This window comes from Perognathus longimembris, chromosome 10 (assembly GCF_023159225.1).
Source record: "Perognathus longimembris pacificus isolate PPM17 chromosome 10, ASM2315922v1, whole genome shotgun sequence".
Taxonomy (NCBI): domain Eukaryota; kingdom Metazoa; phylum Chordata; class Mammalia; order Rodentia; family Heteromyidae; genus Perognathus; species Perognathus longimembris.
In genome coordinates this window covers 58148834-58293012 of record NC_063170.1, presented here as the reverse complement: position 1 = coordinate 58293012, position 144179 = coordinate 58148834, and the positions used below count along the sequence as shown (strand labels likewise).

The window sequence follows — 144179 nt, the reverse complement described above, 5'->3', positions numbered from 1 at the left end:
AAATCTAACTGGGCAGGGTACCAAGGGATGTTCAATACTGGTCATAATCTCGTGTCCCTGGCTTCACAAACAATAATGACTTTACATGAGTTGTTGGATCTTCAGCTCAGAAATTTCACTTGCTTGTCTTTTCCTAAGGTCCATTTATTTCTTTATTATGTTCATATTTTCATTTAAAATATTTAACGTAGTCGTAATAGCCATCTCCAAATTCCATTATTACTGTCATTTCTTGGTCTTTTATGTTGTTGTAGAATAGTATTTCTTCAGGTCATGGCCCACATTTCCCTGACTTCTTGGTTGATTATGTAGGTTGTCACTACTCACTATTGGATGTTCAAATTTTAAATTTTGTTGAATTTCTGGATCTGTCTTTCAAGAATAAATGTTTTCCCCCAGCCATCAGTTGAGTTTCATGTTTTGAGTTTTGTTTTAAAACTCTGCAAGGGGGCTGGGGATATAGCCTAGTGGCAAGAGTGCCTGCCTCGGATACACCAGGCCCTAGGTTCGATTCCCCAGCACCACATATACAGAAAATGGCCAGAAGCGGCGCTGTGGCTCAAGTGGCAGGGTGCTAGCCTTGAGCGGAAAGAAGCCAGGGACAGTGCTCAGGCCCTGAGTCCAAGGCCCAGGACTGGCCAAAAAAAAAACAAAAAAAAAACTCTGCAAGGTAAGTTCTACAACAACCTTAGTGTAGGATCTATGTAGCCTGCCTGGGTAGTGACTATTCTTTGCCATATATTCAAGGTGCCATTGAGGAAGGAAGCTATATGTCTTTTTCACTGGGTAGAAAGAACTTGAATATTTCCCAGCCTGTGAGAGTTTTGGAATTATTGTACTTATAGTGACCTGGCTGTTGTTTTCCCATTCACATTTTTCTTTGCTGATATGATGAAGTTTTACATTCTATGGAATAGCTTAGTGTTATATCAAAAACTCACAGCGACCCTCTGTAAACTTCTCGATTTATTTCTCCAAATAGTTCCTTTCTCTCCATCACCTTGTCTATCACGCTCAGCTGCCTTGAGCTCATCAACCTCCAAACTCCAACTTGAGTCCTGTTACGTTTTGCTTAGTTACCAGTTCCCTACATTGTGGTCTGGACAGTGCCCAAGACAGAAATCTAAAGCATTCATGGTGTTTTCTTCTTCATTTCCCTTTGTTCACAGACCACAGTTTTTAGCTGCATTTGACGTGATATCACTTCATTGCTTATTTTTTTTTCTTTTCAGATTATGTTTGGTTAGGATAGGACTACAAACTTACTGCTGCCCTCCACTATTCTCAGGAGCAAAGGAGTCCTACTTCATATTAGAAAATTTCCACCCCAAACTGTGCTACTATTATGCAAACTATCCTTACTACTGCTTCCATTTTTGGACTTGAGTCCCAAGGAGGTTAAATTATATTGTCAGCAGAACTCCTCCCACTGTTCTTATGTGTCTGGGCATCTGTAAATCTTGACAAAGTCAGAACTGCGATATTGAAGAATACCTACCTGTGTGGGTCCACTAATGTCTTATATGGATTCAATTTGCCTCAAATTCATGAATAATGAATTGGTTTGCAACTGCATGACCTTAAATAGCAACCAATTCTCCCTCAAAAAGAATATATGCAAGCATTAAGATGATATTGTCAGAAAAACCAGAAACCATATAATGTCCATGACAATGTTACGCTACATTAGCTTAAACCTGATAGCAGTACAAAGATTTGATCATTCACATATTTGAGATAGAACCAAATATCAACTTGCAACTCATTTCAATGATTTCCCTATAATCAGTATTTTGAAAATTGAAAGAAACATGTGAGAATAATTCAATATGTGGACCTTTTGTTTTGAAAACTATGAGACATCTATGAAAGCCTGGAAATTTTACATAGATCCTAAAAGTGAAATTTAATAGAGGTCATAATATCTATTTGGAACAAGAAAGATGGTTTACTGAATATAAAAATATTTCTACCAACATATCCCATTTACACACATGCACAAAAAACCCATGTGTATTTGTATTGTACTTATATATTGTATTTTTGTGTGTTGTATTTATGTGTCTGTTTACATTTATATCTATTATATATCTCCTGAGATGATAAAAAGAGGGCATTTGGTATCCTATGACAAGATTTCTGCTCTGGGCTGGGAATATGGCCTAGTAGCAACAGTGCTTGCCTCTATACATGAAGCCTTGGGTTCGATTCCCCAGCACCACATATACAGAAAATGGTCAGAAGTGGTGCTGTGGCTCAAGTGGCAGAGTGCTAGCCTAGAGCAAAAAGAAGCAAGGAACAGTGCTCAGGCCCTGAGTTCAAGCTCCAGAACTGGCAAAAAAACAAAACAAAACAAAAAACAGCAAAACATTTCTGCTCAGTAGAAGTCAGAAAATGCTTTATGTAGATGGTGCTATACTGACTATTTTTAGAGTCTGTAGGTTATAGAATCTTTGTCAGAGGAGTTCAGCTCTGCCTCAGTATTGTTTCAAAAAAGAAATTAGGTCATTACTTGACTTATGTAATTGTAACTCCTCTGTACATCATCTTTACAATAAATTTAAAAAATAAACACATAAGATAACATTAAATTGCAAAACAATAAATAAGTGAATGTGTATGTTCCAACCCACCTTTACTTACACAAAATTATGTTAGCCATATTTCATCTGAATCAGTTCGCTAATCTGTGATCTACAATATATTATAAAACAACCAAATGTCCCAAGCTACTAACAGATTGATTCGAGAAAATAGCTGTCATATAAGTGAGTCCTAAATTTAAGGCGTAGCTTGCTATGAAACTATACATTATACTGCGCTAGTCTTGTTAAAGTATTTTTTAAAGGCTTTCAGAAAAATAAACCGACTCAATCCATATAACAAGAAAGTCACAAACAATGCAGTATCCGCATTGGATAGTCATGAAGTATTAATTAAGAGAATGTCTGTGAAGAGCTCAAATCAGTGTGTGGTATTCAACTGTTATTCTCTTACTTCTACATATCAACTATAGGGACTACTGCAAACCATTAATGGAACCATTTAATTTATGGACATGAGTACATATTTCAGGTGGAGTATCAGCAAGAAGTATACATTTTACTATTCCTTAAACCTAGTTATATTTCTCCAGTATAAACAACTGAAATTTAACAACAGAACCACAACCACAACAAAAAAATCTAAAAGTGCCAATCACCACACACTCTCCTTAGAAAGTGTTTATGTTAACATACACATTTAATTCCACAAAACAAATATAAAATGACAGATAATATTGAAAGACAGGAGCATTATGAAGCAGGATTTTAGGAGACTGTACAGGTGATACTTTTATGCAACCTGGAAACCAGAAGTGCTTAATTATCTTCTGAATTTTCGTAAGTACTGAAGGCATACTGAAGAAATATGACAAGGAAGAGCAGGACAAGAAGTTCTTTAGCAAAGGTTTATAAAAATAAACTTCAGTAGAAAGAAGAACCCTGTAAATGTTTGCTCATGACTTTTTAAAAAATCCAGAATAAAATATTTAATCATCTATTCATAATTTTACTAGTTTTTGCCTTCGGCAAAAAGAGATATTTTTTTTTTTTGCCAATAAACTTGCTTTGAGCTTTTCAAAAAGGAAACTTAAACTTAAAAGGTATGAATCTTTTAGCAAGAAAAAGATCCTTAGACTAAATCATAACTACATTTCCAAGGTTTCTAACTTGCAAAAAGTGAAAATAAATAAGAGAAAACATTCCAGAAAGAAAAGAGAAACAAACTATGGAAACACTAACATTGAAAATTAGTAACACATTTTTTTCTTGAAAAAGAAACAGGTTGGCAGCTGTATTTCATTCTCATATCATTATGAAGATATGGTGAGCAATAAACTGATTGTTGGATTCTTTTATTCAAATTTTAAGGATTATATGTTATCCAAAGACAATAATGAGATTCATTTAACCTCACTGTCTCATCCAAAACCCAAAGTGAAACTTACATTCTGGAATTTTCTACAATTTCTTTTAAATCACTAAGTTCAAAATATACCCAAGATACTGGATAAAACAGAAAATGAGTGGTCCCTCCTTTGACTTTCCTAATTGTGGATTATATAATGATAAGAAATATTATGCAGGAAATTCTATGCTAATTTGGACTCCAAATTGTAATGAGAGAGATAAAATTTTGCCCAAGGGAAGTCAGTAAATATCTATTACATTAATGACAAAAACAGGAAAAAATGACACTCAAAATAAAGAAAACAAAAATGAAAAAGAAAAGGATTAAGAGTAGTAGAAGAGGGGCTAGGAATATGGCCTAGTGGAAAGAGTGCTTGCGTCATATACATGAAGCCCTGAGTTCGATTCCCCAGCACCATATATATAGAAAACGGCCAGAAGTGGTGCTGTGGCTCAAGTGGCAGATGCTAGCCTTGAGCAAAAAGAAGCCAGGGACAGTAGTAGAAGAGATTAGGATTCCTATGACCTACCTTTTTCTTTTTTCTTTTTTTCTGATCTCTTTTTTTTTATTCAAATTTTTATTATCAAACTGATGTACAGAGAGGTTACAGTTTCATACGTTAGGCATTGGATACATTTCTTGTACTGTTTGTTACCTTGTCCCTCATACCCCCTTCCCTCCCCCCCTTTCCCTTCCCCCCCCCACCCGGAGGTGTTCAGTTCTATGACCTACCTTTTAACATCATTCCTACAGATAATGAAATAGGATCACAAATTTTCTTTGGAGATTGTTAAAAAAAACAACAACACAAAAAACAGCCATCTCTCCTCCCCTGAACAGTCTTTCAGTTAATGTTTTCTAAAGCACAATGAATCAAGTACCATACTCATAATTCTTGCAATTAATAATTACATGTCTGTTTAACCAATTTGCAGTATTTTATTAACATTGAGGGATGCTTTTTGCATACTATGTAAGTGGTCTATCCTTGAGCTTCCCTTTCCACTCTGATTAAACGTATGGTTGATTAATTAATTGATTATTACCTCCATCCTAGAGCTTGAACTTGGAGACCTTGGAGTTGTCACAGAGTGTTTTTTTCTTTTCTTTTTTGCTCTTCTCAAAACCAGCACTCTACCTTTTAAGCCACAGCTGTTTCTTGCTTTTTGGTGGTTAATTGAAACTAAGAGTCTCATGGACTTTCCTGCCTAGGCTGGCTTTGAACACTGATCCTCAGATGTCAGTTAGGAATACAGGTGTGAGTCACGGGCGCCCAGCAGATTAAAAGTATTTTAAAAGAAATTATCACCATGAAAATAAAGAGTTGTATGTTCAAGCTATATTTATAATAGACTTTAAAACAGATAAAAGTATCAATAAGTAAAAATATTTAGCACTATTATCACATAAAATCTTCCTGTTCTTTGCTGATCTCACTTAAGAGAACAGTGTCTTTTAAGTGAGCGAGATATATTTCACACTTGATAAAAGCTAATATCCATGGAAATGTCTTTATGTCATCATTTAACTAAAATAATTCCAAAGATATATTTGTAGTGGTTTTTAAAATGACATAAGCCTCCAGTTTGTCTATAGACTGGTGGAAATCTAACAATAAAGAGTAACCTACTCTGTCAAATATTACTTTACACTTGCATTATGTAGGGGCTTTGACTACAGTACAACTAAGTCACATGACAACCCAATAAATTTAGTATGCCTGTTAACCTACCCCTCACTTCTACTCCATTTTACACGGGAGGAAAGTTAAATTCAGAGATGTAAACAATTTGCAATTGAGTATAGAACTAGAATTTGACCCCTAATGTGTTATGTTATACACGCTCCTTCTAAAAACTAACATTAACAAGAGTGATGTGAAAGGTGAGAAAGTGAGCTTACCAATCAGACAAAGGAGAAAAGACAAAGGGAAGGAACTTGAGATAACTGCTAACTCTAGGCAAGAAATATTTTAGTCTCTATTTCCATTGTAAATTTCTCTAAGACTAAAAACACAAGGTTCATATATTCTTCTTTCTTGCTTCAAGCTCTAAAACAGAATGAGTGTGTGAGTCTCATTTTCAAATGATTGCTAAAAGATGAATTAAAGTAGACTTCTCATTAGCCCAAGTTCATTTCTTCAGTCGATGAACACGTGTATATGCAGGTCCTTGATTCACAAGCAATAGAAACCATATTTTGTCACATGCTCATAATTCTGGAATTAGGGCATTTTGGCTCCAAAAGCCATGTGGCTGACAGATAGCTGTAGTAATTCCAACAAATCTATATTTATGTGTGTCTGAGCAGAACATAGAGCATTTACATTTTCTATGACATACTCTCTATCTGTCTGATGAAGTGAAAAGTTAGATTTGAAGGGATAAGGAGTATAAAGAGTGTAAGATTCGGTAGGATTCCAAAAATTATGAAGAGCAACTTCCGGTCATATAACAGCTAGTATACGATGTATTTATTTAATGTTAGGAAATCAGTGTTTCGGAAACCTCTTCCAGCTACTTAAACTCATCCCAGAAATAGTTTAGGAACAGAAAGATGTGGGCTGTTGAGAAGGAAGTCAGCAGTTAGAATGTGCTCTGTTTATTTGAATTGGTAAGAAAGAACTACAGTACTTTAGAAATTTCCATGCTGATTTGTTAAAGAAACCAGATTTTCTAAATCAGAAAACAGCTAGAAATACATGTGAAGATATGATCTACAAAATTGTTTTGAATCCATTTTGGATGAAAGCTCTTTAATTTGCTTTCGTCTAAAAATACGCAGGAAACCTTTTTCATTCTCAAATGCGATCAGGAAAAATGAACTCAGATGAAGCCAATATGAGAAAATAGTGATTCTCCATTTCAAGAGGCAAATATATCAAATTACTCAGACATGAATCATTTTTATACTTTTCTGTTAATATCTGCTCTGAAGTCACGCAATGTTTTCCCAAGTTGTTATTGTATATCTATGTACTATGGATTTTGCTTCTAGAAATTTTACCTCTAGATACTGACTACTATGATCATTCTTGATATTGTTTTTGGAAATGTGAGATGATTCAATAAAACAGGATATAATAATTAAAAATGAGAAGATACAATCATAAATGTTTGTCAAGAAGTTAAAATGCTAAGAAAAAAATCAGCAACATATGCATTCAACATTATTCACAATAAAATGTTCACGTAAAGATGGCGATATTGCATTTTGTCTAATATGTACAGGTAAGACCAAACTATTCTGGTGTGTGTAAACTATGAGATGAACTCTTTTTTTTCCCTGACGTTGAGAATGTAAATTAGAACCATGCTTCTGAAAGATAATTAGATCATACATATTAAGATACTTATGCTTTTGCTTTAGTAATTTTATTTTTAGGATTGTTTTCTAAGAAAATTAGTTTGATGGGATAAAAATGAAATCAAATGCACACATACACATACTGTTCGGAACGTGGCTACAACTTCTGTTTTCCACAATTAGGTAATGGCTACTAGATCATCGTATGTCCACTTGATCAAACATTAAACAAATGATGAAAATAAGATTTCCAAAGAGGATGAGAGAACATTCAAAGAATTTTCTGAGCGTGCTAAGATAAAAATAGAATACAAAACTTAATATGCAGTAATGCTCAACTCTAAGACTCAGAAGTATAGGTACACTCAAAAATAAGAAATATTATAAGAATGACTCCTTTTCATAAGGGGATTTGGGTGATGACTGTGCTTACCTTATCATATTATCTCCTGAAGACCCCATCAAACAAGCTGAGGACTGGGAATGTAGCCCAGGGGCAGAGCATTTGTTTAGCCCAGGTGAAGTCCTGGGTTCTAAATCTGGCCTTCAGAGGTTAAAAAAAAAAAAAGGAACACTTATTCTATTGTTTCATGGTTTCATGTGATGGACCATTAAACAATGTAATGGAAATCTAGAATGAGAAATAAGTATAAGCTTGTAGTTACACTTACCTTGAGGTTAGGCTGTGTTCTAGAGTTTTCCTTCCTTCCTCAAGCCCTTTCCCTAGAACCTCTGGATGAACAGAAGAGCTGTCCTTCCTTTCCTGCTACTTGTGAAGACAGAAAATTATCAAAGTATCAAAAAAGGTTTTTTTTACAGTGAAAAAGACTATGTGACAAATATTTACCACTTTAAATATATATATTATTTTTATTACTATGCATCAATAACACAAGAGTTTCATTATGATAATTTCATAGATGCATACAATGTACTTTGAACATGTTCACTTTCTCCATTATATTCCCTTAATCCCCCTCGTTAAAAATATGACCCTATTTTCCAAACAGTGTTGGGAGCACTTCATTGTACTATCTTCATAAATGTCTCTAGATAGATAAATAGATTTGTATGTAAGTACATATTTTACAAATGAATAGATACATGAAATATGCTTTGATCCTTTCCCACTTAGTATCCTCTCCTTTCCTCTTCCTCATCCCCCAGATTCTCCCATGCAGTGCTTTATACTTTATACTCATATATCATTTTAAGTATAGACCCCATATATAAGCAAACATAGGCAATATTTATCTTTTGGGGCTTAACATATCTCACCCAATATGATGGTCCCCTGTTCTATCCATTTTCCTACAAATTACATGTTTTTACTCTTCTTAATAGCTGAGTAATCACCCATTCATTGATTGTTGGGCACCTAGGCTGATTGCAGATGTTGGCTATGGTGCGTTTCAAACTTTTTTTTTGCCAGTCCTGGGGCTTGAACTCAGGGCCCGAGCACTGTCCCTGGCTTCTTTTTGCTCAAGGCTAGCTAGCACTCTACCACTTGAGCCATAGCACCACTTCTGGCTTTCTCTGTATATGTGGTGTTGAGGAATCAAACACAGAGCTTCATGTATATGAAGCAAGCACTCTACCACTAGGCCATATTCCCACCCCTGTTTCAACCATTTTTAATGTATAGTTTAATAATGTTAAGTATACTCACATTGTTGTATAATACATCTCCAGAACTTTTTCATTTTGCAAGTGGAAACTCTATAGTCATTTAACAATACTTATTTGTTTTTTCTTTGAGAATCTGTAACCAGTATTCTACATAGTTGATTGTGTTAGATACTTTGTGTAAGTGGAATAACATGGTGTTTACTATATGTGACTCTCTATGTCACTTAGCATAATGTCTACAAGGTTCATCCATATTGTGATGTTGATAAGGTTTTCTTTTTTGCTTTAAAAACATTTTAGTATTATTATTATAAAGATGATGTACAGAGGGTTTTACAGTTACATGGTCAAGTAAAGAACACATTTCTTTTTGGACACTGTCATCCCTTCCCTCACTGCCCATTTTTTGCTGCCATTCCTGTCCACAAGTTGTATAGTTCATTGTCAACATAGTGTCTAGTTTTCTTTTTCCCTCCTTACTGTTCCCAAGACATATAAATAAGACAAAAGGAAAAGAAAACAAAAACAGCAACAAATAAAAAGCCTCTTGTTCCCATTTCCAGGAGTTTATTTCAATAAATATTATTTTGTGTGATCAGAGTCCGTTTTCTTGAGACTGAATATTCCATTGTTTCATTGTTTGTATATGCCTAATTTTGTATCTGATTGCCTGTCAATTGACACTTGATTTGCTTCCATCCCTTGTCGTGAATAATTCTGTGACAAACATGGCTGTGCAAATATCTTGCTGGAGGATGTGGTTCAAGTTTTAGAGTAAGTTGAGCAAGCAAGCCAGCAGAATAAGCACAAGGCCCTGAGTTCAAACCCCATTGCCGGCAAATAAAATGAAACAAAAACAAAACATTAAAAAGAGTATTACCACAGGATTCGGCAATTTTGAACACTTTCCAAGTAACTGGTAATAAGATCGCAAATAGTTACTTGCAAAAAAGTGTGTGTGTGTGTGTGTGTGTGTGTGTGTGTGTGTGTGTGTGTGTGTGTTTTAAATACAGAAGCAATAAGTGTAAAACTTCAAGGTGATTCAGCTTGAATGTAAGTAACATATAGACTTTGGTTTCTTCTGCATTGTTATTTCTAAATTGAAAATTCCCTTTTACTTTAACTCAATAATCATGTTCTGCTACCTACTTGATAACATAGATATTTTCTAGAAAGCCTGGCTTCTCTGGGAATGGGCAGAACTAGAAATCAAAGTGCTGACTGCTGGTCATGAGGTCTTTATACAATTCCATCATCCCATCTAAGCTTTTGTGAGTGAAAATACTTGAGAGATTTCATGTCGGCCCCTGGCACTCCTGGTTACTGAAACCTGTAAATCTTCTCTAACCATTCAGCTGCTACAAGGCTGTCACATAAAGTCTGTAACAAGTATGTTTCAGAGTCAATTTTGTATAGTCATAGGAAATGCAAAAAACTAAGCCCAAAGTGCTTTTAACATGCAAAACTAGACACTTTGGGGAGAAAAGGGAATCTTCATAGCATTAAAAAAAAAAAAAACTTTTGTTTGAGATAAATCAAGAGAAACTCTTCATACAGAGCTTGTCAGAGAATATGTGTCCCAGACCCAAAGTCATTAATATGACTAATGTTTTGAATAGTTTTCAGTCTTCTATTTAAATTTTCAAGAAGAAAGTTTCCAATGACATCAGATCAATTTTGATTGGTCGGGGGCTAGCAGGGTGGGATTTCCCTGGGCCAAGGAAGGCTGACACGTGTGAGAAAAGGAGCAGGTCACCCATGGTGACAAACAGCGGGTGACATAATAGGAAATTTGACATGAACTAAAAGCAAATTCTTATGTCTTGTCATACTCTTCCACAATATATCAAGAAATTAAACAGGATGTCCTTACTTTTTTGGCTTTTTTTTTTTTTTGCAAAATTATCCAATTCCCACTATGCATATTTGGATAGTTAAGGATCTCACTTCTGAAATGGATACATTAGTTTAACACTGGGAAATGGAAACACCTAAGTTTGACCAAAACAAAGTCCCCTCACAATCCCTTTATTTAAAGGAAATGCTATTAATTTTTAAATAGGAAGGAAACAAAACACTACCCTCACCACAACAGATGATCAAACATTATTCAGAGACCCCAGGCAATTATGCACATGTAGTGGGAATACTGACACTTTCTGCCTTCCAGTTATAGAAAAGAATTTTCCTGAAAATACCATGAAAAAGATCATGGAAACATATTTCTGACTCTAGCCTAAAAAAGTTATACCTTTGTTCATTCAGAAAACAGATCCCAATAAAAAATCAACTTGGAAGTATATACTAAACATTATGCTATAAAGAGTAATTTGCAAGAACACAACACAATGATTATAATATCTAATCTGGGACTTTTGAGTCCAAAATATTCAATTCATTTCTCCCTTCATGAATAACATATTACACTGATTTTTTTTTTCTGTGAGAGGCTATAGGGACTTGTCTTTCTAAAATGTTTTCAGAAGTAATTGTAAGGCTAATAGAAACAAAAAATGCTCAGATTAGGGAATTCTTTTTTGGCAGTATCACTTATTCTTTTAAAATAGATACATGTATATATTCATTGTTATTGTAAAGGTGATGTACAGAGGGGTTACAGTTGGGTAAGTCAGGCATTAAGTACATTTCTTTTTAAACAGTGTCACTCCTACTCTTGCTGAGTCCTAGTTTTTCCCTCCCATCTCCACTCACAAGTTGTATAGTTCATGTTCTACATAGTGTTTAGTGAGTACCACTAGTATTCATATTTGTTTATCCTTTATTCCAATCTGAATTGCCAGCACTTACTCTACGCAAGATACTGTACACTGTGCTGCACACATTCATACATTTTCTTCATAAACTTCAGTGACACAATAGGGTCAACCTAATACATAGACTAACAAAATATCTGACAAAAATCTAACAAGAGAAAGGATTTACAACTTGGTTTATAGTATTTTATTCTCTTACATATATACTTGCTCTCCTTTTAAATTTTCTATAGTTTTTCACATTTAGGAATAACTTACTCTTTTTTTTTGGGTTTTCAGGATTGCTTTTTTTCTGAATAATTACTTACTTATTGTCAAAGTGATGTACAGAGGGGTTACAGTTTCATATGTTAAACCTTGGGTAAATTTCTTGTACTGTTTGTTTCCTCCTCCCTCATTTCCCCCTCCCTCTGCTCCCACCCTTCTTCCCTCTCCCCCCATGAGTTGTTCAGTTGTTTTACACCAAATGGTTTTGTAAGTATTGCTTTTGGAGTTATTTGTCCTTTTATCCTTTGTCTCTCAATTTTGATATTCCCTTTCCCTCCCCTAGTTCTAATACCCAGCATGTACAGTATCCAGGGTACTCAGATGAGATACAGTGATGGTGCAGGGACAACCACAAGACGGGGATACAAGAGTATCATCATCAACAACAACAAAAAAGCTACACTTTTTACAGTTGAAAGTAAAATATTCTTTATAAAAAAATCAAGTTTCCTGAAATCAACTTTTATATATTCTGCCAAATTTACATAGTCTGATGGTAATAAAATTATCCAATTTAAAGCCAAAAATTAAAAAAAAAAATCCAGTCAATTACTCTACAAAATGACAAACTTACCTGATGTTACAAACTAAAATGGCATTGTAAGGACCATAATTTGCTAATACAGTATGTGCCAAACAGTAACTTTGTTTTTTGGGATCCTGTTTTTACAATTAGTCCAATTGACTAAATTATAAGCTAAACCTCTAAATTGCATTATAGGAGTGAAATAAGTCGATGTGTTTCTGCCATCTCGAAATTGCTTTTGTTTGGTAGCATTGTCCTCACTCATTTACTGATCTATTGTTTGGGGATTTTTAGCAAGAGATGAAAGAGTTACTTAGATTCATCTTTCCCCAGTTTCGGCCCTCCCATTTTTCCTGAAATCCATTTTATACGTAGTAAGGATTTACTACAAATACTCTACAGAGATTTCTGCACTCCACATCACAAATACCATCCACATGAGTTCACTTAAGCGGAAGAACTTAGCACAGCTGATGACTTTTCTCTTTGAATGAATTTCTTCTCTTGGCTTCCAGATAAGTCTGTTAGTCTTCTCAACGGTTGAGCCTCAACGATCTCAGCATGCCTCATATGATCCATTTAATTGGTCAACGCAAGTCACAAAAACAGTGTAGATTCAAGGGGAGAGGGCAAACATTGCACGGTGAGAGTGGAGAGAGATGGATGGAATTGTTGGCAGCCATCTATGAAGACAGCACAATAGACCTAAACAAATATAGAAATTGAACATGTAGAAGAAAAGAAGGGGACAGAGGTCAAGGGGACTATGTGTCATTTAGAGAGAACAGTCCTAATGTAATACTGATGTTTATATAGAGTATTCAGATCATCTATTCTTATTTTTGACTGTTTGTGATCGTTCATCCTCCTCATGTTCTTCCTTCCTAAGAAGGTATGTTTTCTATTTCCTAGGTCTTTCCTAAGTGGTTCAAGGTTGTCTCTTGCTCAGCTCAAGGAATCATGTCAATATTCAAAGCAAGAATTTGAACCTGGGGATGGCTCAAGGCATGGCTATTTCCTTATAATCCTACAATTATCTTTCATTCAACTATCAAGATCAATATCAAGTCATGCACTTTTATTAACAAAAAGGACATTGTAAAGTGAGACTATAGATTTTTCTATATGATAGGATAACTTAGACTATAATTTAGAAATAGCAGTGAAGAAGAGTGTTAGACTATTTAACTCTATAGTATTTATTTAACACATCTCAAAAAGAAAAATACAAAAACATTTTTTAAAATATCATAAAAAATCATTGTTTGGCAGTAGTGGGGGCTTTGAACTTAGGGCCTCATGCTTAATAAGCAGGCATTCTACCACCTGAGCCATACTGCCAATTCATTTTTACACGGATTATTTTCAAGATAGGTCTCAGTTTTTGTCCAGGCCAGCTTCAACTAGTCTTCCTAGTTGTGCTTTGCTTTGTTTCTCGGAATGCAGGTGCAGGTCACTGTCCCCAGGCTTCAACTGCCCTAGTAGTTTTGGACAACAGGTATGTAACACTGCCCAGACATGATTAAGAAGGAATCGCATGAATTTACAGGCCCACAAAGGCCTTAAACTGTAATCCTTGTTTCTACCTCCCAAGTAGCCAGGATAATAGCCTTAGACCTGCACTCTTGGCTATAAAGGACCATCTCTGAGAGCATGTGTTGGAAAACTTTGCCTGTAAAGGATCTCTTTGTGGAAATTACTCTGTTTGGTCATTGTATTGCAAGAGTAGTTATAGGTCTTATACAGATTTTACTGGTGGGGGCCCTGATGATAATTGCAAAAAAAAACTTTATTTACAAAAACAAATGATATGCTTAATATGACTGGAAATTTTCAGTTTCCTCACCTTGCTTTAAAGAGATAACTTCTAAAAGAAAAATGTTTAATTCATTTATCTCCTTATACACCAACAGGTCTATTCAAATAATTTGCACAGTCACCAAGAACCAAACTTTTTACTTATATACCACTAGGTTTTTTTATAAAGCATTATACAGTAGTATAAGAAGCATGTAGGAATAAAAGTTACAGGCAAAACCAAAACAAACAAGAAAAACCAAACGCAACAAAAAAGATCACATGTAGCAATGCTATCAGTATTCCATTACAGAAATAAAATATATTTCTATAATGCATTTCTGTCATGTTCTACAATAGAATTTCACATAAGCCATTCAAGCAGCTTCTATTTCTTGATGACAGTAATTCATTTGAGAAGTAGAGTGGAGCATTTAATACAGTTCCCCTTGGACTATCACAAAGGAACTCAAACAAACATAGCCTGAAGACAAAAAACATATTCATAAGAACTGTGTACTTGAAAACTTCACTTTAAAATAATTCCAACACTAGTTTGAAGTTCCTTATGTGACCCGATTGTTACATTTTGCCCTCAGAAATTCAGAATCTCTTAACTCAAACTCAACAGAATTTTTCCCAAGTATGGTATCATCATAATAGATGAAAATGAAAACGAATCCAAAAATAACTTCAAGTTAATTGTGCAGGTGAGAAAATATATCCACCCACACATCAGCCTGGTGCCAAACTGTCTGAGTAAAAAAAATAAAATAAAACTCTAGAAGAGTGCAGCCAAGCCCAAAGTGAAGAAGAAGAAAAGAACAAAGAAAAGGCCTAGACTACAATACATATTTAAACCACTACTTTAGCATCAGAAACACCATCATATCAAACATGATATAGACTGGGGTCTCCCTGACAAGAATCCTGTCAAAAAATTCTTTATAAAGAACAAAGTGGTTTGTCCACTATCTTCTGGCCAACAGATTATCTCTAGTTTTTCCATATATGGTAGCAAACATTGGCGACTTTGTCTTATTTCACCTTCTATATTGTAACAGTAACACCCTAAAACTTCAACAGTATATAAAACTTATCATGCTAACAGGAGCTTTTTTGGTGATCTCATGAGAACAACTTCTGGCCAAGAGTTCTCTAATCTCTACGATTTCCTCTCCTTGCCATGTGCCCCTACTTGTTTCCAGAAAATCTATGATATGTAATGATTTAGAATTAATACCCTAATTCCCCAGATCTTTTAATGAATTCACTTACACTTGGGGATCTGACCAAGGCATCTGTTCATGAATAGTGGAATGATTACCAAGTCCGGATGGAGAAGGCACACTGCCATCTTTTCCTGAAATACATCCCAGCTGAGAAATCAACTGCCTCATGCCTGGATTTTCTTGTGTGTCAATTTTTCCTCCACTAAATATAAAACTCGTTTGGACATTTCTTTCCGGGATTTGCGCTGTTATATGTGTTACCTGATAGAGATAAGGAATCAGCTGATGAAACTTCCCTCACTGATGACTACCAGAACTTTCTATGCAAAATTAGCATCTGACTCAATGAATATCCATTGTAGCTCCAAATTTCAGAAATCATTTTTAATTACATTGGGCATAAATGGCACCTCCTAATCCTCCATCTGCCAAAAATTTAACAGGAGATGAATCATGGTCTAATCCCTTTCTTTAAAAGGGTGGAAATCAGAGGGTAATATGCAATCTCTAGTTCATTGGTTCATTCTGCACTTCTCAAAGATTCTATGCATTAAAGTTCAAGTGGCTTTCCTTTTCTTTTCATTGGGTATGCTTAAAAACTAAGTTTCATCTATTCACACATAGCAACTAGTTGATGTTCATTTTCTGCAACCAGTGCCACAGCTCTCCTCCCGAGAGAATAATACTGGTCAGTAACCCAAGGTCCCTTTTGAAATCAGCGAGCCAGGCAGTGCTGTTGACTTTGAGAGGGTCACCACTGTGTGCCAAGGACCTTGACAATCCGCGAAGCTTCTGCCATTGTCTGCCTGGCTTGGATTGAAATCGCTGACCCTGTAGACCCCGTGGCAGAACGTTGCACTTCACCCGCATTGCCCAGGCTGCTTTAAAACCCTCTTGCCAACAGGATTTTGCTGCTCTGCTCCCTCGGCGAGGAGGCAAGCAGCCAACGCAATGGCCCGCAGAGAAGAACTTTCCTAGAACTTGCTGGCCTGTTCCCTGATTGGGGATGCTTGTTTCAGAGCCTACCTCCTCTGACCTGGGCATTACTCTGCATGTTCAAAACTCAAGATGGAAAACAGTTTTGAAAAGAGACTATTCATAATGCTCTCCCAGCATCATTAGACCCCTGTTAGTCCTTGACCACCCCCCACAGGAAGTGTCTGGAACACCGAATGTGAGCTGTACCACTATGTAAATACATATGATGTGGCTTTCTTTTAGAAGTTTAAAATCACTAACATAAAAACAATATGGAAACGGAAAATGGAGTTATTTCTATTCATGATGAAGGGATTCTTCTTTTTTTTTGGCATCTATCAAGTAGATCACACAAATGGTCAAAATTCTCACCATTGAGCAAATCATTGACACCACATTCTAATTTATATAATCACAGCAATCTACCAGAAAGAACTCGAGATAACAGTGTCTCCCTTTATTATCCTAAGGTGCCTAACAGAGCACAGTATACAGCTTGCTACTTACTTGTATATTGAGTAAGTGAATGGAATAAGTCTGACCTGTGAATAAGTTTTTACATTGGCTAGTTTCCCAGGACTCTGCCCACCTATCCAACAATTAACTGCTCTTAGGCTAATAGCTGTACCCAACTAAGGTCTTGGATTTCGTCAACATATTCATAACGATTCTAAGGAAGCATTAACATTTGATGAGCACATCTTACCTGCCAGGTCTTTGGCTAGAGGTGGTAAGAACATTTAATCTTCACAACCAATTAACAAGGTATTACCACCATTATTTTATAGCAAATCAGCCTGAAAGAAGTAACTGGTACAAAGGGGGAAATCTGAGGAGTGGGACCCAGCTCTTCTTTCCTCTATAGTACTTTGTCTACTAACATGCATAGGCCAAGATTTTCCTTGCAAAGAGTAGATGCCATTTTAATCACTTAATTCCTTCCATTGATACCTTGAAGCTATCCCCAGGTGTTAGGTCCTAGCCACAGGTAGCTATCATACCTCACTGAAAAGAAATAGAACTGAAAAGTCAGTTTCTCACCTAACCAACATTTCAGAAGTGTTCAATAAACACAAGTGACCTACTTAGTAGAGTTCATTGATAGAGGAAATTTTCCCACTCTCATAGATACTACATTGGATGGCCTTTGCCTAAAAGAAAAAAAAAGTACTAATTTCTACAATTCTTACTAGAAAATCTGAGATTTCACTCACCCTTCATGTTTCACAGTTTTCCAATTGATCTACATGTTGTGCTTTTCGTTTAGAATTTCAGCCATTTCTCCCATCTACTCAAAGGTACAAGGACTTCTTCCTGCCAGTGACAGTGGGCATGGATTTACAATAATTTATGCCTCAAGCCTTTTGCTTCGCCCTTTACGCCTCAAGATGCAATGTGAGAGTGAGCGGCCTGGTTTTATGTCCAAAGGAGATCAAACGATTGATCTCCTCAAGATCAAAATGAAATCACCTCAACTAATGAAGAGATAGCCTAAGGTTATCAGATTGACCCATATTTATCTCTCTGATTCCAAGGAGATGAACACCAAAGGGCTCTATATTACAATAAATATACAGGACTGTAATTAAGCTTTGATGATTTTGTATCATTTGATTCTCTCTCTCTCTCTCTTTTTCCCCCAGAAGGTTGTAAAAGGTGTGCTGGCCACCGTCAGATCATTTTCATTTTCCATTAAGAAAAATAAATCCCAATGTGTTTTATTAAAATTTTTCATCATGCATATTACACGGCAATTCCTATTTTTTTTTAACTGAAAAGGATTGATTAAACCAGCAGGCAGCAACAGAATCGTGTTTAAGACTCAGTGTGACTGGAGTAGATTATTTTTTTTTCTGCTTTTTTTTCCTTCCTGAATCTGTGGGCAAGACTGGCTTTTTGTTCCTTTATTTCATGGTACTCAAGCAGGGCAGCTTTAACCAATGGTTTTGTTGGTCATTTTGCTCCCTACCAAGGCCATGTCATGTGAAAAAGAAATCAAAATACCTCAAATTACTTTGCTTAATAAAAATTGACAGGTAGTATTGAAGCAAGAAAAACAAATGGTCAGAGGCAAAGAACTCAGAGCCCAAAGTATGCCTGGCTGCTGTACTATTGGGTACATTTTATAGGCTCGTTGTAACTTGCAACAAAGTTAAAATAATAACGCTTTAGTAGTAATAATACCTTATGTATCGAGAGTGCTTTTCATCTCCTGTTAGCCTAAGGCTTTTTACATCCTATATATAGATACTGCTCCAACTTCCAATGAAATCCAGCTAGTTTTGAGGTGGGACCACTCATCCCCTCGCTGCCAGCCCTATTACACAACAGTTTTCAGGAGGGAAAATGAAGAATAATTTCTCCTGTTGGAACTGCAGGAGGAATTTCTGAGTGGGAAGAATGTAATTTCTAAGTTAGAATTGGCACTGACACTAGGACTTAACACCCCAATTCATACAGAAAGTAGGCGTGGGGACCTCAAAGAACATGAGGGGTCACGGCCATAGTTTTAGTCCTCAAATGATTAATTACAGCATTTATGAAAATGAAAGCTATTTCCCAATATGACTTCTTGCTTTTACCTGTTCAAGCTTAAGAGGACCAGAAGGATTTTTTTTCCTCTCTTTTAAAGGGAAAATAATTGTAAAAATATAGCAATACTTTGAATCATGCAAATGGACAACAAAGGGAACAAATGTATTTTCAGTTCTACGAGGCATGGTGGAAAGTCTCTCTGTCATCTAACTAGCTATCATTTGAACCTGTTTTCTTATACAGGATTAAAGAATTATCAAAGCAAATCTATGACCTATTAAAGTTTTCCTTGTTCAGAGTACCAGATTGTTCTGGTTTTCATTAACCAACTCATTAATTAATCCAATCAACATAAAATAAATGCCAACAGTACCCTCCAGTTGTGGCAGCCAGAAATATCTCCAGACATTGAAAAATGCCGCATGAGAGGCGAACTTGCTCCCAGTTGACAATGACTGATATTTGACAGATCATTTTCTCCGAGTGATGAAGTGAACACATGATTGGGTAGAATTCTAAAAAACAAAAACAAAAACAAAAAAATACTCAGGAGGCTGAGATCTGAGGATTGTCGTTGAAAGCCAGCCCAAGCAGGAAAGTCTGTGAGACTCTGATCTCCAATTAACCACCAGAAAACCGCAAGTGGCGCTGTAGCTCAAATGGTAGAGTGCTAGCTTGAGCTGAAGAGCTCAGGGACAGTGCCCAGGCCCAGAGTGCAAGCCCCACGACTGACAATAACAGCAACAACAAAAATATGCCAAAATAAAAGGGAAGGGAGAAGAAATGTCTATGTTAAATAAAATATCGGCTGGCTGCTGGTAGCTCATGCCCATAATCTTAACTACTTAGAAAGCTGAGATCTGAGGATTATGGTTCTAAGACAGCCCAGGAAGGAAAATCAGTGAGACTTTGACCTCTAATTAACCAACAAAAGGCTAGAAGTAGATAGAGGTGTGGCAGAGAAGCAGCATTGAGTGGAAAAAGCCAAGTGAAAGTGTAAGGCTCTGAGTTCAGGCCCCCAGTAGAAACACAAACATCAATCAATCAATCGAAAGTGAAGTTTCTGATAACTTTCCCATTGTATTTTTTTATTATTTAAATATCCGGACACATACAAAAGCATGAAGAAGAAAACAAACTTTTATATAACTATCCTTGTCAATGAAGATTATGTGTTCCATTTATGTTGTATATACCACTTTTTAATAGAGAAAGCCTAAGCATCATGATAGTTCTCCCTCTATATTCAGGATATAACCCTAAAAAGAACACATTGCCATACAGCCAGCCACAGGACCAATGTCATATTTAAACAATTAACCTTAGGAGTATTCCATATGCTCTATAGTCTCATTTCCCTGGCTGTTCCTAAGACATTCTTGTGTGCCATTTGACTTCTCTCTCTCTCTGCCTTCACTTCTTGCAATGTGCTCCTCACATCCAGACACTTGGTTTGAGGGGGTTCAACTTAGTTCATGTACAAAATGCACTACTGTCTTTCACCAGGAGGCACATAAGATCTGGCTATCCTCCTTGGTATATTGTTCTAGCACTTAACTGCCACGCATTTATGGGGTGGCAACTCAACAGTTCTAGTATTCTCCTTATTATCTTTGGGGAGGTTCTTTGGCAGTCAGCAAATAAGTAGACATTTTATAAAGACTACCTTTCATCATCAGGAACTCATGATCATTAAATGAAGTGGGGTTCTAAGTCTTGCTGTTTAGCTCAATAGATCATCAGTTAGAGAATCATATTTGGAAAAATAAATCACTTTTCCACCACCATGTTCAAGTTCCATCCTCATTATATTTGAATTTTCTTAGCATATGCCTTTGTTTGCTTGCTGCTTCCTATGCTGATGCCTTTTATCTTCTTGATCATGACAGTAATTTAACAGATTAGTTTAAAGAAATGTATCCCATCTGAGAATTTTTCTTCTCACTGTAATTTTCATATTGTTTGAGCCTTTATTATTCTGCATTGGCATTAAGATCATTCTGCCTTTTTCCAGAATTGAAAATGATGAAAGCTTCAGAATTATTAATTGAGATAGTAGTTAGCTTATATAGTAAATTTTGGGGGCTTGACATTCACTTGATACATTTTGTTATCCAAAAGTGGTGCACCTTTGCATTTTGTGAACTATATTTATGTGCTACTACAAGATTCATCCCAAAATTATGTAATTGTTAAAAATGTATTTGTGATGATTTTTAAATGACATTAGAAACATTTAATATTCAGCCAAAAAAAATCTCTACAGAAATAAGACCCCATGATGTTGATTAAGTTTAACTGAACAAAAATAACTGACAAGAAATTTACTATAACATTAACAATGTGATATATCTGAGTAGAATGTTTACAGACAATCGTTATTTGCCATCTTTAATATTGGAAAGCTGTCATATTGTTAATATCAGGCTGGACTCAGAACCTGACTGTGGATGGAAAAAGAATATAGGCTCTCCAATTTGCCTTCTGAAAGAAGTATTGAAATCGGAATCCTCGAACCAGCAGTGAAACGCAAGTGACACCTATTGCTGTGTGCCAAAGTCCCATTTTGTCACAGAAGGACCTATAAAAATCCTCCCGTGACAAGGTGTCTGATGGATTCAGTCAAATTACATAGCACAGCTATATGTGTAGAACGATTCTTTCCTTATAAAACAGAAACTCTAAAATAAGCATGCCGGTTCAGTCTTCCAACATAAGCATTATGTTGGAGTTCATGGGAAGTAATCACAATTAGTGTATGCGGGCATTTATAGCTTCATCCCAACATATAATAAATGCTTTGTGTGGAAAAATTTTGAAAGCACTTTGCCTGAAATCACCAACTAGTCAAAAAATGAACTGGAGACAATGCTTAGTTAACTCAAAGGAAATTCCTGTGAATTCTCTAGCAAGTATTTGGATAAAGGTTAAATTGTCAATTGAAAATTGTTACCCCTGAACAAACCCTATCAACATGTTCTTTGTTGTCTCGTCTTTCAATATATGTCTTCTTTTGATTCCTTTGAAGAATGACAATGAAAGATTGAAACATTAGGTGCTCAATAAATGCAGGTTAAAACGTTCCACTATGAAAATGTCTTCCTAAGTCAGCATTTTTCCCCACTTTCTCCTGGTAATCATAGAACAAGACGAAGAAGAAGACAAAAATTCTTTTTTTTTTTTTTTACGAAAGTCTGTACGTTCAATTTACAATGAAGCTAAAATAGAGATAATATCCACATGCATGTCTACGAGCTTCCCTAAATAATTCACAAGAGGAAAAATGAAGAGAATTGAGCAATGAGATGTCTGCAAGGGCCCAGGACTCATGCACGCCAGGTACCGTCAGCAATAACATACTTCCTGAGGATGAGAACCTTACTGTATGCTGAGAAAATCATATCTTGTATTAGCAATAAAGGCACAGAAAAAGAACTAGACAGAACTGGCAATAGAGTCACTTAAGCCTGCTTTGTTCCAAGGGAGCAGATGAAGTGGGTCTATGCAAATAACCACAGTGATAGACCACATTTGCATGGATGGTGCATTTGTTCCTGTTGTAGCAGAGCTGGAGAAGGCTTCAAGCTCTGAATGGGAGGGACTGTCCTAGTCCCTTTCCCCCCTTAACTCACACCACCACAAACCTCCCCCAAACAGGCATCTCGTTCAATGTAACAGTCTGAAACAGCACCAACACAAATATATAACATGAACATTAGTAGCAAAACACAAGAAAACTATTTAATGGATTAAAAATTCCTGTACCATTAAATGTCTTGAAGCAGAAAAACACAACAGCCCCATACATCATCAAATGTTTGCAAACTGTGATACAACTTTTATGAAGACCACAAGAGAAAAATGCCAAAACACATGCAGAAATGCAAAAATATTAAGCAAACACAAATGTGACAATGTAGGAGAGATACTGCATGATTTATTTAACAAAATAAAGGAATAAAATGTGACATGTCATAGAAAAGTGATGAACAAATTTTCTAGACAGAAAGGAAACAGGAAAACTGCTGGAGTATGAGTAAGGAAGGAAGAATAACAGATTAAAAATTAGTATAAGGATAACACATTTTTGAATAGAAAGGCTTATGAGACAATTATCAATTTAGGAGGACAGAGAGTAAAGGTAAGTTAGATTTCTACATTTTATTTGAATTGGAAAATTGATGCCACTATTCGATTCTCATATGTCATACCAATAATATATAATAACTCAAACAACTGCTAAAATAATCATAAACACTAGATAACTCAAAAATATAAATTTAACTTCTTTAAAATTAAAGACTTCTGTTTTGCAAGAGATCCTGTAAAACAGATAAAAAGAAAAGTTACAGAATGAGAGAATATTTGCAAACCATATGTTCTACAAAGTACTGGTGTCTAAACTGTGCAAGAGAATTGTCAAAACTCAATGCTGAAAAATAAAACCACTCTAATCTATCCACTAACAGGTTGAAGAATTAATTTATAGATGGGTGCTGGTGGCTCATGCCTATAACCTCACTTATTCAGGAGGCTGAGATCTGGAGGACTGAGGTTAGAGGCCAGACAGGCAGAAAAATCCTTGACATTCCATCATCAAAAATATCCAACAAAAAGCCAGGCTGGAGATCGGGCTCCAGTGGTAGAGTGATAGTCAAGCAAGCCCAGTCCAGCAAGCAAATTGAGCAAGAATTGAGGCCCTGAGGTAAAAAAACTCACAACTATGTCTAGAGGGAAACTTCTGTAACCAGATAAATCTACAAAATCCTATATCTAATATGATTCTTAATTATGATTCTCCTTTGCCTTACATCAAAAACTGGGAAGAGATGTCATCTCGAACCAATCTTATTCATCAACACACTTGATGTTCTATGTAATGCAATATGACAAGAAAAAAATATATAAAGGTCTAGCAGATGGGAGGGAAAATAAAACTTGTTTTGTTAAAAATTGACCTGATTGATTATATTGCCAATCACAAAGAATCACTGAAAACAATAACTGTTTCGAAGTGATTTAAAACACTCGGTTATTTCTTATCATATTCTAGAACTTCTTCGTTCTCTTGAACTCCTTCCTATGTATGGTCTTCCATACAGCTAACATCACAGAATTGCACCACCATACCTGGATTATTTGTTGACATGGAGGTTTTGCTCACTTATTGCCCATACTTGAACCAAGCCACAATCCTTCTAGTATCATTCTCTCTCTCTCTTTCTCCCTCTCTCTCTCAAGCACACATGCACACAACTTTAAAACACCAGTTTTTCATATGTTAATGAAGATCACTTAATCAAACACTCTCAAACAATGCTGGTGACATTGAAAATGAAAACGATTTGGAAAGCCATAAAACAAATGTTAACACACTTGTAGTAAGACCTTAAATAATGTTCTTTCATAAATAAATGTTCGTACACGTGGTCCCAGCAATTGTTCTGCCAATCTTCAGGATGATAATACCATGTCTGAAGAAGAGCTTGTGACAACACATTCCTAGCTTAAATGGCACATAGCTTAACAGTTTAAGCCTCCTATCTCTATGATGTAAATGTCAGGGAAAAAAAACAATATATAGAAAACAATGTAGATAACAAACCAAGACTATATCAAACAAACACAAATATATTTTGTGACTATCGATACTTAAATACACCATATATACATAGATATCACATTACTATTATATCTTACTGTGCTCAATTATATAACGCTTACTAAAAGCTCAGCATTTTCTACACAAAACCCCAGAAATGTCTTTTAATCTAGATAAAGAATAGAAAGAGAGAGGAGGAAGAAGAAAAAAGAGGAAAGGGAGAGAAAGAAAGAGATTTGTGTAAGTTGAATAAAACACTTACAATTTAGAAACACACAAAATGATAGCTGACTAAATACTTAGAACTTGAGAAAAGTGCCTATAGCTCATGCGGGTTTGGTTTCTTTCCATTATTGTTCCAGAGAAAAGGTAGCAGTCTGGTAGCAATTTCACTAACTGGCTAACTAGGTGAGTTCTATGGGCATTCTACATCCACCATCTACTCTCTGTTCTCATTTTACTCCTCTTTTTCCTTTCTGTCTATTATTTTATTTTCCAATCTTCCTTATCTTCATCATAGTCTGTCCCTTATCCCTGCTTCCTATAGATCCCTTGCATCAGAATTACATGGAGGTCAATGTCAACCACAGAGGTACCTGTGCTAAGCTGAACCCCAGACCAAGCTCTACCAGTATCAGTGAGGTGGGTTTGGTGACCTGCATTTAACAAGTCTCCTGGGTGATTATTATTCATTCCTCTGGAGACCACTATTGAACCCCACACATAATGCTTGCTGCTACAGTAGCCATAGAAGGAAAGAGATCAAAGGCCAAGGAAGTAGATCATTTCTGGAAACTCAAAACTCTGGATCAGAGTAAGCATATTGGGGGTAGAATTAGAGCTCTTTAGGCATAACTTGTGGTTAAAATGCAATTGAAGGAATTAGAGAAATGATCCATGTGTAGGTGTTTATATGTGGCCAAATATCCCCCATGTTGCCAGTTCTAGGAATTTTCAAACTGTATCATGTAAGTGGTCTCTTCCCTTTTCCTCCTTCCCGCCATTCAAGGGGATTTGTTTTCTGTCTTGGCTCTTTTGACACTTAGAATTCCATGAAGGATTTCATCTAATAAACTGGTCTGTTTCTCAAGGGAAAACATTTGAAAAACGACTGGTACAATTCTACCATGAATCTGTTAAACCAAATCACCAGTACAAAGAAAGACAGGGTCAAAGACATATGGAGATTCCATCAGGGAAGAAATGGCCATCCTCCTTTTGATATTAAATGGTTATCTACCACCTCGACTTTACCTGAATTCCTAAATGGAAGACTGCTTCTGGTTGTGAACGTGGAACATCTTAAATTCTATTTATTGGGTCAATATTTTCCAGTTCTTGATCTTAGACTTTACCTACCTAGTAGATTTGTTGATTTCTGACTTTTCTGTGGTTTAATACAAAAACAATTCTACTAGATTTCTACTTACTCACTAAGAGTTATGTCCCCACATGAACATTCTTTGACATTTTCAATCATGTTCAAAGAATACTTTCTTTTTGGGACACCATTTTATAGGCATTTCACACAAGATCACACACAATTCCTTACATTTCCATATCTTCCCTAAACAATGGTCCAGCTGTAAAACACTCATCTCAGGAGACCCAGGCTTAACAGGTATATTCAAATGATTGCAGGAGTCTAATTACAAAGACAAAGATGCAGTCTTCTGTTCTAGCTAATCCTATAGCATATTCAATACATCTTAGTAAAGTGCTACCCATTTTAAATATGTCTTTTATTTTTGGCTTTTTGATCTTCATTTTTTGAGGGGGGTAAAAATATTCGAAGAATGTTGTTACCTGCCACTGAGTTCATATTGAGAATGGCACTATATTGAGGTGCAGTTGGAGACGTGACAGCGTATGTAAATGTGTTGGTGATGCTAAAAATACATGGATAAATGATGCATGTCATCCACAGAGTATGCACAAATTTGTATTTATATAGTACCTACATGTAGACATTAGGATTCTATTTATGCATTTGCCAAGAAAGGGAAAAGTGTCTACATATGTCTCGTAAATATGGATCCGGGCTTAGGCCCAATGCAGATGCTGCAGAGACGCACAAGTGGGGACAGGGGCTGCCGCTCTGGGAGCAAGCTGTCTATCAGATCACATCCCCAGAATAGGTTTCTGGAAACATGAACCAAGATGATGGCCTATAGACAACAACAGTACAAACTGTATCCAAAGAAGAGGAAGATTCCTTTCTCTGTGGAGCTTCAGCCGTGTATGTACTTTAGTGTCATTTTTGGAAAATTAGGACTCTAAAACTGTCAAGGGTGGCGACTTTTACTTAGCCAACAGGCTAAAAGAACCCAACAAGCCCATATCCCCAGCACACAAAGAGATCGGAGTTTACTACACCTTGCATATAACCACCATAATGATTCATGAGGGAACGGTAGTGGTTTGCAGAGAGAGAAACAGCATACCGCTGATGCAATTTGTGTTTAAGGGCTTTGACCTAAGAGCCACAAAATCAGGATAGGAGTCTCAGTTTTAGTACTTGGGATCTGTAAATCCAAGCTTCTAATGCAAGTTCATTTATCTTTAATATAGAAATGATTAAATATCTTTCTAATGTAGAGTTAAACACAATTAAAGGGTAAAATTCTGGTAAGATAATCAGAAAAGCAATGGGAAATTGTAAAATGCAAACACAGTAGATATCCATTCTGTTTATGCTTTACTAGTATTTAAGTAAAGTAGGACTTATTTTTTTTCACTTAGGATGATATTATATATGTATATATTCATTTATATGTATTTGAATATTCTTACTCTAAGGTATGAAACAGATTAGTATACACCAACTTTTTAAATCACTTGATTTTTTCCCATTTTTTATTATAAAGTCTTAGCATACTTTATTCTGCAAACGGTTAGATTATTATATCTCATTCAAAAGTTCAGTGGTTCAGTCTTTTATCTCATGGCAGTCAAAAGCTAAATCAAATTTCACATGTATCTGCCAGCTGTAAGTTCAAATTTTCTTCACAAATTAATACCATAATGTGCTAGATGTGTGTTCTGGGGGTACCAGAACACAGTGCAAATAGCCTCATTTAATGAAGAAGTTTCTAAAAGCCTATTACTTCCCCTTTGGTGACTCCGTTTAAAATATATAACTGTCCTTATTGACGCTAGAAAAATGACTTACTTGCATAGTTATCAGTTTTTATTGCAAAAGAATTAATGTCCATAGCCACTTAATTAGCATTGTTTCTAAGAAGGTCTTGTCCTTATTGTGTACTTAAGTCATAATATTCCACAATGCAGAATCCGTGTCTTGAATTTGGAAAACTCATGGCTTAGAATAAAATCTATATAAAGGATATAAAACGAACAAAATGGTGTGTGTGGGGATTAGTTTTAGTTCTTTTACGTATATTAAGCCTTTGACTTTTCTTCATTCTCCCTTCTCCTTCCTTTCATTCCCTGATAAATTCCTTGTTCCGTTTTGATATGGACAATGACATAAAGGAAAGATGAAGGGAAATATATGAATACCAAGAGAAGCTGGTTTTGCTTAGTACCTCAAATTCCCCAATTGAAGGATTTAATCTTTATGGTTAAAAATATTCTATCACTACCTGTTCAAGAATGGGCTCCTAGAACCAATTCATCAGCAACTCAACCTCTTATGGTTGATCTTTGTTCATCTAACTGAGAAGCTTTACGGAAATAAGTAAATTCTAACTCTATCCCTTGTTAACTATTATATGTGAGAATCATTGTTCTCTCTTAAATGACACAAGAAATCTAACTCTATTAAGTAGAAAACAGCAATATCTCTCTATCAGAAATTAATAAGAAATGAACCATCTAAGTATTTTCCACAAGTAAATGAATATTCTTTAATATGGTGGCCTTGCTTACTGAACAGAGAAAAGGCTCACCATCGTTTTAAATAATAGTGGTATAATTTTAATAAGGCTGCATTTTTTATTAGGTGCATTTAAGCACTCTTTCTGATCTCTCATATTATACTCAGCCGTTAAGCAGCTTTTTTGTGGAGCTTTTGTAACCACCTCATTTAACATTAGGTATATCTTTTAGTTTAATTAAAGCATTTCTCTCTTTCAGTAATAGTCGATTGTTTTCAGTTCACTCATTATATATAATTGTTTTCTTTGATCCATTCAAAACCTGGCTATTTTTCATGGCTAATTAAATCAACACTTGACCACTGCATTTAATGCTTAACTCAGTTTTATTTCTAATCTTGCCTACCTGGGCTTCTGCACATAATACATCTTGAAAAGACTGCTTACTTTATTAAGTTACATACTGCCTACAACTTGTCCTTGTAAGTAGAGGCAATGTGTATATTTCAGGAATTCCAGCAGAGGGCAGTCAAGCAAGAATAATCATTCCTATAAGAAGAGAAATTGATGATGTTTCCTGATTTTTTTTTTTCAAATCAAATTAACATTAGTGTGTGTGTGTGTGTGTGTGTGTGTGTGTGTGTGTGTGTGTGTGGGGGTTGGGGATTGGGGGTGGGTGGAACAAATCTATCCTTGGCAAGCCAACTCATTTCTCACTTAACCTCTCTCACAGCTGAATAAGAGCCACTGTGTGCACAAGATAAGAGACAAGATATTTTCAAAACACTACTAGTATTAAAACCAAAGCCATAAATTCTGTTACAAAAACTGACATCTTTATCACTCTCAACGTTGGCTTCTTTTACATTTTATGGATTTTATGAATAAGTTCATATCATTGAGGAAAATAATCAAACTTTTGAAGAACACTACCTCTTACCCAACATTGTTAAATGGATTTTAATTTAAAACTAATCATATAAACAAAAACAAACTGATCCCAGTTTTCATAGGGGGAAGAATAGAATAAGATCTATTCTGTATCCCTATGAAAAAGCGAGAAGATGAGTTTCCAAAATGAATACCAGGATGCTGGAAAGTGAGGTATTCGTGTGGGGGGGAGGGGGGGATGATGCCAAGAGGAAGCAGGTAGACAAATGAAGAGAAGTGTTGGAAAATGCAGCCATACTATTCAATGTATAGATATGAATGTGAAGCTAGGAAGTTGAGGAGATGGGTGGGGTTGTGAGACACAGGAGAGAACAATGAATGAGGTGACACTAACCAAGATGTAGTCACAAACTGACATGTAGAATTGAAAGCCCTTTGTACACCTACTTAATAAAAACTACACATATTGACTCATATAATTGTAACAATAAGGCTATGATATATTAAAACAAAAACTCTAACCAAAAGAAAGACAGGGTTTCTTATCCCCTGAGTGCAGTCTTAACAATATAGTCAACTCTCCCTACCATTTCCAACCCAAACAACTCTCATGTACTTGCCATCTGATTTTTTTTTTTTTTTTTTTTGCCAGTCCTGGGCCTTGGACTCAGGGCCTGAGCACTGTCACTCTGCCACCTGAGCCACAGCGCCACTTCTGGCCATTTTCTATATATGTGGTGCTGGGGAATTGAACCTAGGGCCTCATGTATACGAGACAAGCACTCTTGCCACTAGGCCATATCCCCAGCCCCCATCTGATTTTTTCTTTCCAAAGAGCCCTTCTACCATCAGTGACCAGAAACATTGACTGGACTGACTGGCCAGCATTATGGAGATTCTGCTCCCCTACCTCTTATACCCAGTGGTATGTTGGCTAATGGTCTACTGTCCACAGGGAAAGAGCCCTAACTGACAGCTTGTGCCAATTTCCAGGAGTATAAACATTCACACCATGGATTTCAAACTAGCAACATGAATTCAGTGAACTTCACGGGGGAGAAATGCACTGTAGCACATTAGTAACTGCTGTTCCCAGCCATTGCTACGGAAGAAATAAACAATGTCACAGGTAAAATGCAGGAAAATACGTAAGGTTCTGTTGGAGTATTTATTTCTGTCTAAATGTCATGTATTTAGATACACATTTGCATAATTTAAATTTTGATCGTGGCTACAAAGATATCAAACATTTGATGGTGAGCTCTTGGTGTTTAATACAAAGCGACTTCAGTACGTCGGAAATACAACAGACTTGGAAGAACACACTCTGGAAGAGAAGCAAGACTAGGAAAGCCTGGGTGTCAAGAGTAAGAATCAATGATCTTTTCATTGGGGATGTTTCATCATCCTTTTCACTTGAGTTTTCTAAGCATAGAAAATTGTATCATGTTAATGAATTGTCCTCTCACTTGCAAAATTAATTTTCTCCTATTAGGCTCATGCTTTCATATTTAATCATTTATGTGTCACTCTAATTCTTTCATCTGCCTAATCTGTATACCTCTATTCTCTATTAGTATTTAACTTTTCTAATACTGACTTTCATAAAGTCAGTCCAGCATTTTTTTTTTTTGGTCATACTGTAGTTTCACATCTGGGATTTGAACTTGGTAGGTAGGTACTCTACAATTTGAGCAATACCATAACCTCTAGTCTTTTTTGCTTTTGTTTTTTTCAAATAAGGTCTCATATTTATGTCCAGAGCAGTGTAACCTGTGAATCTCCTATTTATGCTTCTTAATCAGTTTGGATAATAAGTGCATACCAACAAATCCCAATTTGATTGGCTGAGATGAGGTCTCATGAACATTTAGGCCCAGTCTTTGAACTTCCATACCTCTGGTATCCAGCTTCTGGGCAGCTAGGATACCAGATGTGAGATACAATGCCAAGCTGAATTCACTTTTTAAAATAAATAATGATACTTAAAAAGAAAATACATTTATTTATAAGGGGGAAGTCATTATCATTTTAAAGAAATAGGCATTGCCTTTTTGCATAAATAATAAAAAGAAAATACTAGAAAATATTTGTGAGGCATTATAGCTTACTGAAACATTGATAGCTCTGGTCAGCTCACTTTTTGTCAGAGATCCTGGAGAAAATTTTGAAAAGGGATCGAAAACCTATGCTCTCCCATCGGGGCATTTCTCCTTGACATAAATCCAAGAAATTGAGACTGAATTAAGGAAATTTCCTGGACCTTAGTGTGTAGTTCAATGGTAGCACAGGTGCCTAGAACATCAAAGCCCTGGTTTCCATGTGTAATATGCATAGATAGATAGATAGATAGATAGATAGATAGATAGATAGATAAGATAGATAGACTGGTTGATTGACAGACTGATATATGATAATAGATGGACAGATGATAGAGATAGATGAACAAATTGATTGATAAATGATAGATATAAATAAAAAGGGACACCCTCATTTTCAATATGTTTGTGTGCTGGTCCTGGGACTTTAACTCAGTGCCTGGGCACTGCCTCTTAGCTTTTTGTTCAAGGCCAGTGCTGTACTACTACACCACAGCTCTACACCCATCTTTTAGGGATAGTCTAGTAGGGATAAGAGCCTCAAAGACTTTCCTGCCTGGGCTGGTTTTGAACCATAATCCTCAGATTTCACCCTCCTGAGTAGCTAGGATTATAGGTGTAAGCCTTGGTGTCTAGCAACTCAATGCTTGTTTGTTTGTTAATTTGCATGCCTATAACCTTATGCATGAAAATTTTCAGAGGACACCCCAAAATTACGTTGCCTTATACTTGAAATGCACATGCCTAGCACTTAGTAGCACAGTCATAGCACCCAGATTATAGGATCCATCTACTGCAAAAAGCAGGTGGTTTAGTTTAGGATTTTGAGATGATTACTTAGTCTTTGGTCTTCATGAGTTTCCTATTTAGAAATTAGGAAGAAAAGTCCCAAGTTCAAACCCCAATACTACCCAAGACTCCATATATCATATATACATATATGTATACAGATATCATACAGATATATCATATACACCCATGTATATTGTGCATATAATATTCAGGTTATTTGGCTGTATTTAGCAGAAAGTAACAAAGAAAATTAGCATTACTCTACCTTTCTGGAAATAGAAGTACTTAACACTTTGTTTGAAATCTTTTCACTCTCTACCTTGAATACCCTGCATTTTCTGGTTTCTCTGCTACATACCTTAGTTGAGAAACCCATTCTTTTCAAATTGCTTATTGCTAAAGATGACCTACTCTACCCAGATTTTTGTCCATACTGGTTTTTCTCCATCCTCCAATATCATCATGCTCACTCTTAAGTGTCTTTCCCTTTGTTTTTGGATTAGAGGAATGGTTGAGCTGAACAGAATGTGATAATGCCCCCATGCCTTTTGCTTTTAGAGAGCGACAATTTACTTTTTCCTGTGAAATTTAAATCTGACTGTGTGGGTATGCTGTCATAAAGTGGGCTAAGTAAAAGGGATATCATAATGCACTGTGCATAAAAGGCATAATACCTTACACAGAATATCGTTTGGGTATCTATTAGAAGTGCTACTCAAGTCTCGTTTTTTGACCTTCCACCCTACTAAGATCACCTCACATCTAGGGGCTGTCTTGACTCTTCCTTGTGCCTGACATCTTCAGTCCAATCCACATTCAAGACTCAACTCAATGTCATACCTCAGGAATGTAGTCTTTGTCCTTCCACAGATTCCTCTCTCTGCCATCTGACATGATTTCCTTCACCACGTGTCTTGATATTTGACTATCTTATTAACTCATTTGTGTACTTTTCATGCGATTTCTTTGTTCTCCTCCTAGGATGTTAGTTTGATGAGGGAGAAGGTGAGCTTGAATGAGTCAATGAATGAATGATGATAATGATGTGTACCAAAAACAGTCATATTTATAACTAACCTGAAGAAGTTAAGTTGCAAGTTTTCTGTAAACCTTCTAATAGAAGAGTGTAGTGAGAGTTCAGTGGAACAACCATGTTCATAAAATAATGTTTCTCAGTGGCATTTGTTCCCAATACCCTTTCCTTTTAGTGTGTGTGTTGGGGTACAGGAGTGAGAGAAAGATGCGTTTGCTGAGGCAATTACCCATTATTGTTGAATGGCCTAGCCATCCCTGGAGAAAACTCATGCATAATTTGTTTGTGCATAATATACTGTCTGCAGTACTACACTGAGGAGAAAACACTTGGGGCTTCTTGCTCCTGTTCTTTCTTGTATTTGAAGTGACCTCTCCTGCAACCCCAGCCTCCACGCTCATCTCCACATGGTCCCACCCAACCATCTTTCAAACTCAAGTGCTTTCATAACCCTCATAGAAAGTGATGTTTCTTCCTCTCAACAACCTCTCACGTTATTGATCCTCTCATTAGACAGAAGATAAAATACTTAGAACACATTTTATCCTGTTAGAATGCAACTGTTCACAGGGTGCACAGCTAATGGGTTACTGGCCTCCTGACACGCTTTCTGAAAACTTCTTTCTCTCTCTCTCTCTCTCTCTCTCTCTCTCTCTCCTCCCTCTTCTCTCTCTCTCTCTCTCTCTCTCTCTCTCTCTCTCTCTCTCTCTCTCTCATTCCACCTTCTCGCCTCTCATGCACATGACACATGCAGAAGCAAATGTACTCCAACAATCAGGAGAGATCACCTAGGGAGCCATAGCATCTCAGGAAGTAAACATATATAGAGTGGACATGGGGCTTGTGTTAGGTAACAGGACATGAAATGAAAGGGTTGTGTGTTACGGCACAGGGTAAAGGATTAACCACCTTCCAGTCCTAGTACTGAAAATGAATAAGATTCCTCATTAACATCCAACTTTCTCATGGCTGCCACTTTCTCCAGAAAAAGACAACACTCATCAAGATAACCAAGATGATCCCCTAAGACCAAAAGCCCTGCTTCCTCTCCGCATTCTCACTTCAGCCTCTTTTCACACTGCACTTTAGGGATGTTGGCTTTCATGCTGTTCTGAAATACTCCAGAATGCTCTACTTTGGGCTGAATGTTTATGCTCTGCCACCCCCGGATTCATGTGTTGAAACATATTCCTCAATATAATATGATATTTAGGGGTCAGGCCTTTGGGAGGTTGTTAGTCTTAAGTAAAGCTAATAGGATGGATGCACTATGGGAGGATTAAGGCTCTAATAAGCAACTGAGAAACCACAGCTAGCTCTCTCCACCATGTGAGGACATAATATAAAGTCAGTAATCTGCAGATCAGGAAGCAGGTGCACCATGACCCCAAATACCAGTGTATTTGGATTAATATCTGTTATTTAAGTCATTCAGCTTGTAATAGTTTATCATTTTCCACAGCAGCCCAAATGCACTAAAATGGGACCTTGGTCCTGAGTGGTTTTTTCTTTCCATGTCTCCTCTCCCCCAATGCTGGTATGACCAACTCTCTCACTTCTTTGAGATTTTTCAGCAAGTGTCTATCTATTCTGACATTCTGTTTAAATGTGTAGCCTCTCTCCTCCTCAAGGTGTTTATTTTTTATTTTTCCCTTATCATTTCATAATATTTTTTCTGTTTGTAAATTGAACTTCCTTCACTTAAACTACTTTCTAATAATTTTTATGGCCTGAACTTAGACACCATTTAATAAACTCAAGAAGGCAAAAGACAGGTTCATTTATTTCTACATTTGAACCCTCCACCCTTGCTTTGTCATAATGCCTTGCATACAATGCACATTTAGCTTAAGTGGCCAAATGCAACTGTGTTTAAATAAAATCTGATTTACGTAATGAGGTATTTGCCCCATGGTAAGAAATTATTGCATGGCCACCGCCTAGGGTCATAAAATTGCATCAATGGTGTATCTCTTCACCTGTTGTCTTACACCACTTGTTATTAAATTAATTCCTGCATATGCAGGTCATTGTTTGTGACTCTTATATGTCATGTTGCAATCACTTAATCACCCAATTCCTCTGTTGGGTGGTGATATCTAGTTCTCTTATGCTAAGATCTACAATCAGTGTATTATCAAAGTGCAATCAGCACACGTCTGGCATAGCAGTTCTGCATTAATTTTCTTGCAAGGTTTGCTTTAAGCATTCCTGAAACGAGTCAATGACTCAAAGCTAATGCATAACACAGGAGAAAGGACATGTCATCCCTGAAGAAAGGATTTTCAATAACACAACAAATACCAGTTTACAATGACCACAAAGACCCTTATAAGTCCCTGCTGAGAATTTTAGAATTAAAAAGTACCTCACCAAAAAATGGCATCTGAGGTATGAGCATTAATGGTGCAGGGGGAAGGGGGGAAAAACAGAGAAGGCAAAGGGGGTGACCATGGTCAAAGGCTTTATGGACAGGTGTGAAAAGGGAACAATGAGTCTGTATTACAGACCTGGTCCCCAGTTTAGTGCTCTGGGTAAATGGTAAACCTTTTAAGAGGTTTAGGACCCTCCTATAAGAGATTCTTAGGTCATTGAGAGTGTGCCCTTGAAGAAGATTAGGGGATTCCATTCCATTGTCCTGGCCTGAGTCGAGTGGCTTTATTCTGTCCCATAGCTCTGCCACACTGTGCTGCCTCACTATAGACCCAAGGCAAGTTGGCCAACCAACCATGATCTGAAACCTCTGAAACTGTGAGTGGAATAGCTCTCTTCTTCAGTCTCTTCATCCCAGGTATTTGTTATAGTGACAGGAGGCTGACTAGCACAGTGTCCAGCTTTAAAAATAACACAGGAAGTTGGAGAATCAAAGGAAGGAATTCCAAGTGGAAGAAAACTGTGTGAAATAACTTCACAGAATGGGATGAGAAAGAGAAAGGGCTGAACTAAAAAACATCAGAAATTTTTGGAATCTGTAAGGCAAAAGGCCACAGAGGAATTGCATAAGAACTACCAAAGTATACCTGACAAATGCATTTCCTCTGGGAATACGGGTTATCACTTCTAATAAATGAGAACCTGAGATCCTTGGAGAAATGACTTGAGACTTCAAATAGGAAACATAGGAAATGAGCCCTGACTGTCGTCTGTCTTGTAGCACCAGAATGAAAGGAAGTACTCAAACCCACCCCATCATGATGGGCCTGTGTCGAAGAAACATGGCAGCCAATTCAGAAGTTCTCAATGGCCAAAGAACAATGTAGACAAGAAAATAAAGTTGTATTGGATTGTAGTCTAAAGTATAATGCCAATATCACTCAGTCCATATAAGTAGGTAAAGGAATACATTCATAGGTGGACAAGAAGAAGCAAGTCCTAAATGCAGAAAAAAAATCCAGACAATTTATTTAAATACTTCTGGTGTGTAATTTTTAGCCCCTTCAGTGTTAGTGAGGCATAGTTTTCCTTTCAAAGAGTACAGTCTGGAAAAGTAGAAAGAAGAATGTACAGCAAAAATGCTGATAAACCACATATGGAGTATATACTCCTAGATAGCATCAGAAGACACTGAGACTCATAAAACCAACCTTCTCAGGAGAAAAATATGAGAAATCCAAAAAACCAAAAAAAGTAACTAGTGCCCTTTATGTTGTCAGAGTCACTGAAAGCAATGGAAGTTTGACATCTAATCAAGAGGAGCCTGAAGAGACAAGCTACTGGTGGTCATATGGTGTCTTGGATGGAATCCTGGAACAGGAAAAGTGCAGCATATACAGGCTGGAGAAATCTGGGGCCAGTGCAGTGGGAAGCTCCCTCGTCTAATCCTGGCAGCATAGCAGGTAGAGGTCTACAGGAAGACCTCATCTTAACAAAATAAGTGTGTCTGATGGCTCATGCATGTTATCCCAGACAGGAAAAAAAAACTGCCAAAACTCATAGAGCCCTATTTAAAGTAAAATTAACTAAAGTAAAAAGAAAGAAAGAGAGAGAGAACAGAAGGAAAGAAAGGAAGAGAGAGAGAAAGAAAAGAAGGAAAGAAGGAAAAGAAGGAAGGAAGGAAAGTAAGAAGAAAGGAAGGAAGGAAGGAAGGAAGGAAGGAAGGAAGGAAGGAAGGAAGGAAGGAAGGAAGGAAGGAAGGAAGGAAGGGAGGGAGGGAGGGAGGGAGGGAGGGAGGGAGGGAGGGAGGGAGGGAGGGAAGAAAGGAAAGGCTAAGGAAAGAAAAGGCAGTAGAAAAGAACAGGAAAGGAAGGAACTGAAAGAAATCTGGATAAAATATGAACCATAGTTAATCACAATGGGCCATATTGATTAACTGGGATGAAACAAATAGATAAGCAAATAATGTATACAAAATATGAAGCATAATAATAATGAACAATATTGATTAACAGTGATGAAAACATCGCACTACTATGTTAATGACAGAAGAAACTCTGTGGATATCTAGGAGCCCTTACTCTATTCACATTTTATTTTCCATAAATCGAACACAATCCCAAAATAAAAAGTTTATTTATAAAAAGTAATGAGAAGTTGGCTTCCAATCCAAATCCGCCTTCCTTAAAAGAATAACATTGCCACTTCTATCTTTCCTGGCACTTTCAAGTCTTTTGAGCATTTATTTTATACTCACTAGTAACTTTCCTGACCCTTAATAGCTTGCACCCTAATGCAGAAGCCAGACTTCTCCTTAGTCTTCCCTGCCCCAACTCAGACACTGGCTTAAGTCAAAGGGAAAGGGAGAGAATGAAGGTGAGACAGACAAAAAGAAACATATGCTGGAAATGGCAGAGCCTCCCATAATGACTTCGTGCCTTTCTGAATAGCACTCTACCTCAGGCACAGCCTTCTTCTGCCTATGTACTCTCTGTATGAGGCTTCAGCTTAGAACATATGAGCTGCTTGCAATTTCTTTGGAAAATTTAGCTTTGTCTTGGCCACTAATCAATTTGGTGAAAGCAAAGTGGCATTTGATTCCTTGGAAGCTACTCAGGCACTAAGAAAAAGACTTTGGAAAGAGATTGCTTTATAGCCAATTTTGCTGGTGGGTGTCCATCGGTATATGGCAAGTCAAAATTATCATCAATGATTCATGAACACTGTTCTATGTAAGCAGTTATGCTAAGCTATAGATAATCTTCACCTTTTGTGCTTATTGATGAGCAGCATCAAACATCATGGTGGTTGTTTACTGCAGCTACTGCAGATCCCAGTCCTTTGAGGTTTTTTTCTGTGGCTGTCAGGTGATCCTTCTCCAGTTCTTGCAAAGAAAACTATGAACAGTCCATTCTATCATCATTATTTAATATCTACCACAAACAAACTGACCCTGAGCATCCAATGGTAATAGCCTTTTACATGGAGAAATGACAAAGGCAAAATAAACACAACGTTTTTCTTAAAGTCTGTATTTCTAGCAACACTTTGTTACTCTAGCTGTAAAAGGTGTTCGTCAATAATCCAATAAGAATGGCCTGGGAATATGGCCTAGTGGCAAGAGAGCCTGCCTTGTATACATGAGGCCCTGGGTTCGATTCCCCAGCACCACATATATAGAAAATGGCCAGAAGTGGCGTTGTGGCTCAAGTGGTAGAGTGCTAGCCTTGAGCAAAAAGAAGCCAGGGACAGTGCTCAGGCCCTGAGTCCAAGCCCCAGGACTGGCCAAAAAAAAAAATCCAATAAGAAATCAGTTATGAGACTGGGAGAGTGCGGATAGTCTTACAGCAGGGTCCTGCACATTGCTATGCAGATACAGCCACATCTCCACATTTGTACATTCCACATCCATGGACTCCATGGACCACCACCCAAAAATTACAGGGAAAAAATCCTTCATGTATAATGCACAAGCATGAGGCTTCTTTTCCACCTTCATTCCCTAACTAGCAAAGTAGAACAATGACTTACACAGCACTTACGATTGCATCCTCTATTATAATTAGTGTTAAAACATAGAGAAGGACATACCTAAGCATCCTGGGACCAGGGCCATGCAGATACTGAGGGGCAAATGTATTTACTTTGTATTTGATGTTTCTTTGAGGCTCAAGGATATATATAGTCTGTCTGTATTATTATAAAAATCTTCCATGTGGTATTTGAAGTTTCTATTTAATGAAATGCCTACCCTGTGCTGAGCACTGTGTCTCAGGAAACACTGTGTTGGTCTCCATAAATTATGTTCTTCTGCTCTGACATTCCACTTTGTTGGCCTATATCCTCATGGACCCCACCCCCACCCCGCAAATGGCCATTGTACCTCCAGCCATCACTTTCACATTCCATAACAAAAAGGGGGCAACATTCAAATGGGAAGAAAAGGCCTTTTCACCATAGAAATTCATACCTATGAAGGTTAACATCCTCAACCAATCTGAGTCTCTCACCTCATAATTCAGAATGTTGCCACCTGCCCACTCTTAAACCAATCAGTGGACTAGGATAAGATTATTCTTGATGATTTCTTTCTTGATTCATCTTCTTGTCTGGGGAAGAAACCAACACGTAGTATGTTGAATAATGGATGTTATTATTCCTCCATGAAATATCAGCATTCCAGCCAGGTGTAGTGATGCACGCCTATAATGCGGAGGAGATGAAGATCTAGAGGACAATGGTTCAAAGGCCACCATCGCAATGTATTACCCAGGTCCAGGGTCACACAACACTGATCCCAGATCCACTGGAAGCTACAGATAGCAAGACTACAGTTGTTAGCACTAGTAGTACAAAGCTAGTCTCTGGCCAATAATGCAAAACTCTATCTAATTAATAACTGATTTTTTTTAAAAACAGCCAAAAAAATATCTGGAGGGGGGTCAAGTGGGAGAACACTTGGCTTGCAAGCCAGATACCCTTCATTCAAACCACAGTATTACCAAAGAAAGAAATAAAAGTGTAAAACAATAAATAAAAATAAAGGGAAGCAAGGGTGCCAATTAGGGAAGGACACTAATGTTGGCTGAAACAGGGAGGAAACCAACTGGTCACATGAGGCCCTGGGTTCGATTCCTTGGTACCACATGAACAAAAAAATTAGTAACATTAATAATAAAAAAATCAAGATCTGCCACTCAGTCATTGATACTGTGAGAGAGGGAGAAAATTGGTGGCTGTGTGTACAAGTCCTTCTGGCTCTCCCATAATCAGTGGAACCTCATCAAGGAAGGGCAATGACTGGGGTCACAGCACCTATACCCAAGCCACAAAAGGGGGCCATGCTGATTACCACTGCACTACCTCATGCAGGCCCGATGCCTAGCATCACACATGAACATCACATGTCTTGTGAGCATGGTTTACCTTTGCCAGAGGACAGGAGGCCCAGCTGGCTCAAGATCACTGTGTCCGATGCCCTCTAGTCACCTTGCCTTTGATGCTTGCTCTAGAGCACTCCCAGGCAGCCCAGAGCCGCACCCAGGCAGTGCTTCACCACAGCAAGGAAAACATGAGCAGAGTGAAAGGACCATGAAGAAATTGGGGAGCAGACCAGAGGGGAAACTCTCAAGTGATTTCTCCTGGTGGCTCCTGATAGGCTGTGTTCAACTCTGCTGGCTATGAAATGAACTATGAGGAAGAGTGGTAATCACTGTCTTCCAGCGAATCTCACTGAAGAATCAACTCTTGCTTAGGGTTGGTCTCAGAGACGCCAGATTCTTGGCACACACCAAATCTCAGATTCCCTGAAGGACAAAGAGGACTCAGCCTATGTCACATTGCTTGTCACGACAACTGAGATGAGTCACTTTTGTCAATCAGTGTGGTAGGAAGCCAAATCCAAGTTCATATGCATAAGCTAAAGGCTGACATTTCCACCAGGACTCTGGGAGGACAGTAGTCAGAGCTCTGTTGAGAACTCCTTTCTACACAATCACATATCTAGCCTATCCCGAGACCTGCACTGAGTCTTCTCAATCTGTATTCCTTTGCTTTTTGTGGTACTGAGGTTTGGGCTCAGGGGCTCTCGCTTGTTAGTCAGGTGTTCTTGTGCTAAATCATGCCATACCTCTAGTCGTGCTTTGGTATGATTATTTTTCAGCTGGTATCTTGCTTCCTGCCCAGGCATGTAACTATCTCTCTGTTAGGCAGGCGGTCATGGTTGGACTAATAGTCATGGGCCACTGCCTCCAGTTTGCTGTTAAGAAGAGGTCTCAAGATCTTTATTTCTCAGGCTGGTCTTGAACTCCCAGTCTCCCAATCTCATCCCCCCAAGTGTCTAGGATTATAGGTATACATCCATTGGTGTCTGGCATAGGGGAATTTTAACTTTAAAGGGAAGAGAGAGGCTAAAAGATATGGCACATGCTGAGCATAAACAAGGTTGTGGATTTGATTTCCAGTGTCCCTCCCCACACATTGGAGAACTTGCCATAGGGATGTCTGTATCTTAGAGTGAGAATGAAAAAATAAGTAACAAAATATTTATCTTTCTCGCCTCAAATCAAAAGCAAATTTTCTGACAGTGCTACAGAGCTATGGTCCTAGCACAAGCTTGTCCAAATGCTAAAGTCTAATTTTCTTCATTAAAACCCATGACATTATAAAATTGATTATATAATAAATATATTTAAAATGCATTATAAATCTTGACTAGTAAGTAATAAAATACATGACTACCCTATTTACATATTGAGAAGGATACAGTCAAAGGGTTTAATACCTTAACCACAATTTAAAGTATCTGTAAATTAATACATTTCAATGGAACTAGAGGAATGAAGTGAAACTTAATTTATATTTTAAAAAACCAAAGCATTAAAGATTAATTTAAAGCTGTAATAATGTACTGTGATCTATGGGAAAATATATAAAAGAAATTATTGAATGAAAGCTAATGTAATAAACATTACAGCTTTTCATTTTATTTATGTAAATTTTCTTTGAGCACATGACTAGCAAAGTGCTTATAGAGAATTGTATTGTTACAGTCAGCTAATGAAATACATCCTTCCTTATTTAAGTTAGTGCAGAAGTCTATACCCTAGTAGAGATACGGGCATATTCAAATGTCAGTGGCAGCTAAGATTAAGCCCCGTGATGCAAAGCCTCTCTTAATAAGGTTTGCAAAAAGTCTCTCATTGTTGTAAGAAATCATAATAAAGTATGTCTATGCAAGATGTTGAACATTTATTTATTCAAATTCTTTGTTTGTTACTTTTTCCTTGGGGAAAAATAAGGCTCAAGCATTGCCACAGTCCAGAATATACAAGACAGAAAACAAGTACTTAAGTGGTTAGCCACTCTCCAATCACTCTTGGGAAAGGAACACTAGACTATAACGGGCCTGGCCAGTGACTCACACCTGTAATCCCAGCTGAGATTTGAGGTTTAGGAATTTGAAGCCAGCCCAAGCAGGAAAGTCCTTGAGACTCTCATCTCTAATCACCAAAAAGCTGGAAATGGAACTGTGACTCAAGTGGTAGAGCACCAGCCTTGAGGCTTAAGGTCTCAAATCTTGGATCTCAAAAGCAATTACTTTCAAATAAACTATTTAAAAAGAAACAAAACTCCTCATTACATTTAGATATTACTAAGTCATTCTGATATTCTGCAACATGAAGAATTCGATTCATTGATGGAGGTCCAGGAACAGATAGCAATAAATGAACTCCTTGTATTGACTCTGGATTCTTCAACCATCTCCCTGTCGGTGTGACACAATCAATAGCAACAATAACCACAGCAATTCGGCCCTATTATGTCTAAAGTCTTGTCACAAACCATCACAGAGCAAAGATTATTCTCTCAAGAAAGGTTCTTCAGCTACTGATACTGCAGAAAAGAAAATGTTGCTAATAAACTCAACTACAAGATTCTTCTAACAAGAAGTGCCTTGGGCATCTGAGGGCTGTGGTTTGCTGAGGGTTTTACAAGACAGCTGCAGAACAAAGTTTGCTCATAAGGAGAAGTCCTTAGCAATCAAAAGAAAGTTTCTTGTTGCTTGACTTTTTCTGACTCCCACAAGTTTCTCCCACCAACCTCACAGATTGACAGAAATGTCTGAGTGGGAAAGAGAAACTGGGTATAACACAGAAAACTCAGAGAAGGAAGTAAATTCTCAACTTCAGAACTTACTAACCACCATTATACGTTGATGATTCAGTCTTACAATGGCGGGTATAAAAGTATACTTGTGGGACAAACTGCTTCCAAGAAAGCTGTATCAAAGTTGAATAATGCTATCAGATGGGTCCTTGGTTTCAAAAAATTCAGGATATCTGTCTATCTATTTATGTATCTATCTATTGAGCACATAGTTCTTAGACATTCAAACAAGTCACTCACCATTTTCATGCAAAAGACACCATCTATATATTACTGAATCATTTTGCAAGACTGAATAATGTCCAAGCTCAAAGGTGTTTCTGGGTTTCAAGTGCTATTTTATACAATGATTCTTTGAAGTATAAACCTGACCTTGATTACAGGTCTATCCATTTACAATTTTTATAACCTATGAGCTGTACTATTTATTCCCATAAATACATCCTTGCCCTCTTTCCATTCTGACTTAGTTTCCTCTCTCAGCTACTATGTTAAATGTCAGCAAAAGTGTTTCCTTCTCTGTGACCCTGGGAATTCTTAACCCTGTTTCCTGCATCTCGTAGCTCTCTTCCTTCTTACTATTATGCTAGAAAATTCCTCCAGCAAATGACTAAGAACTTGCTCAAAAGAGAGTGTTTTAATTTGGGCTATTTTTATTAGCACACATTAATAATGCAAGGGAGTTTCACTGTGATAATTCTGTAGATGTGCAGTGTGCCTTAAACAAATTCATCTCTTCTACTATACTCCCTTGCTCTCGCTCTCCCTTTTCAAATTCATTTACAATCTGACGGTTCCATTTTTATAACTAGCTTACAGGCTTTCCAACTCCTAAGACCAGCCCACAGCTATTATTTACTGGGAAAGCAGATATACTATGGTTCCCTATAGCCACTGGATTCTCCTTTGGTTGCCAATATGAAACCCCCTAGTTTGCTATATCCATACAGTAGAGTGGCAAAGATTAACTCTCCACCAAACAGTATATTTTAAATCTGTCATTTCAAAAGGCTGAGAACAATGATTCCTATTACAAGAAGTTAGAATAAATCATATTACCAGTCGTCAAAGATGTAATAAAACTATTTTACTTCTTGGCATGATAAATTCAACTTTTGTACTCCACAAACCTTATATACATCTCGGATGTTGTCTAAAAATCATCCAGACAGCAATAAGTACAATATCAAGTAGTTAAACATGTACTGTGCATGGTATATAGAAAAAGAAAAGTTTTGAATAGTATTTTTATATAAACTGTTAAAAAAAAAAAGGAATACAACCTAAGTTGCTTACCACAAGGAAACCCCCAAAAAACAAAGGCACAACTATTTGAATACCCCAGGAACTAGGTACAGTTGCTGTGGTTAATGTACCACTATGTACAGACCACTGTAAGGGAAACAAAACCAAAAAAAGCCAAAATCTGCTCTCAGGAGCCTTGTAGTCCCACCTGGGGATGGGACATGCTTTCTGGCGAGAAGGTGAAGATCACAGGTGGCTCTGTGCATTGTGCTTTGTAAAAAGTACATGTGGATTGGTCCATGCCTTTCTTCCCATTCTACATAGGAAGAGCTTGTGCTGAGTCACCAGGGATTGGAGTTCAGGTCACCCTAGGATCAAATCCATTTGTCTTCAATCGAAATCCAGGTTCCTTAAAAATGTGGCAAGGAAGGCTACAATTAAGAGGCAACATATGTGACCAAATTTCAGGAGGAGGAGGAGAGACTCCAGTGGCATCGATAAGAGGCTTGACAGTTTCTTTATTAGAAAGAGTAGGAGGCACGTGCCAGCTGGCTAGCTGAGTTACCAAAAAAATTGCTAAATTAGAAAATGTTTAAAATAGCTAGCATGTACTCTGATGGAGTTTATAATCGTTCCTATTTACTTCTAAAATATTAATTTGGTGTTACTTTCAGCAGAACAAAGGCATTGGGAAAAGATCCCAGCTGTGTAATTTAGCAAGGAAGTAGATCTGGGCATGTTTTTCAATAGTCTCTTCTTTTATTAAAAAAAAATATGGAAGAACAAGATTTAGCTACAGACTTTCTGGGGGTGGGGGCCATATTGAACAAAATAAGTACTATCATGCATTGGACATGTAACAGTGGCAGGTACACAATACATGGAAATACATATAGTAATTATTATAATATTAAAGACTTCTACAGAAAACCAAACACAAATCAGAAGTAAGCCTATAGTAACAGTATCTTGTATGATTTTCCTGTATCAAATGCCTGCCTAAAGTGTCTTCCATGTTGACTTCCTTTTCTGCATCCTCAGCTCTGAATATTTGTGCTACACAAGAAGAAGCAACTCTCCCAAAATACTCACATTTATCTAAACAATGGAGATTTCCATTTCCAGATCATTCACAGGATCTATTGCCATGAAATTCATAAATGCCACACTTCCCTTTGTCTACATATACAGTAGTGACATAGTAATTTAATTGTGAAGTTACTGTACCAAATCTCATGAGATTCCTCCAAATCCCACTCTAATGCCATTTTGTTCCATTAACTTTCATAATCTCCTGGCACTTGATAAATTCTGAATTGTGCTATTATCTGAATATGACAGTCTTTAGTTAATAGAAGCAAATGGAGCTTTATTTGTCTAATATTTCAATAATAATATAGAGAAAGGGCAAAGGTGCTTTCATTTCATCATTTAAATAAACAGACTGTTTAGAAAATTTTAAGTAGGTGAATTATGTTTTATCATTGTAGGTGTACTTACTTCCCTGGGCAGGATTTGTGTGTGTCGATGTTTTATTTTCATCCTCTGTGCTTTGAATTTTCCACCTTATCTACTTCAAGCGACAGTGAGGTGTTGAGTGCTATGCAGAATGCTTATGCCAAAAATAGATTGAATAAATTGGATTTCTGAGGATGGTAAAATCTGGGGTGTGGAATTAAGAAGCCCCTAGTCTTGTCCTGATAAGAAAGAAGTGGAAAACACATCTTCCCACTGAGGTCTCAGGATATGATAAGTTGGAGGCATCCTCCCCTGTTAGATCCTCTACCAATGCCAATCACTTCATGGGACCAAATTTTGATTGGGTCAAGCGTGAGGGCTAACAGCCACAGGAAATCATACATTGGCAAGGAAAACATACAGAAGAGGGACAGAAGTAAACCTAGGTTCTTCAAGGTCTTCCTGCGACATTGGGTGACCTCTGCTGGGTACATCTGAATGACTTTTGGCCCTCATGCTTTGAGGTGTGTTCATATTTTGCTTATGAAGAGAACAATTTTAATTTGGGGAATCTGGATTTTCTCATGCTTCCTGTCAACATAGGTTGTCCATGTATATTACAATCCACAGAAAGAAAGCAAAATTATTAGAAGTGCATACAATTTTAACTCTAACTTAAATGAGAGGTGTTAACATGTATTATTCTCTTCTCACTCACTTTTAAGTGTATGCAATTATATATGAAATGAAATGCAATTATATATAAAATTAGGGGCACTTCATTTTTATTTATCTCATTCATTCATCAGCTATTCAATGAATCATTTTCTGTATACCATTTAAATGATTTGTTTAGACTCTTTTTGTTATGTCCCATTGAAATAGGAGGGAAGCACAGCATTGAATTAGCTCCTCGGTATAAACAGCTATTCTGGACACCAGGAATTGAATCTAGGACCCTGTGCTGGCCTTAAGTTTTATAAACATGTTCCTACAAATGAGAAAAGGTCAATGCTATGCAAGGGATGTTTTTCAATATTGGCCACACGTATTTGATCCTTTTGAAAGAGAATTTTAGGACGAGAGACAGATAGGGCGATAGCAAAATTCAAACAGTTGTAAAATTGCAGAAAAAGAAAATGTCTCAAAATTTCTCTCCATATTTAGGAACTGCATTAGTCCTCTGATAAAATATTTTGATGTATGTTTTCTCTCTCACAGCATCCATTAGTTATACTGTAGTGTTTTTCCTATTGTCTTTTGAAATGTTAAATAAACACTTGAAAGTTGAGCCTTCCTCAACTTCTCAGCAATAACTTTTATCAACTAATCAGAGCCATACCTAGTTGAGATATACACACAGCTCTCATGAACGAGGTGATTGGAATGGAACCTGCCAGAACATCTTCAGTGTGTATCAGCAGAGAAACAACTTATATTGGGCAGGTCTGCTCATTATTTTACAAGATTATCCATACATAACAGACTACTTAGTACTCTGGGCTCCTATCCTCAGTGAACTGGCATGGCTGCAGGACCCTCCCTTCCCACAGGAGATATGTCCTCAGACCACCCACTTCCCCCTGGATATGGCCAAGTCCTATATATATTCTTTGTTCCTATACATACACACCTGTGATAAAATTTGACTTATCAGTTAGATACAACAAGAAATTAACAATAACTTTTCTCACACACAATATCTAATTATTGTACTCTGCACACTCACCATTTTCCTGTGATGTGAGGTGATGCAGAGTCTACCTGTTGAAACCAAAGATGGTGAATGGCATGGGAGTTGTGATGGAATGTCAGGCCATCACTTACAGAAGCTCTGCCACGCTCTGACAGGGAGAGCATTAGCATACATGTCTACAAAGCATAGAGAAGCATCTCAGCCCAGAGATGCCGGATGAAGGGCTGATTCATGTTCTGGTTGAGGTGAAGCACAAAGTTCCGTCATACTGCTCAGAAGGGTGCACAATTTTAAACCTGTGCTTTGTCTGTAGAATTTTCTATGTCCCCAAAACCCTGGATAAAAGAACCATGGGCAGGCACAGTATACATGGAGGCACGACTTCAATGTCCCCCAGTCATTGTCACTATGGTTACCCAAGAGCACTTTCTGGGAGAACCACTGCTTGCTCCACCAAGATAAAACAAGGCATCAAAAGTTAGCCTTGTCTACTTCACAGTGTTGTCCACTTGAGTCCTCTAGCAATAAATATGCCCTGAAAGTTCCTTATCTATCTGTAAAATACAGATGTGTGTGGTCTTCTCTAAGTCTAGTTGTATTTTTTTTCCATTTCAGTCAAGGCTAGTCAATCTCCATCTCTAACTCTTCCAGATCCCCTTGTCTTTCTTTCCCTTGCTAGCCACATGCTCACCTTTATCTCTTCTCTGTAAAGGAAAAGGAATAGACAGAGAAGAAACATCCACCCCCTCCCCACTTCAGATCATCGCAGAGAAGGACACTGAGCCTTTCTCGGTTCACAATGCATTTTTGGCTACTGGCCTTTCTCACGTGGGTCAAGAATGAATGACACAGCACAGTGGTGAGCCTTGTGCTGTGTTACCTTCTCAATGTCACAGCCCCAGGTGGCATGGGGTTTGACAGGCCAAGTGGGAACTTAAGTTACATTAACTCTGTACGATGGTAACACTTAGAGGTGATGCAAGTCAAATAATGATTTTTCGGCAGGGACAACGTTTTCTTTTATCATCTTCACTGTCTCCCCTCCCCATATCTATCTATAGTTCTGGTTTTCTTGCTCTTCACCCACTAAAATGTCCTCATTTCCAGAAATCTCATTTTTCCCTTCTTGATTTATATAACATTAATAATTCTGCATTCTTAGAATATTCTGACATTACCTAGAAAGGTCTTGAGTGGTTTTAACTTTATTAAATTCGTAATTTAGGGACATACTGAGATTCTTTTCCAATTAGTCTCTATGGCTCTTCAAAGAATTATTTTATCTCTGACACATCAAATAAAACTGCTTACAACTTTTTTGTTTGCTTTATAGTTCTTTAAAGGACACAAAGACATCATTTGTGAAGAGCCGATCAAATGTCAGAATTTCCTTTTGGATCCAAAGTCCATGTTCAACTGAGATTGTATTTGAAGTTCACTTTATTTAAATATCTGCTTGATGACTGACTCATGAAAGGTGGTTTAGAGAGAAAAGACTGATGAGGATAACATTTTTTTTCTTTTCAGTCTCTTTAGGTTAAAAATAATTTAAAAAGTACTTATCACTGATGTTGACAGAAAACCAAATACTGTAAGAATTATCGTTGTGTCTTACTTGAATTAGGAGATCTTAGAATTACAGACACTATCACAATGGTGATAAAGAATTTGACCTGAGACAGAAATATAAGGAAAACAACCATATGTAGAAAACAGTATACTTTACAAGGTGCTGGTGGTGGTTCACACCTGTAATCCTAGCTATTCAGGAGGCTGAGATCTGAGGATTGCTGTGCAAAGCCAGCCCAGACAGGAAAATCCATGAGACCATTATCTTCAATAAACCACCAAAAAATAGGAAGTGATGTTGTGGCTCAAAGTGGTAGACTGCTAGCCTTAAGTTGTAGAGCTTAGAGTCAGGACCCAGGCCCTGAGTTCAAGTCCCATGACCAATAAATTTTTTTTTTAATTTAAAAAGGGAAACAGGGGCTGGGATGTAGCTCAGTGGCAAAGCGCTTGCCTAGCAAGTGCAACGTCCTGGGTTCAATCCCCAGCACCAAAAAAGAAAACACACACACAAAAAAAATACAGTTAAAAAGGGAAACAGTCCGCTCCTACAAAGGAGAAGACATTTTTCAGATGTTAACATTTAGAGTAAGCTTCACTGATGTGTTACATTCAAGCAGACTTTGTTTTTTAAGAATCATCATTATAAATGTTCAAGAATATCTTTTAGTTTACATAATTGCTTTAAATAATTATTAAAGACTCATCAAAAGCTACTCTAAGGCAAGAGTCTTATAAATCAATACTTCTTTATTAGTAAATAATTTTAATTTATTATATATTTAATTATATTGCAAATTCAACCATGACCCTTTTGAATAGAGAATAGTGATCTGTGTTGCTTAGTTATTATCTTGCAAATATTTCAAAATATCTAGATTTGGGGTTAGGAAACAATGGTGCTATTTTTATAACTTGTTTGTAAAATAAAAAAGAAAGATATTTAACTCTTTCTATGAAGCTAAGAAAGATTATGTAAAGATCCTATTATCCTAATCTTTCCAGGATTATATATAAGACAATAATATATCAAATCCCCTCCTTTTTTATTCCTTTAAACTGGAACAGGTCTCATTAAGTATCCCACACTGGCCTGGAACTTACTATGAAGCCAAGGCTGGCCTTGAACTAAATCCTGTGCCTCAGCCTCCAAAATGCTGGGATCACAGAAATATATCAACATGTCCAGCTCCAAGTCTCTTTTAAATGAATATTTTACATCTTCTTCAAATTTCATTTCTATTTATTTGTCATAGTTTAATTTGATAGGATGGTTATCATGGACACTACTTTTAAGCAAGTTTATATTCTTACCTAATGTATAATGGGACTTCAACTCTTTGGTAGTTATTATAAGAAGGATGTGTTTTTATATTAGTAATTATTTTATGAACTCCAAGTGAAATTTGACCTCAAAGCTGAAGTGACTTCTGTTCAATGTCACACTTAATTTTTTAAAAATATCTCCTGTAGATCATGATGGAATAAACGATCCTAGATTTGCATCTATTCCTACAGAGACATAGACCAGGTGAAATACACAGGAAAAACAAGTTACCAAGTGCTGGACAACAAGGAAAAGAAGACTCTAATTTTGAGAGTAGAGAAACACAACAGAAGAGTTCACACATTTGCTCAAAACTTTAGGCAGCCCTTTCTCTCACCAATACAGAAAAGTAAAACAGAAATGCAATGGCAAACTTGCTGAACAAACACATAGGGACTGGAGCTGGAGACATTGAAAAGGATAGGACTTGTAGTGCAGAGTTAATGAGAAGATGGAACTAATGTTACAAGGGAGGGAAGAAGCAGCTTTCGCCACAAGTTTGCTTGGCTGAGGGTTGGGTTGTACAGGCTGAGGGACAAAGCTCAAGAAGAGTGTGAAACTCAGTGTGACCTTCATGAGACTGACCAGGGGAGGCAGGAATCACAGTTAAACTGGTGCTGGGAGACAATCCTGGATCAACTGGATCCAGGGTATCTCCCTGAGCATCATGGGTATTCAGTTCCTCTCTAAGAAAGGACATGATGTTGACATAGCAATCAGGTTCTGGAGCCAGACTACCTTGTAAGACTGAGAAGTGAGATTACTCACTATGAAAAAGTCCTAAAACCAAGCTTCATAGTTTGCAATAGCTATTTGTTCACCAGAAAAAAAAATTCAATATTCTTTTTTATTAAGAATATGGATGGTCTACATAGCACATTATCTACAATACCTGGTGTGCAACCTAAAAGAAATAGATACTTGAAAAATCAAGAACATGTAACCCATAGCAAAGAAAATCGTTGATATAAAAAAAAAAAACACCCTAGGATATTAGAGTTTCCAGGGAATGAAAATGAAAACTATCGCTAAGTCAAGGACAGCCTAAAAAAAAACAAAACAAGGAAAAGAAAAACAGTAAAGTGGCCAGAGAGAGGGAAAAATATATATGTGAAATAGGAGAAAAAAGAAGAGAAAAAGGGAAGAGGATAGGGAAGAAGGGATAAAAGGGACGAGGGAGAGAGAGGAAGGGAGCAAGAAGACAGAGAGGCAGCCAGAGGCAGACAGAAGAAGAGAGAAAGAAAGATTGTGACTTAAAGACTTGTGCTCCAAGAATTACTAAAGAAAGCTGTATAGGCTGAAGGGGGATAGTATCAGATGGAAGTTTTAATCTACCAAAAAGCCTGTGAGTGAGCATAAAAGTGACTTTCTTCTCTTAGTGTCTTTATAAGGCAACCATTTTTGTCTTTTCCTCCCCTTTTCATTCTGTTTATATCTATCACCTATCCGTGCATATAGACATATGCACATATTGCTTATGAAATTATGACAATTATAAATATAAGAAAATAAAAATAGCATAAAAGAATACATAAATGACATTCTGAACTTATAAAGTTATTTCCTACCTCATGAAGTGGAATAGTGAACTTCATTAAGCTAAGAATGCATTTTACAATCCCTATAGAATCTAAGACCTTTCATAATAAACTCACCAGCAAGTGTCACTTTAATGTTTATTTTCATATCATTTCTCTTTGGCAAACTAATTATAAGTGGGTAAAACAACTCTACAGAATACAAATATAACTGGCTCAAGGTAAGCATCTATTGCTTATTTAAAAAGCTATTGAAAGCTATTGAAGCTATTGAAAACTATTGAAAGTTTACTAAATATTAGAGATTCCATTCCACCATAGAAATCATACTTTGAAGAACAATTTATCATGTTACAGACTATGGTATGATTTGGATCCAACCCACAAGTCCTTCAGAAAGCTATATTCCACAAATTATAGTCCTCAACTTTTATGACCTAAGTTGGTGATATATCTATATCTATACATTGATTAGTACATGTATCTATTGTTTTGAAATATCACAAAATGATGTTAAGTTTGAAGGCAATTAAATAAAACGAATAATCATGTGCTTATATTATTTGCCACAAAGCCCTAGCTTCCTGTAGTCAATCATATTTTAACTAACAGAAACAAGAACATGAAATATGATAACCTTGCAGGCTTTCCTCTTGGCAAAGCTTGCCTTTTGCTTTAAGGATAACTTGCCCTTTAAAGATTCTATTTCTGGATCAGATTTTGATCAGGAAGTAGAGATACTGAAGCATGAGACAAGCAAACTGAATATAATTATATAATTGTTGAGGGTGCATTTACACTGCCACTCCATTTTTAAAAAGAAAAAAAAAAGAAGTTAAGGAGAAAATCTGAGTCTTCATATAGCATCCCTTCGTGCAAGCTGTGTGTCTCCTGTGCTGAGCTCTTTCTGAGGGCTGGAGGGAAAACTGTTCCTCATTCCTTCAAGTTGTTGAGAGAGTTCCTTGCTTTGAGTGTCCCTGTCAAGGGTTTTCAGCTGAGGGCCATTTCTAGGTGCTAGAGGCCTTCTTTCTACTTAAAAAAATGTATTAAGTAGTTATACAAAGAGGTCAAGACCTCCTCATGGGTCTGGGGTATTACCACACAAGGGACAGCCTGAGTTCTTTGCCTGAGGGATGATTTTTTCTTTCATCTCTCAGAGATGCAAATCCTCTTGGAAGTGAAAATAAACCTCATTTCTGTTGAGGAATATTATTTGGAATATGGCTGAATATTAAAATAGAACTGCAAAAAAAAAACCAGAGAAGATACTATGTACAGTGGTGCCTGTGACTCAGATTTGATTCGAGCACCTATTATTCTCTTCCCATTTTCACCTTAGCTCTCCAGCCCCTTTGTTGTGTTTCCTTGATTACTGCTGTTATCTTTCTGCCCTGCTAATATATAAATTTTGGAAAGGATTGCTTTACCAAAGGACAATGATCAAGCTGCTAAGATAATTAGATGATGTCCAAACATAGGAAGAAGGACATAAAACACTGTAACTGTAGAAAAGAGGCACATCCAAGGAACATGGTAACCAAGTTATTCTATGGTTTGGGAGTAAGGAAATCACTATCACTGGTTTTCTGACATAGTGCCTTCATTTTGTGGCAATCAGGTCAAATGCTGAGTGAGATTCATAAAATGCTGACACAGAAGTTGCTGTGTGTGTGTGTGTGTGTGTGTGTGTGTGTGTGTGTGTGTGTGTGTGTGATTTATGGCCTTACCTGAAACACAGGACAGGCTTAAAGAAAGGCTTCCGTGGAAGATTCTAGTCAAGAGATCCAAGGGGAGTTAGAAAATGAAAAGTTAATTTCAAATGAGTCGACGTAGAGATGAGGCAGAATTTTGAGAAAACATTTCTAAGAATGTCAATAACAGGACAGCAGGTTCAATACTTGGGCTGGAGTTGAACATGAGGAATTCCCACAGACTCTTGACTTTGTGTGGAAAATTCCCTACAGAGATCTGACTATTGAAGAGCTTCCATGGCTGTTAAGGCAGGAGGCTATTTATCTTACTCTTTACGGTGGGAGTGGAAGGTTGTTTTCACATGGAAGCTGGCTGAGGCAGGTGATTTTTAAAGGCGATAATTCTGGCAGGAAAGTACAAGAGGAAATGAAGTTGGGATGGGGAGGAAATACGTACCAGGCAACCAGGTAACAACACTGGTCAGACAAAGACGGTAGAGGTGGAGGAAATGAAACATTTGTGAAAAATAAACTAACGTTTTCCATGAGTAGGAAAAATTGACAACTTTTAGGAATAATGAGTATGTCTAAAGGTTATGCTCTTAATTTTTAATTTTTCATTATAAAAATAATTAGCTTTTCCTGAGCACCTAATGTCAAATGCTTTTTGGAATTATAGTCTAAATTCTTTGGGGGCTATCTACATATAATCAAAAGAACTTGAGCTGGAGATGGGCACTGGTAGCTCATACCTATAATCCTGGCTACTCTGGAGACTGAGATCTGAGGATTATAGTACAAAGCCAGCCTGGGCAAGATAGTCCATGAGACTCTTATCTTCAAAAAAAAAACAAAAACAAAAAAGCCAAAAGTGACATGTAGCTCAAGTACTAGAGCTCTAGTTTTGAGCAAAAGAAGCTCAAGGAGTGGACCCCGGTCCAGATTTCAAGCCTTAGGACCAGCAAAGAAGAAGAAGGAGAAGGAGAAGGAGAAGAAGGAGAAGGAGAAGGAATGTTTTATTGTTATTACCAAAAAATTGCTTTTCAAAGTAGCAGCTGCAAGATGAACTTCCAGAGAATGTAGTTTTCAGTCTACTTTCTTTTTTTGCAAGCCAAATAATACATGTATATCCTTCAATATATTCTTGTCCATCTTTTAAATATTAATCCCAAGTGATGAATGGTGGGTGTAGAAGGAAGGAGAGGGAGAAAACTTGGTCCATTTGAAAAGACTTCATTATTTTCACCTTATTATAAATAAGTGTTCGCCTGGAGGAGGTTTTATTGTTTTGAACCGCAGGCTTTATATTACCTTAGGAAAAAAAAACAAAGAAAGAAAGAAAACCACAACCCTCCCCAGCAAGTTAGATGCTCCTGGCAGCAATACAAATCTAGCACCACCCAGGGAGAGAATGTGTTTGCTTCTTTGCTTACTTCTGCCAGGGTAAAGGAATGCTGGACACCGAGAGACGAGAGAAAGGGAGGCTGCAGCTCACAGCTCCCCAATCCCACACCTTGGGTCTCCTCTTTTCGGAACACACAGGTAAGCCCTTATCTCCATGGTGTTCAATGGCACATTCATGGTGAGCAAGCTTTGAAAGTCAAGTTCATTGCTCTGAATGCCCCCTCATACCCCGGGAGGTCAAGTTGAACTGGCTTAGGAAATAAGGCTCTTCCAGGAAAAAAAAATCCTCTGTTTTGTTGTTATTTATATCTTTGTATATTCCTTTGCCGCATGTTTTCCTACAAACTGTTTAAAAAAAAAACTAAAAGAGCAATTGATTATTTGTTTGCTACCAACCCAGGTCTAGTTAGTTATAATTCTGTTGTTCTTTTACATTCAAAACCTAAAAGAATCTTATAGCAATCTTTGCTGCTGAACAATGCAATGTTATGTTGTTATGGTATACAGTGTTTAGTTCTCCTTGTCAAGGTTTTAAAAGAACACAATGGGATAAAATGTAATTCTAAACTGTAAATTGAATTATTATAGAGAAAGATGTTTCTAAAAACATGACAACCGTCCTTAAATATAAAAGCCAATGTGGTAAATTAGAGTTCCTAGTGCATTTTTATATCCCTGATTCTACTTCCCCTTAGATGTCAGAAACTGAGCTGGAAAAGATAAAAGTAAGAACAGCTGAACACTTTGAAAATGACAAAAATAACATTTCTTGGCTAAAAGAGGGTAAGTCTTTTTGCTCTTGACTTTTCTTTTTTTGTATCTTAGCATAAAGTTGTGCATTTGTTGATAAGTAAGAGATAACATGTGGGAAGGAGGAAAATATGCTCCAGGAGTTCAAATGATGTTGGAACTTCATTTTCTTTTATGCACGTGTGGCCTGAGTCTGAGTGTGTGGAATTCATAGTATTTGGTACTGAAGTTCTTCTGTATTCTCTATGTTACAGCATATTTCTTTCTTGGTAAGACTTAATTATCAACCCATTTTCAATTCAGGTATATGTTCCTGCCCTATGGAGGTCTTAAAACACTCTAGGTATTTCTCCTTTATAAGCCAAGAAGACAAAATAATTCTGAAGTGAAATATGTTAAAATGACAATCACAGAAAGAAAGGCAGATGATAGGAAACAATGTTTACAAATAGAACTACCATTCCCTGCATTAGAGAAGTCATTTGCCCCGGGGAAAGAGCCATGTTTGCCAGGGGCACAGCATGTATAAGGCGGCTGCTTGAAATATACACATAAATCAATATGTTCTCCTGTGATGAGTACAAATTCAGATCCTTTTCAAAAATAGGCCTAAATGCATGATTATTTTCTAGGAGGCTTGGTTTTATAATCTTTGAGTTTTATGAACACCATTAAGGTCTCTTAAAGCAAACTGATTTGATATTTTATCTAAATAAATTACAAAAGTACACTTAATATATCATACTGAATGATAATTGCATGGTAAAACTCACTAAAAGTACACAAAAAACCTCTCTTATTGGTTTATGTTAATAATTTTTAAATAAAAAATTGCAAATAGATTGCTTTTGAGTAATGGAAATCCTTTAGAAGTGTTTTATAAGGTGTTTTATAGGAGTTTCTAATAGATATATAAAAGGTTATATAACTCTAAAATAACAATATATTAACAACATTTCGTGTTTATTGACAGTTATCAATGCTTATGCTGAGTCATAATGACAATCTATAAAGCAGCTCTTATCAGAAATTTGCCAACAGGAAAGTAAAGCCTAAAGAGCTCAAGGATCTTGCCGAAAATGATCAAATCAGGAAGTAGTAGAAAAGCTGGGATTGAACCCTAGACTGTGTGGCTCTCAGTCTTTAACCATTCCCTTACCATATTCCAAAGTAAAAGATAATTAAGTGACCTCTCTGGACACCATCACTGCTAAAGAATTATTTTCCTGCTGTGTTGAGCTTACCACCTTCAAATTCATCATACCCTCACACCCAATCACATTCTTAATCCTCTCTTACCTCTACCCTTATTTTTTTTTTAATTTTCACTTAACCAAGTCTTTTCTTCTGCCTCCTTGCCCAGAATGTAATAAAATAGTGAGAACTCACCTCATTATAAGACTTTATTTGGAGATAAAAGTAGATACAAAATAAAATAATCTTAGAATCATTTACTTCAAAAAGCTACAGGGCTAGAAAATCCTCTAACTTCTTTTTTATCAAAAGATATTTTAAGTTGAATCTTAAGATAAAACAGAAGTAAAAAGTGAAATTGGATTAAGGATTCTTTGGTATTTTTCTTGTTGAAGAGATCTTTTCCTCACTATTTGCTAGAGTGAAGTTTATGTTATTTATTTTTACTTTAATTACTCCATATTGTAGTTTCTCGTGTAGAAATAATGATGAAAGTGATAGAATAATCATTTCCCGAAGATTTTTTTTAAAAAAATTATGTCCATTAGGTACAACTTAGGCATTGAATTCTTGTAATCTATAAAATCTAATTTCCCAGGTGACCTGTTTTATCTCATTTGGACACTTCATTTAAGCTACACTCAAATTATGTTTATAATATTTCATAAAAGGAAATTGAGCCAGATGCTAGATGACAACATCTTAATTGGGAATTATCAGGATGAGTTAGTTTCAAACATAAATGTCTTCCATTTTGTGCTGTTAAGAAAAAAGTACATGGGTTGGCTTATAAAAAATAAAAAGGCAAACTGGTATCGCAGATGACCACTGCATGAGCAGCCGGGCAGGCAGAGATTTAAATCTCTGCTCAGGGAGATACTAGCTATGTGACCTGCGTATTTACTCCCGTTTCTGAGGCTTGGGCATCCAGACTACAAGCTTTGTTAGGCGATGAGAGTGACTTTCCATTATTTCTGTGTTTCTTTACCTCTTCAAAACACAATGCATGCTAGCAATATTGTTGAGAGCTTAGTTTCTACCTTGAACTGTTTTGATAGGATTTAAAGCATTTCCTTTTCGTTATTTGCGTCCCTAAAACAACCTGGGGTGCAGTAGAGCTGTCCTCATCTCACACACAACTTAGAAGACTCAGACTGAGGGCTGTCCTGTACAGGATTTGATACAGAAGAGAAACATCAGAAGGGATAGGAAGGAGTCTTAAAACTGTTGCCTATTACAGTTCAAAATGACAGCATCACCAGTGTTTGAATCACACACAATTTCTTTTTACAGTGTCTCCTGATTTGCAGAAGAAAGTGAAAATCTGGATTTCGATGTGAAGTCTTCCAAATGTTAAAGACTAAGTAACAATAAAATACCATGCAAGATAAACAAAGCCAGGTTCTGTGGGCCTTTTGCAGTCTCCAAACTGCCAGCGTGTAGCTTCTGTTCTAGGAGTTTTCATCTCGAAAACATCACCTAAAAGAATTTCCAGAAATCTAGTTTTCCAAAAACAGTGCTGCATTATCACCCAAGTTATCTATCTATGCTTATCTTATCTATTTATCTTTTATTAATCATTTATCTGTCCTGGATCTATTTATCTATCATCTATCTATCTATGGACACACAAATACACATAGGTGTGTGTGTGTATGTGTATATATATATGAGAAAATTCAAAGTAAAAGTCATTTGAATTAAAAATGTGGACTTAACAATAGTGAAAGAGCAGTAATTTATCTTTCAAAAGACTGCCTGTCACAGGCAAGGAATGAACACAATTATCTCAGTATACTTTTAATACAGTGAAGTGGTGACTTGACATATTAATATACTGGTTACAATTTAGCCAAAATTAATAAACATAAGCAATGAATCATCCAAAATACTGGAAAAGAGCCTAGCAACTAAGACCCCATATTCTTAAAGTTTGCCTTCATGTATAATTCAGAAAGGTGCCTCATGTTTGTGGTCCCCATGCTTACAAGGAGTTGAGGAAAGTGAGACTCTTGCATTCATTGACATTCATAAATCTACTGGACTTCTCTTTAATTCTAAGTGAAGGCCAATTTATTCACTTGCTCAAAAGTTAATTTCATGTCATGAACATTAAAATGATTCCAAAATATTCATTGTATTCAATTTATAAATTAATGAGACCCCTCTTGAACTCAGACAACATGCTAAGCAAAGAAACCACGATGCCAAGAAAGGAAAATGCCATAGTTCTTGCTTTGGAGGAACTTAGGTCTCTAAGTGCTCTATTACAATGCCTAAGCACTAATCCATATGAATGCTGTCACTCAGTCTCATTTCTAAAAGGGCTACTTTTTAAATGTCCAGCTTAAAAGTTAAGCCACGTTAATGTACATTTTACATTGTTAATTTCCAGGAATAGCATCGTTTGAGCTTCCTTTTATTCTGTAAGCATAGGAAACTTCTGTTCTCCTCTGAACTTGGGAGGATATGTTAACTACTACCCAAAATGGGATTTGGAAAAGGTAACGACTCAAATGATATTTTGCCTTTAAGAACACAAAATATGTCATATAAAAATATAAAGCAAGGGCATTGTCTTAACCTACATTGCCTGCCTATCGCCCAGTTCTATACATCAGGTAATTTGTAAAGAAAACTCGTTTATTCCTTAGACTTTCAATAGAGCATTCCAGTATGGGAAGTTCACTGTGCTAAGATAATACAGCTCAGTAAGCTGGGCAGGAAGAAAGAATAAAAAAGTAAGAGAATGAGGGAGTGAAGGAGGAGGGCAAGGTGATTAATTTGGAAACAATGCAAGACCTTCCTGGTCAAGCAGGACTCTAGATTATTTTCTCTTTGGCTGGAATGGGCAGCCAATGGCGATTGTAAGAGAGGGAATATCAATAATTAATTATATTGTGAATGACCTGTGAATGTTAGGGGAGAGAGAATCAGATGAGAGAGAATTGGAACCTTTGACAAACTGGCGCCAATAGGACTGCCCAGTGCCTTGCTGATGAGCAAGAGAAAGAAAGGAGTCCAAAGTGGAATTCTAGCCTTAGATTCCTTCATGGAATTGCTGGGTTGAGATGAATGAGAGAGAAACTGACAAGAGAAGAGACAACCAGAAGATGTGAGTGGACAGGTCAGCAGTGAAGGGCCTCAGAGATAAGAAAATTGTCACTTGGGCTAAAAGACATATAAGATCAGTTGCTATGTATTGAAAATATATACAGGGAAAGTGTCCTTGTGATTTTGTTTAGGTTTACAGTATGAAGAGGCATCCATGGATGAGGGGAAATGTTGAAAATTAGGTAAAAATTCTGGTAGAAGGAATGGCAATTGTGAAGGTTGTTGGCAGAACAATAATGCATCATTCTCTAAAAATGGAGAGAAATTAAAGGAGATTGGAGCAATCCAGTTGGAGTAATCCAAGAGCAAATTGGTGTTCCATGAGAATGGCAGGAAAATTCAGCCAGGAACAAACCTTAGAGCCATTTCATAGGCCTTGGTCTAAAGTTTACATTCCATCGACCTCTTTATCCTTAGAATGTCTACTATAGATGTAGTTTGTATTGTAGTGAAACATATCCTGCATCTTATTTTAAAAAATAAATAAATGTAAGGATGGTACAGAACTTTCAAAGGATAGCATATTACATTCAAAATAGAGCAAAATTTAAAAAGAACTTCATTCATTCTTAAGAGAAAAGTTACAGGCACTAAGTCTGGCCATGTTCATGAAAGGGGATTTGTAGGAAGGTGTGAGTCCAGAAGTAAAGTCATGTGAGGAAAGAACTAATCTAGCTCTTATGAGCATGAAAACGAAACTCAGTATATCCAGGAATAAGTAAGCCTATGTGTCACATAGTTTTTCTACCCTCTCTTCCCTCCCCTCAAGACTCTGAGTCCCTAGAAAGAAAGGGTAGTGCCAACATCTTTGTTCACAAATGACAACAACATCTCAAGGCTACATCCAGTGAGAGGGTGACACTTCTCCAAAGGCTTGCAGGGTTCTACTATAAGCACTACAGAGCAGTGATACTGCATCGTTGTAAAATAACATCCACTCCATTACTTTAGTCATGACCTAACTTCCAGCACTTTTCTCCACAAGGGATAATATTTTCTTAAGAATCTGATGAAGTGCTAACCATTTCAGGAAGCAGAGTACTTATTTTAAGTGTATTAGCCTTCTACTACAGTTCAAATATCAGAACCACTTTGATGGTATGACAATATTACTTTATGTTTAGAAAGTTCAAGAAAAGATGAGATGCCCTGTGTCTCACAGGACAACAAATTAAAATCTAGGCGCATATTCTACAGCTGCTGCTTCCTTCCCAGTGAAATTTCTCTCCCAGCCTATAAAGAAGTAAGTTCATTTCATGGAAAATGATGATGTTGATCCAAATGCAGAAGATGCCATGTCAGCCTCTAGACCATGACCAGATGAATTAATCAATGCAAAGTTCCTACTGGTTGTTAAAGAGCAGATTTAAAGACTCTTTCAATGATGATGGGATAGTAGATCAAATCCAGAATGATCTTAGCTTGCCATTATTAATTGCAATTTTATGAACTAGAAGTGAAGCAATCCATAGAGACTGGGAACCACTCTATCCTATCTCAACAGGAAGGAGAAAATTGTAGATAACTAGAAACAGACATTTATATCTTTCAGTAGAGATTTGCAGTTGAATCATTCATTTTCCTATATGTCACAACAGCCATTGATGTGATACACCTAATCAACATTAGTATAAAGAGCAATCTTATAGTGAGAGGAAAAAAGTCTCTTATGTTCTATGCCTCAGGGATAAGGACATTTCATTTCTTGTAAATTCTACAAAGAGATACTTTACGTTTATATGATTATGGCCCATTTCTTTCGTCTTTGGAACCGCATTTAGAGGGAATATACTCTAATAAAATGCACCTACATGAGGTGTTCACCAGACCATTAGTGGGGAAAAAAGAAGGAGGATTGCGAATAGGGGAAATGAAGACATCACTCTACAGCTATAAATCATTTCAACCATTTTCACCATTATTTAAGCCTGTCGAGAAGTAAATGTATAGCAAAGACAAAGCAGCAAGGGCAATGGCAGCAGTTTTGTCAGGCTAGAACTTCAAGAAAAAGTAGAGAACAAATCATAGAGGCGGAGATAGCATGGCCACACAATCCAGTGCTGAAACAAAATAACTGTAAGAGGTGCTTGTGACTTCTGATCTCCAACAAGAAGCAACAGAAAGAGAACACCTGCACTTATAGTTCCTCTCTCATTCTTTCTCTTGCCTTTTCCCCCCTGATGTTTGATAGTTCGGTGTTCTTGGAGATATGGCCTCATTGTGTATTCCCAGGCTAGCCTCACATGTGTAATCCTCCTGCTGAAGTGTCCTGGGTGTCGGAATCACAGGCATGCACATCATACTGAGACTCAAACACTGCCCTTGTGCATTTGCAAAGTCAGCATTAAGGGTAAGAAACCAGCTTCCTGAGATGTACCAAAGAACATATGTAAAATATCTTGAGTATAGATACTGTAAAAAAATATAAAGTGCGTATATGTATAAACATACACACATGCATATATATATATACTTAAATGTATATAAAAACTCCTGGAGAATAAAGAGTATAGCAAATTCTACAGTCAGACCACAAATTAATATAAAAAAATTACCTGACTTCTCACATGCATATTAAAACTAATTTCTCAGAACAATGTATATTTATACTGTAAACAAACTCACTATTTCATACAATACTACAAAATTGAGTAAATTATATCAACTGATCTTTACATTTCCTGCAAAATACAGACTTACAACAAAGAATATATAATAATCCCTAAGCTTGAGGCACTTATAATTCAGTTACAGTCTTACTTTCTGTGAAAGTCAGGCAATCACAAGTTCTTCAGCTGTATTTGAAATACAGTAGGATATGCAAAATTAATTTGGATGGAATTTTTCATTATCAAATATCACACAGACCAAATCATGTGAATATGTCTCAATCCTCAGATAGATGCAGATTTCTCATAATAAGAACAGTGTGTGTGTGTGTGTGTGTGTGTGTGTGTGTGTGTGTGTGTGTGTCTTGTTGTTGTGGTTGTTTGTAATGGACTTAGCAAGTTTAGGCTAACCTTACTACACTAAGGAGTCATTTCAAAACAGCAAGATTAATTTTAAAATGCAAACACAGGTAGCTTACCTTCAGTATAGATATCCTTTATCACCAGTATTTTTAGTTAAATAAGTAAAACTATTATTGTCTTCTTTTGAAATGAGGGGAAATTATAATAGAGATAGAGACGCTTGTTGCATGGTAAGAATTTACTTATTCTGAGGGAAATCCCCAAGTGGATCATTTACTTGGCAATGAAAGAAGAGAGGAAATTACAGAAAGTCCTTACTCCTTTCTTCATGGTACAACTTGGAGACCAGTGTATGCATGTAGTTAGAGAACATAAATACATTACAATGTTCACATCCAACATACTGTTAAACTTCTAAATGCTGTGGCCCAGCATGCCAAGAATAAACAGCAATTCTATGGATTTTGAACTCCATGCCCCATAACCTAGAATAGAATGTGTGACTTAACTTACCTCTTGAAAGAAAATTGCTGGATTTTAGTTTTACCTAAAAAATTCAGTATCATCTCCTAACTCTCTTATTTGCAAGCATTAGGAGAAATAACTAAATCTCATGTCTTTAGAGAATAAGTACTAATACTAAATTTTAATGATTACTAATACCAAAAAGAAAGTAATTTTTAACAATGTCCCACACAACTATATTGCTAATAAAGTATTTTATTACTGTCTATCCTCTCTCACCTTTTAACAACATATGTCTACCACTTGTAAAATCATATGCTAGTTTCCATGGAGAATCAAACATAAATAACACAAAGGTGTCTTCAATCAGTGTATGTATGGTGTTTCAGTGGGTAGCAGCGGTAGGTAAGGAATGCTCACACATAAGTACAAATGTCATGAATGGGAATATTAAATCCCTCAAGGGTAACGTTATGTCTGGTTTGTTTATTTCTCTGTTTGAGCCACCAGATTAGTCCCTGCACCACAGTACATGTTCAAAAACAATATAAATATAAACAAATCAATAACCTCAAACAAAATCTAGGATTGAAAGTAGGAAGGAGTAACCCTAGCAATCAGACCAGTGGGACATTTCGTTGGATGATAAGTCATGAAGAGAAGGTTTAATAAACAGAGATGCTACAAACTGATGGAATGTAGTGATTTAGGCGGCAGCCAGATCTGGGGTGTGTTCTGTGAGTGGGTAAAATCTGTGTGTGGAACCTGGCCTTCCAGGGCAGGCAGAGGAGCACACACTGAAAGTTAGGGAACAAAGCCAAGCAATCTGTATGCCTGAGGCTGGGGTAACAAGAGCAGGAAGGACCTAAAAAGAACACAAACAACTCTGTGCTTAGATTGGTAACTGAGAGAGCTTCATGAGGCAGGGAACAAAGTGACTATTTAGAAGCACATTGCATCCACAGATGAGAAGCAATGCTCTCTGCATTGAGTTGTGTTTGTTATGATTGCTATTGCAATGGAACCTACAGGATGGGTCCCTAATTGAATGCTTACCTCAGGATCTTATTCATGGACTATAAATTAGAAAGAGAGAGAGAGAGAGAGAGAGAGAGAGAGAGAGAGAGAAAGAGAGAGAGAGAGGTGATACAGGAGTTTTCAGAGTGAAGAAATATCTGGATTTAATTGGAATCTCTAACATATGTCTGTGTTTGTGATTTTATCAAAATTATCTTTTCATTTCAGAAAAATAAGAAAGTACAAATGACAAAAATACTCCCACTGGTAAACATTGCATGTCATAGACTTTTAAAAATCGACATGTGTATGTAAAGACACACCTGTGTCTGCTTGTACTTCTAGTATGATCTTATTATACAATGTACTATTTAATGACATGCTTTCCTGAGTGACAAAAGGATGGGAATGCATTTCTGACTCTGTAAACAGAGAATTGTATAGATTACAAAATACAGTACTCTCTAGCTTAATATTCTAACCCCAAACCCAGTCATGTTTCTGTCCTAAAATCTCTTCTGTAATGTAGCTAAAGATAGATACAATAAGCTCCTTGTTTGTGCTCATTAAAAAAACCAAAAATTAAAGAAGACTGGCAAGTTCAGGGAAATCTCTGAAAAGTGATTCATGCACCTCTAAGCTTAGGATTTGTTTAGTTAGGTTTTCTAAACCTCTATTTGCAGCAAAAATCCCCGAGAAGTGAATGTGAACAAGACCTTATTTATGAAATTAGGCAAAGATTCAGCAGCTGACTTATCTGTAGATTGTAGTGATTAAATAGTGCCAAATGAATCATAACTTTGTAATATTGCTGCATTCATACTTTCAGATAAGAGTTGGAATTCAGCTCCCACGACAACCAGCCATTTAAGACACAAAAGGAATTTTATGGATTAATCATTTTAATATCTTCCCTTTGATGCTGGCTAACTAAACAAAAACATGGCTCAGGGAGGAGGGGAGAGGGAATGTTATTTTGTTTGCTTATCTTTGTGAAACAAGCACTTGAAAATAAAATATATCACATCAAAGCACGAGGGAGCTCTGGTGGCTGAATCAACTCTGATCAGATTAAGAAAGAGTAATATGTTTTTGCATGGTTAATAAATAGATCAAACCCTTGCAAACCTGAGGATATGTGGATGCCAAATCTTACTTTAATTTTCAAATATCCCTATCTGGTAATATCATCTCTTCGGCAATAAAATTACATTATATTGGTTTATCATATTCAGCAGCAATAGTTCCTTTGCCAGTCTCAGGCATTATCTTGAATTTTCTTTGTATTTTTAAAAATAAAAAGTCCCCTTAAATCTTCTAACTAGTAGGAATTACCAAAGACTAAAAGATACTACTCTATGAAGGTTTTAACCAGAAGCAAATACTGTTCACAGAGCCTCTATGGATCTATAAAATGTAGGAAGTACCAAATTTCTTAGTGGATGCCACACCAAACAGAAAAAGCAATTAACAGATGCTTATGGAAGGAAGTATTTAAACTGCTTGTTTTATACAAGAGAACAAACCAAGTCAAACATTTCTACGTCTGCAAGGGAGTGTAATATGACTCAAAACATTCTGATTACACAAATACACACACACATATACACATATACATTGCTTCACAAGGTATCAAGTCATATTTAATGCTAAGCATCTGTATTTCTGTCTAATGATAGAAACCATTAGTAAGAAACAAGACTAGCTTAACTTGGGGTGAAATTTCTGCAGCTGAAATACCTAAACTTTTAATTTCCATAAAATGTTTGGTCAGAGGGTAATAGTGTTTACAACTAATTAATTTCCATAAAAACACCTAGCTTTGTTCTGTTTCCCTTTCATACCACTTTTATTTTTTTAATTCTATCAGTTATCTGTCTATTGACCATACCTGTATTCATTCATTTATCCATCCATCTAATCATCCAAATGGTCTACCTACCTATCTGTTTTTTTCCGGTCCAAGGCAAGCATCATACAATGCCTATTTCCATTTGCAATAGCACATACAAGTTCTTTCAAGACTTCGGTTCTTTCACTTTCGTGAAGATTCATTTGACAACAAGTAGCTGCATAAACCAACGCAACCTCATGGGTACAATCATTAAAATTGTCCAACATCAAATTTGACAAGCAGAGTATTGTCCTTAAGTAAAATTCACTTTGTTTTCTTTTCCAAAGTAAGCAGAAGTCAGACAGAGATGGGTTTCTATCATTTTTAAAGGACAGTTTGCAAAAAAAATTAATATATTTTCTAAATCAATGATCAACACAGTGGTTAACCCTCTTACACAGACAGGGAGATAGGTCACACACAATTTGTTATCCACATGCAAATGTTTACTCTTAGGGCAGTTATATTCTTAGGGAGAATATTAAGTAATACAAAGTACAGAGAAGGCTTAACATTATTAAAAAGATCAGTGTGGACTGAAGGGAAGAAAAGTGGATTGGTGATAAATGGTGGCGAGGCTTGCAAAAGCCCACTTAGAATTAAAACAATGATGCTGTGAATTATATTTCATAACTTCTTGGTCAATTGACTGAATAAGATAATAAGGGCTGAGCTCAAGTTGGGTGAATGGTCACACTGTGTCTCCTACGCAGACTCTACCTGGTGTGAATTAAAATATTAAATGATTTTTAATTACCTTATTTGAAAATGTATATTAAACAATATGTACTATTAAAGATGAGTTCCAGAAATCAGGTCTCTGAGTACTTGAACTATTGTCACCTACAATAAGTAAATTCTATTTTCTGGTGGGTACAAAAATCTGTTTAGAGTTTGTCAGTAACTGTTCAGGGACACAATCGGCTAAGGATTTGGGGAGGGAAGTAAAACTTAGGGTTCATCACCAGTCACAATTTACTTAAGGGCTTATGGACAAAAGGAAATTTATGATAAGTAATTAGTATAAGAGACTAACTTGTTTTGTCTCCATCTCGTTACAAGGGGAAGAAAATGGATATTCTGATAAACATGGTTTTCAGTCTTACCCCCACCTATCAGAATGCCAGTGTTGTGAATGAATCATAAAGCTTAAAAGAAGATTCAAAATTCTGTTGATGGCTCCAACAAGTGGTTAACACATGACAGACAGAATTGTATATGCTGAAAAGGGAAGCAAGGGGCTAGCAAGTTAGTATTGTTGATACTTCCATGCGTAGTTTAGTGTTGCTATTCTCATAAAGAGAAAAAAATGTCATGAGTAGATGTGGCAGACAAGGAGAACAGAAAAGAGATACATTTCTATTTACCCATATTCAGTTCCATAAAAACCAGACCTTATACAGAAAGCAAAATATAAAAATGAGATATAAACCAATAATGAAAAGATAGAACATTTGAAAATATGTCCATTCAAAAGCAGATGTCATTGGACGCATGCCATGTCTTTGGAATTGCATCTTCAAGGATCAGAGATGGGGATCTACTATTGATGAGATGTTGACCTTGTTCAAATTACTAGCATCACTGAGCTTCCATTTCCAAAGCTATAAGCCAAAAATAATCATGGCTGCTACTGTACACACAATTGGCTGTCTCCCCAATGTTCGTCAGTGTTCTATGTAAGGAATTTCAGTTGTGTTCAGGCTTCTAGCCATGGTTCAATGGGGCTGGACTCATCACCAATCTCAGGAGCGTTAGGGACACTTAGGAGTGTGACTCAATAATGCCATTGCACCTGCCACTGGTGGCTTTAAAAACTTGGTGAAATCATTAGGCACCGTGAGAGATGAAGGGCCATCTGCAGATGCTTCCATTGCAGAGTTTTATTTTATTTCATTTGCAGGGGGATGAATTGGTTGTTTTATTTTTGCCTTCCTTTTCTTTTGTAGTACCTACAAAAGTTCACAAAATAAAAATGATGGTGTCTCTACTTTGAGAAGCTGTCAAGTCTATTTTGTGAAATACCTGAACTTGAGAAGGCCATCTTAAAACCATCTGAGAAGCTGGAGTGAGCACAAAGTTATGTAGCTAACTTAAAATGCTATAAAAATATGGGCGGGGAAATCTGAATTTTAAAAAATACTGGTGTGCCATCAATTTCATCTAACTTTAAGCTGCCTCACTTCGGAGAGGTCAATAATAAGGGACATTATTGTTAAGCTACAGTGGAGTTAGAATTTTCTTTTCTTTGTAGTTGTTATCCAGCTAACCCTGCTGCATGAGTAATAAAGAAAGGGGACCCAATACTTAGCACCTGTAATAACAGCTACTACTTTAACTCTTTCTCCTAGGCATTTTTTGAGTCTCTTTGTTCTTGCATCTGGATATGGGTGATTTCTTATTCCTTGTTGTATTCCGCACACCTACAGCAGTGTCTGTCAACAGGGGGTGCTTACAAATATTGTCAAATTGAAAGAACACAGAATCTAAACATATGCACATGTTGTCCTACAAGAGCTGTTCATGAGCTAGTATGGACAGATTGCATTAGCAAATGTTCCGTAATGAACGTTATTAGAAAAAGCAAGGTAATTAACGTAGTTTTCATTCTAAAGCAAAAACACAAATTTCCATAATTTTAAATGCTAGAGCAGCATTATTTTTTAACGACTTCACATTTCTACAATACCAAGAAACAGAAATGAAGATTTAACAAAAAACATGACAATGTCTTCATAAAACTAAACCTACTTTAAATAGAAATGATAAAGTTTAGACATCTCTTTATCTATATCTCAAGGTACACCCTTAGTCTTCTTATATTCGCATTCTTGAGTCATATCTTGGGCTTGCATTTGTTTCTACCTCCCATCAGATAACCTTGCACATTTTTGTTGTTGTGGTGTTTCCAAGTGTCACTTCAGATTTCAAGGTGCAACACAAAAATAACTATACAATGAAATAGTAAAAGGTACTATTCATTTGTTTGACCAGGCTCAGAAAAAAATCTTTGTTTTCCTTTTTGATAAGTGTGTGTGTGTGTGTGTGTGTGTGTGTGTATGTGTGTGTGTACTTTTTTCCTTAAGGCTGTGTAGACAAGTATTCGTGTAGCTTTTACAAGTCTCATTAATTCTAGTGAAGCAAAAGATTATCCTAAAAGATAAAAGGGAAAAGAAAGGAACAACAACAAAAAAAGTCTCATTTGGTAGAAAAAGGCCAAACCAGTATCATCTTCTATTACTGCCGCACTCAGCTAAAGCATAGTTATATATTTTTAATAGCGACTAACTACAATTTAGAATTTACTTCACTCAGAAAAGTAGGCAAATTCACAATAGATGGACCCACTATATTTGTGATTTTTGTCAACAGTAGAAAATCTTATTGTGTTCCTATCAATTTCATATGACACATTATTGACATCATAAAATGTCAATCATTTTCATCCCAACTAATTATTCAACTTTTAGGTCTTGTTATTTAATGTGCTGGTAAGTATGCACATATGTTACTATATCATCATTTAAAATACCTTGATAACTGCTTGCAATTGTTTGCCTTTGTAATATAAAAACATTTTGTTTTCTCATTTTATTATTTTTATGTCTCTTTTTCCCTAATGGGGATTGAACTCAGGGATTTGATGTGTGCTAGGAAGGTCCTCTACTGCCTAATTCACAACTGCAGTCTGATACTGTGTATTTTTTTTTTTTTTTTTGCCAGTCCTGGGCCTTGGACTCAGGGCCTGAGCACTGTCCCTGGCTTCTTTTTGCTCAAGGCTAGCACTCTGCCACTTGAACCACAGCGCCACTTCTGGCCATTTTCTGTATATGTGGTGCTGGGGAATCGAACCCAGGGCTTCATGTATACGAGGCAAGGGCTCTTGCCACTAGGCTATATCCCCAGCCCCTGATACTGTGTATTTTATTGTATACTTTTGAGAACATTTTTCTGAAAAATAACCCGGGGCTTTATCAGAGTCCCATGACGCAAAAGACATTAAGGACTACATCTGTATCTAAGGTATATAAATGAGCTGTATGATAACAGAAATACAAACCTGATGTTTATGGTTGGTATGACTAACACCTTTGCATTTTTCTTTTATTTTCATTTGATTCAAACCACAAACTCAAAGTCCTACTAATAGCTGTTCCTTCTTTAAAAATATAAAACTTTTGGTTTTTAGTAATCAATTCTACGTATATTTCTCTTATTAGATAACTGTAAATCATTATTTTAATAGGTGATTGTATTGGGATTTTATCAAAGTGACTATCTTCAAAGAAACATTGACCCAAGACTGTTTTTACATGAAAAGAAAAAGAAAAATAATTCTTTCCTTTATCTGTTAACTATGTGTATCTGTGTCTCTGTGAAATCAAAGACATAGTTGTAAATATTTGTAGATCATAAAAGAGAAAAACATTTGGAAATGGGGTGGGTCTTTTATGTTAGTTATGCAAGGGCTATTTCTCAGAGAAAAATATACAAATTCATTGCAAGATAGATAGATAGATTCAAAGGAATCTGAGCTAAGGGGAAAAAAATCTCAATTTCAGAAATTTTCTTTCCTCAATGCTTTTTTGAGAGCTCCCAGTTAAATCAGGCTGCTCGAAATGGCAAGAGGAACAGTGAGTTGAACAAGCATGTTACAGTATGAGTTTCTTTTTGAAAAGGGAAGCTTGATACTCAGCTCTCTGACCCTAGACCTGAGGTTCTCTCACACAGGACCACAGGAAAGTCTATTATACCAGTAGATAACCACATGGCTGGCTTTCTTTCTTTCCTTTTTTTTTTTTTTTTTTTTTGATGCAGGTCCTTGGACATAGACTCAGGACCTGGGTACTATCTTTATAGAACTGATTCACATGAAGTCAATACCTAGAATGTAGAAGAACTGGTTTTAAACCCTAGATGCACTAACTCCTTTATTAAAATATAGGAAACTACTAAACTATAGGAGGGGAAATACTTTGGATGATGAAATTGACTCAAGAATATTATTTTCTTCAGTAATGAACAAATATTTTGGAATCACATTAATTTCAATTTAACCCATATAACATTGGCAAATGGCACTTCAAGTAGATATGGATTAGCTACAGGGATTCTTTTCCTCAGGTTATTTGTCATTCTTCAAAGTTAAAAGTTGTGGGGGTTTTTTGTCTGTTTTTTGTTTTTTTTTTTTACTTTGGTTTCAGAAAGGTTAATAGAGTTTTGCTGAAAATGTATGAACAAGCAAATGCAAATTTGGCTAGATAATAATTTGGAATAGGGCAAACTTCATTCTACCAACTTGTAGGGCAGAATTATAGAAACAAATCATAGGGATTAACAGGAACAAATATCCTGGCCTTATCACCATTACAATGAACACTTCTAGTTAATGCTCATTCAAGCTCTTATGAGATAAAAACCACCAGTGAAACACAACATGGCCCTTGCTTTTGTGGAATGATGTAACTAATTCTAAAACTTGCAACTGTGGGGGAAAAAAAAGCACTCTGACTGGTCCTCAAAACCAAGTCATTTTTGAGTTGTTGTTTTTTTGTGTTTTTTTTTTCAGTTTTTAGTATCAAACTGAATTACAGAGAGGTTACAGTTTCATACATTAGGCATTGGGTACATTTCTTGTACTGTTTGTTACCTCGTCACTCATTCTCCCTCCCCCCTCCCCCTTTCCCTTTCCCACATGAGTTGTTCAGTTCATTTATACCAAACAGTTTTGCAAGTATTGCTTTTGTAGTTGTTTTGTCTTTTTTTACCCTGTGTCTCTCGATTTTGGTATTCCCTTTCAATTTCCTACTTCTAATACCAGTATACACAGTTTCTAGCCCATATCTCTACCACCCAAAGGCGGGGAAAAACCTTCCATATAATGATGGTGTCAAGGAGTAGAGTTAATATTGTAAGATTACTAACAGGATATGTATTAACTATTTGATTCCTGATTTTTTTACACATTCTTTGGAAAACATACATTATGTACTCACCATCCAGATAAAAGAGATGTGAACATTCAGCTGTATTTTCCTGCCTATTTTTAAAAAGTAAGTGTCATGGACTCTTTATTACCTCTTACACTGCTCTAACTTAAACCCCTTCAACATCCAAACCACTACTAATATTATGCCAATAAACATACAGACACAAGTATAAACCACTTTATTTACCCCAGGCTCAGGTGTGTGGGGACATAAAGCCCACTAAATAAATGAGGTAATAAAATTTGGGGCAGGATGAAACAAATGAGATTTGAACCTAGCTCTGCCCTATTCTGAAGCAATTCCATGCAGTTTTCATCACCACATGTAAGATTCAACTCTTCCTTCATAGCCCTGCTTTGTAGCAGTCTTTCAGCAACTGAGAAAATGACAATGTTCATTAATTTGGACAATAACCCACTAGTCTCAGCTCTGCAGAGTTGAGGCCTTGCCCTCAGCCATAACTGAGCATTTACTACATGCCAGGCACAGTGCTTTGAAACCACATGATACCCAATACGCAATCAGTCACTCAGGGGCTGGAACGATGATACAAGGCTCCCTCAAATCAAGTCCATGGTCTCCTATCAAATGACAAAGAGATTTAAAGGTATCCCTGCCTCAGAATTGTTTATATACTCAGGCAGCAAGTCCTGCATGTGGTCACCAAATGAATGCATTTGCTTAGCTGATTTTTTTTTTTTTTTTGCCAGTCCTGGGCCTTGGACTCAGGGCCTGAGCACTGTCCCTGGCTTCTTCCCGCTCAAGGCTAGCACTCTGCCACTTGAGCCACAGCGCCGCTTCTGGCCGTTTTTCTGTATATGTGGTGCTGGGGAATCAAACCTAGGGCCTCGTGTATCCGAGGCAGGCACTCTTGCCACTAGGCCATATCCCCAGCCCCACGCTTAGCTGATTTTTAATCATTCCCCAAGACATGGTGGAGAGAATCAGTCTAGGGTTTCCATGCATTCGCTTTCATGTCTAGACACTGAGAGACAACCTATTCCTTTTTTGGTTGTTGCTCCATTTCATCCTCCACTAAAGAGAGCTTGAATGTCAGGTCTATGCAAACACTCAGTGGCTACAGAATTCAACTTATTTTCCTTTACCATTTCATATTGGTAAAAAGAATGTTGGCAGATTCATTCATTCTACACTTCTGTAGTTAATACCCACTCCCCACCAGATTTCAGGCGCTGTTCTAGGCATACTTTGAAACAAATAAAACAGTGACGATATTCATTTTTTTAGGGGAGAACATCAACCATTAAATGAACAATTAGTACCGATGAGTCTGGTAACAAGTACTAAAGATATGGAAACTGAGAAAGAAAGAAAGGAAGCAAGGAAGGAAGGACTCAGGAAAGCCTCTCTTTTTACCAGCATCTGAACAAGGACTAGGATGGAAATAATGACAGAATCACCTTCATATCTGAAACAAAAGTATTTCCTGTATAGAAAATGGCAAGTGTAAAGGCCCTGAGTGATTAAAATGTATGGTATGCTCCAAGCCAACAAAACAGGATGATTCAGACTAACGGCTAAGGCCAGAGAGTCAGGGGTCTGATCATCAAAAATCTTGCTGTCATGGTGTGGCTTTACATTTCAGTTCAGGAGAAAAGTGAAGGCATTAGTGTATTATTTACAATGTTCTAAGTAACTACATTTAACCTGAAGTCAGAGATGTGAGCACCAGGGAAGTGAACAGAACACATCATTTATGGCTATCTGTCCCAGAAGAATGTTCTTTCCAAGGGCTTGTGCTTGCACTGTGACAGGTGAGGAGTGTGCAAATATAATCTGGAGGCCATTGCATTAGAATCATCCAACATGCCTGTTGAATAAGGCTCCATCTGCTTGGGAGCTCACCAAGGGTGCCAGCAAAGATGATAGTGTAGTTACATTTAGCAAGAAAGATGTGCAGGTAACTGCAAAGGTGTGCAGGTAACTGCAAAGGTGTGAAGGTTCATATGGGATAAAAGGGGAAGGGGATGGAGATGAAATAATTCAGGGATGTATAGGAGATACAAATCTAAAGGACTCGCTGACTACTTCGATTTGCAAAGCCGTGGTTAATTGAATGAGCATGGGAATCAAGATTTGGTTCCAATTCTTAGTTCTAACTCCTATATTATATCGGATCAGGGATAATCCATTTGATCTCTGAGTTTTAGATTCCTTCCCACTTGTGAAACAGGAATGATAATATGTACTTTGCTGGTTTCTGATGAGAAACTACGTGCACAGTATTTATCACAGTGTTTGGCACACAGTACTTGGTAAATTAAAGCTGGAATAGTACATGTGGTTGTCATTATTCTATGTAGCAAGTGACAGAGGAAAGAGTCTAGGATGACATTCAGAAATCTGGCTCAGATAACTAGAAGGATTTTAGGGAAGAGAAAGAGTAAAAATGAGGTGCTAACAGGAAGCCACATTGATAGTGACTTTATAGTAGCAGCCTCACTATTTTTGCTGATATTCAGACCATTAAACACAGGGCAAAAGGAATATGTGTGCAGTCTCAGCCTGGTATTTAACACTAGCTCTTTAATTTACATGTGTTATTTAATTTCTTTAAGATGATGTGTTTTGCAATGCTTTACACAAGAAGAATAGGGTACATGTAAAACACAAATGATTGATTCTATGAGGCCCATTCAATCAGTGATGAGTAGTATAGAGCTGTCAGTGTAGACCTCTAATTCCCAAACCCTTGTTCCTGTCACTTCTTTGTGACCCATGTGATTCAACACCACAGATCTGATTAGACAGAAAAAACATATTCCTTAGATAATTGTATTTTCTTCAGTTTCCTGTGCATGCACTATGGAAAACAGCAGTTGTATCTATTCGAGTGATGTTGCAGCTGACAATAAAAAATGTTGATAACCACAAAGAGAAACTGGAATTGTCAAAGGCTGGTGGTAGACATAAAAACTAATACCATGTGAAAAAATCCTAAGCGGTATCTCCCTAGACCTCAAAACACACCAGTACCTAACACATCATCAGTTCTACTCTTAGTGTTATATGCAACAGAAATGGATGCTTTTGTCCACCAAAACACATACAAACATTCAAATTAGCATCATTCATCATAACCAACTGTTAATATCTAAAAATCCTCCAACAACACAATAGGTGACAAAAATTGTAGTGTACTCCTGAAATGGAATACTTTGAAGCAATACAAAAAATAAAATTCTGGTAAATGCAAAATCATAAATGAATTTTGCAGATACGATGTTGAACAAGATGTAATAAGCCCATCTTATTCACAGATCTATTACATGTTGTTTTCTCCAGACATAGGAAAAGAACAATAATTATTATAATTTCAAATGAAAAGAATATTCAGAAACAAAAAAATTTAAGTACTGGCATATTTGTTATGCAGTTCACTCAATGCAGAGAAATTCTCAGCCATTCTTGTGTCATCATCAGTTTTGTTTAAATCATTATGTGATCTGCTGAGTAGATTGTTTGCCTGCCCTTAATTTTGGACTTGCAAAGAGCAAATGGTGCAACCCAAAGCAAGGTAAAAGTTACTTTTCCTTTAATTACTGAAGTGAAAAGGTGGGATTTGTATGATGGTATTTGGGGGGAAATAAATCAGAAATCCATTGTACAGCATAGAACTCTATGCATTCTAACATTCCAGAATAGCAATCTACCTGTGGATCACTTCATGTTTAAATTCAGTGTTAGACTTCACAAGCCCCCCCTGGGTTATACATGCTGCTTGGGTTGGGGGTGGGGGTGGGGGGCAATAAGGAACTGTCTATGGTGCTGAAATGGTTTTATATGTTGATGGGTAGTAATTGCACAAAGTATTCACTTAATAAAGTAAAGATCCATCAAGCACTATACATAAGAATTATGTACTTTGTTCATTGTATGTTTGACCTTGGTTAGAGAATTGAAAATTATATTTTTGAGGTCCTGAAATATTACAAGTGGACCTTGAATCCTATACTTCTGATTATGAGGGAATTTTATCTTCATTTGATCTGCCTCACCTGTTTATATGTGTACCTAGTATGTCATAAGGATTAGTAAATATTTCTGTAACACACACACACACACACACACACACACACACACACACCTATGGGATTAGATGAGTTCCAATCCAACTTCCAGGACATTCTTACCTGTCTCTTAGGTGAGTCAGAGCCCATGGTGACATCTTTCTGTACATGTAAATGAGTGGGGGACCCTGTCTATACCTGGCCATTGTCTCATTAGATGCAATAAACCATAAACCCAAGCAGGAGTTCTGCAGTATGACACAGCAGTATTGCTTGCATTAGACCAATTTTCCACTTATGACAGCAGTAATAGCACTAAAAGCCAATAAAAGCAGTCTGTTCGTTCAGAGATCAGCTTTTATGGCTTATTCTAAATATTATCAAGTGAATCAAGAGCCGTCATTATAGTGTCTAAAAAACCTTCATACCTTGTAAGCAAACAGTGTGACTTTGACAAATAATCATTAGTATGCCGGTGTGAGGCCAGTGCTGGGGGAAAAAAGTCAAATAACAGACATTTCCTTTTACATAAGTCATTAAAGTAATGTTGGTTAGTTTCAGAATAAACAAAATGGATTTCCTATGTAAAATGATATAGTATCGCTTTCAATAATTCCAGCACTATTTGGTACTTTATTTCTAGGCAGCTGAAGATATTGGCTACCATCGTTGTTCCAGCTTTGTTAGTCCTTTGGCAGCATATAAGGAAATTTTGCTAAAACTGATGAGGGCTCAGCCAATGACACAGTCTCAGCCAGCATTTCGTATGGCTCACTGAAAGTCAATCTCAGTGATTCAAACTTTACTAGTTTTAAATTTGTTGAATATTCCTGAATGCCACACTAAAATGATTTGTTTATAAAGACTATCATAAGGGGGGGAAAACAAATCCAGTAAAACTCCAGTTGTTTTCTTTGTTAATATGAAGACTTTGCTTTCATGATGGTTGAAAACATAGACTTTCTGAAGCATAATTTGGAAAAATTATAAACTATCAGACCAACAAGTTGGAAATTTTGGTGGTTTTTTTTTTCTGGAATAGGCCAAATACAAATGTTTTGAACTGTGCAGGACAGAAATTAATATAAAAATTACTCAATTCTGCCATTATACTATGAGTATGGAGATAATGTATGAAGTAAAGAATGTGGTCATTTTTCAATAAAACTTTATTTCCAAAATCAATGTAGTGAGCTACTGTTGGTTCATGGCACATAGCTTAAGTCTCTGCTCTACATTGCCATAGAATCTACCAGAGCAGATCTATGTTCTACTGTGTTTACAAGTGTATCCTCAGGCAGGCATCTAAGCATGGAACAGAGGTTAGATATTTGCTAAATATCTACCAACTAAATACTGATTGATTATATTCCTTAAAAAAATCAGTGTTATTCATTGACCAGTCCTCTTCTTGGCATTATCTTAAGAAAATAATCAGAGACAGAGGCCAAGCATTTTCAATGTGTACTCATCACACTAATTTTCTTTTCATAATAACAAGACAATGGAAGTAATGTGAATATCTAGCAACTGGGGAGTAGGTAAAGGAAATACATCCATTCACCAGAAAGAATTTAGTGCAGTCATCTTAAATGAGGATATAAAATATTCAGAAAATAGCAATTAATGACTTTAACATATTTTAAATGTATCAATTGTATTGGGGGCTAATAGTTTTCATTAAACACATGTTTACTAAACATGTTCTATATACCAAGCACTGTTCTAGACCCTAGAACAAGAATGTAGACAGCAAAACATCTTGTACATACAGCATTTATATTATCTTACTATCTCTACTGAGTATGATTGTATATTTATTAGAAAGAGAGTATGTGTGTACGTTTTAAGCTTGAAATCTTCATTAAAGTATTTGTAAACATTCAGTGTAAGGAAATAAAAAATGAATATCATTTACTTTATTTTGATTCGGGACATTTATTAATGCTGGTGGGTTACTTCAATTGTCACCAATTAATGAACAGTTTTATTTGGAAATTAAATGCTCACTAAGACATAAGTTTTTAGCAAAACATCCTTGTGTCAAATAAAATTTATTTTCTAGCTCTTCATGCATTAGTTATTTTATGGTGGACAGTGCTCTAAGTATGTCACAAACAACAGTTGATTTAATCTTCACAACACATGTATGACAAGTGGTGTTATCACAGGATAGTAGAAGTGAGGCACAAAAGACTTACTCATTCAAGGTCATCACAAGGTGAACCAGAGGCAAGACTAGGTCTTCCCCAGGCAGTACATTCCAAGGCCTTTATTGTTCATTATCATAAATACTCTTGGCAAATAGAACATTTAAAACAGGTTATAGTTCATTAATACCAACATTTTGTAAGTGAAAAATCTCTAACATTAGTTATCATTATGAGAAAAGCAAGACTGAGGGTGAAGCCTTTCTAGAGACCTTGGGGATTTCTGTGTGGAAGGCATAAATCACAGTTGCAGGCTTGTGTCATTACTGCTAAAGACGGGGCCTGTTTCACTTGTTTGTTCTTGGAGACAAAGTGCTCAGAATAGTAATTCCCTCAAATAAATAGTAGCAACTAATAATCGATGTTATGAATAGATGTCATTCTCCCTTTTAATAGAAGTCACTTCATAAAACTGGTACAAACCTTTAAAAGAGCTAATGTACAGCTAAAGATATTGGTTTTTAAAGTTCCATCATTACCAATATCTGATAATTTTTATAACATTATGTAATGCATATTCAATTTGGAGGCTCCTTTTTACATTCTTCAGTCCGATTAGCACTAATTACTTGGAGCAAGATGCATTGCAAGTACAACCTTTAACAGTAAGTTGACCAACAATGTCATTTTAAAAGTGCCTTTCAGTGATTATTTCTGTCACCTACTTGCCCTACAGTTCAAAGGAATTAAATTTATTTTGTTAAATATGACTAACTTTTTTTCATTTTCATAAGCAATAATTTATCTGCAGTCAAATGTACAAAATGTTGTGTTTTGAATTCCTTAGTTGAATTCTGAGACTGCTTACTCTGTCTCTCCATCTATACAAACACGTGCGCTCGCACACACACACACACACTTCCACACCATTTCTTTGTACTCATGTACACACAGAGAGCATGTATTTTTTCACTCTCATTTATGATATTTATAATGCTTCGTTTTTAAAAAGTAATAAAGTTTTGTGTCAAAAAGAAAATCCTGAAACTCACTGTATACTTTACTATTGAACAAATCAGAAAAATATACCCTTTGAAAGACTGCAATTGATTAGTAATGCCTGCAGTTGGCACAGCACCTGAGCAATGGCAGCACACTTTTGCCAAACACATCTGGACCTGGCTTTGTTTCCTCTGATGCTACCCAAATACTCCCATAAGCCAAAAACAAGACCCACATTTCTTTTAATGGCCTCATAACTCAAGACTTTTCACCAGGATCGACCTTTTCCCAGTTAGGTGATATTACTGTATTATCTTGAGCTCAGTGTTTTAGAGAGAATTTTTTTTTTCTTTTTCTGGACCATGTCCCGGGTGATGGCACTGATCCCAAAGTACTCCTGGAGAGAAACAATTCTGTGATCTTATTCTGAAGCTTTTAAGACTTTCTTTTGGATTAAAAGTCTTAGCATCTCATTTTTGACAAGGAAAAAGAGGTGATAAGTACTATATAAACACATATTTTCTTTAGAGTAGTCTTCAGAGAGTTAGTTGAGTCAAGTCAGTTTTAATGAACTAGCCAGGCTTAGCACTCCGGTTATCTCACCTCTGGGGACAGGCGTTCACATGGGCATGAAATCTCATGCATATCTTTCAAGCCTCACTGGGTGAATCTTAGATCTGACAGTCCTTTTACAATTGAGGTCATCTTCATTGTGCAGAAAAGCCTCGCTCAGACAAAATGCTGTTCTGGCAGGAATTCCTTTGGCAACAAGCAGGCAGGGAGAGTGAATATGGAGGTCAAGTAAGGAAGGCAGATGCTACAAGGTGCTAATTACAGTGCACACAACCACACACGACCCATCAGACAAGTTCTGTACCATCTTCATTGTGAGCTGTCTCCTTTCTCTTTTATTTTTTCTTTCTGTGTTGTTTTCTTCTATTTTTTTTGTTTCCTTTCTTTCTAAAAATCTTGTCCAGAAATAAAGTCTAGCTGAGTGACACAGCAAATATTCATTTATGCTGTTTCAATGAAAAGCTGGAGGATAACATAAGGAATTTAGGAGGAAAAGAAAAGAAAAGAGTAATGGAGTTTGCACAGTCTCGTAAATGTGATGCATTCAATCTACATGAGATTCAGAATTTGCTGAGCAGTTTTTAATAAAGTTAAAATATATACTTACCATGCAACCCAGCAATTTCACTCCTGGATATTTACCCAAGGGAAATAAAAACATATGCCCAGAGCAACTTTATACATGCTGGCTAAAACAGAAAAGTATCTATGCATTTGAAGACAATGAATAAACCAATTGTCATTTATTCCTATAATGGATCATGCCTCTGTATTATAAGTGAATCTGCTCAAAAACAGGACAACTAAAACCAGACAGGACCTAGTAGAAAGATAGAATGGGGAGACCTTTCAAAACACACATTGAATCCACACAGACAGAGGCTTCCTGCAGCTGGGTTGGTAAGGGTAGGGTGGTTGAAAAGAAATATGAAGGAACTTCCTGGAGGGAGGATAATGTCTCACACTTGCCAGGAGTGGTGTTAGCATTTGTCAAGACCTCAATGTAAATCAGAATTAGTACATTTTATCACATATAAATTTGTACATACACGAAATCGCACAAAATACATGACTTCTTAAGTGAGGGTTGACATCACCGTCCCCCCCCCCCCGTTTTTTTTTTTAGGCATCACAGTGTTGACCCCTGTGACAGAGAGCTAAAGAGTCAATTTGTGCTTTTATAGAGGATTTCCTGTCTAACCCAGTTTTAGGGATTGTGAGTTAAAATGCCTAGACCCCAGAAACAGCTTCACCACTGACTATTTCTGAGACCTTTTCTGGGGTTTCAGTGTCCTCAACTTTAAGGTCAGGGAACCAGGGCAGGATTTTCAAGTGAAAGATCCAAGGGTCACATGTGGCCCGCATGTGCGAGGGCAGAGAAACGTTTATTAAATATTTGTGCTAATTTTTATTTAAAAATCAGAAATGGTTCATTGAAACTCCAGACAGCTGGCTTCTTTTCTGAACCAAATACCTGATGATACCAAATCTGCCTATGCAATGATGCCACTTGGCCAGACAGGAAGAGTCATAATTCTTTACCCAGGCATTACATCTTCTAGCTTGTCTGCTCTCTTCCAGAACCTTCTACCCTTTCCATATGTGCCCAGACCCAGTCATTTGGAGTTTAAAAACCCAAATTTAAATCAATGATGAATATCTGGGATTTTTGAAGATATAAATAACCTCCCAGATTTCATACATGGTCTATAGTGTCATTTTACAAATAAAAAGAAAAGAAATTTATTTTCAGGAAAAGTCTTGTTATATAGTATAGGTTGGCCTTGAAATCATGATCCTGTCACCTCAGGCTCCTGAGTGCTGGGATTACAATTATGTACAACCTCACCTGGCTATAAGTAAATTTTTCATGCATTAAAAATTGATTTCTTGGGCTGGGGATATGGCCTAGTGGCAAGAGTGCCTGCCTCGGATACACAAGGCCCTAGCTTCAATTCCCCAGCACCACATATACAGAAAATGGCCAGAAGCGGCGCTGTGGCTCAAGTGGCAGAGTGCTAGCCTTGAGCGGGAAGAAGCCAGGGACAGTGCTCAGGTCCTGAGTCCAAGGCCCAGGACTGGCAAAAAAAAAAAAAAAAAAAATTTGATTTCTTGGTCTAGAGGTATGGCTCAAGGGGTAGAGCACCAGCTTAGCAAGTGTGAGGCCCTCAGTTCAAACCCCATTACAACTGAAACAAATAGCCAAATCAGACCCTTGAAGTGTTCGTTCACCTGACAGAGTGAAACATAGTCAAGCTGCGAAATTTCAGTTCACCATCTCCAAACACTAAACCAGAAGTAACGGTATGGTCTGATAAGTGCTATAAAAAGTTTCCGTAACTCAAGTGTCCTTCAACTTAGAATATGACAGCCTTTTTCAGCAAATGATAAAAAAAAAAAAAAAACCAGTCCCGGAAATACATGTATTTATATGAGGTTGATCTATGTTTTCATGTCTTTTATTCTTTTCTTTTAGTTTAATATCAGTGTAGAGCAGCAAGATTATACATGCTTATTAACCTGCTTTTGGAAACTGTTTACTTATTCTCCCTGCTATGAAATGTTTGGTAATGGGCTCAAATTAGGTGTACCTTAGAAGCTTGAAAGAACTCATCTGTAAAAATCAACTAAAATGTTAACCACTTTTTCCAGTGTTGCTACATGATTCCACTTGTATAAATACTCCAAATTTCAAAATAATCTAAAATTTCTAATTTATTTGGCTAATTCTGTGGTTTGCATTATTAGATTTCCCAGAACTCTATATTCTTGGTACCCTTCCTTCCCTGAAGGAAAAAGACACTCAGAGATTTATTTATCCTTTTACCTTTGTCCAGTTTTTCAATTTCTGACTCAACCTACATTTCCTTTCTTGTAATTTTTTAAGACCATTTTCTGTTTCTTTTTGTTGTTTAAAACTTATTTCATTCAATTTCAGTGAAGAGAGAGGTTTTTCTAAATTTATATTCCAGCCAGCCTTAAACTTGTATATTTAGTATTAAATCAATAGATTTGTTTCTAAATATGTAATTTTGCTTTGATCTCTCCCTCTGTCCTCTGTCTGTCTCTGTCTCTTTCTCTCTCTGTCTGTCTCTCTTTCTCTGTCTGTCTCTGTCTCTGTCTCTGTCCCTCTCTCTTTCTCTCTCTCTCTCTCTCTCTCTCTCTCTCTCTCTCTCTCTCTCTCTCTCTCTCTCTCTCTCTCTCTCTCTCTCTGGTCTTTTTATGTAGTTACTCTGTAAGGAGCCTAAGGACTCATATCCACTGGTCAAATGTTTTACTACACAGCTATACACCCACTTCCTCTGCTTTTGTCTCCACAGAAGTTTGGAAAATAGTTACATTTCAAGTTGGTCATGGCTTCCTTTTAAAGATTGTTATAATTAATTTGATAGATTAAGTCATGGTAGTAAAATATGGCCTATACATTTTTAGCTTTGTAGAATGTATTGATTGGCATTTTCTTTTGATGTAACATATGGTAAGTGATTATTCTTTTTGGTGAATACTGTATGTGAATATTCCAAATAAATAAATATTTCATTGATTTCTAAAATAATATTTATTTTCCATTATATTTCAACTGTCTGTTGCTAGTAACTCATATCTGTAATCCTAGCTACTCAGGAGGCTGAGATAGGAAGATTGTAGTTCAAAGTCAATCCAGGCAGTAAAGTCCATTTGACTCTTACGTCCAATTAACCACTAAAACCCAGAAGTAGAACTGTGGCTCAAGTGGTAGAGTGGTAGTTTTGAGCAAAAAGCTCAGGGACAGTGCCCAGGGCCTAAGTTCAAGCACCAGGACAGACAAACAGACAGACATATATGTGTATATATACATATATATAAATTGTAGCTTTCTTAACTTTGTGTATCAACTTTAAAATTTTTTGACAGATTGACAAAATAACAACATGGGTACTCACTAGACTTATATTTTCCCAGCTTTTGTTTATATTTAACTTTTTTGATATACAAGAATCTGAAGACATTTTCTGAATCAAAGGAGTATCCCATTTGAATTGCTTTTATTCCTAATCACTAGTAGTGAATATATATGTATATATACATATATATATAATACATACTCCAGAAAAAATTCTCATAAATACTCTGCCAACTTTTTTATATAAAATACTTTTATAAATGGAAAATATTTTTGAAGCAAATAATTTATATAAAGTGGATATTTCTTTGAGGTACTTCTCTAAAACAAAGATAACAGAATCAATACCTTTTTGAGAAAAGCATTAAGATGCAAAAAATGGGATATGAGAATTTTAATGGTTTGGGAAATAAAGCTATACATCATTATATACTTGTAAAAAATGCATACAGGGCAATTTCTGGAGATGAAGCCTGGTAAGAGGGATTGATTCTGGTCAGGCCCTAATTCCTACCTAGGACTGCATGTGATTTTAATGAGAGTTGCATTAATTAATCAAAGTCATGTATGAAAAAAGAGTCCAGTATGATTGGTGAACTTGGAAGGTGACAGTATGAAAACCCAGATAACATAAATTCCAGAAACCCAGAGACACACATTCCTTGTTTATAGGATTTTACTTCCTTAAATCTATTCCCAAGCGTTTTGGGGACTTTGATGCCTTTTAAATGTTATTCTTTTTCTGATTAATTTTCCAATTTTCTTTCTCTTTTCTTGACCCTTATCTTCCTCCTTCCCTTCCTTCTCTTTCCATCTTTGAGCTCATCCATGATACTTCTATACCTCATAACTACATTCTCTCCTTCTAGAAATGGGTTTTCTTTCCAAGAGAAGCAACGGCCACTGACATTCCTGTCCTAACTACTGAAAGCTCCACTGTTATCTCCATGGAGAAACTCTCAAAGACATTTATTCCTGAACCTCCCCTTCTAGTTTTAACAAAGAGGGAAGAGTTTGTCAAAGCAATTCCTCCCCAGTAGTGAAAGCACACTCAGACAAAACAAGTCCCCTACAATATCATGTCATATAATATCAAAGTACTTTTCTAGAAAAGACTTTGTGGTGGCTTCCCTTTCCATAAGGACTATGTACATTCTCTTTCATTTTTCATGGTCTGTTTTCTTATACTAGTTCCCTATCCAATCTGTGATTTATTATACTGCTGACAAAATATTCTCTCCACCACTGGCTTTGCTTTCCTGTCATTCACTTAGTCCATACTCTGGCCTTTCCTTGGCTTTCACAGTGGGGAGAAATTTTAATCCATTTCCCAGGGAACAGAAAACATATGCTGAAATTCCAAATATCCATACAAAATATGTTTATGTAAGCTTCCAGTTGCAGGCATAGGAAAAGAACTCATCTACTTAAAATATTAGTATGCTAAATATGTTTAGAAGACTCTTCACTTGGGAGTAAATGAGTTGTAAAGGAATTTCTCACAGAATAAACTAAAAGACCATTGTCATTGTTTAGCCCCTACCATTGTTTCTGTATATTTTGAGCAAAGGAGGACACACTGGTTGGCTCTCCTGTCTAATGTGTCATTCATGGTAGGGATGCAGCAGTGTGTGTGTGTGTGTGTGTGTGTGTGTGTGTGTGTGTGTGTGTGTGTGTGTTTCCTAATACAGCAATAATTTCTTTTGTCTTTGTTGTTCCTTAGTGAACACTGAGAAAACGTACAGGGCTATTTGAACAGTTGAATCCGTGATCCTTCAAAGTTAATTTAACTTCCTAAACTAGAACAGCAAGGATAGGTTTTATTAACTGTAATTAAGCATTACTATTTCATTTCAGAGAAATCACAGAGTTTAGGATTATACTGTATACCCTCACTGGGAAGACTGACAAACAGGTAAAACCATGTCTCACAAATTACATTTCTCTCTCGATGGCTCAGAAAACTCAAATAAGCCTTAAGTTGATTTTAATTCTCTTGGAAACAAACAGTTTCAGAATGTGCCTTAAAGAGGTATGACTAATGATGAGGAACTTAACTAAAATTATTTGATTTTCCTTCTATTACTGAGAACACAGAATTTGTAGCCCATTGTTACTAATTGTAGTATAAAGGAATTTCAGGTGTATTATTCCAAGTATAAATTGGTGTAATTCTAGGAAAGAAGAGGAGAAGGGGTAGATTCTGATTTTAAATTGCATGTTTGCAGACATTTTACAAGTTTTCCATGTAATTAGCAATGTTTTTGGTAAGATGCCCAGACTCTTCAGTTTGCACATAATCAAGGCATTAATGAACTTTCCAATGAGACAGTGGTCTTTGTCCATTTCTAGACATTGCATGGCGGCCAATTTCCAATGTTCAAAGGGCACGTGATCCATGGCTGAGGGAATGGGCTTCCTTCTCTCCCCTAGCCCAGATCCACTCATTATGAAGCAGATGTCAGGACAACCCAGGCTCATCCTCAGCGTTTTTATGTGTGTGCTTATCAAGCCTATAAATTTGTAAAATAAAAGTTTGGCTTGAAAAAAATCATCTGTCATTACTCTATTTTATTTCTTAACCTATAGTTTACTGATATTTTAACTTCCACTATTCTTCTAAATGAAATAACTCAACTTCCTTGACACCAAAGGGACAATAGGGTTATAGAATTTTACCTGCTCACTGTGTTTATTGGTTTAGACTTTTATTGGTATAGACTTTTGATAGTTTTTTTGTTTGTTTTTTATGCCAGTACTGGACCTTGTCTCTTAGTTTCTTTTGCTCAAGCTAGTGCTCTACCACTTGAGCCATAGCTCCACTTTCAGATATTTTGGGAGTTTATTGGAGATAAGAGTCGCATAGCAAATCTAAACAACATTGAGATTCTGTCTGACCCCAATTAGAATGGTCATTATCAAGAAAATTAATAATAACAGATGCTGATGGGGATGTGGACAAAAACTGCTACATTGTTGGTGGGAATTAAAACTTGTTCAGTCACTATGGAAAGCAGTATGGAGGGTCCTCAAAAGACTAAACATAGAACTTTCCCACGACTCATCAATCCTACTCCTGGGCATCTACCCAAATGACCACGAACCAGCCTTCACTAATGCCACCAGCACAACCATGTTCATTGCAGCATTATTTACCATAGCTAAGGTATGGATTCAACCCAGATGCCCTCCATGGATGAATGGATCAAGAAAATGTAGTATATATACACAACGGAATTCTATGCTTCCATCCAAAAGAATGATATTGTCCCGTTTGTAAGGAAATGGACTTAGAAAAAATTACATTAAGCAAAGTAAGTTAGACCCAAAGAACCGTGGCCTGCATGGCTTCCCATGCAGGGAAACGTGCTGGTTATGATGGTAAATACCTGCCATTTCAACTAAGGATCACCAAGAGGATTTTGTTACATATTGGTCTGGCTCAAATATAAGACCTTATGTGAAAAAAATAGTAAGGCAAAAGGGGCTGAAGGGTATGACTCAGGTGATAGAGTACTTGCCTATCAAGTACTGAGTTCTGCCTATCAAGGCCTGAGTTCACACCTCAGTACTACCAAAAATATTATTATTATTATTAAAAATAATTGAATGCCCATCAGATTATTATAAGTTATACATAATGTGGCACATTCAGAGTACAAATATTTGAACATTATTATAGAGAAAAGTTAAGTTAGAGAAAAACTGACCTAGATAATAATGCTTCTTATTTTATTAAAAAAAAAAGAGGGATGCTATCTACATATAAATCACTGCATAGAAGAATGTGGTAAAATGGCCAAGAGTTGAACTACCATGCGAGGTAACTGAATGTCTCTATGGAGAAGGTGGGACTGTGTGTAGGATTCTTTGGCTATTACAGTTTTGAGAAAAAGATTATCTTTTTCTACACGGTGATAAAGTTAAGCAATAAACTTCTCAGTATTTCTTGACTTCAGAGATGGAAACGTGGGGCTTTTAAAACATCATACTTCTGCTACCTTAATATTAGGGAGAATAAACTTGTTATTTATGGTTCCAAATGTTTCCTGAGTAAAAACTAATTTTCTCCAAAGTCTAGTGGAAGAAAAGCCCCAAAGAATGTCTATTTTTGCTTTCATACCCTTTGTATATAAGATGGATTATGTTATTTCAGTTCGTGCGCACATCTGTTTATGATAATGTGAAACTTGTACAAAACAAAATAATAATTGAGAATAATTGCACAGATTGAATAAAAATAAGCAACTTTGGAATGTTTGGGCTTGACTATTTTTTAAAAAGACTCTTTTAAGTAATCTTAAAATATGACTTTAATTTACCCATTAAAGTCAACAGGATTCAAATACAGACTTTCTACCTGTTAAAATTAGGCAATTGACACTAATGTTTCATCATTACTAGTTACAATTTTATTTTTGTAATTGAAACTGGGTTTTGTTATGTACAATTATCCCCAAGTTTTAATGGTCCTGAAAAGAATATTAAAAATATAAATATGCCTACTAAATAGCTGTTATTGAATCAAACTAGATTGATTCATAATTAATCTTGTGTCTGCATTTGTTAACCTTTTTGTTGTTCTTTTGCTGAACCAACCATATTATATATATGACCACACTAGAGAAAGATTCTGGACTTTGTTTTAGAAATGGTTGTATTTTATTATTGTTGCTGTTGGTCCTAGGGCTTAAGTCTTCAGGATTTCAAGCTTACTAAGTAACACCTCTAGTTATATATATATTCTAAAATAGTATTTTTTAAACTTATGGTTACTTGTAGCCAGAATTTCCATGTCTCTGCATGGGTTTTGTCATAGTCTCTCTGGGGATTTACTTAATGTTTAGAGCTGAAGATCACCATGAAACATACTCCTTGTGGAAATAAGGCATCCCATCAGAGCAGACAAAGCTCTGGGCATTGGAAAACCTTTCACACTAACCCTTCTGTAAGTCCCCACCCATTCTCACTGGTCACCATGCATCACCTGCCTCTGAATCTAGCTTCCTCTGCCTTCACTCCATTTTTTTGTTGTTTTTTGGTTTCTTTCCCCTAAGAGACTCTCTTAATAAGACCTGAGGGTTGCCATCTTTCCTGAAATTTTACTTATATAGAATTTCTTTCTAAAATCCCAATCCTGTGTTCTATTTTTCCTCTTCTGCACTTATCACAATCGAAAATACTTTCCATTCTTAGTTTTTGTGAGGTTTCTCTATTGTGTAGTTTGTTTTGTTACACTGTTGAATCCATAGATCCTAGAACAGGTCCAAACACAGTAAGTAACAAATAAAAGACAACACGATCATGCATGACAACCAATTGGAGAGACAAGAAACTCCCTCCTATAATTAGAACATATGTTCTCCAGTTAACCCCATGGCTCTCTGTATAACCTACTCAACTTCACTGGTTTCTATGCTCTGCCTAGATTAATTTAGCTTTGGAGATTGTAACCTCTAGTCATGTCCCTAAATTACTATTCTCTTGAACTTGCCTTAACTGAACTATTTAGTTCAATATTCCCTCAGCAGTTATTACTTACAATAGCTTCTCTCCTTGATGGAGACTCCAGCCTCTAACCATCAGCGAATAGCCACCCCCTGCTGCAAGTAGGGTGATATCCATGGAAGGCTTATGGGTCACTGGCAGGTTACCCATATGCTTCAATGGAAAAACCACAGCATCAAATAGAAATATATTTAAATCTTAGCAAGATACTGTGAAAGAATTCCTCTGATGTGATAAGTCTGCAAAATCTTTCCAGTTTGTTCAATGTCACCAAGTAACAGATTTGGGGCATTGATCAATTACATGCTGATCAATACATCACTTTACTGAAACCATTCAGATCTATATGAGCCCAAATCCAATTGAAGCATCAGAGCTAGTATTACATCAAAAGACATAATTGACAATAGAGGTGATCACTCCATGTACCCCTTTTTGCAGACTGTTATTTGTGTGTGTGTGTGTGTGTGTGTGTGTGTGTGTGCATGCACGTGTGCACATGCACATCTGTACCAGTCCTAAGGCTTGAACTCAGGGCCTAGGCACTGTCCTTGAGCATTTGTGCTCAAGGCTAGTGCATTACCACTTGGGCCACAGCTTAACTTCCAGCTTGTGAATGATTAATTCGAGATAAGAGTCTCTCGGAGTTTTTTCACCTGTCCTGGCTTCGAACCATAATCCACAGGTCTCAGCCTTTTGAGTAGCTAGGATAACAGGAGTGAGCCACTGGCACCCAGCTCCTTTTGAAGACTAACTTAAGAAGCAAAACAGAGCACTCTCTATCCATTTAGATATTGACATGACAATATTGTGTCACAAATCATCCCACATTTCAAAGGCAAATGACAAAGTGCATTGATTTCTTGCTTGCATAACTATGAGTTAACTGAACTGTGGCTCATCTGAGCAAAGTGTCAAAATTTGGTTAATCTGGCACAATGTGCCTATCTCATTACTGAAGATGTCCATCATAACCTCAAGATGTTTTTCATCTTCTTTACACAGCAGCAAATTAGACATATGATTCTCAGTACAAGAGGCAGAAGAACGAATTTGCAAACCCCCTGAATTTACCATATTCTATTTGGGCCAAATGAAGTCACTAATTCATCCCATAAGGAGCAAAGATGTACAGTGTATCATGGAGAGGCCAGAGAAAGGCATGTAAAATTCTGTTTAGAACAGTGAAAGCTGAGTGATTGATGGATTTTTGCTATTTTTGGGTTTGCACTTGGGTCCACTGTATGCTATACAAACACTCTACCACTAATGCTATGTAACCCAACTCTAAGTGGGTAAAATCTTAATCTAGTACATTGCTATAATATACACTGTTATGGAACTAGAGACTTTGTAGATGTATAATCTTAGCCTTTGGGTTGCTTAGTCAGATAAAGTTAAATTCAGATGATGCCAATATCATGATTGGGAAGGTGAGGAAGCAATAGGACAAAGGGTAAACCAACACAACAATGATACTCATTAGGTGCTATGTTGCAAATGAACTTTACTACTTGGAGGGGCGGGGCAACAGGAGAGAAAAGTGGGAGAAAATGCCGGAGTGAGTAACACTGTCAAAAAATGTACTCATGACCTGACTTAAACCCTCTGTACATAAAAAAGTTCAATATAATCAAGAATCATTTGGAGACAAGGGTGGTAGATAATAATCACTTCAAGATTAGTATCATATTTGAAAATAAAGCACATTCATAAAAAAGAAAAATGCCTCTGTACATCACCTTTACAATGAAATTTAAATAAAAAAATAAGAATTTGAAGGCTGAAGACCACAGCTCTACCTCTTGGATATTAAGTTCTCCCAACTGAGATGCCATTGGTGTTTCCAACTCCACAGGCAAGAACCACCACAGAACTTGAGGACTCACTCTGAACTGAACAAGTGTGCAGCAAGTATCTTTCTTCCATTTCTCCAATGGAATTACCATCAGCCATGGGCTTGTTATGGAATAAGATTTCACCCAGGATGCACATCTCAGAATCAGCCATTTAAATGGTGAATTCATACAATGTTACTGTTAATCAAACCACAGCAAGATGTCATTATTTAATCATTTATCTTTATATAGATTTGATTTTAATGAAGGTCATTTTTTTTCCAGTTAAATGGTACTACCTAGTTTGGATGAGGTCTTCTAACTCTTTGAAAGTCAGTCCAGGAAATCTGGCTTTGCTCTGAAAAAGAACTTTACTGAGAGAGAAATACATATGTTTATGTCTATAAATCCAAAAGGAACACAATATTTTCTTGGTCCGAAATTGCAAGACATTTCCAGGACAAACGAAAGAATTGCCAGGAGAAACTCTGGATATTAGTATTTCAAGTGTTCTGGAGAAGTTGGAATTTTTTTGTGAAATAAAAACATACAGTAATTTGAAATTACACACATCCACTGAACAAATCTTTGCCAAACTGGCTTCTCCTAAGTCATTTTCCTGCCCAGTTTAATGGTTTTTATTTTAAGTATTAGTTGAAAATATTTACCGACATAACTCCAAGGAATGTCCTGGAGCTTATTAAAATCTGGTTGGAAAAATATTCTGAGTTTTTTTTTAAGTAATTCATGATGAAGAAAAATAAAATTAGTAAAAAATATTGTTGTTAATCACAATAAAAGAACAGAGGGTATGGTTTCTTTCTGGTTTTGTAAAAAATGTCCTGAATGATACCAAAGTTGTAATTAGTTGGTCAATTATGTGTTAAGATAATAGTATCAGTAAACAGAGCTTGAGAGTTAGGGCTATATACCCATGATGGGAAAGACAGATATGGTTCAAGAGGTTGTATGCAAGTGTTAAAAACTCCAAATCCCTCAAAATTCTTATTTAAAAGAGAATAACTAGTAACAGATTGAGAAAAGAAATACTTAGGCTCCAACCGCTAAAGAGGAGGCATAAAATTTGCACCATCTGACCACTCCCTGTATTTAAAACAATAACTTAATAAAAAGCCCAAAGTCAGAAGTTCTCTGTAGCTCTTCAAGCAAAATAACTCAACATCAGCTACATAGGTAGATGGAATTTTGTCCTATAATATATTCCATTTGGTATGCTGTTCTTTTTTTTTTTTTCTTATGCCAGAAAACTCCCTGGCCCCCTGAAGAATTTTTTTTATTAGAGTTAGCAAATAAAGAGATTTTAGTGCTCTTGTTTTATGACCACTGGCATTGGAGGTTACAATTGGAAATAACTACCGTATCTTAGCAACTGTAATCTTAACCAAATAAATAAACCAAGGAGCCAACAGGTTTCAACCATACTAATGTCTCATCAGCATCTAAAAGGGGAAGGGTTAGAGGGTAGGCTGAATGGAGGATGTTCTCTGTTATTGTGAATTTGGCAATTTTCCCAAGACCAAACATTACTTCCCTCCCACCCACCCCCCATTTTCACAGCAGGATTCCTGCTATGAGATTCTTTTAAATAACAAAAAAAATCACTTAGAGAAAAAAAGGGTGGGTTTGAAGCAGGAAGGGAAAAGGATGATAGTGAAAATAATTTATATATATATACATATATATATATATGAAACACTGAAACTAAATCAGTTTCTATTCCCTTTTCCTTTGCAAAGTGAAGGCAAAAGCAACAATGGCATCTGTTCATTGTCTCCACACCAAAGCCCATTCCTGTAGTGCCTTAAGGTCCATCCCAAGATATAAAGGCCACTCATAGTTCCCAATTATAACTATAATAAGACAAAACATACAAATTTTTTGAGTAATTTGAGGCACAACCCAGTTCTGTCTCTTGTGACTGGTGATGGTACATACCTGTAATTCCAGTTACTCAAGAGAAGGACATGAAGAAGAGCATGGTTCAAGACCAGCCTGAACCAAAAAGAAAAAAAAAAAAAAACACAACTTATTAGACCCCCAAGCAACAAATAAGCTAGGCAAGATGATACATACTGGTCATTCTCGTCATGAGGAGTTGAAGAGAGAAAGAATGCAAGCCCCCAAATATAAAACTTTCTCTGAAAAACATAACAAAACCAATCATTAGATGACAGAGGTAAAGAGGCAATGTCTTTTTGTATATTATTAAAGAATCCTCCCTTTTGAATTTTAAAATATGTTTAATGGTACATATTAAATTCTAATGAGAAAGCATTTTAGCTTGGGTTTGTTGTTCAAAACTTAAGAAGGGCCAGTCCTTGGTGGTTCATACTTGTAATTCTAGCTACCCAAGAGACTAGGATCTGAGGACTGTGGCTCAAAGCCAGTTGGGGCAGATAAATAATAGACTCTTATCTCCAGGTAACCAGCACAAATACAGAAGTAGCGGTGTGTCTCAAATGGTAGAATGACAATCTTAAGTAAAGAAGTTAATTAAGAGCACCAGGCCCTGAGTTCAAGCTCCAATACACTAACAACAACAATTAATATAAAGCCAAAGATAAAAATGTTATGTATTAAAGTCTAGAAAAAATGCAATGTATTCATGTAATAGATTATATATATATATATATATATGTCCCATGATAGAAAATAAATATGAAGTAACTAAGAGTATGTTTATATTTCTATTATTTATGTTTCCCAGAGGGTTTAAAGAAATACTTTACCAATTCTTCCCAAGGAATTCAGTCTTCAGGCATCTTCAACCTTCCATGCTACCTCTGTTTCTTTTGTTGTAAGTCAGAAAAATAGTGTCTTCTCAGTACCAACTTCCTTCTTCATATGTTGAAAAGGAAGGAAATGGCAAATGTCAGGAAAAAAAAATGAGAGGCATTGAAACCAGTGGTAAGAAAAGTAATTCATTCAAGTAACATGGATTGATCTCTCAGAATGTCGTAGACATTCAGATAATAAACCAAAAGAATAAGACATGAAAATCTCCACCTTTCCTGGGCATTTAGGGAAGTCCCCCTGAAAAATCAAGCTATGACCTGAACCTGTACTACCTAAAAATATTTCATCCAGGACAGAGCCATGGATTATTGGAAGAGTCATGTTTAATTATAATACAGACTCTTGTCACTCTGTGAGAAGGAAAGTAGATTTAAGAATATTAAAATAGTGGTTTATGTGGAGAATAGCAACCCAAAGGTACTGTTGGCTTTTTTCTAAACAGGTCTATCATCACTTTAATTGTAGCTTACTTCCTAAAAACTATGTAAAATTATCATGTCAAACTCAGAATGACCAATTGCATTTAAATTTCAGACAAAAAATATAAAAGCTGTCGATATTAAGGGCTTCCCATATATTGTTATATAAATGTAAACCTACTGTCAGTTTCTATGTTATCTTCCACATTGCATGAGGCATTCTTGTTATTAAACAAACAAACATAGCAACAAACACCTGGAGTTGAACGGAGTGTTTTGTACTTTTATTTCCTAAATCTACACTTAGTGGTGTCTATTTAATCCTCAGGTTCCCCATTTTGACTTTTTTTGATTGGTGCTGGTTTTGAGGTTTGAACTCAGGACCTGGGTGCTGTTGCTTAGCTTGTTCACTCAAGGTTAGTGCTCTACCACTTGAACCAGAGCTCCACTTTTGGCTTTTTGCTGGTTACTGGGAGGTCAGAGTCTCGTGGACTTTCTTGCCAAGGCTGGCTTTGAATCATGATCAGTAGATCTCAGTCTTCTGAGTAGTTTAGGATTACAGGTGAAAACCACCAGTGCCTGGCTCACTACCCATAGTTTTAATCCATACAACAAAAAGCAAGTGCCTGAGCCAGCTTGCAGCCTGCTTTCCCTGTGTCTGTAAGAGCAATGCTCTTCCAGCCTGTAGATTTCGACACCTTCTTCCTAGCTTACTTTCTTAAACTGCCTGTGGTTTACTGCACAAGGAACAAAATGTGACCTTTATCCTTTCCTCCTCTTGGAAGAAAACAGAAATTTTCTAAGGGAGTAAAAATATCAGAAATTTTAAAAGATGATGAACAGTACTAAGACTCTCAAGGCTGTCAATACATTGCACTTTTAAATAGTTGCCATAGTTCACCTCAGTAACATCTGCATATACTGTGGAATGAACTTTGATATCACCGGGGAATAAAAGAACTCTCTATCTGTCGATCTACACATATATATTTAACAATGCAAGTTATTGTTACATAAATGTAGGCTGTTGTCAATTTCAGTTCCCTGCCATATCAGAAGAACAAAGCAGGCAGGAAGAGTAAGAGGATGATCTAATATGCCTACGCTAATAACAAAGCGAGTGTCCTAAATTGGCAATGGCAGCCCCCTTCTACAGAGATTGTTTTTAATACCAGCCGTAGACATGAAAAAACATTACATGGTGACAGGAAGCACACATTTTGAAGTGTCAACCTTTCGGATGTCCTTTTGAAGAATAGCAATTACATAACTCAGAGAGCTTTACTTTGCATTTGGAAAAATTGTGTGTGTGTGTGTGTGTGTGTGTGTGTGTGTGTGTGTGTGTGTACAGTTCCCAAAGTATTATGCAAGACTCCATATTCTGGGTTCCTTTTTTTTTTTTAACTCTTTGCCCCTTGTATTACCCAGATACTAGTTCAGTTAGGCATCAATATCAACATGCACAGAATTAAAATTGTTTTCTTTTTAAATTAGGAACAAATTCATTTCAAGAGATTATTCACCACATAAGATTCCTTAATTATACTGCAAGTCCAGTTTATAGATTTCCAAGGGTCAAAGAGATTTTCCCCAACTAGTTAGCATTAAAATATTTTAAAAAAAGACTCTGGTAATAGTTTGTTAAAGTTTTAAGCTGTTTTTCTCTTGCAGGGGAGGGAGAGGAGACAGAGAGAGACAGACAGAGAGAGAAAGAGAGAGAAACAGAGGACAGAGACAGAGAGAGAGAGAGAGAGAGAGAGAGAGAGAGAGAGAGATGTTATCCAGAAGTAACTTATATGACCAAATTTTTGTTTGGACTTTTTTCTAATTTCCATTTTCTTTTGAAATAATTTTAGAAAATAAAACTCTTTAAAGAATCACTAGTATGGGAAGTGCCCTAAATAGTTAATATTATTTTCTAAATGAATGATTTAAAATAGCTATTAAAGGAGAGGAAATGAGCTTAGGTTTCTAGTAATGACTTCTCCTCTTCAAAATGAAATCTGTAAATCCCTGATTGCAATTTGAAATCCTCAAAGGACTAGCATTTCTGGGACCAGGGCTCACTGGTTTTATGTCTAATAGCACCAGATAAGTAGCATTTTTTTTTAATATATGTAACTTGGAAGAATATTCAGAATTTATAGTCCTGGAGACAATTTATGAATGAGTTTTCTTTCTCAAGTACATTCTTCTTTTTAAAAAAATCAACTTTTCCACCCAAATTATAAGCAGGCCCTGTAAGAATGGGGAAAACAAGGATGTATATATACAGAGGCATATGTGTATGTTTTTATATATGCATGCACACACACGCACCAAGTGTAAGTACCATTTTATTCATAAGAGCATAATGAGTCAGCCTGTGATTGTTAATAAAAATGCATTTCTACCCATCAAATTTGAGTCTATTATTCTAAGTTAATTGCATTTGCCCTAAAGAGACTTACAGCTGGCTGTCAGCCTGTTTGTGTCAGTTTCATTTTATTCGTCACTCAATCTTGTCTCCTCTTCTTTTCCCATCCTTCGTATTGATTAGATATATTTGTAAGTATACATCTACAGCTTTCAGAGCATAAAAAATAATAACAACATTAAGCTAGGTACAGTGGCTCACACTTCTAATCCTAGCAATTCAGGAGGCTGAGATCTAAAGTTTTTTACTCAAAGCCAACCTGGGCAGGAAAGTCTGAGACCCTTTGATCTCAAATTAACCACCGAAAAGCTGAGATACAGAAGTGTAGCTTAAGTGGTAGAGTCTTGAGCAAAAAACCTAAAGAACAGTATGCAGGCTTTGGGTTCAAAATTAATAATAATAATCATCATCATCTCTATCTCATCATGAGTTTCATTTGATTACTTCATTCAATTGTGTGTTATTATAATTGCTGTTGCAACAACAAATATAATTCTCTTTTGACAGGCCCGTAAGACTGTCATTAAATATAATACAAATGCCCTACTCAAAGAAGCATTGAGAAAAAAAGTGCACAGGAAGGTGTCTGCATTGCATTAATAAACAGAAGCTGGGCTTCAGCAGCATCAGATTGGAACAGAGAATTCTCATCAGGGGAAACATGAGTTCTTTACTGGAGAACATTCCAGATGAAGGAAGCATCTTGTTAAAATTGGTGATCAGAAGGGAATATCTTATTAGGTGGTGAAGTGGATTAAAGAAATAAATGGGCACCCTGTTCCCATTTGAGCCAAAGAAAACCAGAGGGAGAGACAGAAGAGTAGGAAGGTTAGGGTGGAAAGTAGTTAAGGAGGAGAGTCTGAGAAGAATTAGAATCTACCTTCGGTGAGTCAAGTTGCATGGAGGGGAGATAAAAGGTATCGCAGGGTGAGGAGATAATTAGCAGATCAGAAGCAAAGCAGTTAAAAGGTGACCCTTACCTCCTCTGTTACTCAGGCTAAGAAACTCCAGACAATTATCTCAGTGTTTTCTCCAGAGAAATGTGATACACTGCCTCCTGGTACCCTATAAGACCCAAGGCCTCTCAGGATTGTCCCTGCATTGCTCTAGTTAAGTATTTTTAATGGGAATTTCTCAACAACCATGTCTTTCAACATGGCTTTAGGTCAGTGGTTTCCAGCTGGGAGGGTGACTTCAGCCCCAGAGGATGCTAAGATGATCTGGATACAGTGGACAAAGCGCTACTGGTACCCAGTGGGGAGAGGCCAGGGCTGTGACTGTCCAACTCACAAAGCACAGCTTCTCCCAACAAAAATTCCTTCCATTACAAATAACAACAGTGCCCACATTAGGAACCCCTGCATTTAGATGAGCGGCTAGAATACACCTGAGGACTAAAACTGAAAACTACATCCCAGTCCAGCCACAGCTCAGTGAGAAGGATTTAAGCAACTCTGAGAGATAGAGAACAGTACAGCCCCTGCTCCCACCCTCAGAATTCTCCACTTGCCTATTAAATAACACAATTCATGATTTAGTCCCCAGGAACAGTTGAGCACAAATACAACCCCAAGTTTGAAGAGAACAAAGAAAAATGAAAATTATTGCTTGGTAGAAGACATTTCAAAGACCTCCAAGAAAAATCAATCAGCTGAAAAAATCCTCCAAATAAAAAAAAATGCAGCAAGGAATTGTGTTGCAGCCCCTAAGCCTCAACCTTAACAAGATGTTCATGAGTCATAGACTTATGTCTTTGGAAGACAAAAGACGGGAGGAAACAATGGTGTCCACAGAAAGAGTCTCTTAAAAGCAAGAGAAAGACAAAGCAGTCTTCACACTTACAATTAGAACTCCTGAAATGAACTTAAACTGTGCTTTAAAAAATGTCACAGTGCTATGGCTTTCTGCTCTTGAGAAATTAATATTTAGGTTGGGCTTGAGGCAATGTGTTTTAAATTTGTTAGGCTTGAGGCAATCATTTTTAAATATGGTTTTATTTTTTTAGAGATATTTTTCTACTTACCTGACTAAACACCCTGCCACCAAACTCCTCCCTGGCACAGATGGCCAAGACATTTGCTTTGTCAAATACTCCATATTTCCACAGCCACCCACCAGACAAAAATTAGATTACCAATGCTGGTGTAAACTTTCCAATCTCTGACACAATAAGATTCCAGGAAATGTACATACACAGCTAAAAGCAGCATTATACATAATGCACTGTAATTCCAACAGACAAGTTGCTATCTTCCATACATATACACATTTCCCATGCCAAACACATGAACGTCGATACATTTTTCTCGAGTTAAAATGGAAACCATTTAACAGATATAATGGGCACAATGAATTTCATTCTGCATTACTAATGCAGCAGAGAAGGAGGGAAGTTTTGGCAGGGTTTGCAATGAGGCCAAGAAAAACAGGAAACAACTTTGAAGCTAGTATGCTGGTCTAAGCATTTGCCTCAAAGAATGGCCCATGGTACCAAAAGGAAATTTCTACTACAGGGGAAAACATTTTTAACATGGAAAAAAAATCACAGGTTCAATTTTCTTTATTCTTGGCAAAAGAATCAACAATGTCACTTTATTTTTTCTATCATTTTTGAAGAAATGGTCATGCCCAAGTTGATTTTAAAAATTGAGGGCAGGCAAATCTTGCTACAAGGCTAGTGAGCTGCTCCAGGAACCCAAGAATCAGCCTCCACTTTATGCTAGAAACACATCCTAAGACTCATTTTCCTCACCCCATAAATACGCCAAGAAGAGTAGTATGGACAATTGGCTTTATCCTTACCAGGAAATTTTCTCAGGTCTTCAGCATCCATCATTGCATATGGACGAACCGAATTGATAACATCTTCTAAGATTGGATATCCAATTATAACTCCTAACATGCCTTAGGAAGTTAAAATATGAAGCACAAGGTTACTGAAACCAGGTATGTCTTCCTTCATTCTATGCCCATCTCCACTTACGAACTCTGTGAGCTTGAGAAAATTACACTGTCAGAGTTACAGTTTTTCCACCCGTAAAGTGTGTATAATATGCCCAGTATTTTTTCCAAAAATTAAATATGAAGCATTAGGTGCATTAGTGGTTTTAATGCCTAAAAGCAATGGGAACATGATTGCTTCAAATCCTCCCTCTCATCATTCTTGAGTCCGTAGGCTTGGGTATGCTATTTAGCACTACTAAAACTAATTTTCCTGTTCTCTAAAATGGAATAACACTAATATCAACATCATTAAGATGTTGCTAAGTTTGATAATAAAAAATAAAGGACTTCAGTACTCTAGCTCTAGCAACTCCTTCCATTATACTTACAAATGAAACCTAAACATCTTTAGCAGTGGGCATCAATATAACTGATTAAAAAAAAAACCTCAAAGTATCAACACATAAGAGACTTATACTATCACTAGTGAAGCTTGACAGATTCTTTATTATGTTTGTAATAATTCATCTTTCTTTGATTTGGGGTTTTTTGTGATCCCTAGAAAACTGACTTCTATGGATTGCAGCTTCTGACATATAGATAGGACAATATACATGGAGATCAGTCTCCCCAATTCTTCCAAATTAACCCAACTGGAAGGACTTAATAATTTTTTTGAATAGCATGTCATCAGTGTAACCTCAGCCAAGTATGGAAGTCAGTATCACAGAGGCACATGACTGGCTGAAAGGTCATGACAACCAAGGGGCTATGAGGTACAAGAAAATGGTAAACCCAAAAAATAAAGACTATATTTGACTGTGAAAGGTCCAGATGAGTTAGTAAGCTATTAATTTGACTTGTTTATCAAATGATGAATCTACTCTTAGGAGAAATATTAAGTGTTTTCAGGTGGATCATCAAAGGTCCAAATTCACTAGCTCTATCACTGAGCTTTTTTCAGAACACCACTTTACATCTTAATTGCTAAATAACAGTGGCATGCCCCGGTGGATGAAAATAATCCAGATTTGTAGCTTGTTTCATTCTATGCAGGATAAACTTTTCAGAGCGAGGGGCTTTTAAAGTGTACCATGTTTAGCCAGATGAAAAATAAGGCAGATTGAGACTACAGTCAGCAATAGAAAGAGAAACAAATTAAGTACTTATAATTGAAGCTTGAGGAATGAAAGAATTCACACTTTCTTAGAGCTATTATTTCAGACAGTCTGGTGTCAGAATTAAAAGCCAACCCGTGCATCTGTTTATATTGCCAAGGATTTTCACAGTAAGAAGGGCTAGGAAACACATATTTTTTAATTAGGGTCCAAATTCCAAAGAACGCCAGAAAAAATAGGATGTCGAAAATATATTTTCTTATGATTTTTATTGTCCAATGTCTAAACAAAGACAAGAAAGCAAGTTGCTTACTTCTCTTTCACAAATACAAGTGAACGGATTTTTTTTAAAAAAATGTAATTCTGTTGCTTTGGCCACAGACTATTTTTCCTTACTTTCTTTTTCCTTTTATCCTTCTTTCTTTCCTTCCTCCTTTCTTTTCTTCCTCTTCTTTCTTCCTTCTTTCTCTTTCTCTTTACTTCTTTTTCTTTTACCTTCTTCCCTGGCTGGCTTCTTCCTTTCCACTCTTCTTTCTCTTTTTTCCTTCTTTCTTTTCTTTTTCCTTCTCTTCCCTTCCTTCCTTCCTCTTTCTCCCTCTTTTCTTTCTTTCTTTCTTTCCTCCCCCCTCCCCTCTCTCTCTCATTTCTTACTCTGTGCCTGGCTTTTCTTTCTTTGGATGAAACAATATAGAAAAATGCTGTTAAGGAGTGTTTTATTCACACAGAAGGTTCATCAGAATGGGTTTTACCAAATCTTAAAAGTTGAATTACAAATAGCTAACAACCAACTTGAACTTAAAAATGTATTTCCTGTTTTAAACATTTGCACCGACATGATTATCTTGCACTTCCAATGTTCTATTATTTTAATTCTGTGCTGATATATACAACATTGTAATGTTGAAATCTAACACTCATCTATTTTTATAACTATCCAGCAAAATTAGAGGGATTTTTCTGTCATATCAAAGATGCCTTCTTTCAAAGGTGAAAGAAAATAGTAAATATATCACAAAATAAGTAATATTTGACATGGAAAAGTAAATTGACCTCATCGCCTCATTTATTTATTTATCAAATATTTGTTGATGGTTAACTATTTTTGCCAGACAACCAAGCTCATTACTGGCGAACAATGAATTGAGCAATGGAGTTGACCAGTCTACCTAATATGTAATCATTCCAAGAATTCTTTTTCTACTTAAGACTTGGATAACATAGATTCTTCACAAATGTTTCACTCTCATGCCTTTTATTTGATCCAAGAGGAAAAGAAGTCTTAAAGGATTGAGCTTCATAATTACAATACTAGCAGGAAAAAGAACAGAATTAGAATTAATGTTCTTTTTTTTATTCTTTTTATTTTATTTTTTTATCAGTCCTGAGTCTTGGACTCGGGGTCTCAGCACTGTCCCTGGCTTCTTTTGGCTCAAGGCTAGCACTCTGCCACTTGAGCCACAGCGCCACTTCCGGCTTTTACTGTGTATGTGGTGCTGAGGAATCAAACTCAGGGTTTCATGCATGCTAGGCAAGCACTCTACTGCTAAGAATTCACAGCCCTCCGAATTCATATTCTTATATACAAACCTCAGCAATGTACTTCTCTCTGGGAAATTGTTTTTGGTTTTCTCCAAAATGAAAACGGTCAAGCTGAGAATGCCTGAGCTTGGGAGTGTAGTCTGAGAACAGAGGTAAAGGTGAAGATCCAATCTAACCTCATGGTATCCTAAGGGAGTGCTAGGTGATCAAAGGACCTTGGGCAAGAATGCAACTCAGATTCATTGAAAAGACTCTGTGACTGAGAAAATAATACCAATAAGTCACAGGTAGAGTTCCCGAAGGAGTTGAATAGGTCCACAATATGGATAAAGTCCCATCTGCTCATCTATATTGTGAACTGAACAGAACTGACAAAAAGATGAAAGACAAGATGAGCTGTAGAAGCTGCATCTCAGCTCTTTATTTCTTCTACTCATTTCAGGGTAAGATTCAGCCTCGTTTTAAGCCATTTTGGTCAATCCTTTTTGAAATAACTTCACACTAAGTAAATACTTCTACTCTGAATATTTCAGGAATTAGAAAATAGAGACTAAACAATTAGATTAAAAGACGTGTGTCCTAGTCTAGGTGCATGCTGGGGCAGGAAGTGAGAGCCTATCTCAAAAATAAAGAAAGGGGTGGAGACATGGCTGAGTGGCAGAGCTTCTGTATGGCAAATATGGGGCCCTGAATTCAAACTCCAGTACAGCAAAGAGAAAAAAACACAATAATTAATAAATATTGAATAAATCCTCTGGTGGCGAATGGGAGGATATGGAAAGAAGCACCAAGGCTTGGCTTGAGAGAGCCACTATAGGAAACTGAAGCAATGAAGCCCTTTCACGACATGATTCTCAGCCTGCCATCTTTGTTTGTTCCCAAATTTTGATGCCCAGTTGGCCTTCCAGACCAAATTAATCTGATTAGTTCAAGGCAGGCACAAAAAGGCACCGGCAAGATTGAGAGGTATACTCGCTTTTAGCACACAATGTGTCAACATTGAAACTATTTTGCCAAAGCACAGGTCAGATATTTAACCTCACCTTCCATGTAAGCTCCACATTTTTGTGCTCCATTATGATTTTAAGTGGCAAATTTCTTCTATTCCTGCGTGTTGTACAAAGGAATGGATAGAAAAAAGATTAATGGTAACTACCAACCCAATAATAGTAAGTGACACCATGGAAGGATTAAGCTGGTTGTTCACAAAACAACATATACCACCCCTTGACTGTGGTTTGTCACCTTGGCTCTGAGGTTAGGAGTGCCAGATACTGGTAGCCCATACACGTAATCCTAGCTACTCAGAAGACTGAGATCTGAGGATTATGGTTCAAATTCAGGTCATGCAGGAAAGTCCCTGAGACTCTTATCTCCAATTAACCACCAGAAAACTGGAAGTAGAGCTGTGGCTTAAAGTGGTAGCGCACTAGCCTTGAACGGAAAAGCTCATGGATAGCACCTAGGCCCTGAGTTCATACCCCATGACCAAACCCTCCCTTCCACCATCCAAAAAAAAAAGTGATGACTTCAAATTTCAGCCCAGTATCTACTCACATATTCCACAGACAAATGTTTAGTTGTATGACTTCTGCCCAATGCACAAATAATTTCATTGCTTTTAACCATTAAGGATGAAAAAGAGAAGAGAGTGGAACTTCCTTTTGTTCCTCTTTCTTTCTCTCTCCCCCCCTTACCCCCTCCCCCTCCTTCCTTTCCCTTCTTCCTCTTCCTTCCTTTCCTTTCCTCTCCTTGTCCTCTCCTTTCCTCTTCTTTTCTATCCCTTTCCTCACCTCTCCCCCTCTCCTTGTCCTTCCAGTACTGATGTATGTCATACTGATCGAGCAAAATAACTTGAATTCATAACTAACCAGGCAAGAACTCCAACCAGGTTTAATTCAACAGCACCCAAACTACCCAGACAGCTCCCAGAGCCCATGAAGAGAAGAGCCCAACCAGGGCAATGAACAAGTCACTCAGACCAGACTTTTGGAATTTGCCTCTTTTGTTCTGTCAGTTTGAAAAGCGGGGTGCACACGTGTGATGAAATTTAGAAGGGAGCTCATTCAGAGCTTTCACACTGGCAGGCAAGAGCTCTGGGGGCTGAGCTTAGTTCAGAAAATAAGGAAGAATGCAAGTTTGCATTGACAGCTTGATTCCAGAGAGAGATGGCTGGCTTCTTGTCTAGCAGGTCCCCTGGGTGTGGATGCACCAAGGGTGGGAGCCATGTCTTAAGGGAGCCTGTGCTGCCCCTGTGAAGGGAACAATTACCTGCCTCTTTCTTTCCTTCAATAAAACCTCTTTTCACTTGTCAATTGGAGCCTGTCAGGCAATATTTTTTTCATGCATGATACACATACTACAATGCCCTTGTGTGTTCTTAATACATTTACCGTTGATAACAAGAGGGCTGTTTTGTCAGGAAAGGTAGGAAGGTATTTGTTGCAAATGTAGGCCTAGTGAAAAAGAGGATGCACAAAGACTTCTGTGCTTCATGGTTGCTGGGCACATCAGAAGCTAATCCAAACCCTCTTGTGCAGAGAAATGGAGCCAAATGCGATCACATTGGGGTCTTTTTATTCAAAGTGAAGTTTGTTATTTTCATAAAGCACTGTGGGGCAAAAATGTAGGGGCAAAAATGTATCAGAGGCAGTGGGAGGCCATACTTTTAATAATAATTTGTTAGTATAGAGTTGGTCCTTGCTCTTATCGTTGGCTACTGCCTTCAAAGCTCAAGGAAGATGAAGGATGAGAGGAAGAGTTCCACAGACAAATCACCACTTATCCAGGCAAAAACCTAGAAGCCTTGACTAATAAATTACAGCTTTCTCTCATCACAGATCAAACTTTTTTGTTCTTGTTAAATGAAACTAGATATTAAATAATAAACAATAAATTGACTGCCGTCGAGCCCATTTCTGTTATTCAAGCATCTATTTGGTTAGAATTTCTAGTTTGTGGGTTAGAGACAGGCATTGGTTGCTTACACCTGTAATCCTAGCTACTCAGGAGGCTGAGATTTGAGAATTGTAGTTCAGAACCAGACCAAGGCAGTCAAATTCAGAAGATTCTTGCATTCAATTAAATAGCAAAATCCAGAACTAGGGGCATAGTTCAAGTGGTAGAGTGCTAAGCACAAGTACAAAGGCCATGATGAGATAGCTTCAGGTCCTGAGATCAAGTACATGTTTAATTAACCACATAAGAGTTCAAGTTTTGAAGACAGTCTACAAATACTTACAGATTTTTCTGAAAGCGTATCCTGCTGAAAACAATTTCCATTATTTTATGCTGAGTAAAATGGATTGCCAATACTAGTTTAAGGATACCATATTGGGCGTGGAACTATATTGAAAGGAATAATATGAGATGTTAGAGACAGGACACAGTTAAGCGAATGCGTTTGTGTCTGACAATATGAATTTAAATCCCAACATCACCATTTTTAGTTCCATGATTTTTTTTTTATTGTAAATGTGAGATACAGAGGAGTTACAGTTACATAAGTAAGGAAATGAGTACAAGTCTTTTCGGGCATTGTTATCATCTCCCTCATTTTCTCTTGCTTTCCATCCCCCCACTCCAGCTAATTCTATGATCTTAAAGAAACATTTCCAGTTCTCTGAGCTCCACTTTCTTAACCTTTGTAACATCGACAGCAGTGACAAAAATCAATCACTTACCCATTTGTGTGTGTGTATGTGTGTGTATGTGATTAAAGTGAGTAAACATGGACTTTGTACAACTCCTGAAATGTAATAAATATCAAACATTTCTGTTATTGGAATTCCATAATGAATAGAAATATGTATTCTTATTAGTTCACATATGATTTGTATCCCAAGTAAATGTGTTATTAGCTGGAGTGGTCAATAGGAGCAGTGATAAATATCAACCTGTGAATTTTCTTGACCTAACTGTATAAAAGCTGACTTTCTGCTGATGGAACCTCGGTGTGGATAGACAGGTAGATTCCCTCCATCACAGTGACTGAGATCCAGACTTTCACAATTGTGTGGCCCTGATACGCAAAGGGCTGGTCAGAGTTTTCTATCATTCTCTTCGACTTCTGCGAGTGGATCAGAACCAAACGTGGAGATGGATGTGGAATACTCTAGGGACTAATCATGGGAATGAGGACACGTTACCTCTACCCCCATGCTTTGGGTCAAAAATAAGCATAGGGACAGAACTGTGTACCCCCCAAAATAAAAGTAGGATAAGCTAGATACACCTTTGTTCCTTCACCAACATACATCTTCATGAACAAAAGACAATAGAATTACAAGGATCTTCCTTAGCCATATTTTATGTATTGGATGTACTAATATATTCAATAAGGATCTTGCTGCATGTTTAATGTTTCTAAGATACTACCTCAGGCAGCCACTCACCTTCCCACGGTGTCTCAGTTTATCTTTATTTTCCAACAATTCCTCCTTGTACTTTGTTTCTCTACTTCATTGTATAATGGGATGCTGATAATTGAAAAAAAATTAATAAAACTCACAAAAAAAACATTTTGTTTATTTTTTGTACAAGAGATGTGTCCTCTGTGCTGAATCTTAAGAGTCAGCTCTTGGCCCTTCCTCTGAAAAGATTCTGACTCTGATGGCTCAGTTGGGCATCCTGCATCAATACCCTACAACCTTAGTTGTGGTATTTATTACATAGTGTTCTTGTTCTTGGTAGCTCCATGTTAGGCTCTGCTGTGGACTAGACACCCTCTGAAAGCTGATGTAGGGGGCAGGGGATATAGCCTAGTGGCAAGAATGCCTGCCTCGGATACACAAGGCCCTAGGTTCGATTCCCCGGCACCACATATACAGAAAACGGCCAGAAGCGGCGCTGTGGCTCAAGTGGCAGAGTGCTAGCCTTGAGCAAAAAGAAGCCAGGGACAGTGCTCAGGCCCGGAGTCCAAGGCCCAGGACTGGCCAAAAAAAAAGCTGATGTAGGTCTTTAATCTGTGTTTTTCTTTGCACAGTACAATATCTGTCACACAGATGACAGTACCATTCACCAAAAGACTTGAGGAATTTCAAAGTATAATATTTTAATGTTAGAAGGTAAAGCAAACTAGAACATACATTAATGTGGGTTACTGCTAATCAAAAAATAATTTGTGAGAAAAACTTGTGAGAGGGACTAAATATTGTCCTTTAAAGCACTATAAAACTCCTTTTTTGTTTATTTTTCAATTGTCAACATTCAGTATCATAGTATCACAATTAAAGGATGAAATTAAATATTCAGTGTTTTATCAGATTTCAGTAAGTAGACTTTGGAAACATTTTCCTCTCACTTGCATAATGAAGAGCACCTAAAAAAAGCACAAAGGCCACAGAACAACTGTAACAAGCACTCTCCCTCCAAAACTTTCATGCTATAATGAAAAAAATCAAATCCATACACAAACTTCTATTAGTGAAGCATGTGGGTTAATGGCCTACCCTCAGTTGTTAGATGATTAATTTATTCAAAGAGTTAGGAAAAGACAGTCCGTCACCCTGTTTAATGTTTCAAGTTAAACTTCATTTGAAAGGGATTATTTTGGCAAAGATTTTCTACTCACAATCAAGCATAAAAATAATAGTGCTATATTTTCTGCAGTATTTTGGCACTACTGTAAGGTTTTAGATCTGTTCCAAATATTTATCTGGAAAATGTCTTTCTTTGAAATATCTGAATTAAGGCTACTAAAGATACTGTTAACCTGTTATTCAGTTCTAAGTATTAAACATTTGGAACTGTCTTCTAAGGATAGTCTATTCAAATATGACATTGTTAAAGTTTCTATTGAACATATAATTTATATCATCCACTATATTACTATTATACTATTACTTATTACCAACTTAGGATACACATATCCTTTCTGTGTCTCAGCCTTCTCATTTGTAAAATGTGGATAAAAACAGTGCTTAGCTCATAGGTTTTTTAATGAGGATTTTAGAAGCTTATGCATTGAAAGCCTTAACACACTAACACATCAAAAGTCTAGAACTATTTAGCTAGTCATAACTGTTGGAAGAGTAATAATAGTCAACATTCCCATTTCCACATGCCTACTTCCTCCCATTCAGTTGACTTGATTTGTCCTCTAGCCTGGCACTCAGCTAGAATCACTCTAGCCAAGGCCATCAATGGCTTTCACAATAGTCAAGGGCTTCTCTTCCATTCCAAATATGCTTGCCTTCTGTGCAACACCAGGTCTGTCCAGTTGTCCACATTGTGTTGGAATGTTTTTAGCTCTTTGGGTAAGATGGAGAGTATGCTATAGGGAAGCCAAATAGAGAATGGTTCTACAGAAATTGGTACTACTGGAGAATTGACTGACAGATGAAAGGTCAAACAAGACCAACCAGTCTGCTTTCCTCTCTTCTTAAACCTTCATTATAAGCAGCTTTCATTTTGTTTTGTCCTGTTTTCATGAAATATTTTTCTGATACCAGAACTTGAACACACATCAGACACATTCTAGTTATAAAGGTTCTACCATTTGAACCACCTTCCTATCCATTTCATTTCATATTTTGTGTGTGAGATACAGTCTCAGTAATTTTGTCCTGCCTTGGCTTGAGCTCATGACCTTTTGTCTCTGCCTTCTGATTAGATAGGATGATAAGCAGGTACCAACATAGTGGACTCCCTGATGGTATTTCTAAGCTAAACTGTGATCTTCTTTTACACTTTCCTAAAACCTCTTAAACAGTAATTAAGACTTGAGTATAGTTTGTGTCTCCTTCACCAAATCAATGAGTGAATTGCTGATGGTTACCTTATTCCTATCTATATATTAGAGGGGTAATAAATGGTATTTTCCAAGGAATATGATCAATTATTATCTTTTTAAAAGTGCATGTGGACTAATCCATTCTGAAACATGGCCCCTCAGGATCTCCAAATATGGGGGAAAACTGAAGAACAGAGCAATCTGCTCCATTTTTTCTACATTGCTCATAATGTAAACATCATCTTAAAAAACATTGGTTTAAATGGAGCCCCACTAAAATTTAGGTCAACAACACCATTATCATATATCTTGCACTAAAGAATATTTCTAAAGAAGACAAACTTCAAAAGCATGTGCTCTTACAGCTAAAATATATTCTTACTCCATTGTTTCATCTATCTGGGCTCAAGAAACACTAAACCTCTTTGGATCTGGAGAAGGAACAATTTATTTATTTATTTATTTATTTTTGCAACTGCTATATAGAAAATTTAGGAGCAGGTATGTTTCTGCCATCTTAACTTGTTCAGAGAAAGGGATTTCCAAGCAAGCAGGGAGAAGATAAACAGCACATACGGACTCTTGGCACATGGCTGCTTTCTTAAACTAGAATAATAAAACTTTGCAAACGAACAAAAGAATGGGAGGTAGATATCTGATTTACAATGTTTTTTGAGATAAAGTACACTATAAAAAAAGATCAACATGAATAATAAAGCATTGTTAACTGAGTCATGACATTCCTATTCTGATGACGACTTGAACGGCAGAACTTGGCAAATGAGCACCTTGTAACCACTTTCAAAGCAGGAGGAAGACCTGTAATTACAACTCTCACACTGACGAGAATTCAAGAAAATCTAGGGAAAAGTTTATTGAAAAATATATTGACATATCAGTGTTAGAAATTACTTTCTCTTATTAACCCCCCAAAATACACCTTTCTTTTGTGGGCTAGCTCATCAGAATACAAAAGGTGCACCATCAAAAGACATACCCACTTTGAAAATCCCTTTCTTACACTGAAAATATATCTACCAGATATTTATTCTGTAACTTTCCCAACACCCAAGAATAGCAGGGAAATATAGTTCCCAAATAGCTTCAACCTCCATTGTCTTCAGAGCGCCTATCAACATTGTTGCATCACTTATTGAAATCCTGCTTGCAACCCCATGTTTAATCAAAATTAATGAATCTGTTTCCCCACCCTTTTCAGGAGTACAAGGAGATGTGATATTATGTTTTCATTTAATATACATTTTCAGCCATTTCCTTCCTTTGTTGGACGGTGAAAGGAGCACATGCAAAACTTGGAATGATATTATCAAGTACACTGTTTTAATAGCAGAAATCACATGTACCAGGGTGAACATCTAAATGAATGAGAAAACACTAGGGGTGAGTATTCTCCTGATGTTTAACTTCACTAGCCTTAGAAGGAGGATTCTCAAGTGCTGAAGGAAGCTCTCTGGCTGACCCCATTACTGCCTCTGGCACTTGTGAAGGCAAAGGGGCAGTTGTAAAGTGACACACTTAGTGAGCACTGGGAAAATTATAGTGTTGTGTTCAATGGGGCCTCTGTAGGGAGCTTTCCTAGCTTCAGAGAGCTCTCATTAGGAGCTGCCAACCACAGAATGGAAGGATTTTCCACATCAGTGTTCTGTTTTGGTTTGATTTCAGTGGCACCTCGATTGACTCTCTTTTATAGAATGTCCAAAGGGCTTCCAGAAAGATGGTAAGACACACTGAAGTGAAACAATGCAGCCACAGAGGTCACAATGTCAGCTGTGGCAAGAAAACATCTTTACTAAGATACTGGGGTTATTGATCTACTAGTATAATGTGCTTGAAGACCAAGTACATTATAGAAATTCGTTTTTTATACTATGTGGTATTTTTTAGAATGTTTTGGGGGCTGGGAATATGGCCTAGTGGTAGAGTACTTGCCTCGCATACATGGGTTCAATTGCTCAGTACCACATATATAGAAAAAGCCAGAAGTGGTGCTGTGGCTCAAGTGATAGAGTGCTAGCCTTGAGCAAAAAGAAGCCAGGGACTGTGCTCAGGCCCTGAGTTCAAGCCCCAGGACTTGCCAATAAGTAAATAAAAAGATTAGAATGTTTTGATAAAGAACAGAGATAAAGTTATTGGGAGTAATAAAGAAGTACTATGCACACTACATGCTGACTCTAAATAGTCTATGAGATGAAAGAAAGATCAAGGTAACAAACAGTACAAGAAATGTATCCAACGCCTAACATATGAAACTGTAACCTCTCTGTACATCAGTTTGATAATAAAAATTTGAAAAAAAAAAAAAAAAGAAAACCACAAAAGCAGGATACACAGTTTAACTAGTGGCACAGGCCTACAATCCCTGATACTGAGGATATTGAGACAGAAGGATCACAGGTTGAGGTGTGTCTGGGCAAATTAGTGAGACCCTGGCCCCAAGACACAGTGAAGAAAAGCTACAGATGTATCTACATAGTAGAATACTTGTCTAGCAGGCACAAGACTCTGGGTTCAATCATCACTAGTAACAAGAAAAAACAAAAGTAAATGAAAGCAAAGAAAGAGACAGGGAGGGAGAGAGATGGATGGGGAATATTGGGGAAGGAAAAGAAGAGGAGAGAAGGGGAGAAGGGGAGAGAGGGTAGTCAAGGAGAAAGGGAAAGGATAGGAAGGAAGATAAGTCAATTTGATAAAGCAGTGTGAAAGAAAGAAGGCAGTGAAGGCTGATGTAAGATGAGGCCAAATTTATCCCTGAGAAAAGCATCAAAAGACCCAAGGGAGCCCTGTGCTGCTGCTCACTGGCATGTGGATTTCACCGCTTACATGCAACCTTGGAGTTCACCCTAGCCTACCGTCTGATATTCTAAAGATTACACAAATGCTAAGAAAAGATATTCCTCAAACTTCAGTTAGGGATCTCTACCTGAGACTAGACATGAGGCACTGTGTTTAAGATCACTGTGGCAGCCTCATTTTCTAAGGAGAAGGAACTTTGACCTCTCCAAATTGAGGCACTGTATCCATTTCCTTGAAATCTAGAACAACTTATTGTGAGGTGGGAGAGATGCAATCCTTCCCAATGCTAGTGGTCATCTTAAACATAGGGGCCTCAAGGTACTGGCAAGTGCAAGGTGCTTTTCACTTATCTCAGTTGATATTAAAGTCTCATTCTGAGATAGGGTATAATAGGGCGTAGGGCTCACCCTGAGGTCAAAATCACCTAGGTTTGAGTCTTGGCTATGTGACATAAGCAAGCTGACATTTATATCTATTGATCTCTCTCAGATATATATATTGCCTTGTAGCGCTGAATAGGCGCCCAGGAAATAAAAACTTTGGCAGTAAGGTGCCTTTCACATATGAATACCTTATAGCAATTAATCAGATTAAAAGGAGAGAGCAGAGCAAGGAGAATCATTTAAAGCAAGTAGCGGAAGTTTAGCCATAACACTTGCCATGTTCACCTTCATTTAGTGTAATGTAGTCAAAACTTGAAGGTTGCTTCTAACTCAGACTTCGCAGAACCAGGACTTGTAAAGTGTTATTCTAGCATAGATCCAGGTGGGCTCGCACCAACACGATGCCTACACTTATGCTACATGCCAGTTCAACTCAGCAACTGGCTCATCTGTAAAGGAATGTCTCATAGATGGCAATGAAAACAGACAATGTGATACCTGTGTATATCTTCAGAGGACCTCTGGAGTTGTGTGACAAGCAAAAAGAAAACAAAAAACAGAGCAATCTGTCAAAATTGTCAAGCTCCAGTCACCTGGTATATTTATACTTATTGGTTTTACCAATGGATAACTTCAAACCAAATATGGCTAGCTCATTTCAGGCTCAACTACCCCATTAGCTAAGTGGTAAGCAAGTTCCTGCAACCCAGGAAGCACCACTGTTTTATTTTAAGTGTCATTCCTTTGTGGCTCCTATTATGGTTGTTGACCTTTTGCGACTTAGAAATGTACTTGGCATTCAATTAAAGAGAGCCAGGGCCCGGGCACATTGAGCAATAGTAAAGAATTGCTATGCATAAAGGCTACACATCCCAAGTACTAAATTAGGAGCACATTGACACAAACAAATCCATACATATCAATTATTTAACTTGATTTGAAATGCACAGTTTCATATAACTCCCCTCCCAAAAAAATTAAAATACCAACAAGCTATTAACAATGAGCTAAAATAGACTAATCTATATGGTAAAAATAATTTTGGAAGTAGAGAAATTTTCAGAGACTCTTATCTTCGGTTGCCAAGAACAACTCAGAATTTTAGCCAAACCTCCAACTTCCTATGTTTGATCGCCTACCTTTGATTTTCCAAGCAGTCAACTAGCAGAACTTGCTTTACACTCTAAGCCTGCATGGAAAAGGGGTGGAGCTAATGAGACATAAAACACCTGAAGAAAGCCAAAGAGCAGGGCTACCTGAATTCTTCCTTTTTTTTTTTTTTAATGTTGGTACTGGGACTTGAACTCAGCTTTACTTTGCAAAAATTGTTATGTGGGTGATTCGCTAAGCAAATGTGGAATACAGCAAATGGCTCACCATATGTTAACGTCATTCCTGATTATACATTATATATGTACATTTTTGTATATATATTTTTGGTTAGTCATGGGTCTGGAACTCAGGGCCTGGGCATTGCCCCTGAGCTCTTTTTTGCTTAAGGCAAGTACTTTACCACTATCAGCCACAGTGCCACTTCCGGTTTGCTGGTGGTTAGTTAGAGATCAGAGTCTCACAGACTTTCCTGACTGGACTGGCTTTGAACCATGATCCTCAGGTCTCAGCCTTCTCAGTAGCTAGGATTACAGGTGTGAGCCTTGTACAATGCATCTTGATTGATATCTTCCCTGCCGTTGTTCTCCCTCATCTCTCCCAAACCCATCCATCTCTGGAAGTGCCAGGAATTGAACTGGGAGTCCTGCATACGCTAGGCAAATGTTCTACCCCTTGAGCCATACTGCCACCAGACCTTTAGGCTTTAGTTATTTTTCAGGTAGGACCTTGAGCTTTGTAAACTCCAGAGTCACCCTTGGGACTATACCTCACCTATCTCTGTCTCCTTTGGAACTGAGAGTACTGGCTTGTACCATCAGGCCCAGGTTGTTTGTCTATCTGTGTGCTGGTACTATGGCTTCAATTCAGTGTCTCATAGTCTCACTTGGCATTTTCTTTCACTTTAAAGCTGGCCATTCTACTGCTTGAGCAACACCTCCACTTCCGGCCTGTGGCTGGTTGATTGGAAATAAGAGTCTCAAGGACTTTTCTGCTGGGGCTGGTTTAGAACTGTAAGCCTCCTGAGTGGCTAAGATTACAGGTATGAGCCACTAGGGCCCTGGACACACCAGCTCTTCCTGTTATTCTCATTGCTGTTATTGACTTGGTCAGACAGAGCCTGGGAGAGCACTCAGCCACTAGGCATTTGGGATTTCAGCCAGGTTCAATTGTTCTTTTTCTATGACAATCTAATTGATTGAGGTTCTTAAAGGGGAATCAGATGATTAATCTGCCCAACTGATGGGATGAGAACCAACACTCATCATCTAATTTAGCAAGGCCCTGTATTTTTGGAAAACTGCCTAACAGAGCTAGCTGGACATAATCATAGTCAACAGACTCCCAAGGAGCAGGACAACAGCCAAACTGCCTTAACTCCCATCATACAGAATCTATTTCAGTCTCGTCTTTACCCCTTCATTTGAACTGGCCTCATTGGGAAATTCATAGTCATGAAGGAGAATTATAATGGTTCGCAAAAATCAGGTTAGGGATGGCATAGCAGGGATGCCTGTGAGCAATCTTTGTTGTTGACATGCCTGCCTGATTTAAATAGCACACCAAGTCCCCAGAGGCACAGTGTGCATCCTTCATCTTTGTAGCTCCTGCATATATCACAATGGCTAAGAGGAAGTAATGTAGACTCTAAACACCTCAATTCAGATTCCTACAAGGATCTATATTCTTTTAGGAACAACAATGCAGGTGGCACACACCTCCTTTCCTCAGTAGGAAAATGAAGCTCTTAAGAACTTCCTCACTGGGTTACTGCGACTATGAAATGAGAATTCACTTTAAATACTTGAGCCAAAGCTCCTCATATTGTGACTGTTAACCACCATTATTTTTATTAGTATTATAGCAGATACTGACAGATAGATGGAGGGATAGAGGTAGGAGATGAAAGCAGGTAACATCTATGGTTTATTCTGCATCTGAAATACTACAATTCCACTCAATTTCTGAAGAACTTCCCATTGAAAAGCTTATCTGAAAACATTTCACTAATGCTTATTTGGGATGCAACATAATATAGGAAAAAGTAGATTAGACTAGCAGCCTGAGAACTAAAATTAAAACATCCCATTACTCAATCAATATAGGTAATATATTAGCTATCATCTAATCATCTACCTTTCTTTCTATCTATATTCAGTCTAGCTATCATCTTTCTATCTATATTAGGTATACTGACTCATATCTATGTATATTCATACAACCTTTACACCAAAATTTGTGCCAGTTTCAGGAATACTAAGGTATGGCCATTTCCTTTATGGTAGACACAGAGAAAATGGAATCAATGCAACTCAAGCTAGGGCGCTGAAAGACTAAGCTCTCCATGAGGATGAGAAATGGGTTTTATTCATCCCAATATGTTTAATACTCAGTAGCAACTAACGTTTGTTGACTAAGCAATGTACCATGTGTGTTCAGTCCTTAGTGATGCTTAGGAGCTCAGGAAGATGAGGCTTGAAGAGGCAATGCTAAGCAGAAAGAATGTGTATAGCAGGTTCAAAACAATCAAGGATTTAAATGTGTAGAGTGGGAGTGCCACCAGGAAAGACCACAGGTAAAAGAGCTAGTGGCTATGCAAGCACCCATGGATGGGAGGCGCTGTGCTCTCTCTGTTCTGACCAGGTCCTACAATACATTCTTGTCAAAACACTTACCACCTCTCAATCTTCTCCAAAGTGTTTTGATTTACTCTTCCTCCTTTTTCTGAAATTATTTTAAAGAGATTAAAGAATAAAGACATGCATACCCTGAAACATGGTAGATTCAAGGGTGAACTCAAATGGTGTAATTTCTTAAAAAGGCAAGGTCAAAGTTCAACAAAATAAACACCAGGAAATAGATACTTGAAAGGGGTAGGATGGGATCAAGGGATGAGGGGTAGACCAATGCAGAGGTGAAGTAGGGAGAATATAGTCAAGCATTCAACGTATATCCTACAAAATTAAGAAAAGTGAGGGAGAAGGAGTAGATGGAGAGGGGTAGTGAGAATACTGAAAGGAATGACCTTGATCAAGATGCAGTATGTTCATAAACTGCTTTGTTAAATGGAAACTCCTTTGTACAACTACTTGAAGATAATAGTAACAATAATAGTAATAATAAAGAATAAAAATATGCTCTTTCAAAGGGAGACTTGGTCTGTGGGAGCCACCCCATGATGGAGAGCTGACGCGTTTCCTCCCTTCATGTTACTACTGTAACCCATAAAGGCTGTCCGTGAAAAAAAAAAAAAACAATAAAAATATATTGGGCTTCTCTTTGTCTTTTCTTTCACTAAAAAAGAAAGTATTTATAAGATTTTCTGAAGAATAAAATTGTTGGGCTGAAAATATGGCTTAGCATTAGAGGTCTTGGCTATCATGTACGAAGCCCTGGATTTGATTCCTCAGCAGCACATAAACAGAAAAAGCCAGAAGTGGTGCTGTAGTCAAGAGGTAGAGTGCCAGCCTTGAGCACAAAGAAGTCAGAGACAGTGCTCAGGCCCTGAGTCCCAGTCCCCAGGACTGGGGAGAAAGAGGAAGAGAAGGAGGAGAAGGAGGAGAAGGGGAAGGGGAAGGGGAAGGGAAAGGGGAAGGGGAAGAAGAAGAAGGAGAAGGAGGGGGAGGAGGAGGAGAAAATTGTCAATCCCTCTAACCACTAGGATTTTTGTAATCTGGCTATGTTAGTTCCTAATGCATAACATCATATTAGCACTTTACAGCACTCATTTTAAAGATTCCTATGTGGTAGACTTTCTAAGCCCAGACAGAGGCAATGAATATTTCTAAATGTTGCTACTCCAAAATACAGTCCTATTTGAATGTCTTTTCAAAAACAGGAATATTTCTTCACTGGTAAAAATGTTTTCTTAGCTTTCAGTTGAAAGCAAAGAAAATTGGAAAAGTTCAGGAAAAAGGTGGCAAAGATAATTTAGGAAAATATTTGGGAAATGCAGGAAATGTTTTGATGGGAGAAGGTTTCATGGAAGGGTTGTCTCAAGTGATTTTTCAAGTCATTGCTATAATGAAGACTAGAAACAAATGAAAATGTATTTGTATTGATTATACCTAGAGGCCATGCTAAATGAAGGCAAAGACCACGGTATGCTTCCTGCTTCCCAGCTACTTGCAGTCCATTCACACTCAGCATTGTTCATTGAGTTTCACCTCATTTCTTCAGAGTATTCCAGTTTTGTACCAATTGGTAGTTTCTTAGCACTTCATTTCTTAATCCTTGCTCTATCAATCAGCAAAATTATAAGACTTTTAAATAGCTTTTTATTTCAAGGAAGACTCAAAAGGTGGCATATTTTCTTTGTCATAATACATGAGGAAACTACTATCCTTTCACTAAGAAAAGACAAGTTGACTGAGGATAAAATTATTAGGATATAATCTCTCAAAAGTTTTCAGGTGTGACACCCCCCACTCTCTGGAAGCTTTCTACAAGAACAATTTGAGGCCCAACTCAGGACAGTTCTTTTACTATCTAGATTTTATTTCCTGGATGCCTTTAAAAATAATCTTTATTGTTTTGGGGGTCTGGGGATATGGCCTAGTGGCTAGAGTGCCTGCCTCGTATTCATGAGGCCCTGGGTTCAATTCCCCAGCACCACATATACAGAAAATGGCCAGAAGTGGCGCTGTGGCTCAAGTGGCAGAGTGCTAGCCTTGAGCAAAAAGAAGCCAGGGACAGTGCTCAGGCCCTGAGTCCAAGCCCCAGGACTGGCAAAAATAAATAAATAAATAAATAAATAAATAAATAAATAAATAAATCTTTATTTTTGTAACTCAAACTACATGATGGGATTTTACGACTCCTTTTACTAAATTTGAAACAATGGGTTCCATATGCAAAACTTGTTTCTGCTCAAGGACTTAGCGTTTGGGATCACCTTTGTATTTCTAGATAGATTTTTGCTTTGTTTTGTTTTTGAGCTAATACTGGGGCTTAACTCAGGACTTGGTGGTCTAACTTGGCTAGTGGCTGGTACTTTGCCACTTAAGCCACATTTCCACTTCTGGCTTTTTGCTTATTAATTCGAGGTAAGAGTCTTGTGGATTTGTCTACCTGGGCTGGCTTTGAACTGGGATTCTCAGATTTCATGAGTAGCTGGGATTACAGGTATGAGCCACCAGTGCATACCCACACCTAGATGGTTTTGGTTCTTCATTAGGAATCACTCAAATGAGGTTTATTTGCTCTGACCACTGTATAAAACTTTTTTTTAACCTTAAGACTTTAATTCTTTGTCCTATTTTTGGAACTATGGCAGAATGTTTGGTATTTGTATTCTATGTTTTCTGTGATTTCAGTTCTATTCTTTATTTCTTCTAAAGCAGATTTAAACTCTGTAACTTTACTTTTGATCTCTTATTCGTTCTTGTTTTGCACATGTCCCTTCGGTTGTATTCATTTTCATCTTAATTTCTTTGCTCTTTATGGTTAATCTCTTTTCTTAGATATAAAATTCTTCTCATAACCTGATGAGAGCCATGTAAAGTTTTCGGAAATTTTCTTCTATTCATGTTTGGCTTGGTTATGACAACCAACAGCAGATCTCTCTTGGCCACTTGAGATGACGATTCAACAATCTTCTGCTATAAAGTATGGTTCCTGAATTCAGAACAAGTAGAAATCAGTGGTTTTTGCTTTCATCAAAGGCTCTATAAGGACTAGACTGGTTGCATCCTTCAGTTCAGTTCTAATGGGCTTAAAATATGTGTAAATTTTTCCCCACATCCCATTCCCAAATCTTACTGATGCAAACAATCAGAGGTGTTAAGAAGTTGAAGCTGTATCAACTACTGCTAATAGCTTAAACTTGGAAGACTTGACAATGATGACTTTGACCTTTAGAAATGATTCTTTAAACTTGTCATTATTAATAAATGGAACACGTGAGAAGTCTTTTTAAAAAAAGAGACTCTTTTTCCCCCATTTCCCTTGAAATGGCCCAAACACTTCATAAAATTGTCCTGTTATTTTTAAGACCTGAATTTTTAAAACTAACTTTGTGGTAGCTTATTTTAACGCTCTAAAATATATTCAGAAAGAGTTCACCTCGACACGCTTAAATGCTGAATATTTTATGCTTGGACAAAGAGCAAACTGTAGGTCTTTCGCCAAGCACAGTCAATGCACTTGAGTATGGGTTACCAAAAACGCTGAAGAATTTTTTTTCTATTTATTGTTATAGCTCAAATCCTTGTGTCTCTTGTAGGCTTTAAGTGACATAAATATGCATTTCCATCTGCACAAACTTGTCAGGAATAGTTCTGCTGGGAGGTGTTATGCCACCCAAGTACTTCCAGAATAGAGTCTGTTAATCCTGTTACCACTATAGAAACGCAGAGGAAAAGTCTACCCAGGCCACTACTGCAGCTGCTTGGGCTGCACATGCTCCTGCAGCCACGCCCTGGGCACTCAAAGGAAGCCAGAAAACCTGAGGCTCTTAGATAAGAGGGTGCTGACTTCTATTTTCCACTGAAGGCAGTGATTGCCAAATCTTTCATTGTAAACCCTACAAAGCTTTAATAAATAATAATAATAATAGTAGTAGTAGTAGTAATAGTTTGGGGAAGATAGCAAGCACACATAGTATACACATACACATACACATACACACACATACCAATCCTCAAGCATATCTGGTATCTATTGATCATACCTATAACCTTAGCTATTCGGGAGGCTGATATCTGAGGACTGCCATTCACAGATTCACACTGGGCATATAAATCCATGAGCTCTTATCTCCAATTATCCAGCAAAAAGCTGGAAGTAGAGGCATGGTTCAAGTGGTAGAATGCCAGCCATAGGAAAAGAATCCAGGTGAGAGTGTGAGACCATGAGTTTCAGCCTCAGAATTGGTACACACACACACACACACACACACACACACACACACACACAGAGAGAGAATTGATATCTATGTAATCATGCTAACAGTAATATATGTTATAAAACATACAAAATATTTATTATATTAAAGTTTTTAAAAGGGTAATAGATGGTTTTACCTCATTGAGTAGACTTGGTCCTCAAATATATATACATATATATATTTGTAGAAACCATTGGGTTAAAATTTTTACCAGGTAGGACACCAAGAAAATAGTTTTTAAGTTCTCAGTTTAGGTCTTTGATCAACTACATAATCCAGTTGGGTCCAGAATGGGCAAGAGGACTTGTGAATAACATGCAATTGGTTCGATCATCCATTTTCTCCTTCCGATTATCTCTTGCCCTTCTGCCATTGTGTTGTGGCTTCTGGCCTTTTCAGAACCTCTGTATAGATCTTATTTAGAGTCTATACTTATGTAGGTACATTACAGATGGAGACTAACCAGTCAAGGGCATCATTAGAGAGAGTTCTAAGTCCATTAGCTGAAACATCACCTCCTAACCTTCATGACTCAAAGAAAAGAATCAGCTAACAAAAAAAATTCAATCATCAAGAATGCAAGAAATAGTTTTGACAAGAACTTAATGATCTATAAATATATAATGAACATTTTAAAGTACTCAATTTCATAAAATTCAAGAGTTCTCCAAATTGACCAGGCTGAGGTGAAAAAAAATTTTTCTACAGAAAAGCAGTGGATATAGGGAGGAAAAAAACAACAACATTCACTACTACCCTGGTTTGTAGGGAAAGACTGTTCAGCTGCAAGAAATGGGGCACTTGAATCCAAATTCCTTCCAAATTGATAAAAATAAATTACTTTAATGGTAAAATCTAGAATTGGCTGGAGATCAGCAGATAAGCTCTTTCCATTCACTGTTGGTGTGAGTAAAAATTGACACAATTTTTCTGGAAGGCAATTAGCAAATTATATTAAGAGCTTTAGAAATTCAATACTCTCTTCCCTATGGATTTTAACCTATGGAAACAAATAGGTGACAAGAGTCACAAAACTTAATATTTGTTTCCAGAGTATTTATAATAGCAAAATTTGGAACCAATCTACCTTTCTATGGAAGGGGGAATTGAGAAGTAAATTATGTTACATCATGTAAGAAATGTATGCATGTAGGGAGTACTTACTATATTCAAGGCACTAATACAGTAACTAAATTACACAGGTAAGGCTTTCATAAAGGCTTTCCCGCCCTTTGTCAAGTAAACAAGCAAACCTTGTCGAGTAAACAAACTAATAAATAAATTCAGGATGTGAAAGGGTCCTATGAAGAAAATGAAACAGAGAGATATTCTAGCACCAGATGGTCCATGGGTGACTTTCTGCAAGAATCTCTTACCCTTGGTTCTATTGATATTTGCAATCACACTCCTTGTGCATTTTGTGGTAGGGGATGGAGATCCTTTGCACATTAGAATTCTTAGCAGCCTTCCTGGCCTTTGACTACGTCATGTTAGTAGCACCCATTCCAGTCATGACAATAAAAAAATATCCCTAGCCATTGCCTCATGTCTCTATAGGGAACAAATCTACTTCAACTAAGAACCACTGTTTCAATTTTAGCCAAAGGAGAAACTTCTCTTAGGAGGTGACACTTGATCTAAGACCTTAGTATGTTGCTCAGATTTTTTTAGAATGTAGCATAATGTTTATAAATAAGGTGTACAGTAAATCCCAATAGCATATTTTTATATTTCTACCTAAACAGATGATAAAACATATTAGTTAACTGCCTGATCTGATAGCTGAGCAGCCTTAGTTAAAATCCCAGCTCCATCATCTACTAATTGTGTGACCTTGGATAAGTTATTTTATATCCTGGTGTTCCTAAGCCTTCATGGGAAATGAAAATGACACTAGTAGTAGCTACCATGTAGGACTTATGGGTATTAAATGGGTTAACACATGCAAATCTCTAGCAGAATAACTGATGTAACTGGGAATTTTTTTATTTATATATTAAACCCAGAATATATAGTACTAATTAAGTATTCAAATATAGATTAATAGACTTATAGTTTACTTAGTATACTAATATTTACTAATAAGAATACAGTATCCACTATAACTTATGTACTTTCATTCTAATTAACACACATATATATGCGTATGCATTCTTGTGACAAAAACTAACAATGTATATAAAATGGCATTGTTTGCTTTGTATATTTTTACATTCCTAATGTCTCTCATACACAGGAAGTGGTTAATAGATGCAAATTTTCTTCCAATGTTAATTTCAAATCAAAGCAAACTTTATTAAGAAATTTGGCAAAGATAGAAATACGTAGATTCTCACCGGAAACAACTGGTATACCATTAGCAGAAGAGAAAGGCCAAGGGTATGTGTTCAGAATATGTCTCCTGGGGAGCATGCTTTCAGGATCCTAGCATCCTGAAAGCTGAGATGCACTACCTTAATCTGTCAATCAGCTCATCAGCCAACTGCAAAGTATTAACAGTTGATTTTACCAGACGCTGTGCCAGCATATGAACAGAACATGCATTCCTCCAAGGCTTTCACCACAGAAAGGGAAGCAAAGTTCAACCACAAAAATTAATCACAACACAAACTCAAGAAAGAGCTCTAACAAGAATATCAACCCAGACCTTTATGGCTTGAAAAATAGAATAGCTTCTACTGGGGCTAAAGATGCATGCATAGGAAGCTTCATGCATGGATCTTTAGTGTTAAGTTTGGCCAATGAAATCATTAGTTATCAAATGGGAGTTCTGGCTTGAACACATATGGAACATGCTTTCTAATCTCATCCTAGATACATTTCTGCAAGATCAGTTAACCTGGAAAGAGGACAGTCTAAAGGGAGAAGAGTCCAACTTCATAACCATAGCCCAACCCCATAGCACAGTATCTGGATTCTAAAGCAGTTTGAGAATGCAAGCTTTGGTGTCTGTAAGAACTGGAAGATAGATAAGTTCAAGTTCCAGCTTTGCCTCTTACCAGCAAACCACTAAGCCTAGGGGGAGGGAGGTAAACACTTCCTAACTCATGTCTACTGTGGCAACCCTTTGCAACACTGTTGTCAACTTCAAATGTGATAATATACATGAGAAACTGTAGATGATATTCAAATGATTGGAATGGATGAACTGTGATAGATTTAACATGATAGAAAATATTTTAAATCATTTAGAATTTAATTTTTAATGTTCATAACTCAACCTTAATAGCTACACAAAATCAACTGTATCTGTGATTCCAATTATGCAGAAGTTTACAGGCTCCGTGGCTTCATTTATTTGCCATTTCATCCAAGGGCATCAAACTATAAAAATTGCTAACCAATTTGTCCTCCCCCCTGGGTAACATAATCTTTATTTCCTGAGACAAACATTAAACTGAATGTAATTGCATAAAAACGACACAGAGACTCATAATTGCAAAATGTTTTCACGTCTGAAGAAGATTCAACCACCTCTTAGGATTGAATGTCTCCTTTTTACCAGCTTATGATCTGATTATGAAAATATTACCACTTAGCCAATGTCTCAGTACATGTTCCAAGCACAGTTGTAATCAGAAAACAAGTAATTATCTGGAAAAGTTAAACAAGAAACAAACAAACAGCAGAGTATTTTAGCTGGGGAAAAAAAAAAAAAAAGATTCAAGTTGCTCTGAAGTCCAGAAAGCTTGGGAAGAGGCGAAGGGGAGGAGCTATGTTCAACTTTCCTCACCTCATTCCTTCTTGCCCACAATCCTTTTCACCTGGAACACTCAGTGCTGTAATTTCTGGAGAAGTAATAACACTTCTTGATCTTTGTTGATTTTTAAAAAATGTTTCCTAAGGCTGATGGAAAAGCTTTAAAATGTCTTCTTGTCATAGCCCTCAATAAGTATTTCATCTAATGTGTTTAAGACTGAGTTACAGTTGAAGTGCTGCTGAAGACAAAACAAAACAATGATATATAAAACTGCTTCCTTCACTTGAAAGTCTTTAAAAGACATCTTCTATGCAGTGCTGGCATTTGAAAATTAAAGAGGAAAAAAAATTCAGATATATGTATCTCACTTATTTCTCCCTAAAAGTTAGACTTAATGGACCCAAGGCTTTACTTTATCCAATTTAGCAGGCTGTAGCTGTTGAATATTCCAGGCTTCCTTATGCTCATTCAATTTCAAAAGGTGACAAGATTATAGGAAGACCTTAAAATCTTTCAGATGGAAAAAAAATTGTCCACTTAGCTTCCAAATCAAAGTATGATTTTCTTAAAAACCAAGTCTCTTTGAGAATCCATCACATTTTATTTGGCTTTTGTTAGTGCCAACAAATCCTTATCTTCCTAACACGGTCCTGTCTTTAACTGTGTGTTGTTTTTCAGTTTTAATCAATGTAAGAATTATAGTCATGAGTGTAGCGGCATAGGCCTGAAATATAATAAGCATCTTGGGAGACTGAGGCAAGAAGTTGAGAATTTGATGCCATCTTGGACAAGAAATATAGTGACAGCCTTCTTCACAAAATTAAATAAATAAGAATAGCAATCTATACATGTTGAAACATTTATTCTGACTCTAATAATTTTTCACTATGCTTGATATATAATGTCCTTTATTTTATGTACTGTATTTTTAATCTACCAAGCTTTGGGAACTATAGTCACATATTCTTTTAAAAAATTATAACATTTGTGGGAACTTCATAAAATTCTCATCATTTTTTTTCTGTACAATGTCACTTCAGTAACTATTTTACTAACCACAGTAATTTGTTAATGGGTTGGTGGCTTATACCTTGAAATGTCACTCATTTGCCTTGATCTGACTTCAACCACAGATAATTACCGTACTAAATTCTAAGCCTCCTTACAGTTCAAATCCAAAGAAAAATATAATTCACCATTATAGCTTTAAAATCGTATATACATCTGAACTCACTTTAAGCATTTTAATCTAGAACTGAAATTAAAATCACTCTGCCTTAAAGGCTTATTTTAAAATTTCCACCAAGTTTTACCAAAAACCTCACTATGATGTAGCTACCTCTCTCCAAAGGCAATAGAACAATAGAATGGAGATGTTAACTGAGACCAAGAGAAGAGGAAATTATTCAGGGTTCTTATTATGTATGACAATGATTCTATGCATATATTTTGATTGGCTTTTGTTTCATGCTTGGTGTGATGAGAAGATATGTTTTTATTATATTGTATAAGGTGTCTTAAGGAGAGTTGTTACCATGTGCCCAACAAGGATCCTAAAAGAGAGGAGATAGGACAGCACAGGGAATCAAACTCATGGAAATGAAAATGCAGACATGGGCTGGAGGGTTATTTACCAGGAAAAATAAATAAGAACTTGGAAATCAGTGGCTAGAAGATTGGGGCAAGCCATATAACAGTTTTAGTCCTAATGAATTGGAAAAGAAATGACAAGAGAATGAAAAGAAATCAGATTTTGTATTCCTAAGCAATAGCCACAGCTACCCAGTTTGGGAAGAAAAAAAATAAGTGCTTAGTTAAAAGAGACAAAATTGAAAGGCCTTGGCTGGGATCCTAAAGAAAATATCCACTAGCCAGTAGCAAGTGTGAGAGCAGTATTTGTACCGAGAGTGGGCTTCTTAAGAACACACAAAGACTTGGTTATTTTTCTGAGAATCTCCCTGTGGTTTGTTAGCACATATCTAGGCATGGAGTTGGTGCTCAGTAAATGTGGCCTGGTTGGTAGCTGGCTGGAAGGAAGGCTAGCTGCATAGAGATTTAGAGGCCAATCTCACACAAATTAATGGAGTCTGATATAGATAAATATGATCATTGGAGGGAGAGGCAAACAGGGAGGAAGGAAGAATTGCATAAAAGAAACAAGGAAGGTCTATCAAAGAATTAGACATAAAAAGGAAAAGGGTAGAAATTAAAAGGGGGAAAAGAAATGGAAAGAATAGGAAGGGAAGAGAAGATATGAGGTAAAAAGAGGGAGATGGAAGAGAAAGGAGAAAACGAAATGCATAAATAATAACAGAATTAGAAGATTCAAGGCAGAGGAGACAGTATTTATTCTTAATTTTAATATCTATATCTGTTAGACTCAAAGTGAGAATACATGGATATAAAAATCACCAAGTCATATTTAGCGAGCAAAAAATGAAGAGCATTAAAATGTTTCCTTAATAACTTAAAGTAAATAAATTAATAGCTCCTGTCACATTGATTCATCTATTGCATGTGGCTACTCAATAAATGTTAATTGAATTAAATTAACAACATTTACTCAACGGTAATAAAAAATTAATTAACTGTCTGTCTTTCTGTTCCTTAGTTTATGCCTACTGATTCTTGAAATTACTTCTAACCCAAACATGAATTTTTATTTCACTGACTTTAAAGATACCTTTTAATATTTTTTTTCAAAGAAGTATCGATGAGCTCCTATTTTTTCTCAATTTTGTTTTTTTTCTAACCTATTTTCTCCAAGTTAATGTCAAGAACTATGTATAACATCCCAAATATAGTTTCACGAGTTCTTTATTTAATTCCAAAATAGTTCTCTCTACATAAGATGTGATACCACTTTTTATATGTGTCTTCTTCCAGCTTATGCTTACTTTATAATATTTTGGGTACAATGTCAAGAAACACCGTAGAGGACAGGATCAAGGGAATTATTGTTGGCATTTTATTTATGTAAAAAGGAGGGAGAAATGTCAGTAACATTCACCCCAAAATTGTGGTTCTCTTCAAATGTCAGAATTCAGAATTAAACAGACTGCGTTCCAAAATGTGTGCATGTATGTCAGATAACTTTTTAATGAACAACAAATAGTTCCCACTGGGGAATAAAAATAAAAGAAAAATATAAACAGAGATGTAGAATTAAAATAACTTTATGAATGGCAGCTTACCTTCTCCATAACATCTCTCAGTCAAAGCTCCATGTGCTCCCAAATGGTTGTTTAATGTTGCACACCACTTACATTGAAAATGATATATTTGAAGTTACTGCAAAATTAAAATATGTAACATATTCTCAGCATGGACTTACATTCCAGTAACCCAACTTTTTGTTGTTGTTGTTGTTGTGACTGAATTACTTTATACAAAAGCAATTTCAATTACATGAAGCCTGACTGTGTGATAATTTGAACTGATTGTTAATTAATTCTGTTAAATAAAAGGCTGCAGCAAGCTCTGTACTACTCAGGGATTTGCCTACTCTTACTTGTCTGTGTTTTTCTCCAACCTTTATTACAAAGCAACTGGAATTGAACACACAGGTATACAAGAAGCTGGTTCACAAGCACTGTGCAGGAAAAGGTGAGTCTGAGGTGTTATTTGTGAGGCTGGATTTGCGATGCTAACACAACTCAGAATTTAGGGTATAGAGGACTCTGCTGAGGTGAAGTCTTAGCATTTAGAGAGCTAAATAAAAGCTAAGCACAATTCAGAGTTATATACTCATGTTATATACTCATGGGAAAACCAGGATAAAAGCAAAGCTTTGGAAATCCACTACTCTTAGTTTGAATCCCTGTTCTCACATTGACCTTAGACAACTAACCTGAGTGAATTCTCTAAGCCTTCATTATACTCATTTGTCTGTTCATTGAAGATAATAATAATTTCTACTTTTCCCATTTGTTCAAGGACACTAATAATATCTATTTCCTCAACTCTTTGGTATTCTTATGTTCAGTTAGGTGTACAAATGGTAATATAGAACTTGACATAAAATTTATAAATTCATGCAGCTCAGAGTGTGTGTATGTGTACATACTATATGTTCCACATATAATATTTCTCTAGGTAGTCTAAGTCATTATTTTAGTATCTTTCAGATTATGCTATTGGCTAGTAAAATATATAATATAATTTTTCAGTAGACTTCCTCTTGGGTTAGAGGAAACCTGGAATGTCTAAATTGTTTCTCAATTCTATTTCAATATTCAATATTACATTATTTGCTAAACTTGCTAATGTCTATAATGGATATTTTCCTAAGCCCTCATTTCTGCCATTTCTTCTCATGGTGAATTAAATTGGAACTAAGAGATTTGAAGCTAGCAGCATATGTATGAAGGGATAAAAACTAAATGTTGTTTGAAAACAAGGTGGTTTGGGAAATTTTTTTAAATGGTAGAGACAATTGCATTTAGCACTGTTTGGCACACTGCAAGTAACCTTCAGAGAGGGATCTCATGAACAGTTTCAGAGAAATAGTAGTTCACAAATCAGTGGGATATCCTGTCTTTCTTCTACTCTCAAAAGCAGAAGCTACCTAAGGTTCTCAAATTTGTGAGGCTATTGGATTCCCCTGGGGGAAATTTCAGAGCTTTCTTGTCGACTGTGATTTAGTTAATCTGCTGGGAAGGAGGGTACTTGAATTGGTTAAAATTCCAAACTTTTAATTGCCCTAACAAGCAAACACAAGCAGAGATTGCCCATTTCTTCCTAATGAAGAACTAACTTTGGAATGGACCAAAAAATGGAATTGGCAAGAATTTACTTCTGGCAGTGTATTAGCATGGTAAAAGTAAATCAGGTTGCCTGCCCTGTTACTCATTTTAGCCACTTAATAATCACTAACTAGTAAGCCAGACACTGGCTAGCCATGAGTATGTGATTTCACAGAATGCATCTCTACCACCTCCCAATAGTACAGTCAAGTCACTTATCTTAACATTTCTCTCCGACTCAGCCTGGATGCTTGTTTGTGAATATTTACTTTGTCTCTTTTTTTTTATTTTAGAGCTTTGCTTAATGAGATTAAATTATAGATTAATGGAACCATCATTCAGACTTCCTCTCTTGCACAGGAAGTGTTGAAATCCTTTTCTTTTAGATGCTCCTACATACTCTAATCAACCTGGTCTTTCCTAACTGGTTTGGTGAGTGTGAAAACCAGGAACCATGCATGTTTTAGTTACCACTGCACCCTAATATCCACCTCCATGACTGCTATGTGAGACGCCTCCCCGTTAATTATATGGAATGAGTGAATGAACACAGGAACTCTCAAACACAGGAAGTACCTGACCTTCTCAGCCTTCTCCATGGCTCTTTAAACCAGAATCTTTGTTGGTGAACCTTGCAGAGGTTGCTCAAACATCTCTATCAAGCTTGTCCATTGGCTCTATGGAATAAAGCACAGGTTCCTGAAAGAAAAAAAAAAACAGCCATAGCCAGACAGAATGTAACATTATTGGGAAGCTTTAAAAAAGAAAAGGCCAGGTCAGAGAAAAGGTAGTAAATGACCATCCTTAAGGAAAGAACGTATGAATAAGTTGTAGATTACCTATACCCATTTTTCTCTCAAAGGAGGAAACTCCTCTTTCAAAGTAGAAAAGCAAGTGAACAAACACAGAAAGTAATTTGAGACAAGGTAAACCCAACTGAAGGAATTATCAACAACATACTATGAGCTCTTGTAAACCCAACTGAAAGAATTCTTTGTCTTCTCATTATTTCTTCTATAGCAGTGATTTTTATTCCAAATGATTGTAATAGATGAAATTTGCAACATGTTCAAAATTTAATGACTATGTTCTGCTATTCCTCCTTTAGTTTTCTAAAGCATCCCGCTCAGCGATACTTCATTCTTTGTTCGTGATTTTATTCTTATCAGAGTCTACAGTGTGCATTTTTACTGCCAATGTCTATTCACAGATCCCAAGGTAAAACTACAGTGGGTTTGTGCATGTGTGTTTTCTTTTTTTCTTTTTCATCTAGATACGCAACTCACAAATGAAAAGCATGCAGACGAGAAACCTATTAATACTATGGTTATAAATTCAGTATCCGAATTCAATATCACAGATGGGCCGGCCCAGGAAAGCCCCATGGAGAAAAACCTGTCAGAGTCCAGCGTATCACTGTCCTCCCTTGAAGAATGCCAAACGAGATTTTCCTACCTCCAAACTGATACTTCAGTTCATCAGAGAGACACGGATGGTATGTTTCTCAGAATTCAACCCATCTCTAAATAAAGCTCCCAAACCCCCAACCCCTGTAAAAGCATCACATATGCTGTTAGGAAAAAATCTTTATGAATATTAAACAGGATGATTTAGATTTGAAAACCCTGCTGAGTGACATGTGTCAAGGTCACTTTGCAATTATGAGGTGCTTGGCAGATTGTTTGCTCTCAAAGCTGGGAATCAGAGGCAATGTGTTTTAAATAGCTGGGGTGGGGTTTCACCATTCCTGTATGGGACTGTGAAGCAGATGAAGACAATAGTAAAGCTTCTCTTTTCATCTATGGGGCTACTCAGCCTGGAGCTCTAGGCAGATAGGAAGAAAGAGGCAGATTGGGAGAATACTAAAATATGTCTAATACAATCTGTACAGAATATAGCGATGCTTACCTCAGCAATCAGCAGAAAGGCTGGCTCTTCTGGGTAAGGTCCCTTCCCAGCAATTCTGATCTGCATGACACTAGACCAACTTACAGTCAAGTTCAAAATCAGAGAGTATCCAGGACAATATGTACAATTTAACTCAGGTAAACCACTGTGCAATGACATTTACAGGAGACATATGTCACCCAAGAGTTTTGGAACATTCAGTATCTACAAGCACGTTGAAAGAAATTTTGGCATTTTTCAAAGGAAATTGTAGTCATAGGGTATTGTTTCTGATTGGGCATTGGCATTCATACTTGATTTTTGAACATGAGGGAAAGCAATTAAATTTTGTATAAAATCAGCTTTGGAATGACAGTTTAACCCTTGCCTCTTTATGAATGCATAAAACTGGACAAGTTTTGTTTTTGGTCTTTTTTACCAAAAAAAAAATCCATCCCTCAGTTATCTAATAGGACAGTAACGTACTAGGAAGCATTGAAAGGATCAAACAAAATAACACATATAAGCACCTAATAGGAAGTCTGTCACAGAGTAGATGCTTACCATTTTAGGCAGCAGTGAGAGAGAAGACTTCTAACACATGGTGTAAAATGTGGTACTGTGAGCTAATGTTGACATGGATGCCCTGTACTAGACATTACAGACTCTCCTGTCTGCCATCACTAAGAGAGAAGGTGAAGGATAGCATACGCTGCGAGTATAAGCAGAGGGAATGGCGAGGACTGTGGCAAACTGAAGAACACCTATCTCATCTAAAGGTCACTGCTTCTGTCCAGCTTTATATGATGGTTTCCATAGCAACTCTGAGTGTTGCCTTATCATAAAGTTTTTCAAGAATAGCCAAAGATTAAGACTAGTAGGTGTGCTAGGTGAAGGTGGCTCACACCTGTAATCTTGGCTACTCAGGAGGCTGAGAACTAAAGATGGCAGCCTGAGTAGGAAAGTCCCTGATACTCTTATCTCCAATTAACCACCAAAAAGCTGGAAGTGGAACTTGGGGTCATGTGGTAGAGCACCAGCATTGAGTGAAAAAGCTAAGGGCCAGTGCCAGAGCCCTGAGTTCAAGCCCAGTACTGACACACAGACAGACAGACAGACAGACAGACAGACACACACACACACACACACACACACACACACACACACATTGTTGTGTGAAATGTCTAAAATCCCCAGTGTTGGTAACTATTCCTATTTATTTTAGGGATCTCAAACCACACCCATCAATACATTTTTAGGCCTAGGATGATGTTCAATTTTCTAGCTTTGGTAACAATGAACAGTAAGTCAAGGAAATAAGCAATGTAGCAGTTCTCTGCAGAGGCATCCTGACAAAAGAGCACTTCATGGAAAGATCTAGAAATTCTCCAGTGTTGTTCATCATGTGCTGGAGTCTCATGATCCTTGAATTTGGATTTACCACTTCACATATCCACAGAGGAAACGCATGTGTCCCCAGTATCACTTCTATCTATTCTATCAGGAACACTGAGCAAAAGGCAAACAAACGAGTACATCTAAATCTTTGGGTTCCCAAGGAAGAACTCAAAATGACTGTGCCATTAAAATGGCAACTGCTGTTCAATGGCCTCATGCAGAAAAGTAACAGATTACTCTTTGTTCCGTAGAACAAAGGAGAGTCACAGCATAGGTGAATCGGGTTGATATCTTGATCATTTTTCTTTTGAAAATTATTTAATGATAGTTCTGATCACATCTTGTATTATTTTCTAATGAAGTAGACAGGAAATGCAGGTTTTAAGCTGCAAGTATTGGTCATATCCCACCCATCCTAGGCCCCCTTGCAAAAAATCTCCCCCAGGGTGTGAGCTTTTGGTACCTGGATAAAATAGGAAGTCGAAAATCCAAACAAAGACACACACACAGTGCCAGGAAACACTCATTATCCCAAAGAGCAAACACTGAGGAAACCAAGAGTTAAGTCCTACTCAATTCATTTTAGAGAATTTTTGATAGTAATTAATTTAAGGATACAGAAATTGAGAACTGGGGTCATTGTTCGTACTGAGATAAATACAGAAATATCTTTTAGGAACAGCAGGGAAAACAGAAGGGAAAAGAGAAGATTGCATCCACTTTTATGTAGTTTGTGGCTAATTTATTTTCAAATGTATAAATGAGTGCATAAAAACGGATGCTTAATTGCTAATATCTATTATTTATATACATTGCCCTGCTTAAAACAGGATGGAAAAGGCTCACACATGCAGATTTTGTAAAAATGTGTTGCATCCATTAGCACAGTTCATGGTGTGTGCTCTGATGGGAATTTAAAAGGATCTTTACTGAACATCACATGCCATGTGCTACAACATTACTTTATTACTAAATTGTGGTTCCTCCTGTGTGGCCCCTTTCTCCAATAAAATGGAAAAATCCAGACAACTAGCTGTTCACCTCCTTCTATTTCTACACTCTTCTGATTACAAAAGCATCTCTAGAGCTAAGAGAAAGTGAGGGATATACATCTCATTAGAAAGCAGGACTCTAAAAAAAAAGAAAAAGAAAAAAAACTTGACAATATGCCTAATTGATGTATAACTCTGAATTTGAGACCTGTCATCTAGGTGGAAGAGGAAAAATCATAAATACAAGCTACCTCAAAAGAATAGTCTTAATTACACCATGGACTATTGAATAAAATGATTACATTTTCCTACACTGTAAATCTCACACAATTAAATGCAATGGTGTCACCTTATAAAATGTTTCAATTTTATAATTATTTCAGTTCATTTGCTCAGGAAAGAAAAACATAAGCACAAATTTCCCAAGTATCACCCAAATCCAGTCATTCCACTTCTAAAGAACTGACTTAAGATGTTAGCTGTGCTTGTCTGAGCTCAAATAGATCTTGACATATTTAAGTAGCTATTAAAATTGATAACATCAGAGATGATAGCCCAACTAGAGAAAAGCATTCAGTCACACTTTATTTATTCCCATTCTACAGTACAGATGTTTTTCTTAAGAACTTCAGGGTGGGGTGGGAGATCCAATTTTGATACTTTAGGCCCCAAATCATGCAATAATCCATCAGAGCCACTGGGCCACAAATCTCAAAAAATTGAATTTCCTGTGACAGCACAAGATGCATTAGAAGATGAGGTTCTTCTTACTATTATTACTATCATTATTATTGTGAATCTTACTTTGTTTTAGGAAAGGGGGGGAGTTCTTGCATTTCTGGGGTCACGCCTGCAGGTACCATATTCTTGCTACTTTGTGTACGGAAATAGAGGGTGTGGTTTAGATGTTGAAAAAAATGCTTCAGGAGCTACAGTTGGCAGCTAGAAATGCCTCTGGTCCCTCTCTCTAATCATAGGTATCATATGACAAGACATAAAGTAAGAAGACAAAAGCAAAGGAATGTGTCACCAGGACCACAAGGTTGACCTCATGTGCATCTGTAGAACTCTCTTCCATTGGTATCTTTTCCACTGTAATTAAACACAATCCTTCCTAATTACTCAATCCCCAATAGGGCATTTAGCACCTCTGGAAGCTACATTAGTTCTTCAGTGTCATTAAGGAATTGTCACTTAGCACGTTATAGGCTTAGTATCCAAAAGGTGTTAAAAAGGAAATGGAACAACCTTAACAGACATTCTGTCCTGACTTCTTGCTCTCCCCTAAACACCACTGTGGGATGGATGGCCTGTAGGTCTCTGATCCATCTCACTCGCCTTCAGTCCAGGCTTAAGATGTGGGAAAGCCAGATGGACGGTGAGGCCAGGAGGCTCAACAGAGTATTTCCTATAAGAGACACCACAAGAAGGTTCTACCTGTCATTCCTCTGCCACTCCAAACAGCTAAAGGATGGCGAAAACTGCTCCTAGCCTAGCCCACTAACTAATGACCATTACAGAGAGACTATTAATGGCTTGAGCCAGAGCCACAAGGACAAGGGTTATCCAGAGAGACACAAGTCTGAGAGAAGACCCAAGTCACCACCCCCAGCAGAGATAAGGCAAGAGAAAAACCCCAAGTTTCCCTTCCTTTCAGCCTCTCAAGAGCTGCTGCTATCACCTGAGGCTGAAGCCAGACAGAAATCACTAAAAAAGGGACCCTGGTCAGTGGACCTTACCAGCCTTGAGATTTCAAAGCAGAGCAGGGCTGATACAGGGACAGGGGAAGGCAGGGCACTGGTAGGCTCTGTGTCCTGCACTGAAACATCTGGCAGGAAGAGAATGTAAGCATGTGACAAAGGAGCCTGATGCTATAGGTGACAATCTGGATCCACATAACAGCTCTGCCCCTTGCTGTGTGTCCTCTTTTTGAACTCTCTAAGCCCCAGTTTCCTCACCTAGAAGCAAAGTGTGTAATGATCCTGAGCTATGCATCATTTCCAGGCCTGTGTACAAAGCACATAAATCGCCCTGAGGACTGCAGGTAGGTGTTGGGCACGTACAACACGAAGACACCGAATGTAGGCCTTAGGGGATGAAGGGATCAGCTATGAGTTCTGGCTCCACCACCTTATAGCCAGGAGTGCATAGGACAGCTAGGACAATTAGTCTCTCAGCCTTAATCCTTTCATCTGAGAAAATGCTGATTCATTCATCCAGCAAGAGATATGGGTTCACTACCTCTGGTGGCTTAGATTCTATTGGAGGAAAAATTAACTAGGTCATTGCAATCCGATGATAAATGATGTGAATTAAAAATAAAGCCAGGTGCTGTGTTGTGATTTAGAGGGAAGTTGTTGAAAGCAGAAGACCTAAGGATATGAATTGGAGTTGGGGAATATGGGCGGGGGGGAGGGGTTGTACATTTCAAGCAGCAGGCATAACAGATGTGTACGTCCTGAGCTAGGTTTGCTCCAAATACTGAAATTCATCCAGGGAGGCTAGAGCACAAGGAACAAGGAGCAAAAAGTAGAGCCCAAGTCAGAGTCCTGGGATGGAAGCCATTCAGGCAGGAATGGGCTAGGGCAAGGACTTGGGATTTAGTGGGATAGTGCCTTGCTCTAATTCAGGAATGAAGGTCATCACAGAATGATGAATTAGACATGGTTTGAAGGAAGGGGCTCATGGAGGGGCTGGACAGGGCTTGGTAGGCTCAGCAGGACTCAAAGATGAACTGGCTAGGCAGAGGATGATGTGGGAAAAGGAAAGGACAAAGCATGCCTCCCAAAGTACGGGTGAGTTCATCTGCATGTTGAGGAGCCTTGGGTAAGAAAAGTGAGGAAGGACAAGCGTGGGGAAGGAGGAGAGAGGCTGGCCCAGAATGCAATTTGATCTTGAAAGATATTACAGAAGAGACAAGGTAAGAAGCTGGAGGTTGGATACAGAAGAGGAATGCTAATCACATGATACAACTCTGAGTATCATGTTTATCCAATGTTATAGTCAGTCCCAGGATACAGGGCAGACAAGAGGAAATAAACCTGTTCAGGAGAAGGGGAAGTTCAGGATTCTTTGCAAACCGTTGCAAAATCCTTCTGCCCCCTAACTGCTTTCTGCTGCATTTCTGCAAACAAAAGAAAACAAAAATTGGCCTTATGCAAAACAGTTATGCCTGCTTGCGTAGTGTTCTTTAATATGCCTTTTAGGAAAAGTGTGGAACACACTTGAAATGTTCAGGGAAAAAAATCTGTTTTCAATTCACTAATGTTACCATGGATTTTTTTTGTTGTTTGGGGGCAAGAGGTTCTGCTTTTTATAACCAAATAAAAAGGACTGACTTAGAAACGGGAGAAAATAAGCTCTATTCTCAAGTGAAAAATAGAGAGGTGGAAAAAAATAAATACAAATTTGGCCAAAGAATTATGCCCAATTTTTACTTTTTTATACAAGTGGCTGAGATCTCTAGAGGCTGCCAAGTCTAGGAAATTTTGACAATTACAACTGAACCAAAGGGTTAGATAGGCCCTCAGGAAATTAGAAGGCCATTTTATAAACAGGTTCTACCTACTGCAGTAAGTATCACCAGCTCCAATTCTGACTGTTATCTTGTGGCCTTAACCAAGGCTTTAACCAAGACTTTCAGCCTTCCATCTATAAAGACAGGATCCATGGGGGTCATTTTCATATGGCCATAAGCCTGTATAAGTCTCCTGAGACCCCAGCCCAAGAGTGACCCCTTAGAATATTTCCTATGAAGAAATTTTTGCCAGGAGCTGCTATAGAGCCAATCTTGACATTGGCAAAACTCAAAGTTGTATACCCCACATCTTTAACTACCAGCAAACCCTCTGGAAAAGCCTACATGAAATAGAGTCCATACTAACTTACTCTTGAATTTTTGTGGGTGTTCTGTGGTGACTTATATGAGTGAGTTGGCCATATGCTCAAAGTTGGCATTAAGTGAATAAAAATACACCCAGTCTGGCAAAGAGATGAGTATGTATACCACAGAAGTATTATGGGGTATGCTGCCTAAACTATAAATACTGACTAATGGCCACAGCACCTGCAAAAATACATAGTAATTGAAGTTATCATAAAAGTCGTGTGTGTGTGTGTGTGTGTGTGTGTGTGTGTGTGTGTGTTCTACCACCCTACTGGATGGGGGGGGGGGAGGGAGGAAGAAAGGGAGAGTGAGAGTGAATGAAAGAGAGAGGCAAGATGATTGCTGCTTATCTGTATTGATGAGTCACTTTGGAAAGTCAGTGTTCTTTTAGCTGATTAAAACAACTTTCTTTAAAATATATGCTCCTTTTCAGAGACTTTTCCAAGTTTTCCCTTCTCTTAAATATTACCCAGTATATGCACGATAAAAAGAAAAAAAATTATGGCCAGACACAAGTGCCTCACACCTGTAATCCTAGCTATTCAGGAGGCTGAGATTTGAGAATTGTGGTTCAAAGCCAGCCCAGGCAGGAAAGTCTGTGAGACTCCTAATCTCTGATTAAACACCAGAAAACTGGAAGTTGCTCTGCCGCTAGCCTTGAGCATAAAAGCTGAAGGAAAGCACCCAGGCTCTGAGTTCAAACCCCATTACTGACAATAGAAGGAATAGAGACTGTCCTTGAACTTGTTATCCTTCTGCCCCAGCCTCTCAAGGATTGGGGTAAATTCTAAAACTCAAGACGTTATCAACATTTTCTATTAGCAAAAATGTAGATTCTTATGAAAGCCAAATTGGAATCAATTGATAAGCCTATCAGAGGGGCTGTTTTTCTAATTCATGTTAGGATGTTGCTTTCAAACATCAGCAATATTCAAATTGCTTATTTTAAATAATTAGATGGCATATGATATGAATACTTACCTACTTTTTTATTTAAAAATCACACATTTTTGTAAGCTTTTAAACCTGAAATTAAGTTATAATTGCAACAAGAAGACTGCTACGTCTTCTTACTAATTCCCTTTATAGAAGCAAAAAATATAATAATCTATAACCCATCCCAGCTGCTTGGCTAGAATTACCTATTACTTTCAATGCCTTAAAGATACTTTCCAGATTTTTACAAGTCTGCATAGTAAATTTTTAAACCAATTTTCTTAAAGAAGACTGATAAGATTTAAAACCTTTTAGGCATGTGATGACGTATTTCACTTAAACAACTTGAATATAAAAATCAAAGCTTTGCATAACTGGAGGGGAAAAAAAAGAAGGCAAGAATTAAAAATAAAACACAACCCAAAAAACTGGGATTATTTTTAAAAAGCAAGTATATTAAGTTTGGAAATGTGCTTTTTGCTTGCATTTGAATATGGGCGTGGTGGATTTATGGGAATCCATGCTGAATAAAATAACAAAGCCTGAGTGACAAGAAGTAGGACATTTGCAATCTCTTCTTGTCCCTCTCCCCTCCCAAACACCCAACTCTAAATGCTCTTGAGGCTGCTGCATTTGGGAAGGCCCTGCTATTACTCAGAGAGCTGTAAGGTTCCCAGACAGGTAGCTAATTGTGTGTCTTCCCAGCACCTCCATAGGCAAAGTAAATAAAGGGGTTTAGAAAAGTGACAGCACTTTAAATAACCAGATTAGTGAAATCGATAGGAAATGCTCAGGAAGTTAATAAAGCAATTACTTAAGTAGAGTCAGGAGTAGCATGGGGATGGAAGAGCTGGAGACAGTAACCGTGCGCATTACCCCGATGCAGATACACCGTCAAGAGTTGGCTATAAAGTTATTAAGTACACAGCCATACCAACCCACCCTTCCCTGTTGTCCCCTATATGACATCCTCATTCATAATATCATAATAACGTCTATGATTACTTTAACGGTACGTATTTCTAGGGTAGGGTGTGTTAATCTGGTACAGGAAAAACAAAAAGCATAACAATGATTCAGTCAGAGTCCTTAGCAATGTAACCACTAGCAATCTAACCTATTCCATCTCTTTAATTATCTCCATACCTGGCATTGGTGCCCACACTGTAATGGCTTCTTTTTCTTTATGCAGAGGTGTGTGCCTCCCTTATCCTCACCTGTCTGTTTTGCCAGTTTTGGGATTGTCTCCTGATGCTCCCTGATACCTGCGAAACAGTGTGTACCAACCTGTGCTGCCCTGCGCACTGGTACTACCATGCCTCAGATGAAAACCATCCTCGTGGCGACTGCGCCTGCAACTGTGACATGGACTGTAGCCTGTTTGAATCCTGCCATGAAACTAGTGAGTGCCTGGAGCTGGCCATGGAGATCTCAGAAATCTGTTACCGCTAGTGTGGCAAAGGCATCACGTGATAGCAGGCCTGCTGGCCACGCCAACAATTACAATGCAATCACGGTTTCCATGGGCCCCAATGCAAGGCCTCCACACATTTCTTGGATGCTCTAGGCCATTTTATTCCGCACCTGTCTTGGAAAGCTCATATTGTCAACTCAGTGGTCTTATTCCAAATTTCACAACCGCATGGCTTGCTAGGAAAAAAAATGATATGATTCTTGATCATCACACATGATGAACCAATTCATAAATACCTCTTAAATACCACAGGTACAAGATGTTTCTTGACTACCAAATAGCATGCTAAAACGGCTCTGCGTGCTTGCACTTAGCAGCTTGCATCGTGAATTCGACCTCATTCACAAATTCAGGACAAATTAGTGCTTTCTTTTAGAATTGACATACATTAGCTTGTCTTTCTAATGGACTCATGCATAAACATTATGCATTGTTGGTTATTATTAATAATGTATTGTATAACATCATTTTGTAATTAAAAATTTATTTATACAGTCTCTTAAAATTCACTTATATGTACAGTTTAGGTAGGAAAGGGAATTAAATGAATTAGAAACCATGTTCCTGTAATTACAACAGATGTCTCTAAATCCTCTCCAGTGAATTTTGAATCTGGTGTATTTCAAGAGAGGACTACAATTCTGCATCTTACTATATATGTCTATGACTATGTCATAACCCGTAATACATATTCTCAATTTTTTTACAGAAAGGCTCCCCTTTATTCTAAGAAGCATAAATGGGAATAATGCACAAGTTGCAAGCAAATGATCTCTGATAATCCATTCTTCATTTTCCTCATTTCTGGTACAAACAGCAACAGGATATTAAGAGAGAACCCATTCATTTTACTAAACTACCATTTACATAGGCACCCAAAATAAATATACATGTAGATACTTATTTAGCCCCAATACAGCATAGCATGTGCTTTGTAATTTTTCTTTGTTTCTTATAATTAAAGCAAGTATGAACTACATTGAGCATTTCTGTATGCATAAAATATTTGAAAACAACAGGATATATACTAAAAGGTGGTTTTCAATTCTAATAAATTTAAACAAGCAACTTTTAGAAAAATCAAACTAGGCTGAAGTTCTTTGGGGATCTTTACTTCCTAGAGGAATAGTTCCATAGACGGGAAGGAAATGTACTTCTTGTTCATTTGCGTTTATGTATTCCTATGGTATGAAGTCAGTATAGTCACAGATTTGTTTCATGGCTTTGTGTGTATGTGTGTGCACGATGGTAATGGGGCTTAAATTTAGGGCTTTGGGCTCTCACTTGGCTTTTTCACTCAAGGCTGGAACTCTACCACTTGAGAAACAACTCCACTTCCAGATTTATTGGTTAACTGGAGATAAGAGTGTCACATACTTTTCTGTCTGGACTGGCTTTGAACTGTGATCCTCAGATAAAAGACTCGAGCAGTTAGGAGTTCAAGCACAAACGACTGGTACCTGGCAATATTCACAGATTATTTGGGGGGTAGGGGGGGCATATCAATTGCCAGACAATGGACAGAGAAGTGGAAAGGAAAGTTAAAAAGTAATGTTTATGATCTAGGAAAGGAATAACAGCAATGAACTCTAAAATACCTGGTGTTTTTTGGTGGTGGTGTTTTGTTGTTGTTTTTTGGGGTTTTTTTGCTGTGTTGTGTAATTTGTGACAAAAGCAACATTCATGTACTTGTGTAATACATGGATGAATTTTAAAAATCATATTAACAAATGTCCCCAAATTTGAAACGTTTTAATTTTTTAAAAAATTTAAGCTGTGGGGCTGGGAATATGGCCTAGTGGCAAGAGCGCTTGCCTCGTATATATGAACCCCTGGGTTCGATTCCCCAGCACCACATATATAGAAAATGGCCAGAAGTGGCGCTGTGGCTCAAGTGGCAGAGTGATAGCCTTGAGCAAAAAGGAAGCCAGGGACAGTGCTCAGGCCTTGAGCTCAAGCCCCAGGCCTGGACACAAAAAAAAAAAAAAAAAAAAAAAAAAAAATTTAAGCTGTGTCTACAAGATGGCTCTTGGATTCCTCCTGAGTGTGCAATGCATCATGAGTAATGCCCACTTCCTTCCTGTTTGACAATCAAGTTATTCCTTAACTACGGAGCGTGCAGTGCCTTGGACACACATCTCTTGAAACCTTTCGTCCTCTCTCTACTTTTCAGAAGCTCAGACATTGGTCTGTACTCTACACATATAACTTGCAGATCATTTTTTTTACAAAGGTAAAAGAGATTCACAGAACAGGCAAGGGAACATAAAACTGATCTTCAATATCCTCATAGTTCTCATAAGAAGAAATGGAGGCCCAAGACCTGATTGATCCAAGACTACATGGCAAGCTAATGACAATATGACTCTACTGTAGTCTCTAATTTCCTTCATTTCTTCGTCTTAATGGATGCATAGTGTTGGACAGCCCAACTGTTACAAACTAAAATTCTAGCTGGGTTGAAAAGTACATGAGACTCTTATATCCAGTGAACCACCAAAGAGCCAGAAGCAGAACTGTGGCTCAAGTAGTAGAGCACTGGCCTTTAGTGAAAAAGTTCAAAGATAATACTCAGACCCCAAGTTCAAGCCCCAGTACCATTACAAAAAAAAAAAATCCTACCAGACTGATTACTAAACAGTGGAAAATTGGACCTTGTGTTTCTCCATACCTGTCGCTAAGCTTCTATCCAAGTAGCTTTGCTAATGGCCTGGTTGATTTAATCTCTCTCAGTAACCTGATACCTACAGCCATTGATCAAGCCATGTTCTGTTAATGCTAAATATTTTTAGCATCATCCCTTTGTCCTTTTGACTCTATAAACCCTGAAATAATGCAAAGATAGTGCATTTCAAATGGGAATATGATGCCTGTCAATTACACACATAAAACTCACCAGGTCTTGTTTTACAATGTGGTCAGAAAACTCCAAGATCTTTCTGTGGCCTTGCTTTCCACGGTGTGTTAACTTGTTCCTCACTTTCAAAAGTCACTGTGCTGTAACAGAAAAGGTTGGTTGTACAAAGTGTGAAATTCCTTTTCTTTATAACCAATAATAAAACATCATCCTTTTTGCAAACATGAATGGCTGTTTCAATTGAATTCTTACACAATAAAATGTACATAGCTGGGAAAATACAGTCGCAGGGGTAGGACAGATCAAACATAAATGTAGTTATTGATTAATTATGAATATCAAGATCTGAAGGGTCAGGTATTTTATACAATGATGAAGGTATGTGATTACAAATAAAGATGATGTTGCTTATTAAAATAGGAATGCTTAGAACACAGAGAAGAGTGAACTTGAGAATAAAAGCGATTTGAGGATATAGAACGTTTTTAGAGAATGAAGATCTCCTCCCTTGCCTTTGTCCCCCAGCGAAATAACCATACAGTTACATTACCTTTGCTTGGCTCAATGGATTTTCATAAAACCGTTGGTTCTCTAAAAGCCAACAAGATATAGAAAGCAATGAAGAAACAAAGTTCCATTTAACTTGCTAATGAAATCGTCCCAACTACATGCACTGATTGGCCTACAAAATTAATTATCAATGCTGGGACAATCAAAGTTAATAGAGCAAAAGTCACTTCAGTTTTTTTTTTCTCCAAGAGAATTACAAAACACAGTCCATCAGAGAAACCTTAGAAATACAAAACATTGCACGAGGGCATTTCAGAAAATTCTTCAAGGCTAAACATGTAGACAGAAAACTATTGAAAGGCAGATTTTGTTATCTAACACCAATATGTCTGTCTCTCCTTCCACAAACTGGAGGGAAAGAATCATATTTACTTTGATAGCTTTCTTTCCTTTTTTTTTTTTTTTTTTGCCAGTCCTGGGCCTTGGACTCAGGGCCTGAGCACTGTCCCTGGCTTCCTTTTGCTCAAGGCTACCACTCTGCCACTTGAGCCACAGCTCCACTTCTGGCCATTTTCCGTATATGTGGTACTGGGGAATTGAACCCAGGGCTTCATGCATACGAGGCAAGCGCTCTTGCCACTAGGCCATATTCCCAGCCCTCTTTCCTATGTCAGATATCCTGAGATAATCAGCTTTTAAGGAGAAGACATTTATGGAAGCTCATAATTTTTAAGGTGCCAGACCACACTTGGTCGGCTCCATTGCTCATGGACCTCAGATGTAGCTGCCCCATTATGGCAAGGAGTGGACTACAAAGCAAAATTGTTGCCATCATGACCAGTCATTGAAACAATCCTTTGCAAGGGCATGACCCCATTGACAAGAAGGCTTCCTACTGAAGCCTTCCTACTGTAGCCATCAGTGTTTCTCAACTGGGGGTGGTAAGTCTGGAAATGTAGTCAATTGTCATAGTGGAACAGCCATTTTCCTTTCTATCATATACCTCTTTCTGTCA

At 37.1% G+C, this 144179-nt stretch overlaps 1 protein-coding gene across 2 annotated transcripts; it reads left to right on the top strand.

The window, feature by feature from the left end:
* The first annotated feature begins 55915 nt into the window (after window positions 1–55915).
* Window positions 55916–139775, top strand: Mdfic2 (MyoD family inhibitor domain containing 2). Of its 2 annotated transcripts, XM_048355210.1 has the most exons (6): window positions 55916–56003; window positions 67293–67316; window positions 93938–93946; window positions 113160–113165; window positions 130498–130719; window positions 139516–139775. In XM_048355210.1, exons 1-6 carry the CDS (start codon window positions 55916–55918, stop codon window positions 139773–139775), a joined length of 609 nt encoding a protein of 202 aa, XP_048211167.1. The 2 variants fall into 2 exon arrangements, with proteins under 2 accessions (XP_048211167.1, XP_048211168.1); XM_048355211.1 differs by lacking the exons at window positions 67293–67316; window positions 93938–93946; window positions 113160–113165.
* Window positions 139776–144179: the final 4404 nt, after the last annotated feature.

Coding starts and splice junctions, on each gene's coding strand:
- Mdfic2 (XM_048355210.1), top strand. CDS start 55,916: ATGTCAGAAACTGAGCTGGAAAAGATAAAAGTAAGAACAGCTGAACAC. Junction 56,004..67,292: donor CATTTCTTGGCTAAAAGAGG/GTAAGTCTTTTT, acceptor TAAGATAATAAG/GGCTGAGCTCAAGTTGGGTG. Junction 130,720..139,515: donor TCATCAGAGAGACACGGATG/GTATGTTTCTCA, acceptor TTCTTTATGCAG/AGGTGTGTGCCTCCCTTATC.